The sequence below is a fragment of the Dipodomys spectabilis genome, unplaced genomic scaffold (genome assembly GCF_019054845.1).
Source record: "Dipodomys spectabilis isolate Male_0828 unplaced genomic scaffold, ASM1905484v1 ptg000669l, whole genome shotgun sequence".
NCBI classification, from domain to species: Eukaryota; Metazoa; Chordata; class Mammalia; order Rodentia; family Heteromyidae; genus Dipodomys; species Dipodomys spectabilis.
In genome coordinates this window covers 112010-256188 of record NW_024871346.1, presented here as the reverse complement: position 1 = coordinate 256188, position 144179 = coordinate 112010, and the positions used below count along the sequence as shown (strand labels likewise).

At 49.8% G+C, this 144179-nt stretch overlaps 1 protein-coding gene across 1 annotated transcript; it reads left to right on the top strand.

Annotated features, from left to right (window-relative positions):
* The first annotated feature begins 51304 nt into the window (after positions 1-51304).
* Fam83b (family with sequence similarity 83 member B) lies at positions 51305-102214 on the top strand. Its single transcript, XM_042672093.1, is given in 5 exon segments — positions 51305-51753; positions 92789-92953; positions 93487-93611; positions 99996-101060; positions 101062-102214. Coding segments are annotated over 5 exon segments (2952 nt in total). The 5' UTR covers positions 51305-51309.
* Positions 102215-144179: the final 41965 nt, after the last annotated feature.

Here is a 144179-nt window from a genome sequence, read left to right as displayed (position 1 = left end):
GACTCCACTTGAAAAATAATCCCCCCGCCACCAATAAAAGCAGAAGACGCTGGAGGTGTGGCTCAAGTTAAAGAGTGCTTCCTAGGCCCTGAGTTCAAGCACCAAATGGGTAACAATTGGATAAAAGGGAAATGAAACCACATTGATTCATCTCCTCAAACCACATGCGTGTTTTCTGCTTGGGATACGTGTATCCCAAGCATTTTAATATGCAATCTTTGAGAAAAGTGGAATGGGTGTTTGTAGAAGGTTTTGTGCTTCATACATTTCATACATGTTTGTGTTCCATATATTCAGATACACTAAAAACAAGTAGCCTTTTCCTTAGATCATTGATTGGAAAATCTCTGACTTTTGCACTTGCATTTAAACTGCTGGGTCAAAGAAGTTCGCTACGTAAGTTCCGGTGTGCCCTGGGGTCCCATGCCGTGTGAGGGCCAGTGCGGTCAGGAGAGCGCCACGTCACAGCAGCTTGCCCCAGTCCGTGGGGCACTCGCTCAGACCGCGCCGGTGGGGAGCGGAGGGTGATGGGCTGTCTCCAGCAAGCATTGCGGTTTGTGGAGCACGCAGGACGGGGTCTCACTGGTAAGATATGGTGGGGTAGATAAAGAGAGGAGTGACTTAAGTGTATTATAAAGAAATCTTGAGCCAGGCGCCGGTGGCTCACGCCTGTCATCCGAGCTACGCAGGAGGCTGAGATCTGAGGATCACGGTTCAAAGCCAGCCTGTGCAGGAAAGTCCATGAGACTCTTATCTCCAATAAACCACCAGAAAACTGGAAGTGGCGCTGTGGCTCAAGTGGTAGAGTGCTCTCCTTGAGCTGAAGAGCTGAGGGACAGCGCCCAGGCCCAGAGTTCAAGCCCCATGACTGACAAAAAAAAAAAAAAAAAAGAAAGGAAGAAATCTTGGTGACATAGTGAAGAGCATGTTGTGGATGCTGTTGCACAGTGTGAGGCCTCATCAGCAGACATGGGCCGGAACTCAGAGGTGAGCAGCTCTGGGAAGCTCCTGGCGTGGAAGGCAAGAATTGATAGGTGATGGAAATATTTTAGGAGTGAATGTAAAAGATGACAGAAGCAAGAACTCCAAGGAGGAAAGTAGTTGCGGAGCAGCAGAGATGTGTGCTGTGCAGGCTATTCATATGACACATAGCATTATAGGCTACATGAAGAGACTACCACATAAATGTAGATGTTATAAAATCTCTCTATAAATATATGTAATAAAGCACGCCACATTCATATGCTTCTTCAATTAGTAGGTTTATGTTTTTGAAAAGTCATCTGTGAGTTAAACCTTTAAAAAGATTTTAACCTATTCTATTTGCCCTAAATGGAATCAGGAGAGGTATCTATGCTAGTGGCTCAGGTTAGAATGATGGTAAGGCATCATTTTGTTTCCATGGCAACAGGAGCAGGAAATAGCACAACTCGGAGATCATTGATGACTCCATCAGGAGACTCTCCTCTGACACAAAAACTTCAGAAGCCGCATATTCTGCTTAGAAAAGTGGGCCTATTTCTTGGTTGGACACCGAATTCAGAAGAAGGTTGAATCAGAGCAAATAGCAAGATTTTGATCCCGGAGGACAAAAGGAACGAATGCTCTCTTGACAAGCAGAAGGGCCCGGGTCACAGTAGGTGGAAGTGGAGAGTTCTGATTGAGAGGGGATGAGTTTGAACCCTGATGGGCGAATGTACTGAGCGCGGAGCTGATGCCAGCTGTGTGTGTGCACGCACGCCTGTCCACGCACATTAACACAACCCACTTTCCACAGAAAATTCTGGATGAAGTTACAATGATTAAAATGTTTGATGCTGTGTGTGATGGTTGATGGTGGTACCGAGAAGGAAACGGATGCCGGCGAGAGTCTGACACGTGCCAGTCAGAACGGGATGGGTGAGTTCTATCTGAAATAATCAGAACAGAGTCGCTGGCCAGACCACCGATGTAGAGATGAGGGCACACACCGCGAAGCCAGGGCACCATCTCCCACGCGCCTGGCGGGGGAGAGAAGGGGAGCACTGTGGGAAGGAGGCTCCGGGTTCAGAAGGGGCGTGGGGGCCAGCGCGTGCAGCTTGGGGTTTTATTGTGAGGGCAGGGTGGAACGGAGCCATTGCGAGCTTTTGAGAAGAGGAGTGATTGATCCAATTTGTATTTTGGAAAGATCGAACCTGCCAAGACGGCGTGACGCGTGGCTGACACACGCTGGAGGCCAGCTCCGGAGAGAACACTTACAGGTGCTTCTGAAATCTTTCAGGAGGAAAATGCCGGGAGCCTCAGATGTGAGCAGGAGGAGCAGGGTGGTGCTGTGCCGTCCAGTCCGCAAGCTGCCCGTGTGACGACCGGACGTGCGTAGCCCCTGCGCCGTGCCGGGGGGGATTTCGGATGGGGACAGCAGGGTACGGCCCGGACGCCATAGTAAGTGTGTAGATAGCACTGGCGTGCAGACCTGGCCGGCCTGTGGCTCCACGATGGGCCTGAGCAGAGGAGCACGCACCTCGGGGTCAGACACACGCTCACGGCCACCACCCCCCCTTCGTCTGCAGCCGCAGTCAGGAGCGCGGCCCGCAGCTTCAGAATTGGCTCAGAGCTGCTTTCGTGATAACGGGCAGAAGTACTAAGAGACCTAAAAGGGAGGACCCTGTTTGAACGATCACTGAATTTTCTCCTCCATCTGCGCTTCCAAAAATACATGCAGCAGCACTAAGGAAGGCATCTCAGAGTGCAGAAAGGCGGGCCCCTCCCTCCTCACGCCATGTCTGCCAGGAGATAAGCCTGCTACCTACCTACTGCTTGGTTTTGTTTTCTTCCCTTGTCCTGTAGTTTCTTTGCACAAATCCAAATTGAAAGTCATAATTCCATTCCAGCTTTTAAGAAAGCAGAATTTATTAGATTGCTAAAAACTACAATAAAAGAGCAACACAACATCCACACCTGGAGGGAACTGTCCCTCACCTTCCATTTGATGAACCACTGGGTCTGTTTCCACTGGGTCTGTTTTCTTTAGAACCTCGGATGAGGAATCAAAGAATACGAAATTAATCATTAACTTCAGGTCATAGCTTTGTTTGGCAAAAAAAGGTACCTGTATCTTTGTTAATTCTAATGCAATGACCCAGAAAAAATAATTCTACAAGCTTTGATTTATATGACCAATGGTAGAGGTTTGAAAACTCCCAATGACCAGCTATGCTTTAACTCATGCAGATATATGGAGAGCATGGGTGGGCAGGGGAGAAAAGTGGCAGAAAGGAAGCTGACGAGAGATTAGGAAAGGAATAGAGAAGTTGAAAAGTGGAAATGACCACAGGACACCGGAAAAGCCAAAGAGGGGAGAGTGATCACGCTTCTGGCTGATAAAAAGAAGAGTGAAGCTCACAAATCCACTTTCACAGTTTTCTCCCCTTCCATTCTCCAGTTTTTGTACAAAATCAACTGTGTTTGTTTTCTGTTTCATCAAGGACAATGTGGTAAGGGGTACCAATGCTGGAGAAGATGGAGATTCGATTCTTTCATGAGTCAAACTGTTGCTGTGTGTTTTTCAGAAGAATAAAGGGTGAGGAGTAAGACTCAAGGTGGGAACCTGGGGTTTTAGGTTTCTTTGAAATGTTGGAGAACAGATAGGAAGTTTTGAGGTTTCATCCTGGAGATACAGGTTTAAAGATAAATCACACTGCTATGAAAATGAAGGAAGGGGGTAATTCCAATAACACTGAAGGCTAGGGGGCCCGGCCTAAATAGAAGAACATTTGTCCAGCAAGCACAAGGTCTGAAGTTCAAACCTCAGTACTGACAACAAAAATGAACTATCAGGAAAGAATACTTGAATACTGGATTGTTTACATAGCAGGATGATCCTTTAGCTCAACCAGGGCTTCCCTAGGGACCTTTTCTATCGCCTCCCAAGCCAGCTCTCCTCAGCTTATATTGTGTGGAGTGAATCTTATGTTTATTCTTGATGACCCTTTAGGACGGACGGCCCTAAGGTTCTGCTTATTTCTCCCTCCATTCTAAGATCCTGGCTCTCAGGCTCACAAACGCTGTATTTTCTCCAGCAGATGGTACGACCGTAACCACAGCTCTGCTCCACTTCATACTTTGTGAAACTGGTTTTATATTCAGACTATAATTCCTGCAATTCTCCCTTTTTGGTGGTAGAGAGCTTGCCATCTGGCAGGCCAGTCCTCAGGCACCAAGACAGACCTTTTGGTCATGGTGACCGTGGCTAACATGCCGCCGAGACTCTGTGGCTGTGTTCTCTGAGCTGAGTGTTTTGTGAAGCGATGTCTTTCGGTAAGGTAAATGAGAGCATTATCCACAGTGAGACTCCAGAAAGCCAGGGGTGTAGGGTGAACAGCCACGCGAGAACTCACCGGAGGAAGCGTGATGCATTTTAGAATATGCGACTCTCATGACTCAGGAGAGTCTGGAAGGAACGTGTATCAGGGATTGGGGGACGGGTGAGAACTCAAGCTCCCCCGAGGCCCCCCCCCTGCCCCCCGCCATGCCCGGGAGCCCTGTCCACGGGGGCACGGCTGCCAGAGAACACAGGCAAAGTTCAGCATCCGAGGAACGTTCCGGTTTGACTGGTAGGCTCCTCCATGGAGTTACTGACTAACATCAGGATGGGATCAGAAGGGCTGCGTCTTCCTCAGCGAGCCACGTAGTGGATCACACTAATGCCATGCAGCAATTTTCTCTCCTTTCAGCGTGAGGAGGCAGGGAGGAAGCAAGGACCATGCGCTAATGGAGATGACCCTTTCCCCCGTACACGCAAACCCTGCATGAGAAACAATTATGTCAGACTAACGTGATTTATGTCTGTGATGTCATCTGTCTGGGCTTCAGGAAAAATTGGTCCTGTTCCAGATGGAAATCAGAGAAACAAAGTAGACTGATACAATCTAGAACACTCCACAGCTGAGGGAAACAACATGAGATAGAAAAATGAAAGAAAGGAAAAGGCCGTCTTGTCTCTCGTGGTTGGGGCTGAGGATCGAGATGCTGCTCACGTGGCCTTTGTATGAGCTGGAACGCTTCTCTGTTAATTTGCATATTAAAAATCTTGTTGGATTTGCTTGTTTGGGAGAGGAAAACCCGTTACACTTGAATGCATGTTAAAGATGAAATTTTAGTGTGAACAGTATAAAGCAATACATAAAGAGAGAAAACAAACTCTATAATTTTTTCAAAAGCATATCCTGAGCCATGAAGATCCTTATAAACAATCACATTAATGCACTAACATGCCATTGCTTTAAAACATACATGTATTTCCCTCCTTAATGTAACTAAAATACATAAACAACTTAAGTAATTCCCCTCATGCTAGTAGACTCAAAACCCAATCTGAAGAACAAGTTCATCTTAACCCCATATTTTAGTAAGAATAACAAAACCTTATACTTCCTAACTTATTGATAGAGCCAAGTAACTTCACAAAGTTGCGTTACAACTTTACTAAACTAAGTACCTGTTTACCATATTGAGTGAAGTGTGGAATAATTTCAAGATCTGGAGGAAAACTTTTATCGAGTGGATATTCAAAGCAAATTAAAAGGCTGGAGATCACATTGTGGACATCATTAATGACCACATTTAATTGTTTACTGGGAAAAGAGTCATTACATTATGGGCCTGTCAGGAATTATATGAAGTGTGACCAAGGTTTGGTTTAATATAATGCAGAGTAACATGTCAGACAGATGCGAAGTCTTGTTTAGCAGTGACCCAGTCAGAATGACTTTTGACACAAGTCACTATTTGAAAAGAAAATTGGGAGAGATGGTTTCCAGCAGAGCGTTCTGTATTCTCCAGAGACGGCCTTATAGCTGAGGTCCTCCTTCAAAGATCCTCCCTGTAAATCACATGATTTACGGATCATGTTCAATGACCCCCTTGAAAACCAGGAAACCAATCTGAGGACTAGCATGGTCTTATTTATTATCTTCTGCCAGAGGGATGCGGCCCGAGCTCTGCTTATTCCTTATAATGAAATGCATCTTCAGGGCTCACATCGTCCTGCATCAAGCTCTTGTTGCCTTACCTTGAGCAGTTAAAGGTACTGGTGTCTGAAGAAGCCAACCTCTTTGGGATGCACTATGTTCTCTTCAGGAGAGTTGGGGAAATTGTGTCTAGGCACAAGATCACTTCTTCACTCACACAGTTGCTGTGGGGGGAAAAAAAATCCAACAACCTGTTTCTTCTTTCAAACTTCTCATTAATTATCCATAGGAAACAACTTTCTAAGAAGAAAAAAGGTTGAAGCCTACTATAAAGATGTCAGGGTGGTGGGGACAAGTGGCAGGGCCTTCGGTCTTTAGGGCCTGAGGCCTTGCCTCCGAACAGGGAAATGAGGCCTCTGCCTGCTTCCACAAGGTGAGTCCTTCCACGTCCACCCTGCATCAACTCAGCCTGAGAGGAGAAAGCATGGCCTAAACTCTCCCAAAGCATGACCCAAAACAAACGCTTACTTCCTCCCTCAATGTTGATCTGTCTCTGGGTTTTGTTACAGTAACAGAAAGTGCTCTCTCTCTCTCTCTTTCTGTCTCTGTCTCTGTCTCAATCTCTCTCTCTCTCTCTGTCACACACACACACACACACGTGTTTATTCATGTATGCACACACACCAATCCAGACTCTTATTCCTATGGAATTATTTCTTATAAAAAGTACAAAAATCTGTTCCCATCTTTGAACCTCTGTACAGTTTATGTCCTTTCTTTTGCTCCAGGCATCATTGAGTGAGTGCAACCCAACATGCTTTGCGTAAGCTCATCTGAATACTAAACCCTGAGTCTAACAGACTCTGAGGCAGTGATTGGATCTTTCCATGCTTGTTCCCAGGACAGCCCTGCTTCTGGTTAAAGAACAGATGTGTTAATCACACACAAGGGCATCCCTGTCCTGGGGGGAGACAGGTCAGTTGCCATCCTGTAACAACTGGAAGCAAGAGCACAGAAACATTTTTTTGGGGGGTCCAGTTGTGGGGTCTGAACTCTGGGCCTGGGCGCTGTCCCTCAGCTCTTCAGCTCAAGGCTAGTGCTCTACCGCTTGAGCCACAGCACCACTTCCGGCTTTTTTCTTTTTGCTTATGTATTGCTGAGGGATCAAACCCAGGGCCTCAAGCATGCAAGGCAAGCACTCTACCACTGAGCCACCTTCCCAGCCCAGAGCACAGAAACTTTTATAATTCTTGTTCCTAAGAGAAAGCAAAATAAATTGTTGTGAGTTCAGGCCCCCAACATCTTACCACACATAAAGAGAAAGTAATGGTGTCAGGTATGGCAGAAGTAGATCCTGCTGGAGGGAGGAGATGACTGGGATGGGAAGAACAGGAGTTAACTTATGCACAGTACAAAAGAACAGCAAGGACATGGTCAAAATATGGAGAGTGATCATGAGTATCAGCGTGGATCCACCAGTGTGGGGTGAAGAAAGAAGAACAGAGGAGCCTAGCCCAACCACCAGCCACCAACCAACTATCAATCTCCAACCACCAATCACCAACCAACTGCCAACTACCAACCACCAATCACCAACCACCAACCACCAATCACCAACCAACACCAACCACCAATCACCAACCAATCGCCAACCACCAACCACCAATCAACCACCAACCACCAACCAACTACCAATCACCAACTACCAACCACCAACCACCAATCACCAACCAACCACTAACCACCAATCACCAACCACCAACCACCAATCACCAACCAACTGCCACCTACCAGCCACCAATCACCAACCGCCAACCACCAACAACCAATCACCAACCAACCACCAACCACCAATCACCAACTACCAACCACTAATCACCAACCAACCACCAACCACCAATCACCAACTACCAACCACCAACCACCAACCAACTACCAACCACCAATCACCAACTACCAACCACCAATCACCAACCAACCGCCAACCACCAACCACCAATCAACCAACCGCCAACCACAATCACCAATCACCAACCACCAACCACAATCACCAATCACCAACCACCACCCAACCAACCACTAATTACCAATCCAATCACCAATCTACCATGGAGAGGCAGTGGTGAGAGATCAATAGCCAGCAACAAGAAGAAGCAAAGCTGAGGATTAGCCCATCCTGCTAGGATAAAGAAAGACATTACAGCTTCTGAAGAAGATGAGCGCCATAACGGAAGAGTATTCAAGAAGAATTCATGAAAATTAAAGAATGCTTAGAGAGCAGAAATCATCAGATTTCTATGTGGCATAATCTGCTCACCAGCATTACTACTTTTTATATGACAGGAAGTACTTGAAAGAGGAAATGACTTCTTGATTCACTTTTCCAGTTATAACTTTAAATCACCTAGTCATGTTTATGCAAAATGTATTATTTTAAACTTTAAACCAAACAAAACCAGGTCATTCTTATTCTCTTTGTGGATGGGACCAGCTCTTGTTTCAGAATGCTTGGGAAAGGGTGAAGGCACACCGGGACCCTGAGCCGGACTGCACTCCTGTCTGGAGGAGTTGCGAGAGCACACAGGAGATAAAGAACGAGCTAGAAGACAGTCCGGTCTTTTCTGTTGGTTTGTAATTATCTATTCTCTTTGCTGATAGAATTAATATGTGGTGGGGAAATAATGTTATTTTCCTTGAGCAAATATATTACAGTGTAAGAAAAAAAATATCCACAACAAAAACAGAAGTCTGTTTCCTCTTGTATCTTTATGTTTGTGCAAAGAAAACCCAGGAGGCTGGCCTGACTACGGGACTAAAATAACAAAGTATCAAAGCCAGATAAGGGGAGCGCTGTGCTGGGAAAACTTTAGTGTGTACTTAATGGATGACTTTTCACCTTGAACACCACCAAGACTCAGAGCCTTAACTCATGTTGCCATGCACGATGCTTCCTACCAGTTTAGAGCAGGAAAAGGAATGAATAGAAATCTAAAGACCTTCTCACATTAAAATTTTAAATTACAGTTTGTACTTGCTCCATACATACCTATGATTCATGTATGTATATGTAACACATATGCATGTACTAAACATATGCATGTACCTTTGCCTAACATACCGTATTAATGTTTTATACTATACCTTCATACCATATTATAAGTCAATTCTTATTTCCAAACAAAGGTTACTAATATATGAACTAGTATGAGCACTAAGAATATTATTTTTAGCATGGAGGCAGTCACATCTATTTTAAAAAGAAAGAAAGAAATTTGGCTAAATTTTTATTATCACTGAAAACACAGCCATTTTCTTCTGTTCCGGAGTCTTGAAAAGCCAGTTTTTCAACTGAAGGTTTATGTAAGGTAACTCTCCTCCTTCTCCAAAGGAAAGTCAGGAACAGATGTGCTTATTTCTAGGGTTCCCAGTGGTTTCGGTGGCATTTCTCCACGTGTGTCCTTCCCAAGTTCTGGAATGGTAGAAACACAGTTGAGCAAAGGCTGTGACTTTCCTCTCTAGGTAATCAAAGCCCCAGGGCGTCACAGCTACTGATGCCATGGTCAGCACAGGACTGCTGGCCTGACTGGGGGACTTCTCCTCTTTCCCCTCCTCCTCCTCTCCCCTCCTCCCCTCCCCCTCCTCCTCCCCTGCCCTTCCCCTCCTCCTCCCCTGCCCTTCCCCCTCCTCCTCCCCTCCCCCTCCTCCTCCCCTGCCCCTCCCCCTCCTCCTCCCCTGCCCTTCCCCCTCCCTCCTCCCCCTGCCCTTCCCCTCCTCCTCCCCTGCCCTTCCCCCTCCTCCTCCCCCTGCCCCTCCCCCTCCTGCTCCCCTGCCCTTCCCCTCCTCCTCCCCCTGCCCCTCCCCCTCCCTCCTCCCCCTGCCCCTCCCCCTCCTCCTCCCCTGCCCTTCCCCCTCCTCCTCCCCCTGCCCCTCCCCCTCCTGCTCCCCTGCCCTTCCCCCCTCCTCCTCCCCCTGCCCTTCCCCCTCCTCCTCCCCCTGCCCCTCCCCCTCCTCCTCCCCTGCCCTTCCCCCTCCTCCTCCCCCTGCCCCTCCCCCTCCTGCTCCCCTGCCCTTCCCCCTCCTCCTCCCCTGCCCCTCCCCCTCCTCCTCCCCTGCCGTTCCCCCTCCTCCTCCCCCTGCCCTTCCCCCTCCTCCTCCCCTGCCCTTCCCCCTCCTCCTCCCCTGCCCTTCCCCCTCCTCCTCCCCTGCCCTTCCCCCTCCTCCTCCCCTGCCCCTCCCCCTCCTGCTCCCCTGCCCTTCCCCCTCCTCCTCCCCTGCCCCTCCCCCCTCCTCCTCCCCTGCCCCTCCCCCTCCTCCTCCCCTGCCCCTCCCCCTCCTCCTCCCCTGCCCTTCCCCCCTCCTCCTCCCCTGCCCTTCCCCCTCCTCCTCCCCCTGCCCTTCCCCCTCCTCCTCCCCCTGCCCCTCCCCCTCCTCCTCCCCTGCCGTTCCCCCTCCTCCTCCCCCTGCCCCTCCCCCTCCTCCTCCCCTGCCCTTCCCCCTCCTCCTCCCCCTGCCCCTCCACCTCCTCCTCCCCTGCCCTTCCCCCTCCTCCTCCCCTGCCCTTCCCCCTCCTCCTCCCCTGCCCTTCCCCCTCCTCCTCCCCCTGCCCCTCCCCCTCCTGCTCCCCTGCCCTTCCCCCCTCCTCCTCCCCTGCCCCTCCCCCTCCTCCTCCCCTGCCGTTCCCCCTCCTCCTCCCCCTGCCCTTCCCCCTCCTCCTCCCCCTGCCCTTCCCCCCTCCTCCCCCTGCCCTTCCCCCTCCTCCTCACCTGCCCCTCCCCCTCCTCCTCACCCTGCCCCTCCCCCTCCTCCTCCCCTGCCCCTCCCCCTCCTCCTCCCCCTGCCCCTCCCCCTCCTCCTCTCCCCTCCTCCCCTCCCCCTCCTCCTCCCCTGCCCTTCCCCCTCCTCCTCCCCCTGCCCTTCCCCCTCCTCCTCCCCCTGCCCCTCCCCCTCCTCCTCCCCTGCCCTTCCCCCTCCTCCTCCCCTGCCCTTCCCCCTCCTCCTCCCCCTGCCCCTCCCCCTCCTCCTCCCCCTGCCCCTCCCCCTCCTCCTCCCCTGCCCCTCCCCCTCCTCCTCCCCCTGCCCCTCCCCCTCCTCCTCCCCTGCCCCTCCCCCTCCTCCTCCCCCTGCCCCTCCCCCTCCTCCTCCCCCTGCCCTTCCCCCTCCTCCTCCCCCTGCCCTTCCCCCTCCTCCTCCCCCTGCCCTTCCCCCTCCTCCTCCCCTGCCCTTCCCCCTCCTCCTCCCCTGCCCTTCCCCCTCCTCCTCCCCTGCCCTTCCCCCCTCCTCCTCTACCCTCCTCCCCCTCCCCCTCCTCCTCCCCTGCCCTTCCCCCTCCTCCTCCCCCTGCCCCTCCCCCTCCTCCTCCCCCTGCCCTTCCCCCTCCTCCTCCCCCTGCCCTTCCCCCTCCTCCTCCCCTGCCCTTCCCCCTCCTCCTCCTCCACTACCACCACCACCATCTCTGTGGTTCTTTCTCATATGGCCTCTTCGCATTCCCAGGATGTCATTTATTGTAACATTTCCACCTTACAGAGCTGGGTTGGCAACAGAGATGTGGTCGGTCCTGAATTGCACTATTCCTCTCTTTCTCCATCTGAATATATTCAAAAAACCCCTGAGAAGACGGTAAGTACTGAGACTGGTTGTTCAATGGGCGTATTCAGGGGAAACATGTCTTCCAAGGATGGGATAATTACAACAAGGATTTTGTTGGTGGCCCCTGGCACTCAGCCACTGGTGAGCTTTGGGGCATGTCTTCACCGGCTGCAAGACCGCAGCCCCAGGAGCTTGACAAAGATTGGATCTGGGCTGCTTTAAATTTTATCCAATTTTTGTCCTTTGAATCTCAAACACTTACACGATTTAATAAATCATATTGCTTTCATCTACCAAAAAACTCTTCTGAATTTGAACTTTTCCAAGGACATTACAAAAAAAAACCCACAAAGAAAAAAACAAAAAAAAAAACTTCACATAAATTAAGTGTGTGATGTAGCAATAGGCACTCTTGTGATGAGGGAAAAATGTTTCCAGAAAAGTATTACTATCATAAATCAAGTTGTTTTCTGTTGATTTAATTAACACAGTGATTAAATGTAGCCTTATTTGTATCACACATCTAACCTTGAACATTATTCCAAGCCCAACAATAAAAATGTTTATTAATGAACAAGTTTTTAAACTCAACTTTCAAATCTAATGATGCTGAAAAACATCGATTAGTTGTGTCTCAAATTATTTAATATATGTATAGGTTCACAAAATAATTCTTAGGACTAAATAGCATGTCATACTAAAAATACCTTTTTATTTGTATAAATCAGAATGATGTAAATGCTAGTTAAATATGCTTAATTTTCAGAAGTTACCAGTCAATTCTTTCCAGATACAATTAATCAAGGAAGCTTAGTCTGTTCACTATACTTTTTACATATCTTTCCAATACTCCATAGAGTTTATGAGGAAATTAATAATGGAATTACTGTAACTGGGAATATAAATTTTTATAAACATGTTAATTGAAGTGTTGCTTTTCCATCTTTGCCCTCTCCATTCTGGGTAGGCTGAGATTCCTTGTCCTTGCTTTGTCCTTTCTCATACAAATAATCAAGAAAGATTTTTATGCCATTAACAACATTCCAGAAACTTCTTTTCAGAGTAGTGCATCATTAAGCCGTGTAATTCGTTTCTGGCAATGACATTTAACAATTAAATAAAACTACCCGCATACAATATAAAAGCTAGCAACTGACAAATATTTTTTTCAGCCTTGGGAATTGCGTCCTGTTTCCCTTCGGTATGGAAGACATTAAAAAGGAGAGAAAACACAGAATTACTTATGTATAAAATTGTGTTGCTTATAAAATCGTATTGTTGTTGCGATGTGTTGTTTTTTGGTGGTACTGAGGTTGGAACTCACAGTCTCATTCTTGTGAGGCTAGATCTCTACCACTTGAGCCATTCGTCCAGTTTCCTCTAAAATTGTGTCAAGAATCAGAGATGTAGACGTTCTTCCTCTATCTCCCAGACTGTATTTGGAACCTCGGGAGACCAGCACTGACCAGGAGTGTGACGTCGCCCGGATATTCTTCCTTATGCCATGTAACACACGTATCACTTACGCAGGATGTTTTGGCTTGAATTGCAATAACAATACCATCAAGTGTGTTTGTGGGCAGTATGCTCTTCTTGTTTTTGCATATGAAGACCATAGGTAATGCCATTTTAGTGTAAAATATTTGAGGGTTTTAAATATTCTTGAATATTTAAACAACAAATATCAGAATGCTTGGAAGTAGGTATTTGTTTCATGGGCTCTAGAAATCGAGTCTCAAACAACCAGCAAATCATGTTTTACCACTCATGTGTTGACTTGTTGCAGGCATTTAGAAGAGCTTAGATATCAAGTTGAGCCACAGGACCATTACTATATTAATTAGGAAAGTCGGTCAAGAATCTTAATGTACAATGGTGTTATCCAACTCTAAAATGATGCTAAGCTCAAGTAACTGTGTCAAACCTGAAATTCACCTGCAGCTATCAAGTGTCCCAGGAGACAAAGAACAAAGCCAGAGGCATCCTGTGATCCGATTTCAAAATATCTCACAAAGCCGTAACAACCAAGCATCATGGCTGTGACGAAAAACCAGACACACAGCAATGGAACAGCTAGACTTAGGAAAGGTTTTCAAATATTTATAGCCATAGGATTTTAAAGCACCAGCCTCAGATGCAGAAATACTCAGAGGATTACCTCAAATCGGAAAAACCTACACCATGATGGAAAAAAATCAGCAGACTGAATGATGGCCTACAGATTTGGAATCATAGTTGCCATCTGTATAATTGATGAGGGCTTAATATCTAAGATACATCAGGAAATCTTCCACTCAACAGCAAGGAAACAACCTGGCTTTAAAACGTGTATGAGGATTTGAAGAGACATTTCTTAAACAAAGGCAAACTAATGGCCAATATGCATCGGGAAATGCAAATTAAAATTTTGATACCTTTTAAGATACTTCTTATCAAAAAAATGAAAATGACAGTGTCGGGAGCGACTGTAGAGAAGGGGAAACGCCTTGGCACCGTGACACAGTGTCATCATCGTAATTCCTCCTTCACACCCAATCTTTTCTCCCTCTGCTCTTTTCCATGCTACATGTTGTCTTTGTATACTGTACACGGCATGATTAACAAGCCAATACTGGGTGACAAATGTCACCCAAACATATAGTTTACATTGAATTTGCTGTGTTGTACACTGATTGGTCTAGGAAAATACATGACATGGAGCCCATTGCCCCATGAATCGTCTGTACTTGGCCTAATAAGGCAGAAAAATGATTGAAATCTTGCCATTTGCGGGCATGTAGATGACTGGCTAACATTCTGTGGGCTGAAACAAGCTGTAGATAGAAGGACAGTGCCATGTTCTCCCTCGTTTATGCAAGCTAATGATTGCATCATGGAACAGTAAAATCTAGAGACTGGGAGGTGTAAGGAAGAGAAAGACAAGAAGCAAGTAACTGTTTAGGGGCTGGGAGGGGGCTGTAGGGCGTGGGAGGAAAGGGGAATCTTGGGAAGGAGAAGGATGAGTGGGTATTTGCCTATATTTGCATGTATGCAAATAACACACTAGTACAACCAGCATGAAGTCAGAATAGAACTTTGCAGGGTAACAGCAAAGGGAGAAGGCAAAGCAATGCAATCGTCTCTTCAGCAAGGAAACCTTACCTATGCGCATCACCACAGAAACAGTTGGTATGTGTCCAAAGCCCTGAAACCACCAGAGGCCCCATCCATCTTGTCTCGAAGAAGACAATGCTGACACCAGAGTCTCAGAAGCCTGCCCACAGAGTCACGTGACATCATGATGTCACATGCCAGGTCCTTGTGACTCAGAATCCATAATAAACCAGGCGGGGCGGGGTGGGGAGGCTCTCTGGGAGACAGTCAGTCAAAAGACACGTCCATCAGAAATGCACTGTGTGCGCTTTCCCCTGATACATTCAGTGTTTCAGGATGCACAGCCCCAATAGGAATCTTTATATTAATCAATAGTTGACTGGACTTGAGTGATTTATTTTGCTTTTAACATGTGCAACACATAAGAGCATAATATCAGTTTCCTCATAATTAGTACCTTTCCCTTGAATTTATGGGTAATAATAAAAGCAAACTAAGAGCATAAGATGTGAAGGTTCGAGCTTGTCAGTTGTATTTGGGAAATATATTGCTCTGGAAGACCAGGTTAATAGACCATGGGAGGAGTCTAATGTCATGGCCAATTTAATTCTTTAAAATATACTTGTATTGTCTTCAGGTGGTTGTACAGCAGGGCTGCCATTCGGTAACTGAGTTGTGAGGACCACGCATCTTGGTCACAGGCACCCCTTTTTGTCAGCCTCCCCGCCCCCCGCCCCACACCTCCCAAACCCACCCCTCCCCTCAATTGTCCTGGCTTCACCCACGGGCATTGCATTTGTGACCACATTCTCACATTCTCCCCCACTCCCAATGTAGTTCCTAGACAAAGACTCCTTTTTCCCCCATGTGTATGGAGCAAACCCTAAGGGCAGGTTTAGATTGGTTATTGATTCAAAGGAAATTTTACGACGACAAATATTCCATCGACCTTCTAACCCAGCCATTCTCCTCGCTCCTGCTCTACCAATCAAGAATATGTCAATAAAGTCCGTCTTCATCTGTGGTCCTGTCACGAGATCCCCTCTTTCCTTCTGAACAAGCAACAGAGAACTGTGGAAGAGCGATGGCATTTTCTTTGGTGAGCTATAAACTCATTGATGACCTTCCTGAAGCTAATTAGGTATGTTCACGTGTGAGGAGACCACTGGACACTCCTTGGAGGGCATCCTGGCAGTGTTTGACAATCCTTTTCTGAAGCTGTGGAGAGAGAGCAGACGCAGATAGAGAGACCCAGATAAAGACACACATGTACAAGCAGTCAGTCAGCGACTGCGCCAGGGATGGGGCTGAAATGGAACGGAAAACTGAGTGGCCGTTGTTGCTGTTGCTCCCATTCTTGGGAAGGCTGAAGGGATGAATTCTCTGAGGCGGGAGAGAACGTCTCAACAGTGTCTAGCCATTATTTGAGACCTGGGAATGCTCAGTTTTAAAAATCTGGAGGTAGAAAAAGCAATTTGTTAACAAGATAAAATCACAGGAAATAAAAAATAATGGTGGAAACTAATAAAAAAATTTTTTAAAAAACCTCACAGTTTGGAAGTGGGTCTTTTAGTCTAGGTGCTGTTAGAAATAGATTCGCCAAAGTAGTCATCTTCCTATGCAATTAGAAAATGATAGATTTCCTCTCAATTCCTTTGTTCAGAGCTCTCCGTGCCTCGGAAATAAAGACAAAATGTTTCTTACTTCTGGCAACCTGCTGATGGCCTGCGCCATCTTGATTTGCGTGTTGCAAGGCCTCTGTTCAGTGACCAGCCGAGACGGAGAATCTTTGAAGCCCGGGCAATCATGAAGACATTGCTTTCCTCACCCAGCCGCTTCCAGAGCCCTGGCTTGAGAACTACGCCGTGAACCCTCACCTCAAGAGAGCAGCCAGCCGCACTCCGTGTGCTGCAGGCCGAGGTGACATCACCAGACTTCACGAGAGCAACCGCAAAGTATCCAACAGATCTCAGGGCTGCACAGATCCTATCTCAGTGGACAGACAGATGCTCAGCAGACCCTCAGCCGGAAGCAACGATTCACACGAAGGATGCCCGGTCATTCCGTTTGCCCCTCCGACATTCCTGCCTTGATCTGGATGGAACTTGGCCAGCGGAGAAATGAGGGCCAGTTAGGGCTGCTGGGTAAAATAAAAGCCGAGCCACTTAAACTTGAACTCCAGACAGCACCTTAATGGTAAGTCCCTGAGGTCCTCTTTGCAACATGCTCTACATTAAAACTGGCTTACCAGAAAAGCCCTTGGACACTGGGTGCAGAGTGACATTTCAAAGCACACCTGGGCGTCCGCTCTTCTCAGAGCCTTGCCTGGGGTGTCATAGGAACTGTTTGCATAGGAACTATTTGTGTTCCTAGGATTCTTCCGGAAGGGTGGCCTGTAGCATGGTGGAGATGGCCAAGCGTAGGTGACGCGGGGAGTGGAAGGAAGGTGGGTAACGGAGAGAGTCAGGGCTTGCAATGCCGGGTGGGATCCGTGAGGCCACGTGGCCTTAGAGGTGGGCTGATGTACCTCATTCTCACTGGAAGAATGCTGGGCTTGGTGATGCTAGGGGAGCAGGAAGCGGTCGGACCGGCCGGGCAGCTTTGTGGGTGAGGTCTGGGGTGGGGGGTGGCTGCCAGCCTGGGGCCCGGGCTTCACAAGTGGGAGGAGTTGCTGCTGTTTCCTGCAGGGGGATTGCTGGTGGACTGGCTGTAAGACGCTAGAGGAAGAGTCGCTGAGGAGACCAAGATGGAGTTTGGGGGAAGTCCTTGCGACAGAGGAGAGCCAAGACCTCAGTGCCCTGTGGGCCGGCCTGGCTGAGCCCTGCAAGGCCGCCGGTCACTCAGCACCTGGGAGAATGGCGGGTGGGAGCCCCGCTGGACAAATTGCCTGGCTGCTGCAGACCGAGAGGAAGCAAGCAGGATGGAGCCACCAGGGCTGGGGCCTGCGGATGGTGGGCGGACCTCACTCTCCTCCCCGGGCCATGGCAGCCCTGGTCTCTGTTCTGTCACAGTGGAGGCCGGGGCCTCTGTTCTCTGTCATAATGGAGGCTGGAGTCTCTGTTCTCTGTCATAATGGAGGCTGGAGTCTCTGTTCTGTCATAATGGAGGCCGGAGTCTCTGTTCTGTCATAGTGGAGGCCAGAGTCTCTGTTCTGTCATAATGGAGGCTGGAGTCTCTGTTCTCTGTCATAATGGAGGCTGGAGTCTCTGTTCTGTCATAATAGAGGCTGGAGTCTCTGTTCTCTATCATAGTGGAGGCCAGAGTCTCTGTTCTCTGTCATAATGGAGGCTGGAGTCTCTGTTCTCTGTCATAATGGAGGCCAGAGTCTCTGTTCTGTCATAATGGAGGCCGGAGTCTCTGTTTTGTCATAATGGAGGCTGGAGTCTCTGTTCTCTGCCACAATGGAGGCTGGGCAATGCAGCACGCCCCAGTGGAACTGAATACTCCTGCAGCACTTGTGTCATTACTAAACCCTCGCAGGTCTCCGTGTCGGTGCCGGGGGAGCCAGTTTAGTGTCAGCGCACAGGGTGGGAACGAGGGCTCCCTGGGCATTGAATCATGAACGCGGAGACCACAGCATAAGGCATCGTAAGTTGTTCCGTAAACATGTGTTCATTTGCTCATTCATTCACAGAGACAAAGGATCCATAAAGACCGATCCTTAACATATATTTTTATAGTAATTCTGGTGGGCCAATTTGGCTTAGCAGTAAGCAGCAATGAGAATATTGGTTTAAAGAATAATAGACTTTCTCTGGAGGGAACCAACCGAAGTGGGAATCTGGGAGCATCTGGGAGAGCAGCATGACTATGAGGAAGAGGAAGGCTGCTGGGCGGGGCGTGTCCCCGGGACGGCTGGTGGAGGTGGCCTGGGATACAATCCAGGGACTCAGGCGGCAGAGATCATTTGGATCGAAATTCCAGACAAGTCTGGACCCAAACTTTATGAGGCACCATCTTAACTGGTGACAGGAGGTGGGTACCATAGCAACAACACAAGAAACCAAAGCCAGGGTACACAAAGAGGACTGTGGAAAATGTAAAGCTTCTTTATAACCACAGCAACAACAAAACAGTGAGCAGAATGAAAAGAAAACCTATGAAATGAGAAAAAAGAAACCTTCACAGTCTGATAACGGATCAATACCTGGAAGACATAAACAACCTGAATCACATACCACACACACATGGACAAGATCTAATTTTTAAATCTACCAATATGTGAATACTTCTCCAAAGATATAAAAATGGCCAGAAGTCATATTTTAAAACGATCAGGTAAGTACTTGCTATGGAAATAGACATTCACCATGAGCCGTGACCGTGAGCTGCGGGGCGGCTGCCATCAGACAGACCAAAGACAACCTTGTCGAATTGTGCAGGAATTGGACGTTAAACTGATGTTGCAGCGACGGCCAACAGCGTAGAGCCTTCTCAAAAGTGTGCCTCAGAGATGACATGTAATCCATACAGTCGACTTCGGGTTATTTCTGCAGAAAAATCAAATGTGCATCTCCTCTGCAGGCTCCTGATTATGGTAGTGTTTCTGGCAATGGCTAAAATGTGGAAGCAATGTAAAGGTCTCACAATGGATGATTGAAGAAATGGCAGCACAGAGAGAGACAGACAGACAGATACATACACACACACACACCCTAAAAAGAGAAATTCTGCCCTGTGAGAAGCAGGAAAGACATGGTGGTAAGGATGGCAGCAATCTAGTTAGAGGGTGTGTATAAAGTAGTCTGGGACGTGGAAGCAGAGAGCAGAACTTGGCCAGGTACAGGTGAGAAGGGAAAATTGAACACATTTAAGTTTCAGTGGTGCGGGATGAGTAGACTCCGGAGGTCCCCTGCCACATTGGATCTGTGCTTAGCTACAGCGTTCTGTACATTTAGAGTTGGTTAAGAGAGCGTCTCTCCTGGCAAGTGTCTGCTGTCCACCTGCTCCTGTGAGTTCTTCTCCACTTCTGAATTTGTACAGTCATGTTAGAGTCACGTGTGTACTGAGTGCCAGAGAAGGTCCATGGTTTCCATAGCAACCCGTTTCCTAGTGGATGCAGAAGATCTTGACAGAGCACCAGTTGTCTCTCTTCGATGCTCGAGCCCCAGTAAACGCCACTCCTTACCAATTTCCTGTCAATACAAGGAAATGGGTTTGTGGGTTCAGCCTCACTCCGGCCTTCCCTGAGGTCCACATTCTACCCCTGCACCCCGGTGCCCGGCCCTGTGCTGCTGACCTGGACCCCCACTGTGCCTCCAGCCTTCCAGGTGGCAGCGCTGATGTTTCTGACACGTCTTTTCCTAAGAAAGACACTGAATATAAGCTTTGTCTCTGAATGTCCCCAGGGACTTTTCCTGCTGCACATTTACACCCCAACTGCACACACAAGGCAAGGACACGCAAGGGCTGGTCCTCCTTCTCCTTCTTGACACTTCTTCCGCCCAAAGGTCACAGAGCCTGGCTTCTCGAGTTCCAAAGCATAGTTGGCAACTCCTCTCCAAGCCCAAATAAAGCGCCTTGGCATCCTGACACAAGCAAGACCCCAGACTCCAAGGAAGAGCGGCCTGTCTGAGTAGCTGAATAGAAAAGCTCTTCTCTCTTCCTCCCCCTCCCCCTCCTCCCCCTCCCCCTCCCCCTCCCCCTCCCCCTCCCCCTCCCCCTCCCCCCCCCTCCTCCTCTAATTTACTGTTATTTCAGAGGTGATACAGCCGTGTTACATTCGTCAGGTAACAGGCACCTCTCCTTTCCCACAGTGCCAGCTCTTCCCTCCCTCTCTCCCATTCCCCCACTCCTATCTCCACCCACGAGTTGTGTTCCTTCTTAAGGGGCTCAGAGTAATGAAAAACAAAATCCCGGGATACTTTCCACGAGCTATCAGAAGAACGTAAGATGTCGGTTCCCAGTGAATCACTATGACTTGTCTATAAAATGCCTCTCCATTCTGATGTCACATAACGGCACTGTTTTCACGTGTGTCTTCTGTATGGAAGTGCACCAACCAGCCACGGACGTGAACCGCTCTTCACCACGTCACGGAGCACAACCCAGGGGCAGTCTTCTCGACGCTGGGCTATGCCGCACACCCACCATGCCAGATCCCCTCACCCGCTTCCCCGAGGGGGAGACTCCTGCAGAATGCTGCTACTCAAGCACTTGGGAAACGTGCATCCAAAATCCGTGTGCGTGTGAGAAAGCCGTTCCACACCTGGCACTGAAATCATCATCAATCAGCAGTGCCAGGCGTATGTCCTGTTTGTAAACTTTGATCTTCATCAGTTCACTTTCATGAACAGTTCTTGAGTAACTTCTACATGCATGCAATAAAAGGGCTAAATAGATCTGTTTCTAAAAGGAACATTTGAAAAAGAGAATATCCTTCCTTCTAAAGAAAAATTAGTACTGCCAATAATAATTCAAAGAATGAGATGGGAAACTTTTATACACCACTTGTAAACATAAGTAAGGGTTTCACATCTCAGGGAAGAAAATTACTGACATTTGTCAGGATATCCAGGAAATATGAACCTTCATGCAAGTGTATTTGTATGGAAGCATTTCCTGGTATCCCACAAGGTGCACGATGGTTATGTTTTTATGTATCATTTACACGTATTGAAAAAGGGCCTTGAAATGTGAGTAGCACCGTTTATGAACTTATTATATAAGTAAGCTTTAAGTAAGAGGAGGACAGCCCCGTGATCTTGCCAGTCAACACTAATTTTACGATTGTGGAAGACTGAGATGAATCCTCTTGGGGTTTTCCATCTCCTGCACATCTTCTCAATGTCTGAAATGTGGCCTGCAGTTCTTCCCATGGACAGCTACACAGCCTTCCCAGAGGCAGGATTCCAGAATTACCCCTGTGCCTTGCGTGGCCTGGGAAGCAGTTCTGCCAGGGAAAAATAAAGGAGCCAGGGGCTCAAGGGAAGCCTCACAACCAAGTCCTGAGCGGGATCCACGGGGGGAGGGGGGGGGGAGGGATCACTGGCCCCAATTTGCCCAATCTCCTGCTGGGAGATGGAGAACAACCACCATTCTTTCACGCCCAGGAATTTTGAAGGGCTTCACAGGCAGAACCATTTTGTCAATAACGAATAGAACGTTTTCTGTGTTTTTCAGAAAATGTGTTTGCCAGAAAGCTCACACTGAGCAGCGATCATCAGCTAACTTTAGCACCCAATAACTGGGAGGATCCTTCCATTTGGTTGCATCATTTTAAATGATTAGTGTTTTTAACTGACTCCCTTGCCTAGAAAGCTACATTTTTAATTAAGCTTTAGGTGAAGCTTCCAATGAGAGAAAACAAGAACTAAGAGTAGTTTGAACATGGTAGGAGTTTCTTTTTTTTCTTTTTGGTCAGTCGTGGGGCCTGAACTCTGGGCCTGGGCGCTGTCCCTCAGCTCTTCAGCTCAAGGCCAGCGCTCTACCACTTGAGCCACAGCACCACTTCTGGCTCTTTCTGCTTATGTGGTGCTGAGGAATCGAACCCAGGGCCTCATGCATGCAAGGCAAGCGCTCTACCACTGAGCCACCTTTCCAGTTTCCATGGAAGTTTCTTATGTGAAGGAAATCCTGGGCTTTCAGATGTCACTGATGTAATCCTAGAGGATCTTCTTTTTCTTAATCCTCAGAAGGCTGAGATGGAAGGGTGCCTCTGCCAGATGAACTTTCACTTCGTCCTGAGCGTCACACTTAGTATGGACATGACTTGCTCTACGATAACTTGAGAACAGTGGCTTTTATGTCCATCAACAAAATGGGCCCCATTCTCAAGTAAGAAGTGGACTGTGGCCCATAACCTGTGTGAGTGACGCCCTGCTGCTTCAGTCTTTTAATATAAATGTTTTGAAATGTGACTGGCCAGGGGCCGGTGGCTCACACCTGTAATCCTAGCTACTCTGGAGGCTGAGGTCTGAGGAGTGAGGTTTGAAGCCAACCTGAGCAAGAAGGTCCATGAGACTCTTATTTCCAATTAACCCCCAGAGTAAAGGTGTGGCTCGAATGGTAGAGAGACAAACTTGAGCAAAAATGTTCCGGACCGTGCCCAGGCCCTGAGTTCAAACCTCAAGCCTGGCATAAAAACAACCACCAAGTTAAACAACAAAAACCACACTGTGGTGAAATGTGTAGATCCCACTAGAAGGAAAGGGCAGCCCTGACACTGCTGTGTGGTAATGTGACTTTAAATCAGGAAGCTAGACAGTATCCCCCTAGTCTGAAGTAATGTGTCCACACTAGCTTCCTAATATCATTTGCTAGAATTATATTACTGGAAAAATCCAACCCCTAGGTAGTTAGAGGAGTCTCAAAGGCGGGCCGTGGCAGGGCGGGTTTAGAGCCTTCTCGAGATTCTGGGAGGGCGGCATGCGAGGAATGGGAGAGGCTGTTCCCATCAGCTTGTCCACCCCTGGGTCTGTTCATGCTCCATCTGTCTCCCACACCCTGTGAGCAGGTGTTTTGTGGTTAAACCTTTCTTTTTGGACATAAATGTTTGTTCTGAAATGCAGCCCTCTGGATCCAGTGCATCAACTGCTCAGCTCCTTCAGATTTTACCCCATTTGATGCTGGATAGCAATAGAGATTCCTTTCCCTGACTTTATCCTAAAGCAACCTCTCTGACAATATTCTCCATTTTGTCTGGGTTGTAAGAGCCGTGTCCATTCCTACCAATTACTGATGTGGACGTTGCCCTGATTGGAGTGGGAAAGGCATGAAAACAAACACATTTTCAAGCGATCACGGAGGAAGCCGAACGTTACACCAAACCTGGTGCTGCATTTTACCATCACCAATATCTTTTGTAAAGGTGCTATAAATACAGTGGTGTAGACCTGTTCAGGGAGATGTGTCACCCACATTCTGAAATCACGATGCCTTCACGGGAAACATCGTGACTTCCGTGTGAAGATGCTTTCAGGCATAGTTTGTGTTTATAGAGCAGTGTTTCTCAAAGGTGACGTAGAAGACGTAAAAGATGGTGGTCAGCTGTGTGTCTATTGAAATACAGGGTTTGAGGCATCACACCTCGGTCAGATGAATCACAATGTCTAAAAATATAATATTTTAACATTTCCAACTCATCCATATTGACACTAGAAAAACTATTTCTGTCTCTAGAAGGTTTGAATATGGTAAAGAGTAAAGAGTGTGTTCCTTCCCATAATTAATGGCGTATCACTAGATTTCTCAATATAATAAAGCTTAGAGAGATTCACATCCATCTTCCAAAACTTGATGCATTCAATCAGGAGATTTATTCTGACACTTGAAGTGTTGTGATCACTTTCTTTTCTGAAGGCAAGATACTTTAGCAATGAAATTAACAAAAAAGTGTATCCATTACAGTGACAGGAATTTGCCTGGACAGATGAAGGATGAATTTTTGTTGTAAGTGGGCCAGCATGTGAGGCATTAATATCTGGTGGGTACAGAATGAAGAATTGGAAAGCACCCCTGAAAACATGAATGATCAGCCCCTGTCTCACTGAGGCAAGGCCATCCATCAGCGGGCCTGGGCAGCGATTCCGATTTTACATAACAGATGAGCTGGTGCTTCGGGGTTGGGGCAACTCTATGTGACCCCATCGGAAGGGGTGTGTGTGGAGTGACTCTGTGTTGAACGGAGAGAATGTTAGGATGGAGAAATCCAGGTCTGCTGGGTCGGCGGCTTCGGTGCCAGAGCCCCGGGCAGAATCACACCGTCCATGGCAGGAATCGGATCGTGGAAGTGGCCACCTGAGCAGTATTAGGGCTGAGATTACTGCATAAAACTGGGCTTTGTGGTGTGCACAGAGAGTCCCAGCACTGATGAGGTACAGGCAGGAGGCTGGGAGGGAAGTATAACCTAGACTCAAAGAAGAGAGGAAGGGGGGAGGAAGGGAGGGAGAGAGGGAGGGAGGGAGGAAGGCAGGCAGGCAGGCAGAGAGGGAGGGAGGAAGGAAGGAAGGAAGGCAGGCAGGCAGAGAGGGAGGGAGGGTGGGAGGGTGGGAGGGAGGGAGGGAAAAAGGAAGGAAGGAAAGGAGGAAGGGAGGGAGGGAGGGAAGAAGAAAGGAAGGAAGGGAGGAAGGGAGGGAGGGAGGGAAGAAGGAATGGAGGGAGGGAGAAGATACTGGGTAGGGGTTGAAAGGTGCCCAGGTGTAGTTTTGTGCTGTCCTGGCATTGTTGGAAAGCAGGCTAGGTATTAGACTCAAGGAATGGAGGGAGGAGAAGAAGGAGACCAGAGGAGAAGAAGTAGACTGAGGGCCAGGCTCCTCACAGGCACCTTAACTCCCGCTGCCTTAGGTGCACAGATGCCTGGGCCCCTCGGATGCCTGGGCCCCTCGGATGCCTGGGCCCTCCAGGAAACCTGCTCCTCATGGCGCTGATCCTCTTCCCGTGTGCGTGGATCACTCAGGGATGCCAGCAACAAAGACAGAAAGGTGCCTGGAGGCAGCGTGTGTCCAGATACATGGGAAGTCAGTCTAACAGAACAGACAGATGTGAGAAGACATCTCTACACCGTGTGAACCGTTCACCCTGGACCCTCCCTGCGGTGACGGTGGAAGGGTGAGGCCACTGCCCCCACCCCAGCTCCTCCAGATGCTGCTCTGCAAGGTGCCACCAGGCCCTGGTTTTCTGACAGGGGTCCACGGGGTGTGTGGGCACACCGCTGGACACAGTGCATGGGGAGATAAAATGATCCGCTCTGCAATCCTGCCTGTCTCTGAATTACATGAGGGTGGGCCATGATGTCGTTAAGATTCCTGGTGGTTAATATTTTTCCAGATGTTTTACTTAGGTGGCGGTGAGTTCTGTTCAGCCCAGGAACAAAGTGGTTCTTTCATGTCTCACCAAATTGTCTGAGTCACGCAAAGCAAAGCCCACTGCTAAAGAAAGAGAGAGTGTACTAGTTTTATCTTTCTGCACACACTCACAGGTTTTTCTCCGAGAACTGAAAACACAGTACCAGGGTTTGGGTTGTTTTCCATGGGTTTGGGGCTTGGGGGGGGGTTGGTAGAATTTTCTGACCCACGGAGATTTGTCCCAGTGACTCATTATGCCAGCCCAGACCATGCTAGTCCCTAGCTTATGTCAAAAACAGGATTCACTAACTCCTGGGCGTTGTGCCTCACCTGTTTGATTAGGAATCTTTTAAAACATCACTGTTCACACTTAGTTTAGTATCTATTGGTTCTTTAGTTGCAGTGATAACTTGCTTGCGAAGGGTTTTTAGCTAAGCTAGTGACAATGTGTGATAATAATCACTTCTGTCCTATTTGAATAATGACAAGATTACCATTATCTCAAAGCTAAGGCAAACACTGAAAAATCCATGTAAAGTCATAATACCTGTTAGCCAACACTCGTGTTATCATGAGTGCTTTGATAATCATGGTAACTACACAGCTGTCTTATTTTGAAACATGTTGTTATGAGTAAACACAACTCGACTAGTCAGAATGCAAGTACAAACGGAATCGGAAGTGGATTTAGAGAGACAGAGGGCCGACATAATACCTCAACAGACAACGGTGAGAACCAGAAGAGCCACTGAAATTCTCTTTCCTCTCCTTGCAGTTCTGTGCCCTGGCTGCAGTTCTCCATCTCCACACTGCCGCCTCTTCTGCCCTGTATCCATCAGAATGGCGTGGCCACAGCTGCCTCTTCTGCCCTGTATCTATCAGAATGGTGTGCATGCCCCTGCATGCACAGGTGTTGGCTGTAGCCACATACTGTCACCAGCTGCTCACTCTCAGTTCTCCTTGTCTGCCTGGGGAGGGGGGGGGGGGGAGGGGGAGAGGTCTTGCACTTGGTCTGGTCTTCTTCTAGCCTGGCTGTCACAACTGGACAGCAGAGTTTGGGGGAGGTTTTCATGGCACTAGGGAATGAGTGAGGTGGAGTTGGGCCCAGAATTCAGCCCTCTAACAATGGGTGATTTTAGGGTAGGTCCTACTTCCTGTCTGCATCCCTGTCTATAACTTCCTGTCTGTATCCCTGTCCATAACTTCCTGTCTGCACCACTGTCTATAACTTCCTGTCTGCACCACTGTCTATAACTTCCGGTCTGCACCCCTGTCTATAACTTCCTGTCTGTACCCCTGTCTATAACTTCCTGTCTGCATCCCTGTCTATAACTTCCTGTCTGCATCCCTGTCTATAACTTCCTCTCTGCATCCCTGTCTATAACTTCCTGTCTGCTCCCCTGTCTATAACTTCCTGTCTGTATCCCTGTCTAACTTCCTGTCTGTATCCCTGTCTATAACTTCCTGTCTGTACCCCTGTCTATAACTTCCTGTCTGCATCCCTGTCTATAACTTCCTGTCTGTACCCCTGTCTATAACTTCCTGTCTGGATCCCTATCCATAACTTCCTGTCTGCATCCCTGTCCATAACTTCCTGTCTGCATCCCTGTCTATAACTTCCTGTCTGTATCCCTGTCTATAACTTCCTGTCTGTATCCCTGTCTATAACTTCCTGTCTGTATCCCTGTCTATAACTTCCTGTCTGCATCCCTGTCTATCTTCCTGTCTGCATCCCTGTCAATAACTTCCTGTCTGTATCCCTGTCTGTAACTTCCTGTCTGCATCCCTGTCTATAACTTCCTGTCTGCATCCCTGTCTATAACTTCCTGTCTGGATCCCTGTCTATAACTTCCTGTCTGTATCCCTGTCTATAACTTCCTGTCTGTATCCCTGTCTATAACTTCCTGTCTGTATCCCTGTCTATAACTTCCTGTCTGTATCCCTGTCTATAACTTCCTGTCTGTATCCCTGTCTATAACTTCCTGTCTGTATCCCTGTCTATAACTTCCTGTCTATCCCTGTCTATAACTTCCTGTCTGCATCCCTGTCTCTCTTCCTGTCTGTATCCCTGTCTATAACTTCCTGTCTGCATCCCTGTCTATCTTCCTGTCTGTATCCCTGTCTAACTTCCTGTCTGTATCCCTGTCTATAACTTCCTGTCTGTATCACTATCTTCCTGACTGCATTGCATCCCTGTCTATAACTTCCTGTCTGTATCCCTGTCCATAACTTCCTGTCTGTATCCCTGTCTATAACTTCCTGTCTATCCCTGTCTATAACTTCCTGTCTGTATCCCTGTCTGTCTTCCTGTCTGTATCCCTGTCTATAACTTCCTGTCTGCATCCCTGTCTATCTTCCTGTCTGTATCCCTGTCTAACTTCCTGTCTGTATCCCTGTCTATAACTTCCTGTCTGTATCACTATCTTCCTGACTGCATTGCATCCCTGTCTATAACTTCCTGTCTGCATCCCTGTCCATAACTTCCTGTCTGTATCCCTGTCTAACTTCCTGTCTGTATCCCTATCTTCCTGTCTGCATCCCTGTCTATAACTTCCTGTCTGCATCCCTATCTATAACTTCCTGTCTGTATCCCTGTCTATAACTTCCTGTCTGTATCCGTGTCTATAACTTCCTGTCTGCATCCCTGTCTATAACTTCCTGTCTGTATCCCTGTCTAACTTCCTGTCTGTATCCCTGTCTATAACTTCCTGTCTGCATCCCTATCTATAACTTCCTGTCTGTATCCCTGTCTATAACTTCCTGTCTGTATCCGTGTCTATAACTTCCTGTCTGCATCCCTATCTATAACTTCCTGTCTGTATCCCTGTCTATAACTTCCTGTCTGCATCCGTGTCCATAACTTCCTGTCTGCATCCCTGTCCATAACTTCCTGTCTGTATCCCTGTCTAACTTCCTGTCTGCATCCCTGTCTATAACTTCCTGTCTGTATCCCTGTCTATAACTTCCTGTCTGTATCCCTATCTTCCTGTCTGCATCCCTGTCTATAACTTCCTGTCTGCATCCCTATCTATAACTTTCTGTCTGTATCCCTGTCTATAACTTCCTGTCTGCATCCGTGTCTATAACTTCCTGTCTGCATCCCTATCTATAACTTCCTGTCTGTATCCCTGTCTATAACTTCCTGTCTGTATCCGTGTCTATAACTTCCTGTCTATCCCTGTCTATCTTCCTGTCTGCATCCCTGTCTATAACTTCCTGTCTGCATCCCTGTCTATAACTTCCTGTCTGCATCCCTGTCTATAACTTCCTGTCTGTATCCCTGTCTATAACTTCCTGTCTGTATCCCTGTCTATAACTTCCTGTCTGTATCCCTGTCTATAACTTCCTGTCTGTATCCCTGTCCATAACTTCCTGTCTGTATCCCTGTCTAACTTCCTGCTGCATCCCTGTCTATAACTTCCTATCTGTATCCCTGTCTGTAAGTTCCTGTCTGTATCCCTGTCTGTAACTTCCTGTCTGTATCCAGTCTAACTTCCTGTCTGCACCCCTGTCTATCTTCCTGTCTATCTTCTTGTCTTCACACCTGGCTGGACTCTAGTTGGCCTACCGTTAGGCTTCCTGTCCTGGCTGGTCTCACAGCAGTGTGCTGCAGTGCCCCCCTTTCTTTCCATGGGATCTTTCTGCCTGGGCTGGCCTGGCCCCGTGTCTCGCAGATGCCAGCTTCCCACGTGGGCACATGCCACTGTCCGAGTGATGAGTTGAGAGTGGTCTTGGAAGCTCTTCTGTCCAGACTGTCCTCAAACGGAGATCCCCACTTCTCAGTCTCCCAGGAGACTCAGGGTGGACTCGCAGCTGTGCGCAAGGAGTTCATGCAACTTAGAAATGGCAGCCAGCTCTGCTCACGATTCTTGAGACTGTTTCCAGAAAGAAATGCTCTTATCAGCCCTGCAGAGAAGACCTGTGTGCCAGCATACTGTGTCCCCAGCCGTCCTCCTTTCCGTCTGTCTGCTCGCGTCCAGCCTGCTGTCCCGACGGCCCAGCTCTGTGTCGACAGCCACCTCTGCCTCCTCCTCTCATGGTTCCGTGCCCTGGAAGGAATGGAGCCCTATGTGTGGTCAGCCCTGCGTCCTGCGGACCCCAGAGGCTGAGGACCAGAGGTAAGGAGAAGGATGAGGTAATGCGTAGGATGGATGCATCACTGGAACCACAGCAAGGGGGAAAACACAGCTCCATAAGAAGGGGTGTTGATAGGTTATAGAATACTTCTCATGGCATAGCTATATTTCCACGCCGATCACATTCACACTGTAAGCAAGGGTTACATTGTAATTAAACGCCACCGAAGACACGCCCAGTGATCACCACAGGGCAATGGATCAAGGTCCCCGGTGACATCTGCTGGCATGCCGTCCCTGGATCACATCTCCGTGTGGTTCTTTGGGAAGTGGTTAACTTCCGGCACTCAGAACAAGGGCACCCCCTCCTGCCCTACCCCTTCCGGACTTGGGCTTTGAGGACCTCAGGACTGGATCAGAGAGGACCATGGGTTGACTTTGGACAGACGGTCATTGTGAGTCACCAGTGTTTCTGTCCACAGCAGTCTCGCAGCCCCTGTTGAATCTACCCTGTGCAACCCCTTTGCTTCATGGCTACATCTTTCTGCCTTGACCCCAAATATTTTAAATCAGTGACTCGGCTTCCTTCATTATAGCTGTGCGCAGAGCAGGAACATAACTCATGGAAAATGGAAGCTCTGGGTACAGAGGTGTCTGCCCGGGCCAGGAGGCCTTTGGTCCTGTCTTCAGCCCTGAGGCTGCGTGGTCGGTGGTCGGCTGGTCGGCTGCTCAAGGGCAGTGGAAACAGCTTTAGGGATTCAGTCCCCCCGTGTGGGCGGGCACACTCTCCCTGGGCCGAATCCTTCCCTGATTTACCCAGCTCCTCATCTCCATCCCTGACACTACAACAGGTGATTAGTTAGAGTCCACTGCACCACAGGTAGTAGACGCCGGCCGTGCAGGACCTGCGACCATCAGAACAGGAGATACTCGGGAGGGTCGTGTGCGGTGCCTGCTGCCGGTGTGTGCGAGGCCGGTGCTGCTCCCGGCCCCACAGAGCCTGGACCCGGGACGCAAAGGACAAGGACGACTCGAGCGAGTCCCTCCTGCGCGCCGATGGCTACTTGACCCTTCGTCTTGCCCTTCTGTTCCTCTCGGTAGAGCCTTTTACTTGTCTGTCTGCGTGACGCAGGGCGAAGACTCCACGGGTGGATTCGCAGCTCCAGGTGTGTGCAGAATTTGCCTCCAAATTCCAAAAGAGAGTGTGCATGGTCAGTGTCGCCCTTTCCACCCCCCCCCCCCCACTCTTCCTGATTTTGCAGGAGGTGCATTGGATGATATTCACAAATGGTTCTCCTTTGTACAGCTACTTAAAGATAATAAAAGGAAGATGAGGAGGGGGAGGAAGCAGCTGATGAGTGATGTTAAAACAAATGTCACCCCTGCTTGCGGTTGTGCTCAGTGAACACAACTGGAGAAGGGGATTTCCGCAGCATCTCCGGAGCGAGATTCTAGTGAACCCTTCAGAATGGGAGTTTGTCACGTTCAGGGCAATGGCGGCTCAGTGTCTGGGATCAGCATGGAAGGTCTGCCCCATGAGAGCCGCGGCGGGGCTGTATGGGTGGCTAATTGCAGGTTTTCTAGGCTGCGCAGCACCTCTTTGAGGTTGACAGGTATTATTATGATTATGTCAGATTTAGGGATAGGAGCACCCCACAGCTACTCAAAGGGGTCACAGCCAATCCTGAACAAAAGAGGATTTGAATTTGCATCCATAAGCTCTACATTTGGATCTGGGTTTAGTAATGGTGTTAGACTTCAAGTTGTATTCCATCTGCGTCTTTGTCTTCTCTGTTTCTCGTTACTTCTCATTCTGTGCACTGTCACAGCCCCGCTGCTTTTCAGAGTTGAGTTTTAGATTGTAACGCAATTCTTTCAGCGGTGCGCTGGTGGCTTGGGCCTGTCGTCGGGGCTATGAAGGAGGCTGCGATTGGGACACGGCAGTTCAGAGCTGGCCAGAGATAGCACCTGTTACAGGTTTTGCTTTCCTACCTTTGTAGCTAGAGTCGGAGCTCTGGCAAACATCTGCTTAAGTGACATTCAGTGTTTTGGAGGGGACTCGATCCCCACTAGGGAAGGGTAATTTTGTTTGGAATGTGGGTGTTCACTGTCCAGTCCTTCTTCTTGTTCCGTACTGGCATTGGAACTCAGGACTGGGCACCCGCCCAGACACAGCAAATAAGCAGCTCTTCATGTTAACCATCTCTGTTATCTTGGTCTCTGTGCTCTGCCTCTTACTAATCATATTCTTTTTTTTAAAAGTATTAATATGTCTTATCTAAAATAGAGTAAGAAAGAAGGAAATATATTCCTGAGCTCGAATAAGTATAGATGTGTAAAAATGAAGACTAAAAATAAACCATAATTTTCCACCGAAAGTTAAGTCATTTTTTTTAACACAGTTCTATCCCCTAAAATAAGGTGTCACAACCACCAAACCCTTTATAGCTGCAAGCAGGCTGAAAATAGCAGCTCCCCGGGACTCCGCCATCATTGTGAAGCGCGAGGAAGCCAAGGCTTCGAGTGTGCTCCCCTCCTGCCTCCGCGGCGGGGAAAGGAGCTCCCGCCCTCCCATCTGTGCGTCCTGTTTCATCGCATTGGTTTCCAGAAGTCTCTTCACCAATGCTCGTGTCATGAGTGGTATCCAGACGGCCCTGTCCGTACACACACCGAGACATCAACACAAAGTCGGGGACGGCGCGGGTTCCAGGGGCTTGCTGGCCACTGCGCTGTGTCCCGTCCTTCCTCTGCCTCCAGCGTCCGGCCTGCCTCCTTTCCCACGGCAACGTGGTCTCCGTAAGCCTGCCGCGTAAGCACGGCGCGTATGGAGTCATTTCAAGGTGACAGACGTGGAAAGTGGCGGTGGTGTTCCTTTTGGTAATCCCAGCGAGGTCCTAGCAGTCAGATGGCTAAACCAGCACAATGATTCACCCAGCCGCAGGTTTTGCCAACACTTACAGGAAACTCGCTGGCTAATTTGTGAACGGTGCTGCCGACACGCTTGTCTGTTCTCTTATTGTTCCTGAGACATTCTTTCTGTAGTTATTTTTTTTTATGTCTTCATGGAAGCTGTTGTTCAGACCGTATTCAAACATGAGAGTCTCTAGCTTCAAGCTCTCAGAGGATTTGTTGTTGTTGTTTTGTCCTGGGGTTTGATTCTTATTATTACTGATTCTTATTATATTATTAATAGACATTTCCTTGGCAGGCCTGGCATCATGAGCTCCATCTTCTCACGGTACTGACAAGCTGCCTTTGGCATATCAGTTGTAAAGTTGCTGGTGTTATTTCTTGTCTCTGTGTGGCCGGTTTCTCTGAAAAAGCCAGCACGTGTGAGAATGTCAGGTCCCGTTCCCACATAGAAAGCTGAAGCTGTGTGCCCTTCCCATCCACACCTGGTTCCATTCCCTGTCATTCTCTTCTGATAGTCACTTCCCACCCCTCCACCTTCCTGACACCTTGAAAATCCCTCTGGCTGCCCCTGCATTTGTTGTATTTGTGAGTTCTGCAGAGGGCCCTGTTGCTTGGCCACTCTCTGGACGGCTGAAAGGCCGTGAGGCTCTCCACTCCTCTCCCCCAGCTTGACTGACCCCAGCCCTGTTTGCTGTCCCCTCCCTGCCTCTCAAATGGATCTTCCTCCACTACTCTGAACCTTGCTGTATTTTTCACAGCACAACTGGATATAAATTCTCTCTGCAACTCCTTCCCATAATGCCAAAGGACAAGCCCTCCGCCCCTAGCACCCCGGGAGCTGGGACTTGCCAGTCCTGGCACTTGGTTTATGTCCCCTGCTGGCCTTTGCTGAGACTGCCCGGGTTCACCGTCAGCTGTGGGTCGGGACTCAGGTCTGAGCAGCTGACCCCCCCAAGTGCTCTATGAAGGGGGACTCCCTTCCAGGCCTCTCAGGGCTCAGTCCTGCTCCACCGCCATTGAAACATCAGGTCAAACGTCAGAGGCCTTTGTGACTCATGTCACTGCCAGTGGGAAGGGGGGGATTTAGGCACTATGATGCTGCTTTGGTGACCCCGAGTTCTCCTGGCACCAGTGGCGATCAAGAGGGTGTGGGACCCCGAGTTTTCCTGGGGTCAGGGGCCTCTCTGGTGGGAACGGCGTGCTGAGAGGCTATGCGCTGCTCAGACCTAACTTGGAAACTCTTCTTTCCCAGGACGGACAGGGGCGCAGGGGAGACTGGGGGGGCTGGAGGAGAGGAGGAGAGCATGGGGGCACGGCCCCCCCACCCGGGTCATGGGGCCCCCACCGGGGTCACCGGGGTCACAGGGGGCCACTGGGGGCGCTGGCAGGGTCTGGGGGCGCGGGCCCTGCCGCGCTCCCCGCGGGTCTTGCCCGTGGGGTCCTCACTGTCTGCAGGGCTCCCGCAGCTCCTGGGGAGCGTGCACCCCATTCCACCCGGCCCCCACCCCGGGGAGGGGCTGGAGCAGCTCAACTCCTCCCCACCAGTCCCGTGAGCCTCCCCTCCCCTCCCCTCCCCCAGCCAGGTGAGCCTCCCCTCCTCTCCCTTCCCCTCCCCCAGCCAGGTGAGCCTCCCCTCCTCTCCCCTCCCCCAGCCAGGTGAGCCTCCCCTCCCCTCCCCTCCCCCAGCCAGGTGAGCCTCCCCTCCTCTCCCCTCCCCTCCCCCAGCCAGGTGAGCCTCCCCTCCTCTCCCCTCCCCCAGCCAGGTGAGCCTCCCCTCCTCTCCCCTCCCCCAGCCAGGTGAGCCTCCCCTCCTCTCCCCTACCCCAGCCAGGTGAGCCTCCCCTCCTCTCCCCTACCCCAGCCAGGTGAGCCTCCCCTCCTCTCCCCTACCCCAGCCAGGTGAGCCTCCCCTCCTCTCCCTTCCCCTCCCCCAGCCAGGTGAGCCTCCTCTCCCCTCCCCTCCCCCAGCCAGGTGAGCCTCCCCTCCTCTCCCCTACCCCAGCCAGGTGAGCCTCCCCTCCTCTCCCTTCCCCTCCCCCAGCCAGGTGAGCCTCCTCTCCCCTCCCCTCCCCAAGCCAGGTGAGCCTTCCCTCCCCTGCCCTCCCCTCCCCTCCCCCAGCCAGGTGAGGCTCTCCTCCTCTCCCTTCCCCTCCCCCAGCCAGGTGAGCCTCCCCTCCCCTCCCCTCCCCCAGCCAGGTGAGCCTCCCCTCCCCTCCCCTCCCCTTCCCCAGCCAGGTGAGCCTCCTCTCCCCTCCCCTTCCCAAGCCAGGTGAGCCTCCTCTCCCTTCCCCTCCCCCAGCCAGGTGAGCCTCCCCTCCCTCCCCTCCCCTCGGCCCGCCCAGGTGAGCACCTCCGCCCTCCGCCCTCCGCCCTCCGCCCTCCGCCCTCCGCCCTCCTCCCGTGCCGGCCCCGCCCGCGGGGGGGGGGGGGCAGCGGGCGCGGAGTTCAGGCGCGGGCGGCCGCGCGTGGACCTGTGCGGACTCGCGGGCTGCCTGGCGCCGCGGGGCGCGGTCCTGACGCGCAGGTGCCGCCCCTGCCCTCCCCGCCCCCCGCCCTCCCCCCTCCGCCCGCCTCGGCTTCCTGGGAGCGATCCCGGCCGCGGGCGGGCGCGGCTGCGCGGACCGGACGGCTCTGCGGTGAGTGGGGCGCGGGGCGGCGGGACCGGCGGGGCGCGGGGCGCGGGGAGGGCGGCGGGGCCCGCGGGGCGCGGGGAGGGCGGCGGGGAGGGCGGCGGGCGCCTCGTCCTCCCGTCTCCGTCCTCCCCGCGCAGGGAGTTTGAAAGTTTGAAAAGTTCGGTCGGCGGCGGCGCCGCGGACTCGGCGGGGCTCCGTGCGGCGGAAGGAGGGAGGGAAGGAGGGGCGCGGGCCGGGGTCCGGGCGCGGGCCGGGGTCGGGGGTCGGGGCGCGGGCCGGGGTCGGGGGTCGGGGCGCGGGCCGGGGTCGGGGGTCGGGGCTCGGGCCGGGGCCGGGGTCGGGGGTTAGGGCGCGGGCCGGGGTCCGGGCGCGGGCCGGGGTCGGGGGTTGGGGCGCGGGCCGGGGTCGGGGGTTGGGGCGCGGGCCGGGGTCGGGGGTTGGGGCGCGGGCCGGGGTCGGGGTCCGGGGTTAGGGCGCGGGCCGGGGTCGGGGTCGGGGGTTAGGGCGCGGGCCGGGGGCGCGGGTTGGGGCGCGGGCCGGGGTCAGGGGTCGGGGCGCGGGCCGGGGTCGGGGTCGGGGGTTAGGGCGCGGGCCGGGGGCGCGGGTTGGGGCGCGGGCCGGGGTCAGGGGTCGGGGCGAGGGCCGGGGTCGGGGGTCGGGGCGCGGGTCGGGGCGCGGGCCGGGGTCGGGGGTTGGGGCGTGGGCTGGGGCCGGGGTCGGGGCGCGGGCCGTCTTAGGGTGCAGAGTCCGTGAGCTGCGGGTGGAGAGCCAGACGCAAGGGACCCAGCACTGGTGGGAAAACCGTGGGGCCTCCGCCGTGCCCCGCCCCGGCCTCCCTGCCCTGCCCCCAGCCTCCCTGCCTGGCCTCCCTGCCTGGCCTCCCTGCCCGGCCTCCCTGCCCCCGGGCCTGCCCAGATGAGCGCCCAGGAGGTGGATGGGCTTGGATGGTGGCTCGGGGCTGGAAGGGGCAGTGAGGGCCAAACAGCAGAGGGAGCTTCCCTCCCCCCGACTCCCCCTCCCCCTCCCCCTTCCTCTCCTTCCTCCCTTTCCTCCTCCCCCTCCAGGTCTGTGGGCTTCATGCATTTTCCATAATGGGAGCCCCTGCGCTCTGGGGCCGGCCTGCCCAGACGGGCATCTGGGAAGGGCGCTGGCTGCACCCCTGGGAGCCGGCCCAAGGGGCCGGCAGGAGATGGGGAGGGCAGGGGAGGGAGGGCAGGGTATGGGGAGGGCAGGGTATGGGGAGGGCAGGGGAGGGCCATCTGGTCTGGCAGGCCATCGGGGCTGCTCAGGACGCACCGGGGTTTGGGGTTCGGGGTTCATGCTTTGCAGCTGTGTTGGGCTCCATGCCTTCTGCTCAGCCACCGCACCTTGGGTGGAGGTTCGTTTGTAGTTTGCGCTGTGATTGGCACAGTGGTGTTTGAACTCAGGACCTCAGCCTGCCCGCCAGGGATCTCTGCCGTCTGAGCCACACCCCCAGCCCAGTTTGGGTTTTAGTGATTTTTGGGGGGGGGTCTTATTGGTTGGGTTCTTATTTTTACCCAGAGCAAGTGTAGGCCACAATCCTCTATACCAAATGCCTCCTGGGTATCTGGGATGACAGATCCGCATCGGCGTTCTCTACCTGCTGCTCAAGTCAGAGTCCTGCTGACGTTTTGCTCAGGACAGCCTTGCGCAGCAGCCGCAGGGTGACAGCAAGAGCCGCCTCTCCTGGCACACCCAGTACGGCCGCAGCCCGCTGGTGTTCCTCACACCCAGAACAGCCCTGGGTTTACAAGACAACGTTGTTACATTTATCGGTAGACTCTCCATGCCAGTAAGTCACAGTTGTTCTAAAGCAGGCATGTGGTTGGAGGAGAGTATCTTTAAAGGCCCCACTTAGCACCATTTAATTAAGTATCTGGTGAATTACTGGCTGTCCCGCCAAGCTTGCTCGGTAGGTTTGCACGTCTGCCCCTTCACACTCTGCAGACTTTGAGTGACACAGAGATATTTCACAATTCAGACGTGTTACGTCCAATGCCATGATGTGAACTTTGCATCTGCAGGTGGGATGCATGTTACCACACATATGCGCACACATGCCCACACACACACGGTACACACCTGTGATAAGACTGCACATGGGATGTGTGTTAGGATACGCACACATACACACCAAGTGCACACCTGTCATCAGGCTGCACATGGGATGCGTGTTACCACACATGAACACACACACACACCAGGTGCACACCTGTCATCAGGCTGCACATGGGATGTGTGTTACCACACATGAACACACACACACACCAGGTGCACACCTGTCATCAGACTGCACATGGGATGTGTGTTACACACACAGTGGTACATACCTGTCATCAGACTGCACATGGGATGTGTTAGCACACATGAACACACACACACCGGTGCACACCTGTCATCAGACTGCACATGGGATGTGTGTTAGCACACATGAACACACACACACCAGGTGCATACCTGTCATCAGACTGCACATGGGATGTGTGTTAGCACACATGAACACACACACACCAGGTGCACACCTGTCATCAGACTGCACATGGGATGTGTGTTACCACACATGAACACACACACACCAGGTGCACACCTGTCATCAGACTGCACATGGGATGAGTGTTAGCACACATGAACACACACACACACCAGGTGCACACCTGTCATCAGGCTGCACATGGGATGAGTGTTAGCACCCCCCCACACACATACACACACGGTAGTGCACACCTGTCATCAGGCTGCACATGGGATGTGTGTTACACACACAGTGGTGCACACCTGTCAGGCTGCACATGGGATGTGTGTTACACAGACAATGTACACCTGTGATAAGGCTGCACATGGGATGTGTGTTAGCACACATGAACACACACACACACACCAGGTACATGCCTGTCATCAGGCTGCACGTGGGATGTGTGTTACACACACAGTGGTGCACACCTGTCATCAGGCTGCACATGGGATGAGTGTTAGCACACCCACACACACACATACACACACGGTAGTGCACACCTGTCATCAGGCTGCAGGAGACCAGGCTGGGGCTCAGGTGGTTCGGCACTGGTCTAGAGGGCTACCTTAAACCCCCATTCAATCCCTGGTTCAGTCCCTTGTCCACCAAGAAAACCCGTTTTGTCATTTAGGTCCCCGTCCATCCCTACGCACTATCAACACAGGCGGTGAAGCTGAGCCCTGCTCTGAGGGCGCCTGGGTGACACTGTACAAATAGCACCCACCCAGGCTCCACCAGAATCAAAGCCAGCACATTATCTGAGCACATTGGTTGGACTTCTGAGGAAGATTTCTTCCTGGGGAGGTGGGCTGGAGGCCATGAGCACTGTGCTGCAGTACCCCGGCCAATTAAGTACTATGCTGCAGTACCCTGGCTGACTAAGCACTGTACTGTAGTACCCTGGCCTAATGAGCCCTGCACTGTAGTACCCTGGCCTACTGAGCGCTGTGCTGCAGTGCCCTGGCCTACTGAGCGCTGCGCTGCAGTACCATGGCCTACTGAGCATTGCTGTAGTACCCTGGCCTATGGGGTAGAATGGGCCCCCAAACAGGTGAGCACTGCCAGTTCCTGTGGGGCAGAGTACATGGCCTGCTGAGCCAGGAGCCAGGAAGTGGGGTTCAGTGGCCCAGACTGGGGAACAGGGTAGGATGGGGGGTGAGGTGCCTAGAATACACAGGCTGAGGGGGCCCGGCAGAGACAGTCTTCCGTCTTGCATGGCTCTGGGGCTTTGAGGCAGGGAGAGGGTGAGGAGGTGAGCTGAGTACACAGGGTTCATGGCAGGCTGCAGCTGGACAGCCCTTAACGTTTATCATCGTCTTGGCTGACATAAGAAAGGGTTTCCTCTGGGGGCTTCGGGTGCTAGGCGGTTCTCATTTTGCTTTATTTTTACACTGTCCTTAGGAGCGGGATCACACATCCCCTAAAGGCCCAGGACATTTACCACTTAAGTCTTAGGCACAGCAGTGTTCATCCCTCACCCTGAGGGAGGTTTGGAGGCAGAGGCCCGGCCTCCACAGCCGCTGCTGGCAGGGTTGCTGTCAAGACTTCATATGAACTAGATGACCATCTTGCCGTGGTGATCGTCAGATGGCTATAGTGTGTGCCCTCTCATGCGGTCTGTTTAGGAACAATATTCACCATTGTATGTGAGACAGTCGGTTCCCTTCTGAGCATAGTAAAGAACCCAGACACTCAAGAGGCTAGCACTTTATGGACCTAAAGATAACTGTCTGCACACACATGAACGAATGCCTCTGGTTCCTTGCTGGATTTCTTTGTCAGTTCCTGGGCCTTCGTGAAACTGAACTTTAGCAGAGCTGGCCAAGGTTTTGGATAAAATACCCAAGTGATACCAGCCTCTGGGGCTTTCCCCTGGGGGCGGATGGTTTGAATGGTTTGATCGCGCCTGTACTGGGGTTGTTCTGAGCCTCACGGCGTCCACTTCTCACCCTGGGGAGAATAAAATAATCCTGATTAGGATTCCACCCCACCCCCATCACTGGCAAAAGCCCGTTATTTCAACTACCGTTTCAAAGAGCTTGAGTTGGCTAGTTAACGCGGGGTTGCTTCTCTGATTGGAGAAGGATGGTTTCCAAAGCACCAAGCCTGGGTGGATGCCCTCCGCCCTCACGGCTGGGTGTTGTGGGAGGTTTTCCTGGCACCATTTGTGAGCCTGGTTCTTACAGCAGGGCCGCAAAGATTGTTCTTCAGCAGCCACTGTTCACGGACTTTGAAAGAGTTGTGCTTTCCCCAAAGGAGTGTAACACCTGAGCCACTTGCTAGAAAAGTGTGCAGCGCAACTCAGCTGGTTCCAGAGGTGGGTCTCAGCGGCTTGTCCTCTCTCCCTGCTTCCCCTCCCTCTCCCCCCCACCCGCCCTCCCGGCCTGCCCTCCCCCTGCTTCCCCTCCCTCCCCCCCTTCCCAGCCTGCTCTCTCCCTGCTTCCCCTCCCTCTCCCCCCACCCACCCTCCTGGCCTGCCCTCCCCCTGCTTCCCCTCCCCCCCTCCCGGCCTGCCCTCCCCCTGCTTCCCCTCCCTCTCCCCTCCCCTCCCCCCTCTGGGCCTGCTCTCTCCCTGCTTCCCCTCCCTCTCCCCCCCACCTGCCCTCCCGGCCTGTCCTCCCCCTGCTTCCCCTCCCTCCCCCCCTCTCCCCCCTCTCCCCTCCCCTCCCCCCCCTCCGGGCCTGCCCTCCCCCTGCTTCCCCTCCCTCCCCCCCTCTCCCGTCTTCCAGCGTGCTCTCTCCCTGCTTCCCCTCCCTCTCCCCTCCCCTCCCCCCCCTCCGGGCCTGCTCTCTCCCTGCTTCCCCTCCCTCTCCCCTCCCTCTCCCCTCCCCTCCCCCCCCTCCGGGCCTGCCCTCCCCCTGCTTCCCCCCCCCCCCCCCCCCGCCGGCTCTCTTCTTTGTCCCCCACTCCTCTACTTCCTCGTCCTTGCTCATGCTCTGCTCTTCTCCTTTCCATCCTTTCTCTTGCCTTCTCTGGTTGGCCTGTGGTCCATGGCTCTTTCCTCTTCCCCCACTCTGTACCTGCGTTTGTGCACTGCCCCATTTATTCACCTGCTACTTATGCATGGTTTTATGTCTGCCTGCTGGGAACATTTTGCTTTAGTACATTCTATATCTCTAACAGTTTATAAAATTGTAGAAAATCAAGTAACAAACCTACTACAAGGAAAACTTCCTATCTAAAATATAAATAAGATGGACAATCATGTTTTGAATAAATAGTACAATTTTGAGCAATTCATATCTAGAATTTTATATATTTAAATTTTTTCTGTCCAAAATAGAATATGTGTGAATGATTATCTGATTGCAATGAACAGTGTGCATATTTTGACTTGTCTAATGATTTCTGTCTTTGCTTAAATTATGTTCAGCTTGTGAACATAAGAAAATCAAGATTTTTTTTCCATTTCCCTAAAACTTAGACACTTGAGTTATATTACAACATTCAAACATGTGTCTGCCTAAAGCAACAAAATGGAAATGTTATCACAGCACACCACGCTGACCACCTGTGTGACGTAAATGGAAATACAGTGAAGGGATGAAAGGCTGGGATGGCAAAGGAATCTACATTTTGAGTGTCAGTGTCTGTGTGGATTTGTAGACAAGCAGGAGATCGCTGTGTACATGTATCTGAGCCTTCTTAACCCAGTACCTCAGTGGGGGAACAGGGACTGGGGGAAGTCAGAGTTTCAGTACGTGTCTAAAATCTGTGTCTGCCCATGTCAAGGAAAACACTTGACATACACAATGCAGTAGTACTCACTGCACAAGCGCTTACTTGAGTGTCCTGGGCCATTCCCGAGCACACAGCGCTAGGAAACCTGTTCTCTAGTTGGAATCACCGCTGGGGGCCCTGTTAAATCTGTATAGAGAAGACTTACGCTCGGATGTTTCTTAAGTGAAACATTTCCGAGGCCAGTGGGTCCTAGCTGGGGCCAGCAGCCCCTGCACCTTCCCCAGAGGCACCGGGCACTCCCCCTGAGTGACTTAATAAAAATCATTCGGTATTTGAGTTAGAGAAACTATTGTCATTTTTTTCTATTTGAAATATATTTTATGTTATTTTTTTTTAACTAATCGTCATGTTTAATTTCAGTGTAACAACCTGGCACCAGCATGCTCTGCTGTATAATTCACTTAATTTTTTATTTTTATTTTCTGGCCATAGGGTTTGAACTCTGGGCCTGGGTGCTGTCCCTGATCTCTTTTGCTCAAGGCTAGCGCTCTACCACTTTGAGCCACAGTGCCACTTTGGTTTCTGAGGGGTTAATTGGAGGTAAAAGTCTCACGGGGACTTTTCTAAAACCCGGTCTGGCTTTGAACCATGATCGCCAGATCTCAGTGCCCTAAGTACCTTGGATTACAGGTATGAGCCACCGGGTCCCCAGCTCTACTGAGCACTTTTCTTGATTGTGTAGCAGCTGGTTTAAACAAAGAGTGGATAGTGGAGGTATCAGCGCACTGTGGGAAGCTGGCCCAGGCATTGAGGGCATTTAGCCCTAGAGTAGACCTCCATCTAGCAGTTGCTACAAAGTAGCCTCCTTTCTTCAAGGAAAGGCAAATGCAGGGGTAAGAGAGGAGACTTACTTGTCTTAGAAATCCTTCAGAACTTGACACTGAAAAGGAGTTAAAACAAATAAGCAGGACCGACACACTGGCACGTCTCTGTGCGGGCTTTGCCTCCGCAGTGCAGGGCCGACTCCAGCTGAGCCCGGTCAGGACCCCAGATGACTGGTGCTTTCTTAACTTCCACGTGGGTCCAGGCCTTGGCACGGGTGAGGGGCACCAAGGAAGATGGTTGTTCCGAAAAAATGCCTGAGCTGGAGTGAGCTACTTCCTTTCAGGACTAAAAAGCATGCGTTTCCGTTATGGTATAGCCAGCTCAGCACCTTGATTAAAAAGTGAGTCCTAAAGTAAATAACGAGGCAGTGGGAGATGCTGAGGCTGCGTTAGATCCCTCCTGGTTTAATCTCCTCCTTTACCGAGGTTACAGAACACCTTTCCACGCCAGCTAGCCTATGAATATTTTCCAGGGTACAGAACACCTTTCCACGCCAGCTAGCCTATAACTATTACCCAGGGAACAGAACACCTTTCCACACCAGCTAGCCTGTAACTATTACCCAGGGAACAGAACACCTTTCCACACCAGCTAGCCTATAACTACTACCCAGGTTACAGAACACCTTTCCACACCAGCTAGCCTGTAACTATTACCCAGGTTACAGAACACCTTTCCACGCCAGCTAGCCTATGACTGTTACCCAGGTTACAGAACACCTTTCCACACCAGCTAGCCTATGACTGTTACCCAGGTTACAGAACACCTTTCCACACCAGCTAGCCTATGACTGTTACCCAGGTTACAGAACACCTTTCTACGCCAGCTAGCCCATGATTATTACCCAGGTTACAGAACACCTTTCCACACCAGCTAGCCCATGACTATTACCCAGGGTACAGAACACCTTTCCACACCAGCTAGCCCATGACTGTTACCCAGGGTACAGAACACCTTTCCACGCCAGCTAGCCTATGAATATTACCCAGGGTACAGAACACCTTTCCACGCCAGCTAGCCCATGACTGTTACCCAGGGTACAGAACACCTTTCCACACCACCTAGCCTGTAACTATTACCCAGGGTACAGAACACCTTTCCACACCAGCTAGCCTATGACTGTTACCCAGGGTACAAAACACCTTTCCACGCCAGCTAGCCTATGAATATTTGCTTTTTGCATTCCAACGTCATACGTTTTGCTGCCTTACACACTTTTCATGAAGCGATCCTGTGTTCAGACTTCTTTTCTCTCCGCCTTGCCCGAAGGCAGCCCTTGGCCCTCTGGTGGCGCATAGTCTGGCGCTGTTTGTGGCCGTTTGCTCCTTTCCTGGGTGAGGTGCTCCACTCGTGGAGAGTGTCTGGAACCGCCATGTAAGCGTTCATATCTGGCATCTATTTGTTCTGCTTTCCTACAGCTTTAGCTCCATAAAGGTCAATGTGTACCAAGACGGGCTTTCTGTTTTCTTCAATAGATGCCTCAGGTGAGACGGGAGAGCTTGGGAGCTTGCTCGGCACTCAGCACGGGGTGGGGGGGGGGGGGGGAGGCTGGTACTCCCGCTTTTGTCCAAAAGTACTTCTGTTCCGAATTGCATTGAGTCTCGCAGTGAGCTTGAACGTGGCTTAGCCAGGCCTCCTGTGGTAACTGCCATAGAAGCCTGTGGGTGGGTTTTTGAGAGGGAGGTGGAGGAGAGGAAAGGCCGTCCCCATCTCAGAGCAGCCAGGGTGCTAGGAGCAGGCCCCCTTTCCAGCCAGCTTTTCACAGAGCAAAGACTCAAAGTGAAGTCAGGTGATGAGGGCCACAGGCGGTGCAGAGGCGGCCGGGCTCCTCTGGGTGAGACGGATGTCCAGCAGCGTAGGGAAGCAAGGAAGAGCAGGGACTGGCCCAGGCACACAGCGAGGGAGAGCAGGGACTGGCCCAGGCACACAGCGAGGGAGAGCAGGGACTGGCCCAGGCACACAGCGAGGGAGAGCAGGGACTGGCCCAGGCACACAGCGAGGGAGAGCAGGGACTGGCCCCAGGCACACAGCGAGGGAGAGCAGGGACTGGCCCCAGGCACACAGCGAGGGAGAGCAGGGACTGGCCCCAGGCACACAGCCCGGGGTGGGAAGGCCCATGCGGGCATGAACTGCGATGCTGAGCATAACGAGGGGCTGGGAAGGTGCTCTGCGTAGAGTGCTCGCCTAGCATGCATGAAGCCCTGGGCTCGATTCCTCAGCACCACACACACAGAAAAAGCCAGAAGTGGTGCTGTGGCTCACGTGGTAGAGTACCAGCCTTGAGCAAAAGAAGCTCAGGGACAGCGCCCAGGCTGAGTTCAAGCCCCAGGACTGGAAAAATAAATGGAAAGAGAGAAATCCTGGGATGGTCCACTCACTCCAGGTGTGGGGAAACATGGCGCTGTTGTCTAAATACACTTCTGTTCTGAATTGCACTGAGTCTCTCGCAGCGAGCTTGGACATGGCTTAGCAGCCATCCTGTGACAGTTGGGCAACCAACCGGGGATGAGTGTTTAAAGGTAAGCAGTGAGAACTCCAGCATTCTGGAGTTCTGGAATCACCTGTGGTGTGAACCAGACAGGGTCATTCTGGGGAGAGAGGCAAGTGAAGATTGAAGATAGGCATGCCTCAGACTCCCGTGCACACTTTACACACCGTACACACCAACACACCCTACACACCCTGACAAGGCTGCAGGCAGTCCCCAGCCCTCACACCATTCCCAACTCTCCAAGAGGAAGACACTTTTTCCTTTTCCTCTCTCTTTTTTCCCTCCCCTCCCTCCTTCCCTCCTACCCTCCCTCCCTCCCTCCTTTTTACCCAAGGCTAGGACTCTACCACTTGAACAGATTTTTGCTGGTTAATTGGAAAGAAGAGACTCCTGTACTTTCCTGTTCCAACTGGTTTCTGACCCTTGATTCTCAGATAACAGCCTGCTGAGTAGCTAGCATTACAGGCATGAGCCACCGTACCTGCTGAGGAAGATCTTGTCAAGGCCCAGGTCTAGCGTAGCATCTGGATGGGTTAGGGGATGAACTTAAGGTTCAACATGCCATAAAACAATCTTGACTTTCCAGGAAATACTCTAGAACTTTTTCCACTTTCACCTTAATGATATACCGCATCCATATTCATAATTAATTTAAAAACCCAATTCATCATCTTCCTTTTGAAATAAGTTTACATAAAAACAAAACCAGCACCAGAAATAAGAAAAATGAGTCATGCTTTTGAGCTAATTTGTATCTCTACTTGTGTTGCAAAACATGACTTAAAACCTTATTTCATCATGATTAATTTCATTCTATAAAAACTGTGAGATGACTTTAGCATAATTAAGAAATGAAAAATGCAAAATTCATGAGAATCCCCAAAAGATACTTGATAGCTCTATTCTTCTCACAAGTTCTGACTGGAAGCTAATATTTATTTTAGGTACAGCTCTATTGATCCATCCAAGTACTTTCACATTACTCAATGTGTTTCTAATTATTCATTCGAAAGCTCTTTATGAATGAGTAATGTTTTATGTTTCCAAAAGACCAACTTCCACAACGAATACGGACTGAGCGCAGATATGTGCTTAGATCCTAAACGAGTTCTGCACTGGTATTCAGACATGTTTACATGTCTTCTTCAGTACTCTCTTGCCTATCCTGAGTTGCTAAGCAGGTGCATGATTGGGTTATTGTTTAATAACTGTGCGGGGCAATTTGAATTGTGCTAGAGAGACACCAGCAGAGTCCTCAAGGAGCCCGAGGTCTGGCTGAGGGACGGGGGCCTGCATGGCCGTCATTATCGAGGGCTTGCCGTGTCAACTCCATAAGCCCGGCAGAGCAAGAGCTTGAAGTTTTAGGGCTGATTGTGTGTATTGCCGAGCTTCACACTAGGTTCTGATTAAGAATGTCCAGTTACTTTAACCATTTTCCTTGGTGGTTCCGATAGCCAGTGTCTGGCTGGGCTGCATGTGTGTTTTCCTCTGTGGTAGGACTGAGCATCTTACGTGGCACTCTGAGTCACCCACGACGTGGGTCTGGTGCCTGAGGGCGAGGCGAGCCAGCAAAAGTTAAAAGATAACTACGGCGTTCTTCTCTCTAAAAGTCATTTCCTTGTTGCAGTTTCATATTCATGTATTTATTCAGACACATTTTTTTAATATAGAAAAGTGTGAAGAATGGGAAAATAAGACCCCACCAGTGGAATGGCTCCTGGGGAAAGGCATCCTCGTTTTCTGTTGGTTTTCGGTAGAATTTCCTCTGGTTAGGACTTGGCCCTTTGGTCTTACTGGTCTGCGCGTTGCAAGCATTTCTTCCTGGTGTGAAAGCGGATGGTGGCGGCAGCCGTGGGCCCTCTCATTTTCGTTTTGCATTTGGCTGTGGGTGTGCTTAATATCGCTTAGTTAACCTTCACACACCAGCAGAGTAGTGAGGCTGGTCCTGCCTGGCCAGAAACACAACAGTGGACCTGGAAGATGACAGAATGGCCCCTCCCCTCCCTCCCCACCCCAAACTGTGCCTCCCCCTCCCCCTCCCCCCCCGTCCTGTGCCTCCCCCTCCCCCCACCACACCCCAAACTGTGCCTCCCCCTCCCCCTCCCCACCACACCCCGTCCTGTCCTGTGCCTCGCTTCCATCCGGCTGTGTCCAAGTTGTAGTCTTCACAAGACATCAGTGTGCAAATCGCTAAGCTGGTTTGAGGGTATTTATGAAGACCGGTTGGCATACATTTGCACCGTGCAGGGGTTCATTGTGATATTTACACAATGCATATGGTGTACTTCGAACAAATCTATGTCCTCCCCCTCCTCTCCCCTCCTTTTTCAGACAGCACTTGGTGGGTCACGGGGCTTGAACTCTGGGCCTAGACGCTCTCCCTCAGCTCTTCAGCTCAAGGAAAGCGCTCTACCACTTGAGCCACAGCACCGCTTCCGGTTTTCTGGTGGTTTATTGGAGATAAGAGCCTCACGGACTTTCCTGCCTGGGCTGGCTTTGAGCCGTGATCCTCAGATCTCAGCCTCCTGAGCAGCCAGGATGACAGGCGTGAGCTGTCAGTGTTCCGTTACTGATTTTTTTGTTTGTAGTAGTGGTATCACACTCCTGTCTCACACTCACTTAGTTTCATTGTTCAGCTGACACTCTAGGCCTTGAGCCCTGCCTCCAGCACTGCTTTTTGCTGAATACTTTAGAAATAGACTCTAGTGGAATGTTTTGTTTTGTTTTTTGTTTGTTTTGCCTAAGCTGACCTTGAATTACCATCCTCCAGACCTCAGCCTCCAGAGATAGCCAGGAACAAAGCGTTAGTCACTGGTGCTTGAGTGAGCCACGGAGTTTCATAGCAAGTTTCCTTTTTCCTGGAATGAGTCACATCTGGAAAGTGATCTGCTCAGCTTTCTTATTAGAGTGAGATTTTTATTTCTCTCTTCTCATTAACTCCACATTAAAAGAATATATACTTCCTAGGAGTAACTAATAGTTATTAATAAGATGACTCCTTGGTTTTATAAGTTTAATACCACACCTAATTAATTTTGTCCTCTAATAAAACTTTCCTAATATTCAGTGGCTCTCTTGACGCTGAAATCCCTTCTGGAGCTAAGTACAGGTTCTATTTTATTGAACTCTTTATTTATGACAGTGATATTGCTTGTCATTCTCTGTTAAAAATTCTTGGTAGATGTTCCTTTCATAAGTGATTCTTGTAAACAGCTCCTGTGATAAATCAGAGTCTCTAAACGGCTGCCCAGGCTGCCCACTGCGCAGGACATTGCCAAGGACATTTATTGTCTCCAGCCTTATTCATGAGATCCTCCATCTGTGTTCTCAGCTTTTACATTTTTCCTATCACACACGTTTTCTGCAGGGCTTCTGGGATTGACTCTTTCACTAAACCCATAGAATTTCATTTTTTAAAAATTCTTTGTTTTTCTTCACAATTAACTTTTCATAAGATTGCATGGTTTTATTTTGCTTTCTTTTTGGTCAGTCATGGGGCCTGAACTCTGGGCCTGGGCGCTGTTCCTCAGCTCTTCAGCTCAAGGCTAGCGCTCTACCACTTCAGCCACAGGGCCACTTCTGGCTTTTTCTGCTTATGTGGGGCTGAGGAATCGAACCCAGGGCTTCATGCATGCAAGGCAAGCGCTCTACCACTGAGCCACCTTCCCAGCCCCATATTTTGCTTTCATCATCCTTTTCTCATCTCTGATTTCTCAATTTGTACATGTAGTTCAGGGCTGAAATTTTTATACTTGCCAAGTATTTGCATAGATAACCTTCCAGAATGAATAACATAATTAAAGCACTTTATATGTTTAAAATTCCAAAACAACTTCAGATATCACATATTATGGGAAATTAAAAATTAAGTTTTAAAGGGCAAGTGAAAAAATAAGTGCCCAGAAAATTGGACTTTTTTAAAAAAATAATGAACACCCAGTAATTACCACCTGAACAATGGAAAGGGACTGTGGGGTTTTTCATGTGAACACTGGGGTGATTCCCGCACCCCAGCAAACCCTAAAGCTCTGCATGTTTAGCAAATGGAGCATTTTGAGTTCAGGAGTTACAAATGGCACGGCTTCCCTCCTAAGTCACGCGGGAATGTTCACAGCTGAAGTCTGCAGAATGAGTTTCCCCGAGGGCTAGAAAGGGGGCCGACCTAGCCATACAACGGACAAGGGTCTCATATCTAAAATATACTTGGAACTCAAAAAATTAAACCCCCCAACAACAAATCCTCAAAGAAACAACTGCCCAATAAATAAGTGGGCGAAAGACTTAAAGAGAAACTTCTCTGAAGAAGAAAGAAGGATGGCCAATAGACACATGAAAAAATGTTCAACATCCCTAGCCATAAAAGAAATGCAAATCAAAACAACATTGAGATATCACCTCACTCCAGTTAGAAGGGCAAAAATCAAGAACTCTAACAACAACAGATGCTGGAGGGGATGTGGACAGAAAGGAACCTTACTTCATTGTTGGTGGGAATGTAAACTTGTTCAACCACTTTGGAAAACAGTATGGAGGTTCCTCAAAAGACTACACATAGAACTCCCCTATGACCCAGCAATCCCACTTTTGGGCATTTACCCAAATGTTTACAAACAAGACCACACTAAAGCTACCAGCACAACTATGTTTATTGCAGCATTATTTACCATAGCTAAGATATGGAACCAACCCAGATGCCCCTCAGTAGATGAATGGATCAAGAAGATGTGGTATATATACACAATGGAATTCTATGCCTCCATCAGAAAGAATGACATTGCCCCATTTGTTAGGAAATGGAAAGGCTTGGAAAAAATTATATTAAGTGAAGTAAGCCAGGCCCAAAGAAACATAGGTCCCACGGTTTCCCTCATATGCAATATCTAGTATATGTATGAGTCAAGCAGAAAAGGTCAGATAATGTGATGTTAGGAATACGATCCCTTAAATATGTATTTTAATGTTTTTTTTTCTTTCATGCATGTGTTTCTAATGCATTTATAAGATTATTTCTTTGTTGCTTTGTATGTCCCTCCCCCACAGTGTAACCCCCGCTTTCACTATATTTGATGTCAGTATAACTTGTGGAGGAGATGGGGACAAACAAGTCGTTTAAGGATTCAGGTGGACCTGTTGCAACAATGAGAAGTACAAAATGTCATGTCAAAACCAGCTTTACAATGTCGGTGTGGGGGGGGGGGATTGGGTGGGGGGGAGGGGTGAGGCTGGGAAGGGAGGTGAAGGGTAAACAAAGGAGGCTGCAATGCTTGGTAAGAAATGTATGCATTATCCTGCCCATGTAATTGTAACCCCTCTGTACAGTATGCTCTCAAATAAAATAAAATTTAACAAAAAAAAAGAAAAAGAAAGGGGGCCGACCTTTGCTCAGATGTCACTTCAGTGCCGGTGGCAGGGCGTGGGGCTGTGTTTCCCGGGAGCCCAGCCGCAGGGCTTCGGGCTGGAGCCCCTCCTGTGCCCAGCATCGATGCACGCAGGGCAACTGCCAGGAGTGGTTGAACAAAACTGACAATGTGGGCACAGTGACTATGAACCATGAGTTCAGAAGGGCATGTTGTGATCCCAGAGCGCTATGTCCGAGCTACCTCCGGTGCCTCTGGCTTCTCTGTGGTCTTTACACTGCCCATCTCCAAGCCTTAGAGCCTTCCGTGCCCATCTGTGGGCTTCCCGCTGTGTGCTTCAACCCTGGACCCTCTTTCTAGCTGTGGGAGAGTTTTCAGCACCCATGGTTGTTGATGGCAGATTCCTGCCCCTGGGGACTGGTTGCCATTTTGTCTGCTCAACTTTATCTCCTCTACCAAGTAAAGGGAACCTGTTTTCCAGCATACCAGGCTTGCCCCGCTCCTTTCTGTTCTCGCAGGGAGTGACAGCATTTCTTCCTTCCATCCGATCGGACGGTTTCCCAGAGGCCCAGTGCCTGCCGCCCTCCCCCACAAGGCCACCCACAGTCCCTCTATTCCTTAGAGACGTCCACTTGCTTTTATTTGAAAAGCTGTGGCTCCAGGCACTCATCAATTAATGAGGGTGGATGCCTATTCATTTGGCCATTAATTATACATGGCTTTGGTCAAGGTGATAACTATCAGTTTTGTGTGTACATTTTGATGCCTAGTTCAACTAATTGGTGAGTTCCCGGAAGACAGGTGTTTTGTATTTTTTGTTTTTCACATTTGTCTACTGGATTATGATAGAATTGTTCAGTCAATAACAGCTGCTCAGCAGAGACATACTGAAGGCTGATCAGGTATTCTCTCTCTCTCTCTCTCTCTCTCAAGTCTGAACCAAAAGTGCATGTTAAACTCGCGCTGCTGTGTGGTGCAGGCTTTGGGTTGAGGAAGACGATTTCTTGGCCTTCAGAGAAGGCAGGCATGTGGTCTTAGAGGAGCAAAACAAAACAAAAAACCCACCTCATCAGCAGTGTGCGAGGTCAAGTGATTCTTGGTGATGAGTTCTGTGTGTCTGGACGCCAGGGATGGGAAGGATCAGACGTGTGGACACGGGGGTTGGCCAGCCCCATGGAGCACCTGGGTGCAGAATTCTAGCTGATGCTGTTTTCTTCCCTCCAGCTCCTCAGGCACCTGCCCCGTGGCTGCTCCCGCATGGGCGTGTGAGCGCGTGTGTGAGCGCGTGTGTGAGCGCGTGTGTGAGCGCACACGCCCAGGGCCCGCAGCATGGAGACCTCGTCGCTGCTGTCCTCCTTGAACGATGAGTGCAAGTCGGACCACTACATCGAGCCTCACTACAAGGAGTGGTACCGCGTGGCGGTGGACACGCTGATCGAGCATGGCCTCGAAGCCTACCAAGAATTCCTGACCAAGGAGCGCGTGTCTGACTTCCTGGCCGAGGAAGAGGTCAGCTACATCCTAGGACACGTCCAGAAGCTGGTCCAGAGCCCAGCCCAGGGCACCGACGGCTCCTGCGATGACACGTCGTCATCAGGGACGTACTGGCCGCTGGAGTCGGACGTGGAGGCGCCCGACCTGGACCTGGGCTGGCCCTACGTGATGCCCGGGCTGCTGGGTGGGACGCAGGTGGAGCTGCTCTTCCACCCGCCCAGGGCACAACTGCTCACCATCAAGGAGACCGTCCGCAAGATGATCAGGGACGCCAGGAAGGTAATGCTGCGTCCATTCTGGGGTGAACATGTCAGCCGGGTCAAGGTGCCCGGGATCGTAGCTGGGTTAATAAGAGAATCTGGGCACGTGGGCCACGCCGGTGCTCACAGGAAGTAGAGCTCTAGGCGCTCACAGGAAGTAGAGCTCTAGGCGCGCACAGGAAGTAGATCTCTAGGCGCTCAAGGAAGGGTGAGCTGCTCCCATCTTGAACCTGTCCCAGTGTGGCACATGCTCTCCCCATAATGGCGGTAATGTGTGTGGACAGGGACCAAGATGACTGGACACGTTTATGTGTGCGGCACTTAAAATCCTCTTCATCTCCGAAAGGAACTGCATCTGATGAAGTTTACTTCCTTCTAACAGAACTAAGGGTTGGTTCTTGGTCTAGATAACAGTTCATACTCGGGTATGAAGTGGTACAATTTCACTTAGCTGTTTTCTGAGTTATACGGAAAATCAACAGCATCATACGTGCTGAAGAAAGTTCCTGAAGTACTTAGCATTCTGAGGCCTTGGTATTCTTGATTAAATATTTATGTTAGCTTACACATCACACCGATTCTATTTTAGAGCTCAGTTAAAACTAAAAAATACTCTTTCAGTCGGTTAATGGACGATTTTTGGAATGGGCTTTTGTTGCTGGCTTTGCTTTCAGGTTTTGCCTTTTGGTTTTGGTTTTGGTACTGAGCACCGTAGAAAGAACCCAGGAGATTCTGCAAAGTTTTCTCCAGTGCAAGCTCAAGTTTTAAACTGTTTGGACAAAACTAGGGATTTTTAGAAAGCTGTAAATTATCTATTGGTTACAGAGACTACGCTGTAGATGCCTGGACATTAGCTAATTTCTGTTAGGGAAATGCACGTTGCTTCTGAGCCTTGGTGATAAGGGCAGATGGGAGACTGCATCAGTGGAGGGGATGATGTTTACAGAGGAGCCTTTGGAGTTAGGGCCTTGTCCCCGAGCCGGGCTCCGAGGTGGGCTCCTGGTGTACCGCGGCTCCAATATCAACGGTGAATGTGAATCACCTGGCATCCTACTTTGGGGCCAGGCTCAGGTGGCACCTGAGCCTCGGTGGCCGCCTCTTGGCTAGCTTTTCTTCCCAGTGTAGCACTATGCGTTTAACGAGTGTGAAAGAACAATATCCTCTCCTTGGTCATTGTTTCCTGGGAAACTCTCGTTTGGATTAGCGAGCAGAGGATGTTGAAGGCCACGCTATAAAACCATGAGACATTCTGCTTTTCTCTTGTAGAATCAAAGCAGTATGTACAGATTTAAGGCTGAAAAGAGAACGATTTGATCTTATAAACCGAGTTAACAGTAATTGAGTGCACATCCTAACAGGTAACGCTGCTGGTTCTAGTTTCAAAAGCGTCAGGGAATAGGCCAGCAAATATTAAGGTTAAGTGGGTCATGTATGTATATGAAATATGTATATATTTCTCAGATATTTAGAAGTTTCTTTATGAGTTATTATATCTACTTAAAGAATTTTGAAGAATCTATTACTCTGGCGAAATTTTTATTAAATCAGGTTTTAAAAATTAAGATTACTTAGCCCATTGCTGGATGAAATGCTAAGAAAATTTTAAAGTAAGAGCCATTTGAAGTCCGGCATTATAGTGTATACCTGCTATCCCCAGTGATCAGGAAGTAGAAGGACTGTGAGTTCAAGGCTAGCTTGGATTACATTGCAAGTCTCAGTTTCAAGCAAAAAAGCAAAACAACACACAAATACCCCCAAAGTTAGTAAGAAGAAGCAAATATTATTATGAAATAAAAACTTGTCAGAACACATTGTTCTGTAAAGATTAACTGGTTTGCATGAGTATTAGTACTCAAAAGGCTGTATTGTTACCCTTCCCTTACAAGGGAAGTGTATCTGTCATTAGGAACACAGAGTTTTTCAACCATGTTCAGAGGGTAAATTCTCCTTATTGGTACCTCAGTGCATTGTCACAGCATTATCAAGAGACAATCTTCCTTTTCTTTCATAAAGTGTGTGAATAGTTGGATATGGATGAATAGAATAAAGGTTTCTTGTCACCAGATTCCTCAGGGAAATTCTTTTGGTAATCAACACTGTAAAACTTTATGTGGAGATATGCAGCCAAGCAAGTAGGGCCAGAAACTAGCAAACAGACCTGAAGAAGTGAGCTCAGCAAAGGCTTCCATCCGCTGCCACTGCTTGTTTTGCAGTTGAGATAAAGGACTGGGAAAGTAAGTGCCGTATTATGAAAAAAAATTAAACCAGGGAAAAGAAGTTGAATGCAATCTACGAAGCAGTATGATCAGAGTACCAAATTAACCTCCCATAACTTGGAAAGACGTTTAAAACGGTGTTATATCTTGCTCGCTTTTGCTAGAAATATTATGAGTGAGTCACTCCCCAAATATTTGTGCTCTTATTTCTTATTTAAATGATGCGACCTCTCTGTCACTTTGCTTTCTAAGTAGAGTATGACTTCACATATTTTATTTATTTGCAGTTATCATTTGGAAGTCATTTTGAATCACTTCTTCCGTGGGGTGTGTGTGTGTGTGTGTGTGTGTGTGTGTGTGTGTGTGTGTGTGTCTGTGTCTGTCTGTCTGTCTGTCTGTCTGTGTGTAACTTCATAGTTTGAGAATTTACCACTGAGGAAATTCAGTTATAAACATTATCTTACATGTACCCTAAAGGGATATATTTTAATTTAGTGCCTATTTTTTTAAACCCCTTTCTATTTTGCTCTGTGTGGTTGACATAATTTCATTTGGCTCCGCTTTGTAAACTCTGATAATGTCTGGCACGACTTTTCCCAGGTAATTATTTGTCTCTCAAGTTTTCCAAGATGATGTATGCATCTATTGTTAATTACTGTGTACTCCTCTTATGAGAACATTCCCCCCTAATTACTTTAAAAAGTCATCTGTCATTAAAATTGGTTTTGGGGGGAGCTGAGGATATAGCTTAGTAGTAGAACACTTGCCTAGCATACTCAAGGCCATGTGTTTTATACCCAGCACTGGGGGCTGGGGGGGGGAAGAGGGAGAGGAAGAGGGAGAGAGAGGGGGGGAGGGAGGGAGAGAGAAATAGGATCACAGTCCAGGTGAATGTCCAGGCAACAAGTGAGACCCTGGCTAATAACAACAGAGGTACAGCTTAGCAGTAGAGCCCAGGATTGCGGCAGCAAAACGTTTGCTTCATAGCATTCAGTGGTACATATTAACGGAGTTCTTCCTTCCCATTGTATTGAATATGCAAATCTCATTAACCAGAATGCTATTGCATCTCTCTTTCCTAATTCTAGCCTAGCTTCTTGGGTGAGATAAAAATCTTGTCTTGTGAAATAGGGAATCAAGAAGAGACAGAAGCAAAATCCCCAGTGAGAACTGGGGCAGAGTGGCTGCTGAGGGGGCGGGTCCAGGGCGGGGCCTGCGGGAGTGGCTGGGGTCCTGAGTCACTGTCCTGGGCGGGCTGGGCTCTGTTTGGCCTGGGGAGTTGTTAGTAATGCAGAACACACAGCCTCTCAGCTCCACAGATGCCAGGGTGGTGGGGGAAGGCGCACAGGTGCTGGGCGTCCTGGTGATGATACCAACGCAGCCTGGAGCTGAAGGCCTGGTCTCCCGGACTCGGCACACTGTAGTTGTGACATTGAACAAATCGCCCTTCCCATCCCTCCTGGTGTCTTCATTTAGAAATGAAGCAAAAGCCTTTGGGCACCCTTATCTTGGCTTCTGATGGTGTGTGCCAGCCAGTTTTCATGTATGGTTTGCTTTGCCAAAGTAGTGCATCGTCACCGGAAGGATCTCAGCGTGGCGGTGTTTCTCTCCCCGCTCTGTCGCCTTGCAGACGGACCTGCCTGTCCAGCGCATGGCTGTGTGACATTTGCTCGATTGTCACGAAGGCCATCTCCTCATCCTCTCAGCTGTTTTTTTCATTAAGGATTTCCTCTTGTTGCATCTTCCTTCCAACACCACCTGTGAATCTTTGTGTTTTATTTTTTTAAGTTTGACTCAAAATTAGTTCCTTCTAGGAAATATAGGTTGCTGAGTCAGATTTAATGACATTATTCCGTGGTATTAAGTTGAACATATTTCCTCCGACTAAAGTGCATTATGTGTTAATACATGTTATGCTCAAGTATGGTTGCTAGAGAAGAAGAGAAGAGGGAGGAAGGGGAAGAGGGGAGGAGGAGGAAGGGACAGAAATGGAGGGAGGGAGGATAAGAGAGGGAAAGGGGAGGGAAGGGGAGAGGGAGGAGGAGGAGGAGAAAACACTGATAGAATGGGATGTAGCTCAGTATAAAGTTTGCCTAACATGCACAGAAGCTTGGGTTCAATTCCAGGTGGTGCATGCACACATATACATGCACGCACACACACACACACACACACACACCTGCACACACATCTCCATTCTTCTCCACTGGGTACCCACTTGATTCCTCTACTAGGACCACTAACTATGAGATGTTAAGAACGTTATTGTCGATAGTTACTTGAGAGGATGAGGAAAGTAAGTACCTTTTAGAGAGAACTTTTGACCTCATGGAAAAGAGATTTTTACTTCCTTGATCACTTGATAATGTTAATGGGCCGAAAGGTATCAGCCCGCTGGTGATTGCTCACATTCAGATAAGGCCTGCTGGGTGGTGGCTCCTAGCCTGGAATCACCTGCTCAGCCAGCTGTTCGCATTACACATTGCAGATGTGAAGTCTCCATTCTTGTTTCTCTGTGTGGCACGGACACAGATACGTGAGAACTGGAGGAATTAGCTGATGTTTCTCACATGGTACTTCCATGCATTTAGAGTCCTGTGTGGTGTTCAGGCCCTGGTGTGTAGGCCCTGCTGCCACTGCCGCCGCCCGCTCCTCCTCCTCTTCCTCTTCCCCCTCCCCCTCCTCCTCCTCCTCCTCCCCCTCCTCCTCCTCCCCCTCCTCCTCCTCCCCCTCCTCCTCCTCCTCCTCCTCCTCCTCCTCCCCCTCCTCCCCCTCCTCCTCCTCCTCCCCCTCCTCCTCCTCCCCCTCCCCCTCCCCCTCCCCCTTCTCCTCCTCCTCCTTCTCCTCCTCTTCCTCCTCCTCCTTATTTCCCCTCCTGTTCCATTACTCCAAAATCTGGTTCCTGAGGAATCTCCCAGCTTACATTCCTGTATCTCTAATTTGGCACGCTTGTGCCAGTCCTGGGGTCTGCACTCAGGACCTGGGTGCAGTTCTTGAACTTCTTTTGCTCAAGGCTAGCACTCTACCACTTGAGTCTCAGTGCCACTTCCAGTTTTTCTGAGTAGGTTATTGGAGATCAGTATTACGGACTTTTCTACCCTGATTCTCAAATCTCAGTCTTCCAATAGCTAGGATTACAGGCGTGAGCCACTGGTGCCCAGCTTGGCATTTGTTCTTTGAAGATGAGGACAACCTCTGGTTACACTTGGTAAGGAATGAGATGGCGTCCTGCTAGGAACATCAGCTCACAGGTGGCTTGTGGAAGAAGCCTTCACGACAAGGCGCAAATGCTTTTCTGAAGCATTTGTTGAAGAAGAAAATTGCCAAACACTAATTTCTCCCATAAACTTGTGAATATTAAGAAGACAGACAACCTTGAGGGAAAGCTTGAATGAAAGGGACATAATGTTCTACTGAGCAGAAGGAAAAAGTATTTTCACATGCAAGTTTTAAATAGTTAAGAAAATATACTAGCTCTTTAAATATGCAAGATATATATGTACATATAAACAGGGCTTATGAATTTCTGATGTTTGTACTCATTATAGACCTGCCATCTTGGTGTCAAAAGTGCTTTAATTAACTCGATTTATGAAGCTCTACCACGAAGCTACATTCCCTGCCCCAGTGACTCCGTTTGGGAAGTATTGCTACTGAACGCTTCAGAAGGAAATACAGATTCTATGTAATGCTTACCCAAATTCAGCCTTTCAGCTTAAGGAAATTCTGCTTTCCTGCGGCACAGCGGTAGAGCACTTGCCAACACGGTGCAGCCATCCTGTTCCCTCCCCCGTGAGTTTCCCATCCCTTCTTCCGCTGCCTCAGCTTACCCAGTGTACCTTCACGGCCTCCTCCCCCCTCTCCACCCCGCCTTGCCCCAGGCTAAATGTGAGGGAAGACACACGGACTTGTCTTTTATTTTCGCCTCACATCATGGCCTCCCTGTTTTACCCATTTCCTGCAAACAGTATGATGATTTCCTCCTTCTTCACAGCTGAATAATGATGCGTTATATACTTGTACCACATGTTCTGTGTCCATTCTTGTGGTCAGGGGCATCTCTGCTGATTCCAGAACCTGACTATTGTGACTGGTTCCACCACAAGCATGGTCTTCGGGTAATTCTTTGGTATGCTGAATGATTCATTGGGGTATGTACCCAGAAAGGATTAAGCTGGGTCATGTGGAAGGTTTTTTTCCGTTTAATTTTCAGAGCATCCACACCTATTTCCCTGGTGACTGGGTTCATTTACATTCCCACCCACGGGGCGGGCGAAGCTCTTCTCCCCCATTCTCTGAGCATCTGCTGTTCACATTTTCTTGATGACAGCCGTTCTGAAACTTTATCTCAATTCAGCTTTGATTTGCCTTTTCCTGATAGCTAAATCCTGAATGCTGTTCCCGTATTTATTGGCTGTTTATACTTGTTCATTTGAAAAGTGTGTGTGTGTGTTCAGTTCAGTTCCCTATTTATTGATTGGATTTATCTCTTGAGGCTCCATGTTTTGGAGTTTTTGTATATCGTAGCTATGAATCCTCTGTTAGACACACACCAGGTAATGATGTTCTCTAATTTGTAGGCTTTCTTCACTCCGGTGATGGTTATTTTGCTGTGCCAATGCTTTTTAATTTAATGCGATACCATTTGTCAGTTCTCCTTCATATTACTTCAGCTATTGGAGTTCAGAATGACTACTTTTATGATTATTTATGCTTGCTCATTTTCTTTCCCATCACAGGCGTAAAACCCAACCAAACCTCCAGTCACTTACTGAAACGTGTCATGGTTTGCTAGTGCCACACCCGCAGCAGCTGGTGGGAATGGCAGACGAATTTGTCTGGATAAAACTCCATCTGACGTCCTGAGCTTTCCTAAGGAAAGTTCTATTCTTTGGGAACACAACTCAGTTGGTTCCAAGCAAAGCTAGAAGTCAGAGCTGGCTGCCGAGGTGGAGGGTGGTAGTGTCCTGATTGGGGGGGAGGGGTGGAGGGGCGGAGGAGCAGGTGGAGAGGAGGTGAGCCCACCGCGTCGCCGGCTCCGTCTAGAATGCTGCGGAGATGGTCAGCTCCGGGCAGCGCTCTGGGCAGCTCATCGGTGAGTTGTTCCCGCCTGGCCTCTCGAGGGAGGAAGAGAGAAGGACACTGGCCATCCTGAGCGACCCGGCCTCGGCCCCCGTGTGACTGGGTGATGCCGGGCAGCGGAAGGCACCATCGGCGTCCAGGACACCACGTTTTACCAGGACGCCTCCTGCGTAGTGTTGACAGTGGGGCAGTCAGTGTGTAGGTCAGGTTTGGCTAGAGGAGGACACGCACTGCTGGTCATTAAAGGCGGGGTGCGCCGTAAGAGGAATACGAGCCGAGAGGCCGCTGCGAGGGCGCAGACCAGTCGGCCGGTGGCATGTCCCCAGCGCGGGAGGCGGGCAGGACCGAGGGGACGGCTGGTGCAGCCTGTGGTGGCCGAGTCACATGTCTAGGTTTCAGGGCGAGAGTCCACCTCAGGGCCCACGCTCTGGGCTGGACGGCAGCCAGCGCGGTCCCCGGCTTTCGGGCCTTGGGCAGAAGTAAGCTGTGGTACCCTAGATGCCAAGGCCTGGGTGAGGTTTGAGATTGGCACGGGTCCGAGCCGTCGCTCTGTGGACAGGGGCGAGGAGCACCGCAGGGAGGTAGGAGGTGTCTGTGGGGAGGTAGGAGGTGTCTGTGGGGAGGTAGGAGGTGTCTGTGGGGAGGTAGGAGGTGTCTGTGGGGAGGTAGGGGGTGTCTGTGGGGAGGTAGGGGGTGTCTGTGGGGAGGTAGGGGGTGTCTGTGGGGAGGTAGGAGGTGTCTGTGGGGAGGTAGGAGGTGTCTGTGGGGAGGTAGGTGTCTGTGGGGAGGTAGGAGGTGTCTGTGGAGAGGTAGGTGTCTGTGGGGAGGTAGGAGGTGTCTGTGGGGAGGTAGGGGGTGTCTGTGGGGAGGTAGGGGGTGTCTGTGGGGAGGTAGGAGGTGTCTGTGGGGAGGTAGGTGTCTGTGGGGAGGTAGGAGGTGTCTGTGGGGAGGTAGGGGGTGTCTGTGGGGAGGTAGGAGGTGTCTGTGGGGAGGTAGGGGGTGTCTGTGGGGAGGTAGGGGGTGTCTGTGGGGAGGTAGGGGGTGTCTGTGGGGAGGTAGGGGGTGTCTGGTGTCTGTGGGGAGGTACGGGGTGTCTGTGGGGAGGTAGGAGGTGTCTGTGGGGAGGGTAGGTGTCTGTGGGGAGGTAGGAGGGTGTCTGTGGAGAGGTAGGGGGTGTCTGTGGGGAGGTAGGGGGTGTCTGTGGGGAGGTAGGGGGGTGTCTGTGGGGAGGTAGGAGGTGTCTGTGGGGGAGGTAGGTGTCTGTGGGGAGGTAGGAGGTGTCTGTGGGGAGGTAGGGGGGTGTCTGTGGGGAGGCAGGAGGTGTCTGTGGGGAGGTAGGGGGTGTCTGTGGGGAGGTAGGGGGTATCTGTGGGGAGGCAGGAGGTGTCTGTGGGGAGGTAGGAGGTGTCTGTGGGGAGGCAGGAGGTGTCTGTGGGGAGGTAGGAGGTGTCTGTGGGGAGGTAGGAGGTGTCTGTGGGGAGGTAGGAGGTGTCTGTGGGGAGGTAGGGGGTGTCTGTGGGGAGGCAGGGGGTGTCTGTGGGGAGGTAGGGGGTGTCTGTGGGGAGGTAGGAGGTGTCTGTGGGGAGGTAGGTGTCTGTGGGGAGGTAGGAGGTGTCTGTGGGGAGGTAGGGGGTGTCTGTGGGGAGGTAGGAGGTGTCTGTGGGGAGGTAGGAGGTGTCTGTGGGGAGGGTAGGAGGTGTCTGTGGGGAGGTAGGAGGTGTCTGTGGGGAGGCAGGGGGGTGTCTGTGGGGAGGTAGGGGGTGTCTGTGGGGAGGTAGGGGGTGTCTGTGGGGAGGTAGGTGTCTGTGGGGAGGTAGGAGGTGTCTGTGGGGAGGTAGGGGGTGTCTGTGGGGAGGTAGGAGGTGTCTGTGGGGAGGTAGGTGTCTGTGGGGAGGTAGGAGGTGTCTGTGGGGAGGTAGGGGGTGTCTGTGGGGAGGTAGGAGGTGTCTGTGGGGAGGCAGGAGGTGTCTGTGGGGAGGTAGGGGGTGTCTGTGGGGAGGTAGGAGGTGTCTGTGGGGAGGCAGGAGGTGTCTGTGGGGAGGCAGGAGGTGTCTGTGGGGAGGTAGGAGGTGTCTGTGGGGAGGTAGGGGGTGTCTGTGGGGAGGGTAGGGGGTGTCTGTGGGGAGGTAGGGGGTGTCTGTGGGGAGGTAGGGGGTGTCTGTGGGGAGGTAGGGGGTATCTGTGGGGAGGGTGTCTGTGGGGGAGGTAGGGGGTGTCTGTGGGGAGGCAGGAGGTGTCTGTGGGGAGGTAGGGGGTGTCTGTGGGGAGGCAGGAGGTGTCTGTGGGGAGGTAGGGGGTGTCCGTGGGGAGGTAGGGGGGTGTCTGTGGGGAGGTAGGGGGTGTCTGTGGGGAGGCAGGAGGTGTCTGTGGGGAGGCAGGGGGGTGTCTGTGGGGAGGCAGGAGGTGTCTGTGGGGAGGCAGGAGGTGTCTGTGGGGAGGCAGGAGTTGTCCTGTGGGGAGGTAGGAGGTGTCTGTGGGGAAGTAGGAGGTGTCTGTGGGGAGGGTAGGAGGTGTCTGTGGGGAGGTAGGAGGTGTCTGTGGGGAGGTAGGAGGTGTCTGTGGGGAGGTAGGGGGTGTCTGTGGGGAGGTAGGGGCTGTCTGTGGGGAGGTAGGGGGTGTCTGTGGAGAGGTAGGAGGTGTCTGTGGGGAGGTGTCTGTGGGGAGGTAGGAGGTGTCTGTGGGGAGGTAGGGGGTGTCTGTGGGGAGGTAGGAGGTGTCTGTGGGGAGGTAGGGGGTGTCTGTGGGGAGGCAGGAGGTGTCTGTGGGGAGGTAGGAGTGTCTGTGGGGAGGTAGGGGGTGTCTGTGGCGAGGTAGGGGGTATCTGTGGGGAGGTGTCTGTGGGGAGGTAGGAGGGTGTCTGTGGGGAGGCAGGAGGTGTCTGTGGGGAGGTAGGGGGTATCTGTGGGGAGGTAGGGGGGTATCTGTGGGGAGGTGTCTGTGGGGAGGTAGGAGGTGTCTGTGGGGAGGCAGGAGGTGTCTGTGGGGAGGTAGGAGGTGTCTGTGGGGAGGTAGGGGGTGTCTGTGGGGAGGTACGGGGTGTCTGTGGGGAGGTAGGGGCGGTGTCTGTGGGGAGGTAGGGGGTGTCTGTGGGGAGGCAGGGGGGTGTCTGTGGGGAGGTAGAGGGTGTCTGTGGGGAGGCAGGAGGTGTCTGTGGGGAGGTAGGGGGTATCTGTGGGGAGGTAGGGGGTGTCTGTGGAGAGGTAGGAGGTGTCTGTGGGGAGGTGTCTGTGGGGAGGTAGGAGGTGTCTGTGGGGAGGTAGGAGGTGTCTGTGGGGGAGGTGTCTGTGGGGAGGTAGGAGGTGTCTGTGGGGAGGTAGAGGGTGTCTGTGGGGAGGCAGGAGGTGTCTGTGGAGAGGTAGGAGGTGTCTGTGGGGAGGTGTCTGTGGGGAGGTAGGAGGTGTCTGTGGGGAGGTAGGGGGTGTCTGTGGGGAGGTAGGAGGTGTCTGTGGGGAGGTAGGAGGTGTCTGTGGGGAGGTGTCTGTGGGGAGGTAGGGGGGTGTCTGTGGGGAGGCAGGGGGGTGTCTGTGGGAGGTAGAGGGTGTCTGTGGGGAGGCAGGAGGTGTCCTGTGGGGAGGTAGGGGGTATCTGTGGGGAGGTAGGGGGTGTCTGTGGGGAGGTGTCTGTGGGGAGGCAGGAGGTGTCTGTGGGGAGGTAGGAGGTGTCTGTGGGGAGGGTAGGGGGTGTCTGTGGGGAGGCAGGGGGTGTCTGTGGGGAGGTAGAGGGTGTCTGTGGGGAGGCAGGAGGTGTCTGTGGGGAGGGTAGGGGGTATCTGTGGGGAGGTAGGGGGGTGTCTGTGGAGAGGTAGGAGGTGTCTGTGGGGAGGGTGTCTGTGGGGAGGTAGGAGGTGTCTGTGGGGAGGTAGGAGGTGTCTGTGGGGAGGTGTCTGTGGGGAGGTAGGAGGTGTCTGTGGGGAGGTAGAGGGTGTCTGTGGGGAGGCAGGAGGTGTCTGTGGAGAGGTAGGAGGTGTCTGTGGGGAGGTGTCTGTGGGGAGGTAGGAGGTGGTCTGTGGGGAGGTAGGGGGTGTCTGTGGGGAGGTAGGAGGTGTCTGTGGGGGAGGTAGGAGGTGTCTGTGGGGAGGTGTCTGTGGGGAGGTAGGGGGTGTCTGTGGGGAGGCAGGGGGTGTCTGTGGGGAGGTAGAGGGTGTCTGTGGGGAGGCAGGAGGTGTCTGTGGGGAGGTAGGGGGTATCTGTGGGGAGGTAGGGGGTGTCTGTGGGGAGGTGTCTGTGGTTAGGCAGGAGGTGTCTGTGGGGAGGTAGGAGGTGTCTGTGGGGAGGTAGGGGGTGTCTGTGGGGAGGTGCGGGGTGTCTGTGGGGAGGTAGGAGGTGTCTGTGGGGAGGCAGGAGGTGTCTGTGGGGAGGTAGGGGGTGTCTGTGGGGAGGGTAGGGGGGTATCTGTGGGGAGGTGTCTGTGGGGAGGTAGGAGGTGTCTGTGGGGAGGCAGGAGGTGTCTGTGGGGAGGTAGGAGGTGTCTGTGGGGAGGTAGGGGGTGTCTGTGGGGAGGTACGGGGTGTCTGTGGGGGAGGTAGGAGGTGTCTGTGGGGAGGCCAGGGGGGTGTCTGTGGGGAGGTAGGGGGTGTCTGTGGGGAGGTAGGGGGTGTCTGTGGGGAGGTGTCTGTGGGGAGGTAGGGGGGTGTCTGTGGGGAGGTAGGAGGTGTCCTGTGGGGAGGTAGGAGGTGTCTGTGGGGAGGTAGGAGGTGTCTGTGGGGAGGGTAGGAGGTGTCTGTGGGGAGGGTAGGAGGTGTCTGTGGGGGAGGTAGGGGGTGTCCTGTGGGGAGGTAGGGGGTGTCCGTGGGGAGGTATCCGGTGTCCGCGGCACAGGCTCTGTGACCATTTTGGGTGAAAGCACTGGTTTATTTTATTTTATATTTTTCAATACTGGAAGATACTATTATCTGAATAAGAAGGTCCAGTCATATCTGTGTTAGGCGTAGGTGCTGCTGAGGGGCCTGAGGGAGGTCCTCCACAGAGTGGGAAATAAACCTTCGGACGGCTTGGAGGAGCAGGTGTGGGGCCCGGGGGGGGGGGGGGGGGAGGAGGGATTCAGGGCAGGCGTGTGGAGGAATGCTGGGGTGAGCACTGTGCCGTGTGCCCCCAGTGTCCGATGGCTTCTCCCAGTCTTTTCACTTACAAAGTGGCTCACAGAGACACTAGTGAAGAATTCAAAGCAGAAAAATGACAGCCTGAATCAAACACCTCCAAAATAGTCCTCGGCAAACAACTGTGGGCTGATGTTGAAGATTCATTTATAGAAATGTGTGCACACATACTCCATTTTATGCGCATATATGTGTATATATGTGTATATATATGTGTGTGTGAATGCCTTGTGTAGGTCTCTGAAAAGAATGTTACTTTGCAGTATGGCTGATAGATACATACACACACACACACACACACACACACACACACACACACACACACACATATAAAAGCATTGTAGATAATATTTTGAGTCATCTCCCCTTTTCATTTACAATTTTTTTTCTGAAACGAAGCAATGGCTCCTTGCACAGAAAGGAGCCTCACACAAAGGGGGGTGAGCAAGCCAGGGCTGCCCAGGCTCCTGCTCCTCAGGTGGAGCAAAGGCTGCCGGCCTTTTATGACAGCATCTGCCATCTGTTGTAAATGCTGTCAGTGACAACAGACTTTCTCATTCTGCTCCCACCCAGCCATAATCACCACTGTCCCCGCGATGGGACAGTGGGACGGTGCTCGTGTAGAGACTCCTGTTGTAAAGTTGTTTTGTTTTTGTAAACATCATAGTTGTTTGCCTGGCTGGGAAATAATCACTTCCATCTTGCAGCTCTGAAAGCTGGGCATCCACTTTCACTTTCACAAGTGAAAATTTCCCTTTAGGTTATATTAACTTCTTATTAATAACCGTATTTCTATTTCGCCTCCCCCCCCCCCCATGGATTCAAGCACAGGAAATATTTCAAGCAAGTAGATAAATGTGTAAGGCAGAAACATTGCCATTTGGATAAATATCAATCCAATAAGTGCCACTGGAAAAAATCCATAATTGTGGAAGAGAATTAGTGTCTGAGTCACAGCAGTCATAGGTAAGCCCGCTGAAATTCTAGAGCAATGAGTACTTTTAGAAAATATCCGGTGTTTATAGTTTTACAAGTAGGCAGGGAGGAACTGCTTGATGATCATTACATCAACCATATCCAGACATCTCTGCCTCTACCCCAAGATTCTGCTGGATCATCTTCCTTCTCCTTTCAGAGGGGGAAGAATGACAGGGGTAAATAATTCATCCTGGGCTATAGAAGTGGGAAGCGGCAAGTTTGGCACCTGATCCCCAGCACTGGGCTGAGCTGGGCCTCCGCTTTCCAGTCTGGCTCTGACCTCTGCACGCTGCTAAGCCGGCCTCCTCCAGGTCCCCTGCTGATTCCTGGCTCTTTGCAGGGGCTGGAACTGACACCCGGGAATGTCAGAAGCTCTTCCTGCTTCAGTTCTCTTCCACCCCTTTGCTGCTTTTCTTTCCTGGTGATGCGGCCTGGAGGTTCTGGTGAAGCTGGAGGGTATCTTGTGTGGGAGAGTGTGGAGGAATGGTCTGGTCTGCTCTGAGTTGAGGTGGCAGACCTCACCTCTTCCAGACAGGGCCCGAGTCACCCGCCACCCACCCACCCGCCATTCTCAGCAGAACCTAAGCTCCTGCGTGGGCTTTTCCCACGTGGTTGTCCAAAGACTTTCTCGACAGACCTTCTGCTTTTCCCTCCTTTGCTCCTTCAGCACTTTCGGATTTGGTAAATACCTTCCAAGCAATACCACTTAGGTTCTTGTGTTTATTTTGATTGCCCCTTGCTCTGGTCCGCTTCGCTCCTTCTGAACTTGAGCTGTGGCCGCTGTGCTTTGGAGAGGGGTGGGTGGTCAGGACCACAGTTGGCCGCCGGGCTCAGCATCCTGCTCTGTGAACTAGCAGATGGGCAAAGACGGTGGCTGTGTGGAGCCGTGCTCTGGGTTCCAGTCCTGACCGCTGCCGCATTCGTTTTCCAGAGTTGATTCCCATTCCTGTCATTGTTTTCCCCCCCCCCCCCCCCCCCCCAGCAGGGCACTTGGTCGAATACCATCTTATTAATATGTTAAAAAAAGCTTGCAGGTGAATTGAAGAAAAAATCACCCCATCTTAGCTGGCTGTTGAAGGGCTGCAAACCTTGCCAACAAGAGCAGCCCACACCTCATCTTCTCCTCAGAAAACACAGCAGATTTGTGTATAGTACATTGCCCATTCTTGTGAATCCGTTGAGGATTCTACTTATTTTACTCTGATGTTGAGCGCTTCCCCGCATCTTTCTCTTAGAAGGACTCAGGGCCTCGCAGGTGCTCTACTGCTGAGCCACAACTCCAGCCCTGTCTTGTGCTGCTTGGTTTGGGGATCGGGTCTTGCTTCTTGCCCAAGTGATCCACGTTATTTCAGGCTCCCTGTTCTCACTAGGGTGACAGACGTAAGCCACCTGCCCAGTTTCCTCTGTTGAGACTGAGTCGTGTTCTGTCCTAGAACCCCAGACCTTGCAACCCCAGTCTACCACTGAGGGGCCCCGAGCCACTGCGTTCAGCTAGGGTTTGAGATGGGTCTGGTAAACATTTCTGTCTCAGTGCCCTTGAACTGCAGTCTTCCTGGTAGCTTACCGTGTAGCTAGGATTATAGGCCTGAGCCACTGGGCCCCAGCCTCATTTCCAACATTTTTTAAATGGATGGGAACTGTCCCATACTTTATTTTTCCTTAGCTGGACCTCAGTTTTCCATTTCTCCATGCTTCGCTGTCAAGAAACTTCTCTGAGACATTATCATAGTGAAGTTTTGTCTATCTAAGCTACATTTGATAAATCCCCTAATCTAAATCTATTCGAAAAGGACAGGCACAAGTGAATTTATAGGTGGCTTGTACAGGATGGAAATACGTGTGTACACGAGTATGTAAGCTCAGAGTTCACTGCTAATTCCTAGAGTTTTAGGAGAAGATGCATTTACCAATGTTTACAGTAAACTTCACATTTACCCAGCACTAAGCCCTCATTTGTCTGCATGTATATCAAATGGAAGTATATACCACACAAACATGTACAGTTTGATTTATAAGTAAATTTTTATGTGTAGCTTTTATTTATTTTTTTAGCCTTTTTTTTTGGGGGGGGGGTCAGTCTTGGGTCTTGAACTCTGGGCCTGGGCCGCTGTCCCTCAGCTCATCAGCTCAAGGCGAGTGCTCTACCACTTGAGCCACAGCACCACTTCTGGTTTTCTAGTAGTTTATTAGAGATAAGAGTCTCACAGACTTTCCTGCCTTCTTTCATCTGTAACTACACTGACTTGAAATACCACTAGGTAGCTCATTTCTAAAATCAAAGATTACCTTGTTTGCTGTCTCTCTATATTTGTGTAAAAGCAGCACAATTTTGGTTCAATCAGCAGAGGTTTTATGGCTGACTGATGTAGAATCTCAGTAAAAACACACCTGGAGCGCTGAGCGTTCCCAAGGCTCCCTGCTCTCTCCGGACTGCAGTGTTTTGTGGTTTTTTTTTTCTTGGTGAGATCAAAGAAACCAAAACCCTAAAACACTGTTCTGAAATTACTCCCCAGAAAATGTGTCCCACGGATGGGACGATGGGATGCAGGTATCAGTGACACACAGGAGATCCTCCGCCCAGCCCCGGGGGAGAGCAAGATGGTTATCTTCCCCTGATTCCTGTTGATGACACTGCTGTGTCTGTAGTGCCTGGATGAAGTAGTGCACTTTGGGCCACCCGGGGAGGAGACAGGGCAGGGGCTGTCCGAAAGTCAAGTTTCCATCCAATGGCCTGCTCTCCTCTCCTGGATGGATGTGGATGTTTCCAGGCTGGAGGCGGTCAGTCTGTCCTGTGGGGTGTCCCTTCCCCCCCCCCCCCAGCAGACCTCCCCTCCCCATCCCCCTGCAGGCCTCCTGACAGCTACCCTCTCCTCCAGTCCCCTTTCCCCAGAGAGGAGAAGAGAGCCTGTTAGGCTGAGCCTCTGAGTTTCCTTACGGTCGTTTTCATAACGTTCAGTAGTATTTGCGCTTGCGGCTCTGCTCACCGGCTGACGCCTCTGGCACTGAGTAGCTCGCCCGGTCCACTTCTCTCCTCAGGCCGCCAGAGTTTATTTCCTAAGAAGCACACCCCCACCAAGGGTCTCTGCCCGATTCTGCTTCCTGCTCACCGGCAGCCTCCGTGCCCGCCCAGCCCGCCAGCTCTTAAACCACTTCCGTCCGCCTCTGAACACAGCCGGTCCCTTCCCGGAAGTGGGGCTGGTTATGGATGGGATCTGTAGCTTCCTGGGAATAAACAGAATGCCAGGTGTGGGGGCACAATCAGATTACAACATGCTGTCTCTGGACGTCTCCTTCCCAAGGAAGTGGGTGTGTCATGAACTCATTCAGAGATGTGTACAGAGGGCATGGAAGAAGAGAGCTGAGAACCCAGCACCCCAACACCTTTGGCGGTGGGGGTGTACTTCACCGCAGTGAGGCAGCACAATAGCATAGCCGCTGGGAGAGCTCATCTTTACGGCGGAGACGACGTAGCCTCTCCTGAGAAGTCTTCACGTGCGCCTCTGCTGCGGTTAATTTTTTAAGTCACGTTCCACTCACGCTGGGGTTATTTGCGAATACATTTTGTAGTTTGCCTTACTGTGCAGGCTTTTGCAAGTCTAACTTATTGAACAGATCATGCAAACATAAACTTTTTGTATCCTAAGCCCCAGTTCTGCCATCAGTTCGGTATCTTGGCCCTCCATCGGGGTAGTTTTTAGTATGAATGCCTAACGTCATCTTCCTATTCTCAAAAGCTATTGTCAAAACCTTTTAATGAATGCGCATATGTGTGTATGTATATACGTAGACACGCATGTATACACGCAGGTATATACTAGAGGGGTCGCCAAAACCATACTTGTATAAGTAGCTCTAGTCACAAGAACGAAGCTACAGACTGAGCATCTTCAATTTTACATTTTCAATTTTGATATATGTCCAAAACTACGAAAGCACTACGCAAAGCCGGTTTCTCAAATCCAAGGGCAAATATCCATGGGCACCGTATTTTGCGTGAACACCAGGGTCTCCTGTGAGATTGTGTTCTACACAGAAATACCGAAGGAGCTCCGAAGCGCACTTGTGCGTGTACCCCCATTCCTGCGCCAGAGCCTCAACGTTTGTGACCAGAGCTGGGGTCTCCCTGAGGGACAGAGGGCTGGCCTCGTGTGGAGGCGGACCCTGGGTTTAATACAGTCTTGGAAGTTACTTGGCACTCAAATTACTTTACCTACTATACACACCCAAAGATGGCTGCCTTGATCGCTGCATCTTGGGGTGGCCAAAGAAAGCCCCGCCCTGGTGAACCCACGTCCTCTTCCTCTTGCCCCTTCCGCTTGCCGATGTGGGGGCTGGGGGGGAAGGCGAGCTGGGCTTGCCATTCAGAGTGTGCTTGCGGGGTTCTCACCGCAGGAGTGGTATACACAGAGCGTGGCCTTCCGAGGCCGCACCGTCCACGCGTGGCCTTCTGAGGCTGCACCGTCCACGGGTTCGTGTGGCTTTTCCTCCTCGTGCCACAGCCCACACGAGCAAGCCGGGCATCTGCCCGAGGTGTGCAGATGAGAGCCCTAGAAACCCTTCCTTGTCCGGGGAGATCGCGGCAGACAGTGTGTGCGTGGTCTGCTGGGGTTCCGACAAGTCCCTGGGTTTTATTTAGGGCAACAGCCGGCTTAGCCAGATTGAGAAAATACGATCCGCCCTCTGTCGTGTAAGGCAAGTGTCTGTCGTCTGCCAGGGAACCGTCGCGGGCTGGGTTAGTCGGTTTTCTGGCAGGCTGGGGGAATTGGGCCGGCTAGCACCGGGGCTGTATTGGTGTGGCCGTCGCGCTTGTTGCAATCTGATGGGAAAAATAAATGCCATCTGGCCAGTGGGGGACCACAGGTGGAGAAGGGACACGAGCACAGGGTTAATTTAATCTCAAGCGATCGCTCCTCCCTAATAAAGTCTTTATGGCACTGTGATCTGTTCTGAGCACCTCACACCTCACCAGCTGGGAAACCCCTCCGTGAGGTCCAAATTTCAAACTCTCTTTCCATGTGACTGGATTCTCTAGAGATGGACCACAGGGCAGAAGGCTCAGGACATTTTCCTGGTCTTATTGGCACAAATCCTAACAGGCTCCATCTGAAAATGTCCGGGGATGTCTTGGCGGGGGGAGGTGGAATAGAGACAAAGCAGTTGGGCTGCGGACTTTGCTGTCAAAGCGAGGAGGCCGGTTCTGCCCGTGGCTCGGTGCATTTGCGATTTGCGTCGTGAGGTTTCCTGGTGCATGGGTTCAGAGGCGGTGCCCAGGCCTGGAGCAGAGTGGCGGCACGTGCCAGCCTGGGGCCACCGCCCGGGACGGGGCCAGGGGAAGACAGAGACAGTGCCTGAAGTGTGTGCTGACCTTCACAGTTAAAATCATCCCAAACGATGAGGTGGGCAAAAGGGATGATCTGAATGGACGAGGAAGTAGCTGAACTCCTGCACAGCTTGAACGAGGAAGTAGCTGAACTCCTGCACAGCTTGAACTAGGAAGTAGCTGAACTCCTGCACAGCTTGAACGAGGAAGTAGCTGAACTCCTGCACAGCTTGAACTAGGACTCCCCAAACCTGCGAGAGCGTGCCACTGCTTGCCCTCAGGGGGGTGTGCACCTGCAGACTCCAGTTGTTTTCCTTCTCTCCTCGGGTTGGTCTCTCTTGAGGTGGTTCAGACGGATCGTTCCTCCCCGCTTTGGGATGTGTAGCTACAGTTTCATCATAGACGGGGTGTGTGCAGGTCCGGCGTCTGCTCCCCTCCCTTTCTCCGTGTGATGAGCGTCTGGAGGAGGAGCGGACTGGTGGCGTCCTTCTGTTTTTCTTCTCTAGCTGACAGGCGACTCCTGTGCCAGCCCCGTGGGGCGCAGGGCGACCAGCCGGGCGGGAGGCACTCAGGCCCAGCACGCTGTGCTCCGACAGGGCAGACTAGAAAGGACGAAGCACTGGTCATTGTGTCTGCCGTTCACAACCACCGTTTCCAGGACATTCCCCACCCCGGAGCGCCCCACACACCCCACGCCCGCCTTCCCCAGTGAGCTCCTCCCTGCTGCCCGCCTCCAAACGGCACTGACACGGCCCACCACGACCAGGAGTCAACTCATCCGAATCCCCACCGGCGGCGTGGGTCAGGCCCGCGCCCGGTAGGCCCCGAGCCTCTTTTTTTGTTGGGAGGTGCGAGCCTCCCCTCCCCACCTGCACCATTTCAGGGACACCCCCCCCCTTCCCCAGAAGCACACCTGTGGTGGTCTTCAAGTTTTAGGGAACGTTTCTTGGGACGGAGGGCTTGGGTGCAGGGGTGGAGCACCTGCTTCGCGAGCTCAAGGTCCTGCATTCAAACTCCGGTTCTGCCCCTCCCCTCTGCCGTCTCCGGCTGGAGTCCCTGCAATGCCAGGCCGGCTCAGCGCCCCGTGGGCACCTTTTCTGTCGCATTTGCCATGCAGGGAGACAGACATTCCAGCAGGCAACGTGGCCGGCGTGTTTCTGAATAAAAAATGAGAAATAGAAGAAGTGGATTCTGACTCGTTGTGAAAGACGACATTCGTGGGGTTAAGGGATAAAGTGGACATCGGGAAGGCTTTCCCGTTCTATTTTACAAGGGCGATCTGTATCAATCTCGTGCGACTGATTTCCCCAGGTGTTTCCTCTGTGAGAATTCTAAGGGACTAAGATGCTAGTTCTTGCCTCACAAATGTAATACGTAAGTTGTGCTATGTAATGCCCTGCCTTCCATCCACAAGGGCCTCTCCAAACTAACAAAACAGAACCAAATGACAAAAAAGGAAGTATTTCAAAAACTGCAAGCGGGGCTGGGAAGGTAGCTCAGTGGTAGAGCGCTTGCCTTGCATGCCTGAGGCCCTGGGTTCGATTCCTCAGCACTACATAAGCAAACAGAAAAAAAGCCAGAAGTGGCGCTGTGGCTCAGGTGGTAGAGCGCTAGCCTTGAGCTGAAGACTGAGGGACAGCGCCCAGGCCCAGAGTTCAGGTCCAGACCAGACCCAAAAACAAACAAACAAACAAAAAAAAAAACAAAAAAAACTGCAAGCAAGGGTCATATCAAAAGAAAAAAAAAAAAAAAAGAAGGATTCTTTAGTTGTAGCTCTGCATCTGACTTAAAATACGCTTTTTGTCTTTTGTCCCGTCTAATGATTTCATATTCTGTTGAAGCTGATTTGGTCTGTCCACGCTGGTATAAAACAGTACCATATGCAAGAAATGCAGAACAAACCTGTTCTGTGTGTCTCCCCGCCCCCGTCTGCCCAGGGCTGCCATGTCCCCCCCCCATCTGCCCAGGGCTTCCATGTCCCCCCCCACATCTGCCCAGGGCTGCCATGTCCCCCCCCCCCATCTGCCCAGGGCTGCCATGTCCCCCCCCAGTCTGCCCAGGGCTGCCATGTCCCCCCCACATCTGCCCAGGGCTGCCATGTCCCCCCCCATCTGCCCAGGGCTGCCATGTCCCCCCCCCAGTCTGCCCAGGGCTGCCATGTCCCCCCCACATCTGCCCAGGGCTGCCATGTCCCCCCCCCCATCTGCCCAGGGCTGCCATGTCCCCCCCCCAGTCTGCCCAGGGCTGCCATATCCCCCCCACATCTGCCCAGGGCTGCCATGTCCCCCCCCGTCTGCCCAGGGCTGCCATGTCCCCCCCCCCCCAGTCTGCCCAGGGCTGCCATGTTCCCCCTCCATCTGCCCAGGGCTGCCATTTCCCCCCCCCCCCCAGTCTGCCCAGGGCTGCCATTTCCCCCCCCCCCCGTCTGCCCAGGGCTGCCATTTCCCCCCCCCCCCCCGTCTGCCCAGGGCTGCCATGTCCCCCCCCCAGTCTGCCCAGGGCTGCCATGTTCCCCCCCCATCTGCCCAGGGCTGCCATGTCCCCCCCCTGTCTGCCCAGGGCTGCCATGTCCCCGCCCCCAGTCTGCCCAGGGCTGCCATGTTCCCCCCCCATCTGCCCAGGGCTGCCATGTCCCCCCCCTGTCTGCCCAGGGCTGCCATCCTGACACCAGTCCATTCTGACCAGTAGAGCTGTCACAGGGAGAATTGAGAACCTATTTTCACGTTTGTTGTTTATTCTTCCTGTTGGCATGCAGGATCTCTGGCTCTCCCTGGTTCCTTTTATAATGCACATACTTGTCACCTTTCTATCCCTGTCTCAATACTGAGAACTGTTATAGCCTGGCTTCCTTCCAGAGCTCCTAGGGATGCAATCCCCTCCCCAGAGAAGTTAGACCCCCTGGAGAGCGGGGTTCCTTTCCTGGGGGGGGGGAGATGTCTTTTGTGAATGTACTATGACAACAGTCCGTAGTGAGGAAGGCCCTCTGTCCCAAAGCCATCAAGTAAATACAATCATCTCAGCTCTGTAACACCCCACATGCCACAGTGAAAGGAAGAGCCACGCTCTTGGTTGTGAGATCAGTCGCTTTCCCTGCCCTCCTCTGGCATGCACAAAAGAATAGCAGAGAATCTCTTTCCTTTAGTTTTTCTCTTCTTCTTTCTCTCTTTCCCTATTCCTGTGTGATAGACAGATCCTTTATTTTTTTTCATGGCTTAAAAATGTTACCATTGGTCTATTTTGTTTTATTAATCCAGATTTTAGAATTACAGGAAGTGCCCTTACTGCCAAAGCTCCCTTCAGGATTGGGGTTAGAGACTTTCGTGAACTGTAGTTTAGTTCAGGTGTAAATATTGTTGACAGTGGTGCCGTCCGCGGGGCGGTAAATGTAGCTGTGCATTCTGCATGGCTCTGTCTTCCTTTCCTCTCAGGACTGAGCCCTCTACCCATGGCCAGGCCCCCTGCACGTGAGCAACTCAATAATCAAGCCAAGGGTTAGCTTTCTTATTGCACTGTCTTATATTCAAATAATTTGGATTGGTTTTTCTTGTACTGTGACGTCCATAAGTGTTTCAGTGCCCGTTTGTGCAATCTTCTTATGCCATTTGATTTGTTTCCAAAAAGTAACTTGGACCATAGGCATAGTAAAGTTCTCTCAGAAATACTTTGCTTTCTTTGGAAGTGGCGCTGTAGCTCAAGTGGTAGAGCGCTAGCCTTGAGCTGAAGAGCTAAGGGACAGCACCCAGGCCCAGAGTTCAAGCCCCATGACCAGCCAAAAAAAAAAAAAGAAAAGAAAAGAAAAGAAATACTTTGCTTGCCCAAACTGAGATTCTGATTTGGAGTTTGCTCTTCAGAATGGAGGGCCTTCTCGGTGTTATATTCATGTCCTCATGTATGAAAGATGGAGTTATCGGCCTTTGGGAATGCTTGAAATTTAAGAGGGTGCTAAAATGCCATTTTACAGTTTTGGTACAGTAGCCAAATTTAATAAGTTGCTCTAAGAGAAGGCTTAGACTTCCCCCTCCATTTTATTCTAATGATCCCATTCTCTTCCATGTCTGCTGGCTGGGAAGCTTGACTCTCTGCTGCAGAATAGGTTTATTTGGAACCTATTCCAGCTTCAAGTAACGTATCCAGTGAAAAATAGCTGGGAAAGGGAACACCCAAAGACATGTGATCCCTTTCATTTCACAGTGCAGCCTAACAAATCGCTGACATGAATAGCTTTTGCTAGGGGCAGTCTCAAGTTTGTATACATCAATTTTTACCTCTAAAATATGGAATAAACCCAAACAACATCTTCCCCCAGGGCACTAAGGTTCTTTTTGCCCAACTGTAGGAAAGTAAACAATATTTTATAATTTTCCTAGTGGAAGAAACTTATGATTTAACAGGGAGATTTTAATCCAAGTTTTGAAGACTTGAACATACAAACTGTCCATTAAAGTACACAATCTGCCATTTCAAGCCCTGATGAAAATCATTTGCTGTTTCTTGTGTCTTTGTACTATGTGTCTGAACATAGCAACTCTGTTAGCACTCAGAATGATTAAGAGTCCCGGACTATGTATGAGGGAATATCATGCAGTTAATGTTCTTATGCCATTACTATAGTTGTTCAATGTAGCTCAATGGTGTCCCGAAAATTATTTCCCATATTTCTTAGCTTTGAAGACACCTGCAAAATGAAAAATAATACATAAACCTACCAGTGGTATGGAAATAATCTAGGAGAGGAGAGAGGCAGAGCAGTGGAGTGTGCAGGTAACTTGAAGTGAGTACAGCTACAGGAATGTGTCACACTAATTCAAACTTGCTACCTCAACATTTCAGGACCTTAATGAACCCCTTTTAAATTAAGTTTCCATTTAAGTAAAAAGTGACATAAAATAAATAGGACTTGGAGTTTTCACGCACGTGTTAGACTTTTGTTGTTGTTGTGATGGGGTTTGAACTCAGGGCCTGGGCACTGTTGCTGAACTTTTTATGCTCAAGTCTAGCATGCTACCACTCTAAGCCACAGCTTCACTTCTCATTTCCCCGTGGCTAACTGCAGATAAGAGTCTCCTGGACTCTTTGCCTTAGTGGCGTGGGCCACCGGTACCCAACTAGACTTGAACGACAAATTAAACGTATTGTTTTTAGTTGAGATCAAATGTTTATAGTTGAGGTCAAATGAAATTATTTCCCAAGTAAAGGAAGCATTGTCTAAAAGCAAGGATAGAAAGTTTTGCATTGTTAATTTTGTCATTTTGAGAATATATTTGGCTAGTATATTGGGGAACATATGTATCTAGTCAACATAAATTTAGAAGTGGTATAGCTGGACCATAGTGAAACTCCTGCGACTGGAGATTTATATGCAGAATACAGAAAGAACTCAAAACACAAGAGATCATAGACTCTCAACCAATACATGGAAAGATAAATGGAACCATTTTTCAAATGAAGAACTGCAAATAGCCAATAAATACAAGAAAGACCGGCCACCATCTTCAGCCACTACTGAAATGAGAATTCAACCCTACCCTTAGATTCCATTCCACCCAGTCCCAATAGCAGTCCTCCAGAAAACAGACCGTGGCATGCACAGCAGGTAGGCAGCGATCTGTGTTTGCTGGCTCCATCAGCCCAGCCGCTGTGGAGATGGAGGGGATGTCCTCTTCCAGGAGTCCAGCTGCTCCCTGCTTCCTCTCCTGAAGTCCTTCAGTGTCACCTAAACTTCCTGTTGAATCGTTTCCACGGTCAGCCCTGCCAGTCCCCAGGCCTAAACAGCCCAGGTTCTGTATTAGGGACGTCGAGTGCCAGTCCTTTCATTGGTCTGTCACTCTGTCTCTCATGGGTCCTACATTCTACCAAGCCATCTCCATAATGGCCTGCTTTCCCTGTCTTCCATTTGCACAGCCCGTTTCTAGAACTATCCCTTCTGTGCTCACCGCATCTCATGTTCTTGCCATGTTGATCTTCTACGGTCAAGGGTGGCTCCTCTTTCCCACATCTTTTGTTGCCTGATTGCCGTTTCCTCTGTGCCTGAAAATCCTCGTTTCGGTAGCTAACCAAAAAGAACGGCCAAATATACAGCTGCGGTACCATGTTCACCTGGTCTGATGGCTTCACTGTGCGTGAGCACACAGCGGTATTCGTGAATGTCTGATGGCTTCGCTGTGCGTGAGCGCACAGCGGTATTCGTGAATGTCTGATGGCTTCGCTGTGCGTGAGCGCACAGCGGTATTCGTGAATGTCTGATGGCTTCGCTGTGCGTGAGCGCACAGCGGTATTCGTGAATGTCTGATGGCTTCGCTGTGCGTGAGCACACAGCGGTATTCATGAATGTCGGCTGTGCATACAGCCAGGCCCTGGCTTCCTCTGTCATCCTGATGGCAGTCGGCTGGTGAGCCTTGTCAGGTCTTTCTCGGGAGCTCGACCTCTGACCTTTCGTCCAGCCTCTGCCATCCACATCTAGATTTCATGTCACACTACCACAGAGGACTCTGGATCCATCCCCTTGCTCACAGCTTCCAGTGTGCAAACGCATCGACCTTCTGAAGTATTATTTTCATCGCATAATTCTTTGGCTTTGCAGTTTTAAACTAAAAACCTCTTGTCTGCTGAGTGCCTCATAGTTAGCCTGGGATGGAAGGGCATCCCTCTACCATCTGGGCTACATGTGCAGTATAAGCTTTCTGGCCTTACAGCAAGTTCTGCTCCTCAGTGAAACTGGGCCAGGGGTTCTGGGCTCTGAGTGCCCGGAGCCTTCCCAGGGCTTCCGCAGCTCTTACCCAACCCCCTTCCTCACGCAGAATCCTTGCAGGCTTTCTCCTGTCCTGCGCTTCCCCCCCCCCCCCACACCATCTGCAGGGTTCCCCAAGCCTTTGCTGGTAGCAGACGGGGCCTTTACCTCATGCAGGCCTGTGGATGGTGCTGTCCGAGGGGGAAAAGCCTAGGTCCCTCCAAAGATGTCGCAGGAAAAGTTGATCTTCTTTCTCTTGTCACGCTGGAGATTCTGGACCTGGGAATTACGACTGGAAAGCTGGGTGCGTGAATTCACAGAGCCTAAGCCCGGAGCCTTGGGGTCTGACAGCGGAGCCTGGCTGTCCAGTGTCCTGGGAGGGCTCAGCGCTCTGCTCTCCAGCTGGCTCGTTTTCTGTTTTAGCTATAAATGTGCACCCCCAGCATACCTGGGGCCTTAAAATCAAAACATCGGGCTCAGATGCCGCTTTTAAACCAAGTGTACTTGGCCTGACCAGAAGACCAAGTTCATGGTGTTGGGCGTCTGCTCTCCGTTGGGGATGGTGGTGCCCGTGGCTCTGGTTTATTTACGCCGGGGCTTCTGCTTGATTTCAGCGTCCGCCCTCTCCGGGGGTGGTGAGGACTGCGGCCCTGGTCCAGGCCGGATGGGTGCTCCCGCTTGATTCCAGGCTTCGCCACCAGTAACTCCCACTTGCTGACACGTCCACGCGCAAACACCGATCTCATCTGCTTTGCAGTGGTCCTGTGTTTCCTACCAGGCCCTTCGCTAAGGGACACTGTGTTCCAGGGTTTAGAAGATGCTCCTCCCTGGACAGAAAGGGACTCGCTGCCCTGAGGACACGGGTTTCAGTCAGAGACAGCTGTTCCTTTGGTGTCCTTTGCCATTGCTTCATTGTAAGCAGCAGCAAGCCCCTCACTTCGGTGCATTGTTCTATGAACATGCGCGTGATGCTACAGACAGACAGCAGGCAAACACTGCTTCCCAACAACGTCTTAAACTCCAGGCCTGGGCACTGTCCCTGCACTCTTTGGCTCAAAAGAGCACTCTACCACTTGAACCACAGCTCCACTTCTGGTTTTCTTGTGGTTCATTGGAGATAAAAGTCTCACAGACTTTCCTGCTTGGGCTGACTTTGAACCGCGATCTTCAGATCTCAGCCTCCTGAGTAGCTAGGATGACAGGTGTGAGCTGCCGGCACCTGGCAACAATTTCTTATTATTGACCATCTGTTGTCAAGTCTCCTCTGAAACTGGGTGTAACTGAGTCAATGCACTTGAGTTTTGAGAAGTTAGATACAGGAAAATCTACATAACACAGCCCAGGCGTCATAATGATCAGATATGCTTCAATCTAACTCAAGAGGTTTTTGTGTTTTTTGTTTTAGACCGAATGTCTTCATGTAACTCTGAAATGTTTTGTTTTTACAATAATTCCACTTCAAGTCTCTCTCTCCCTTGGCTTCTTCTCTTATTTGAAATAATTCTTTGTTTCTTATTTTATTTCCTTGCTTTGCTAATGATTAATGAAAATTCATTCAAAGCAATGATTTAAAATAATGAGTATTATAATACATTCATTTTCTCTGTGATAAGTTTTCTTTTAAATATCACCAGTGAAAAATAACCAATTACCCATACAATTAGATGCAAAATTGAAAGGTTCATAGCAAGCTATTAAGAAATTAAGCAGCGAGATGTTTATTCTTTTAATGAGCGTCTCTGGTGCTGAAAAGCACCTCCTTTCCACCATGTGTCCTCCAATACCCTTTCTGTGTCCTCTCCCAGCTCTGGCGGAAACCACAGCGCTGCCACATCCATCTCAGCCTGAATTTTTATCTCAAGGCACACAGGATAGACCTCCAAAATGAAATCAAATATTACAAGACTCGAGCATCTTAAAGCATTGACAACTGGCTATTTATTTTCACCTTTTCTATAGGTTTGGAAACTTTAATAACAAAAGTAAAAATGAAATGTGAGAAGTCACACATAGACATGACCCCCAGCCTCCTACATTCATTCCCAGTGAGGCCATACTCCTCCCACCCTGCCCAAACGCAGAAGTCTTTTCATCCTAAAGCCGTAGAGCACACACGTCATCTCTGAAGAATGATGGGTATGTCATGGCTTTACCCCTTAATGAATATACAGATTTAATTTTCTCCTGTTGGTTTAAAAAACAATGTAAAGGGATATTGCTGGAGTTTGATTACAACGTGGTGCTGATTTGGGGGTAGCAACACTTCTGAAAAGAGCATCATTTCTAGTTCTGTAATGACATAGAAGCAATTTTTCATTTTCATTTTAACCTAAAAGTTAAGTGTATTTTAACGGAAACACACAGCCTGTGAGTGGGGAAGGTGTCAGACACTCTGTACCTGCGTGCCTTGCGTATCCAGATTAAACGTTCCTGCTGAACGCTGTGACCTCGCCGTGGTGGGAACCTTCAAGACTTCCTTACTCCGCATTCTGAAGTGCAGAGTGCCCATCTCCTCCACACCACGGCACGGCACAGGCTCCCACACTGTCTACTGAGACTTGCGACACCCGTGGCGGCCTTTTGCTGGCCTCCCCCAGTGCCCAGGGCCACGCGCACCGCCCGCAGCTACTGGGCGGCCAGCTGCCTCGGGTGAGTGAGGTCATGCCTGGCCGGGCTTCCCGAGCCGCAGGCCGGGTCCTGCGCAAGACCGGCACTGGTCATCTCCCGTCTTCTCCATAGAGGTGGCTCCGGCTGTGATAGCTCTGTGCCGCCAGCCTGCTCGAGCGCGAGAACAGCCCTCCCTCCCACACTCCTGGGTAGAGACCTGTTAATGGAGGGCTGGACAGAGTCTGCTCGGTGATCCTCTGCTGCCTTCCACCCCGTTCTCTCATTGTCTGCAAGGTGGGCTGTGTCCGCTGGCTACTTTATCCTGCTGGAAGGAGAGCAGGCCAGTCTTGAGTTTGGTTACTGTTCACCAATCTCTGTTTTATCTACACCCCCTGACGCCCAATCTCTCTACACCCCCTGACGCCCACTCTGTCTACATCCCTGACACCCACTCTGTCTACACCTGACGCTCACTCTGTCTACACCTGACGCCCACTCTGTCTACACCTGACGCCCACTCTGTCTACACCCCTGACGCTCACTCTGTCTACACCCCTGACGCTCACTCTGTCTATACCTGACGCTCACTCTGTCTATACCTGACGCTCACTCTGTCTACACCTGACGCCCACTCTGTCTACACCTGACGCCCACTCTGTCTACACCTGACGCTCACTCTGTCTACACCCCTGACGCTCACTCTGTCTACACCTGACGCTCACTCTGTCTACACCTGACGCTCACTCTGTCTACACCCCTGACGCTCACTCTGTCTACACCTGACGCTCACTCTGTCTACACCTGACGCTCACTCTGTCTACACTTGACGCTCACTCTGTCTACACCTGACGCTCACTCTGTCTACACCCCTGACGCTCACTCTGTCTACACCCCTGACGCTCACTCTGTCTACACCTGACGCTCACTCTGTCTACACCTGACGCCCACTCTGTCTACACCTGACGCCCACTCTCTCTACACCTGACGCCCACTCTCTCTACACCTGACGCCCACTCTGTCTACACCTGACGCCCACTCTGTCTACACCTGACGCCCACTCTGTCTACACCTGACGCCCACTCTGTCTACACCCCTGACGCTCACTCTGTCTACACCCCTGACGCTCACTCTGTCTACACCTGACGCCCACTCTCTCTACACCTGACGCCCACTCTGTCTACACCTGACGCTCACTCTGTCTACACCTGACGCCCACTCTGTCTACACCTGACGCTCACTGTGTCTACACCTGACGCCCACTCTGTCTACACCTGACGCCCACTCTGTCTACACCTGACGCTCACTCTGTCTACACCCCTGACGCTCACTCTGTCTATACCTGACGCTCACTCTGTCTATACCTGACGCTCACTCTGTCTACACCCCTGACGCTCACTCTGTCTACACCTGACGCTCACTCTGTCTACACCTGACGCCCACTCTCTCTACACCTGACGCCCACTCTGTCTACACCTGATGCTCACTCTGTCTACACCTGACGCCCACTCTGTCTACACCTGACGCTCACTCTGTCTACACCTGACGCCCACTCTGTCTACACCTGACGCCCACTCTGTCTACACCTGACGCTCACTCTGTCTACACCTGACGCTCACTCTGTCTACACCTGACGCTCACTCTGTCTACACCCCTGACGCTCACTCTGTCTACACCTGACGCTCACTCTGTCTACACCTGACGCTCACTCTGTCTACACCTGACGCCCACTCTGTCTACACCTGACGCTCACTCTGTCTACACCCCTGACGCTCACTCTGTCTACACCTGACGCCCACTCTGTCTACACCTGACGCCCACTCTGTCTACACCCCTGACGCTCACTCTGTCTACACCTGACGCTCACTCTGTCTACACACCTGACGCTCACTCTGTCTACACCTGACGCTCACTCTGTCTACACACCTGACGCTCACTCTGTCTACACCCCTGACGCTCACTCTGTCTACACCTGACGCTCACTCTGTCTACACCTGACGCGCACTCTGTCTACACCTGACGCCCACTCTGTCTACACCCCTGACGCTCACTCTGTCTACACCTGACGCTCACTCTGTCTACACACCTGACGCTCACTCTGTCTACACCTGACGCTCACTCTGTCTACACCTGACGCTCACTCTGTCTACACCTGACGCCCACTCTGTCTACACCCCTGACGCTCACTCTGTCTACACCCCTGACGCTCACTCTGTCTACACCTGACGCTCACTCTGTCTACACCTGACGCTCACTCTGTCTACACCTGACGCTCACTCTGTCTACACCCCTGACGCTCACTCTGTCTACACCTGACGCTCACTCTGTCTACACCTGACGCCCACTCTGTCTACACCTGACGCTCACTCTGTCTACACCCCTGACGCTCACTCTGTCTACACCTGACGCTCACTCTGTCTACACCTCACGCCCACTCTGTCTACACCTGACGCCCACTCTGTCTACACCTGACGCCCACTCTGTCTACACCTGACGCTCACTCTGTCTACACCTGACGCTCACTCTGTCTACACCTGACGCCCACTCTGTCTACACCTCACGCCCACTCTGTCTACACCTGACGCCCACTCTGTCTACACCTGACGCTCCCTCTGTCTACACCTGGCGCTCACTCTGTCTACACCAGACGCTCACTCTGTCTACACCTGACGCTCACTCTGTCTACACCTGACGCCCACTCTGTCTACACCTGACGCCCACTCTGTCTACACCTGACGCTCACTCTGTCTACACCCCTGACGCCCACTCTGTCTACACCTGACGCCCACTCTGTCTACACCTGACGCCCACTCTGTCTACACCTGACGCCCACTCTGTCTACACCTGACGCTCACTCTGTCTACACCTGACGCTCACTCTGTCTACACCCCTGACGCCCACTCTGTCTACACCTGACGCCCACTCTGTCTACACCTGACGCCCACTCTGTCTACACCTCACGCCCACTCTGTCTACACCTGACGCTCACTCTGTCTACACCTGACGCTCACTCTGTCTACACCCCTGACGCTCACTCTGTCTACACACCTGACGCTCACTCTGTCTACACCTGACGCCCACTCTGTCTACATCCCTGACGCTCACTCTGTCTACACCTGACGCTCACTCTGTCTACACCCCTGACGCCCACTCTGTCTACACCTGACGCCCACTCTGTCTACACCTGACGCCCACTCTGTCTACGCCTGACGCTCACTCTGTCTACACCTGACGCTCACTCTGTCTACACCTGACGCCCACTCTGTCTACACCTGACGCCCACTCTGTCTACACCCCTGACGCTCACTCTGTCTACACCTGACGCCCACTCTGTCTACACCTGACGCTCACTCTGTCTACACCCCAGACGCCCACTCTGTCTACACCTGACGCCCACTCTGTCTACACCTGACGCCCACTCTGTCTACACCTGACGCCCACTCTGTCTACACCTGACACTCACTCTGTCTACACCTGACGCCCACTCTGTCTACACCTGACGCCCACTCTGTCTACACCTCACGCCCACTCTGTCTACACCTGACGCTCACTCTGTCTACATCTGACGCTCACTCTGTCTACACCCCTGACGCTCACTCTGTCTACACACCTGACGCTCACTCTGTCTACACCTGACGCCCACTCTGTCTACATCCCTGACGCTCACTCTGTCTACACCTGACGCTCACTCTGTCTACACCCCTGACGCTCACTCTGTCTACACCTGACGCCCACTCTGTCTACACCTGACGCCCACTCTGTCTACACCTGACGCTCACTCTGTCTACACCTGACGCTCACTCTGTCTACACCTGACGCCCACTCTGTCTACACCCCTGACGCCCACTCTGTCTACACCTGACGCCCACTCTGTCTACACCTGACGCTCACTCTGTCTACACCCCTGACGCTCACTCTGTCTACACCTGACGCCCACTCTGTCTACACCTGACGCCCACTCTGTCTACACCTGACGCCCACTCTGTCTACACCTGACGCCCACTCTGTCTACACCTGACGCTCACTCTGTCTACACCTGACGCCCACTCTGTCTACACCTGACGCTCACTCTGTCTACACCTGACGCTCACTCTGTCTACACCCCTGACGCTCACTCTGTCTACACACCTGACGCTCACTCTGTCTACACCTGACGCCCACTCTGTCTACATCCCTGACGCTCACTCTGTCTACACCTGACGCTCACTCTGTCTACACCCCTGACGCCCACTCTGTCTACACCTGACGCCCACTCTGTCTACACCTGACGCCCACTCTGTCTACACCTGACGCCCACTCTGTCTACACCTGACGCTCACTCTGTCTACACCTGACGCTCACTCTGTCTACACCCCTGACGCTCACTCTGTCTACACCTGACGCTCACTCTGTCTACACCTGACGCTCACTCTGTCTACACCCCTGACGCTCACTCTGTCTATACCTGACGCTCACTCTGTCTATACCTGACGCTCACTCTGTCTACACCTGACGCTCACTCTGTCTACACCTGACGCCCACTCTGTCTACACCTGACGCCCACTCTGTCTACACCCCTGACGCTCACTCTGTCTACACCTGACGCTCACTCTGTCTACACCTGACGCTCACTCTGTCTACACCTGACGCCCACTCTGTCTACACCCCTGACGCTCACTCTGTCTACACCTGACGCTCACTCTGTCTACACCTGACGCCCACTCTGTCTACACCTGACGCTCACTCTGTCTACACCTGACGCTCACTCTGTCTACACCCCTGACGCTCACTCTGTCTACACCTGACGCCCACTCTGTCTACACCTGACGCTCACTCTGTCTACACCTGACGCCCACTCTGTCTACACCCCTGACGCCCACTCTGTCTACACCTGACGCTCACTCTGTCTACACCCCTGACGCTCACTCTGTCTACACCTGACGCCCACTCTATCTACACCCCTGACGCTCACTCTGTCTACACCTGACGCCCACTCTGTCTACACCCCTGACGCTCACTCTGTCTACACCTGACGCTCACTCTGTCTACACCTGACGCCCACTCTGTCTACACCCCTGACGCTCACTCTGTCTACACCTGACGCCCACTCTGTCTACACCCCTGACGCTCACTCTGTCTACACCTGACGCTCACTCTGTCTACACCTCACGCCCACTCTGTCTACACCTGACGCTCACTCTGTCTACACCTGACGCTCACTCTGTCTACACCCCTGACGCCCACTCTGTCTACACCTGACGCTCACTCTGTCTACACCTGACGCCCACTCTGTCTACACCTGACGCTCACTCTGTCTACACCTGACGCCCACTCTGTCTACACCCCTGACGCCCACTCTGTCTATACCCCTGACGCTCACTCTGTCTACACCTGACGCTCACTCTGTCTACACCTGACGCCCACTCTGTCTACACCTGACGCTCACTCTGTCTACACCTGACGCTCACTCTGTCTACACCCCTGACGCTCACTCTGTCTATACCTGACGCTCACTCTGTCTATACCTGACGCTCACTCTGTCTACACCTGACGCTCACTCTGTCTACACCTGACGCCCACTCTGTCTACACCTGACGCCCACTCTGTCTACACCCCTGACGCTCACTCTGTCTACACCTGACGCTCACTCTGTCTACACCTGACGCTCACTCTGTCTACACCTGACGCCCACTCTGTCTACACCCCTGACGCTCACTCTGTCTACACCTGACGCTCACTCTGTCTACACCTGACGCCCACTCTGTCTACACCTGACGCTCACTCTGTCTACACCTGACGCTCACTCTGTCTACACCCCTGACGCTCACTCTGTCTAGACCTGACGCCCACTCTGTCTACACCTGACGCTCACTCTGTCTACACCTGACGCCCACTCTGTCTACACCCCTGACGCCCACTCTGTCTACACCTGACGCTCACTCTGTCTACACCCCTGACGCTCACTCTGTCTACACCTGACGCCCACTCTATCTACACCCCTGACGCTCACTCTGTCTACACCTGACGCCCACTCTGTCTACACCCCTGACGCTCACTCTGTCTACACCTGACGCTCACTCTGTCTACACCTGACGCCCACTCTGTCTACACCCCTGACGCTCACTCTGTCTACACCTGACGCCCACTCTGTCTACACCCCTGACGCTCACTCTGTCTACACCTGACGCTCACTCTGTCTACACCTCACGCCCACTCTGTCTACACCTGACGCTCACTCTGTCTACACCTGACGCTCACTCTGTCTACACCCCTGACGCCCACTCTGTCTACACCTGACGCTCACTCTGTCTACACCTGACGCCCACTCTGTCTACACCTGACGCTCACTCTGTCTACACCTGACGCCCACTCTGTCTACACCCCTGACGCCCACTCTGTCTATACCCCTGACGCTCACTCTGTCTACACCTGACGCTCACTCTGTCTACACCTGACGCCCACTCTGTCTACACCTGACGCCCACTCTGTCTACACCCCTGACGCTCACTCTGTCTACACCCCTGACGCTCACTCTGTCTACACCTGACGCTCACTCTGTCTACACCTGACGCCCACTCTGTCTACACCTGACGCCCACTCTGTCTATACCTGACGCTCACTCTGTCTACACCTGACGCTCACTCTGTCTACACCTGACGCTCACTCTGTCTACACCTGACGCTCACTCTGTCTACACCCCTGACGCTCACTCTGTCTACACCTGACGCTCACTCTGTCTACACCTGACGCCCACTCTGTCTACACCTGACGCCCACTCTGTCTACACCCCTGACGCTCACTCTGTCTACACCCCTGACGCACACTCTGTCTACACCTGACGCTCACTCTGTCTACACCTGACGCTCACTCTGTCTACACCTGACGCTCACTCTGTCTACACCTGACGCCCACTCTGTCTACACCCCTGACGCTCACTCTGTCTACACCCCTGACGCTCACTCTGTCTACACCTGACGCTCACTCTGTCTACACCTGACGCCCACTCTGTCTACACCTGACGCTCACTCTGTCTATACCTGACGCTCACTCTGTCTACACCTGACGCTCACTCTGTCTACACCTGACGCTCACTCTGTCTACACCTGACGCTCACTCTGTCTACACCCCTGACGCTCACTCTGTCTACACCTGACGCTCACTCTGTCTACACCTGACGCTCACTCTGTCTACACCTGACGCCCACTCTGTCTACACCTGACGCTCACTCTGTCTACACCCCTGACGCTCACTCTGTCTATACCCCTGACGCACACTCTGTCTACACCTGACGCTCACTCTGTCTACACCTGACGCTCACTCTGTCTATACCTGACGCTCACTCTGTCTACACCTGACGCTCACTCTGTCTACACCTGACGCCCACTCTGTCTACACCTGACGCTCACTCTGTCTATACCTGACGCTCACTCTGTCTACACCTGACGCTCACTCTGTCTACACCTGACGCTCACTCTGTCTACACCTGACGCTCACTCTGTCTACACCCCTGACGCTCACTCTGTCTACACCTGACGCCCACTCTGTCTACACCTGACGCCCACTCTGTCTACACCTGACGCCCACTCTGTCTACACCCCTGACGCTCACTCTGTCTACACCTGACGCTCACTCTGTCTACACCTGACGCTCACTCTGTCTACACCTGACGCCCACTCTGTCTACACCCCTGACGCTCACTCTGTCTACACCTGACGCTCACTCTGTCTACACCTGACGCTCACTCTGTCTACACCTGACGCCCACTCTGTCTACACCTGACGCCCACTCTGTCTACACCTGACGCCCACTCTGTCTACACCTGACGCCCACTCTGTCTACACCTGACGCCCACTCTGTCTACACCCCTGACGCTCACTCTGTCTACACCCCTGACGCTCACTCTGTCTACACCTGACGCTCACTCTGTCTACACCTGACGCTCACTCTGTCTACACCTGACGCCCACTCTGTCTACACCTGACGCTCACTCTGTCTACACCTGACGCTCACTCTGTCTACACCTGACGCTCACTCTGTCTACACCTGACGCCCACTCTGTCTACACCTGACGCCCACTCTGTCTACACCTGACGCCCACTCTGTCTACACCCCTGACGCTCACTCTCTACACCTGACGCTCACTCTGTCTACACCCCTGACGCTCACTCTGTCTACACCTGACGCTCACTCTGTCTACACCTGACGCCCACTCTGTCTACACCTGACGCTCACTCTGTCTACACCTGACGCTCACTCTGTCTACACCTGACGCCCACTCTGTCTACACCTGACGCCCACTCTGTCTACACCTGACGCCCACTTTGTCTACACCCCTGACGCTCACTCTGTCTACACCCCTGACGCTCACTCTGTCTACACCTGACGCTCACTCTGTCTACACCTGACGCTCACTCTGTCTACACCCCTGACGCTCACTCTGTCTACACCTGACGCCCACTCTGTCTACACCTGACGCCCACTCTGTCTACACCTGACGCTCACTCTGTCTACACCTGATTCTCACTCTGTCTACACCCCTGACACTCACTCTGTCTTGACCCTCTGACATGGTTTTTGGAACCCATGCTAGGGACACTTACCAAGCCAAAGTTCAAGGGAAGTCAGTTTGGGTGAAAGAAATGGAGAAATGAGAACTCCCAAGAATGAAGTGTTGAAGCAGGGAGGAGGCCCGGGCTGGTCTTTGCAGTTCCATTGTGGCCGCTTCCTCTGCTTTCCATCTTCCCTAATTCCATGTCCATGCCTCCCTTTGTATGAAGGCTGTTTTCCAAAAGCAAAGATGCCTAACTGCAGAATGAGTGTAAAAGTTTGCTTTACTTGGTCAAAGGCGAACGCGGCTGTACTGTGTGCTGATTCAGCAGTTTGGGACGGGCTCCCTGTGAAGGTGGGAATCGTTCCTTCAAGTCTCTCCGCATGCCACAAACACACAGCAGACCCACAAATTCATGGTACGGCCAGCACACAGGGCTGACGGTCCAGTTCACATCTTCTATTGAGTTTTCCTTAAATTGTGCATTTACTTTTTTATTTAAAATTTTCTGTTTAGCTGGGCCTGGGGCTTGAATTCAGGGCCTGGGCACGGTGCTTGAGCTTCTTTTGCTCAGGGTGAGTTCTCTACCACTTGAGCTACAGTGCTACTTCTGGTTTTGTTTTAGTAGTTTGTTGGAGATAAGAGTCTCATGGACGTTCCTGCCTGGACAGACTGGCTTTAAACTGAGATCCTCAGATCTCAGCCTCCTGAGTAGCAAGGATCACAGGTGTGAGCTGCTGGCAACCGGCTTATTTAATTTTTTCTAAGCCATGTGTGATATACTTGGTAGCCCAGTTATTAGAGAACAATGTAATCTAGTTCTTTTCATAGCCTAGAGAATTTAGATTAGAGGAAGTAGGTCTTAGTTTTAATATATAAATCAGTTTTGAATAATTAGATACTAAGATGCGTAAGGGGACACAGTTCTCATATTTTACTATTTGAAAGTGGAGCTTCCTGGTATGCTGATATGATCAAGCTTGAGATTCCCTCACTCAGGTCAATTCAGCCATCATCATCAAGAGTGAGGTGGAGTTTTAGAACCTGGTACCTATGAGGTCTCTTCTTGCTTAATTGATTTATTTCCTCTGACTTTCCCTGATCACTTCACCGAGGGCAGGCCAAGCTGGCTGACAGATCATTATAGCTGTTGTTTCTTACTTAGTCTGAACGAAGGCCAAAGGCAGTTATTCTTCAGATCAGCCCCTGAGTCCATTTGGCACATTATTTTTGACAGGGTTTTACAGACTTGGAAATACAGCGATCATTTCCCTTGATTTATTTCTGTTACTCAATTCTTAAATGTTTTCTGGTTGCATTCAGTATTATTATAAATACAGTTATTATAGTGCTTTTTTTTTTAATTTGAGCTCCCTACTTGTTTTTTTGTTTGTTTGTTTTTTTGTTGTTGTTGGAAAAAAACTGAATCCTCATGTCTCTATTCAGACACTGGCCAAGGCCGTCTGGGTCCCTTCAAATGAAGCATGAAAGGTGTAGCGCTCCATTCTGTAGAATGTCGACTCCGGGCTCACTGCCACTTCATTGAGCATCCCAGGCAGACCAAAGCGAGTAGATTTGTACCTAATAGATGACAAAGGGGAAATAACACAAGACTCGGGCATAGAGCACCCAAGACACTGAAGTGCAGTTCTGAGCAAATGCCAGTGATCTGCATTCGCACCGTGCTGAGTGCTGCCCTCAAGTTTCTATTCTGCGCCTTTGTCGCTCATGTCTGCTACACTTGTGTGGGGATTGCCGTGCACTTCACACATAAACGTCACCTTAAAACTTGTCCAGAAGGCTGCTCCTCTTCTTGTTAAATGATGCCTCAGAAGGCAGGTGATTTCTGCATATCTGTCATCGTATCCATTCCCCCGTACGCTACAGATACTGTCTTTTCAAAATGTCCGGCGGGCTCCATTCTGTGCTGGGACGTGGTCTCCCTGCTTTGCGTCTGACTCTCACTGAGGAAGCATCTGTGAAACTATTGCTGTCATCTTCATTCTACCTGCATACCTTTGTGATGCATATTTTCCAGATTCAATAGCTAAAACAAAATTTAAAAAACCAAAACCATCTTTACTTACTATTAACGGCTTATCCTGCCATCCACGTCACCTTTCTCTACCCACCCCTAACATCCACGCACGCACGTACAGACTGACTTTTGGTTCTCTGAGTTGCTGTGACACTGAGTTGCTTGACAGTTCATCAGGCCCTTTCTTGAATGGCCTTAACTCATGCTATGCCCATGAACCTATCTGTATTGACTGGCTGGCCACACTGGTAGTTTTCAGTACCATGTGAGCACCCGTGTCTGGCTGCCTCAGGAAGAATTTTCTGTGGCATGAAAAAGTTAAGTGAAAACCAGCAACCTTCAAAACCAGACACCATAAGATTTCTTTTGAATTTTATAAATGATTCTGATGTCTTCCTGTTTTCTTCATGTAATGTTTATGACAGATGCATTTGTTTGTTGATTTATACAATTGTGATGGTAAAATAATAATAAACACAGAAACAAGAGGAGAATTTAAGTCAACTATGGGAGCTGTGGCAGTTTAGTGACTATCACTTCATGATCTTTCAGCGTGCCCTTAAAAAAGCCTTATTCAAACCAGCTAAAGACAGTTTCTCATCTGTAGTGATAGGGTCCCCTCTACACCACAGGGTGATTTTACTAACTGGACCTGTGGTAGCTTCAGGTCAGGCTTGGTGTTCCTTGTTTCTATCCACAAGATAAATGCACCATTAAAAGAAAAAGAGCTGCCTCACTTGCTCCTGTCTGTTGTAGCACAGCTGAAACCTGCTATGGATGTTCTAGAACTTTCCACATACTAGGTCAACTTCCAGAGAGCATTGGCCTCCAGAGCAGCCTGACTTGGTTGACATGACATCAGGGTGTTAGAAATGTATTGTCTGGTCTCCCGGGTCTTGATCCAGGGTGTCGCCCCTGCCATCGGTTCCACGTTTGCGGTGGCAGCCCCAGCCACTGGCTGAGCAACTTCAGTGACTCTTTGCAAACAAAACCTGGACTTATCTGTATAATGTGCTTTGTTCATTTCCAGAGGCTAAAATAGTTTGTTCCCCGATATTACTTGGTAATCTAGAAGTGGAGTCTTAGATTGGTTAAAGAATATCATTTTGCACAATAATGTTTCTTTACTTAAAAATTCTTTCTAGTAAAAAAAATTAGCACCAGACTATGCCCAATATGTATTTTAAAGTCACACTTATAAATAAAATTATCAATACATTTTATTTTATGAATTTCATAAACTAATGAATTTATCTCAATTGTCATCTTCATTATACCATTCATGAGTGCAGAATAAATGTCTAATTAATTGGAGACATGATTCAAATAATTCACATATTTGATCTTTGAAGATGATTATCAAGGCACTGGGCTCTCTTCTTCTAGAACCTCCTGCCAAATCCTGTGGAATATAGGAATAAGAGATACCACTAGAATGACAAATTGTTCTTTTCTGTAGTTTGGTTGAAATATGGCTCACGGCTAGTTAGAAGAATGTCATCAGCGGAAGTGATTTGGATCTGCTCTGGTGCTTTTTTAAACATTGGGTTAGGGTAGATACACAGTTATGATGTTTGATCCATGACTGGATCTTTTTCTCATTCAACCCTCACATGTCCTGAGGTTTTGCCATGGGCCTGTTCCCTTCTCCCATTTGTTGACATTTTGGGCTTTGTTTCTATGTCTTTGTTTCTGTTTCCAGTCTCAGTTCCATGAAATTTAAGTTAATGGAAGAGATCTTCCAAAAGACTGGTTCTTTGTCTGTCCTCCTCATGAACTTTTAGTTTAGCTTGGCCATGGACTTCCAGTCATGTCCTATAAAGTGTGCCAGGACACGCAGATTCCCCCTGACTGAATGCACAGCCCCATCTGCTTGCTGCCTCTGCTTTGATTTGCTGTGTACTGCATCTGACAGTTGCTAGTGCCAAATATTTTGTCCCTTAGGTTTTTTTTTTTTTTTAGTTTTATATGATGGAAAGTTTCACAAGTACAGAATGTATAGAGTACATAGAAGCCCTGTGAACAGTCAGCCAGCTTCAGCAATGATCAATTCACGTCCAATCTGTCTTCATCTCCTAATGTGGGTAAACATAAGGTGAAACATTTTTATCAGTAAATGCGTGTGGTGTGATGTCAATGCATTAAGGTGCATGTTAAACCTTGGGTATTTACAATTCGCTTGTCTCTCACTTTTCAGTGACCCTAGAATGACCACCAGTAATTCACTGATTTTCACCCCATTTATTGTCTGGCATGTTTTTAGCCTCCTTTCTCTGTGGCCAGTCATTTCACCCCCCTCTGCCTTATACGCAGCTCCTGCTCGCCTGCCTGCCCGTCTCCTCTGCCGCATCTCGGCCAGGGTGAGGACCGCGTCCGGCACGTTCCTCCACCACCACACATTGTACTCCATCGTCTCCAATCCGAAGCCACTGAGCTAAAACTGTTCCACATTTTCATCTTCTAACAGGTCATTGCTTTAGTGATGGACATCTTCACAGACGTGGACATTTTCAAAGAAATAGTGGAGGCGTCCACGCGAGGCATATCCGTGTACATTTTGCTCGACGAGTCCAACTTCTGTCATTTTCTAAAGATGACCGAGCGGCAGGGCTGCCAGATTCAACGTCTCCGGGTAAGAATTCCCTATGGTCTCAAGTGCTTCTCGGTGCCATTTTCGTCTGAGCCAAGTGTAAGTCATGTTCAGATAGCCCCAGGCCGTGGCAGGCCTCCAGCCAGGGCTTTTGAGAACGCCATGGTTGGGCTGCATCCTCCCGGACTGGCTGTGCCTTTCTGAGGAGACTTGCCTGCCAGGCCAATGAAGCGCCCCAGCTTTGCACAGATGACCCGGAACCGTGTGACAAGGCACTGTGATTCTGTGCCCTGCTTTGTCAGAATCATCTGGCCAAGTGTCCCAGTGACGTTTGGCTGGTGGAGGGAAGACAGGTTTATCAACTCAGTCACCAGGCCAATGTGTTCCTCAAGAACCTCGCGTGGCGGGATCCTAAGTGGATTAGGAGCCCACGTGGCTCAATGTAAAGATCCCCTCTTTAAGCTGCATTAAAGTGTGTTTTGCAAGTGGTTATTTTTCTCGACTATTTGAATTAGGAGAAATTATCTCCCTTCCAGACATAATTTTATTAATTTTATATTTACATAAAATTTTAGAATATTCGAGTGCGGACAGTAAAAGGCCAAGATTACCTTTCAAAAACTGGGGCAAAATTCCATGGAAAACTGGAGCAGAAATTTCTGTTGGTTGACTGCCAGAAAGTGATGTATGGTTCTTACAGGTAAGAGCACTGGGTTTGTTTCTAGGATTGTCAATCATTTAGCTGACTTTTTTGTTCATGTAAAAATTTTAATAAAATTGGTTGAGTCGTGTCTTAAAAATGAGAAAGGAAAGTGGGGTGCTGGTGCCTCACGCCTGTAGTCCTGGTTTAGTCAGGAGGCTGAGATCTGAGAATTGAGGTTCAAAGCCAGCCTGAGCAGGAAATTCATGAGATTCTTACCTCTAATTTCTTTTGGGGGGGTCCAGTCATGGGGCCTGAACTCTGGGCCTGGGTGCTATCCCTCAGCTCTTCAGCTCAAGGCTAGCGCTCTACCACTTGAGCCACAGCGCCACTTCTGACTTTTTTGTTTTTTGCTTATGTGGTGCTGAGGAATCGAACCCAGGGCCTCATGCATGCAAGGCAAGCACTCTACCACTGAGCCACCTTCCCAGCCCCTCTTACCTCTAATTAACCACTAAAAAATGGAAGTGGTACTGTGGCTCAAAGTGGTAGAGCCTTGAGCAAAACAGCTCAGAGACAGTCCCCAGGACAAGGAAAAGGAGAAGGAGAGAGACAAAGATAGGGAGACACAGACAGACAGAGAGGCACTAGATTCCTGGGTGTTAGTTATGAGTCTACTTCTGAAGAAAGTCTTTATGGTCCTTAGACAAATCTCTGGACCAGAAGTAAAGCACATCAGTTATGTAGCCTCTGCTTCCTCATCCTAAAGGTGAGGGCGTGGCTAATGGTGAAGGCTCTCCACGACCCGCTAATCCTAAGTGTGGTTTGTCTCCTACAAAAACCCTACACAGGGTGGACTTTAAAACAATTACCCATAAAAACAGAAACTGTGCATTTAATGCTTTGAAGAGCCTGTCTGCTGAAGCCTCCTTCTTAAAAGATTAGTCACAACCTGATCAAACCAGCACTTGCTTCCCGGTGGTGGAGGCAGTGCAGGATGCAGCCTGCCCGGTGGTCTTTCATAAATCCCTGACCTCAGCTGTGAATGAATCTGCAGTCAGATTGTGCAGATGAGCCGAGGACTCCACCCCGCCCCACCCCACCCCTGCTGAGTACCCGCTTCCTGCTGTTCATTTTGTTGGAACTTTGTGTCTTTCTTTAGTTGTTATTTTCTGCTAACATTCCCTTTACATTCCGGAAGTTTTTATTCTTTTTGCTAAGTACTGTTTGGCATGTCGAATGAAACTCATTAAGAGCAGAAATTACAACTACTGCTTGGAATTAATGAGTCTTTTTAAAAGTCTCATTTGTGTGTATATGTTTGTTCAGACACGCTTAGTGTAAAGGGCTTTTAAAGGAAAGTTTAATTAAATGGAGCATTTATTTGACTTATAAAAAAGATGTTCCTTATTTAAGCTGAGCTTAATTGAAGGAAGCTTTCTGTTTTATTGTTTAGCTAGACTTGTACCATTCCTTTCCATAGTGAATGGACTTCCACTTTGTTTTGGCACCCCTTGGTATTTTACAGGGGCCAAGTGTGGTGAAGGCAGCTCAATGACTTTGGGTTACAAGCAGCGGCAGTAACACGCCAAGGACAACACTAACAAACATGTCTATGTCCTCGGAAACACATGGGATGTCCCTGCACTCCGAGTCTATCAGCTCACCACTCCCATTACCTGCTGGGCCCTGGGGCATCACACATCCTGGCCACCCGAGAGGCTGGGATTGGGAGGATCGGGTTTCTGTGCCAGCCCAGGCATGAGCGCTAGATCTTCATCAGGAAGGAGCTGGCCACGGTGACAGGGCCATGGTGTCACGGTGACAGGGCCCTGCCATCCTAGCTAAATAGGTGGATTGTGGCCCAGGACTGCCAGGGTTGTGTGTGAGATCCTTCTGATAACTATGATGGAGGCTGAATTTCCTTTTGGTCACAAACAGCCATCGTCCTTCATACTTTAGGATTTCCACTGTTTACCACACGGGAAAGCTGACTTTATTAAAAAATGCTATCTGTCACTGGGGTTTGACCCAGGGCCCGGCACAGGCAGGCATAGCTCTGCCCCGAGCGATGCCCACTGCCGCTGGGCTGGTTGGTTTGAGTCTTGCTGTGTGACTCCAGCTGGCCTTGAACTAGCCGCAGAGTTCAAGCTGGGCTCATGGCTTTCCTTCTACCCCTGTGCGCCCTCGGGCCGCAGGTAAATACCCTTTTCCACTCACATCTTCTGACAGGGACATGATTAGATTCTAAATTCTCATCATTTTATTTCGTCTGCGCCATGTGAAAGGGCACATGGTGATGGCTTTCAACCCCCGCAGATGAAGCTCAGGCTTCTCAGTCAGCGTATATGAATAATGCCCATTTGATAACCCCATCTCACATTATCATATGAAAATCTAGAAGACTGCAAATAAAGCATTTTGTACAAATTGAACTGAGGAGGAAATTTTTATAGACATCTGATTTTTTTTTAAAATCTTATGTTTTAAAGAGCTGCACTTAAGTTACTGCCTCTCAGGAGCCATATCTGATCAGACAAGGAGGTAATCATATTTGAGATTCATGCTACAACCCCTAGACGGTAATTACATACAGCCTTTGTGCTTGAATTTTAACCTCCTGAAAGGAATCCGGAAGTTTCTGAACCACTCTTTTGGAGATTTCATGAGCCCTGGCTTTCCAGCTTTCCAACTTCATGACTAATACATAAGTTTGCATTTGGGAATGAATGTTTTTTAATACAAGTAAATATACACACATGGCTCGAAATTTAAACAGTAACACAGTCTGAAATAGCAGTCACCCTTGGTCCTGACTTCTGGATGCAATGATTCAATTCTTTTGGCTGGTTCTTCTGAAATACCTCGCATTCTGTTAAATAACGTGATCATACTGTTCTTTCTCAACGCATCGATTTTGGCTGCTGTCCCTGGCTTTTCAGTGTGGTAACTGAAGAAGTCGGTAACGCTCTTATCAATATCTACTGTCCTTTTTTGTCCTGATATAAATTTATAACAGATTTTTGTACAATGAAAAATCCAGGGTTGTGTTTTTGGAAGTGTGAACACTGGAGTTATTTCTGATGTGCTGTAGGATGTGGTGTGTGTCGTTGGCGTGTGTGTCTAATACCGGGCACAGACCCAGGCCTCGTGTTCTTCTCCAGCTTTCTCCACGCACAGTTGCTGCTCTACCACTTGAGCTGCTCCTCCGGTTCTGCTTTTTGCTGGTCAATTGGAGATGAGTCTCTCAGATGAGTCTGCCGTGTCTGCTGAAAATCACAATCCTCACATCTCAGACCCCTGAGTAGCTACGATTATACATGTGAACCATCAGCGCACAATGATATTTTTTATAAAATCTAATAGCCATTTTATTTTTGCTTTTGTCATTACCAATTTTTTTCTTTTTATCTATTTCTATTTTAAGCTCATTTGCTGACAAATCATCTGAGGTGTACAGTCTGCACCAGCAGGACTTGCACCAGGAGCAAAGCTTGTATCCCATTTTCCTGAGTGGTTTAATCAGTGATCACTTAAATCTTTGTCCGTGTGTGCACATGTGTACATCAGTACTGGGGCTTGAATGCACACAAGGTCTAGGCTCTCACCCTTAGTGTTTGCTCAAAGGTGGTGCTCTACCGCGTGAGCCAAGGATCTGCTTCTGGATTTTTGCTGATTAATTGGAGATGACTGTCTCATGGATTCTCCTGGCCCAGCTGGCTTTCAACCATGATCCTCAGATCTCAGCCTCATGGGGAGCTAGGATTAAAGTCTCAAACTATAGCACCTAATTTTAGATCCAATTGATCTACAATCTTTCCTTGTTTTCTTTTCTTTTTTGGGGGGGAGGGGGACCTGAACTCTGGGCCTGGGTGCTGTCCTTCAGCTCAAGGCTAGTGCTCTACCACTTGAGCCACAGCGCCTCTTCTGACTTTTTTCGTTTTTTGCTTATGTGGTGCTGAGGAATCGAACCCAGGGCCTCAGGCATGCAAGGCAAGCACTTTACCACTGAGCCACCTTCCCAGCCCCCTTGTTTTATTTTCTGTGTCTCTCCTTGTTTCCAAAATTAGCTCGAGTACATTTTCAAGTTAATTTATTTTGTTATTATCTTTCAAGTCAACATGTCAGTTTGTGAGCACAATGCATTCTGATCAGCGTCCTCCCTTTCACCATTCCCCCCATCTCTCAAGTATGCTCTACTTTAAAAAGAAAATGATAATGGGGATGGCTGCTTGGCTGGCCTCTGGTGGCACTCCATGAACTGTAGCTGGACACATTTCTGTTTTTCCTGTCTCCCTGGGTTTTCTATGATCCACTGGGCTTTCACATTTTATTACTTAATTTTTTAAAAAAACCATGTAAATCTCCCACTTCCTCCTGTGCTATTGATTTCTAGCTTTATTCCATTGTAAGCAGAATTCCAGCCTTCCCTTCCATTCAGACTCCATGTTGACTTAACTATGATCTGTCCTGGACAGTTCTTTGTCCAGGTGAGAAAGGTGTATATTCTGCTTTCATGGAACATTCTATATGTGTCGGCTCTATATAAATTTTGTGTAAATTGTTACTTTGCACAGTAAAAAATTGTATTTGTTTTCCCTGTATGCCTTGTACAATCCTTTGATTGTCTCCTTCCTCTTGTCTCTTTGTCCTTTTGCATTAAACCCATTTGCTAAGCTTACTTAGCAATGTATTATTTTCCAGCTCAGGGATTTTCTTTTTTAAAAAATATATCATATATACACCCAAAAGTCAGATTTAAAGTTTTGCTATGATGATTCAGGACAGCAGCCACTCCTCCCCTGCAGGAAAGGCACGGACAGACCCCAGCAGGCTGCGGTGTCACCACCAGTTTTTTGTTTTCTAGAAGTTGAGTTATGCATGGTGAAGGCTCCTCGGTGGCACCGGTAACGTCTAGGCCAGGGGAGCCATAGTGCAATCCCGGGCACACGACTCCTGTGCACACGAGTCCCGTGAGGCCCACATGAGCCCCAGGACTGCTGGCCTGCCATCCGCACTGCACCGGCTGGGCGAGCCCCGGGGTCCGTGTCGGAAGGCTGGGGACCTTCGGAGCCGCGCGACCCCCGTCCGGGGCTGCCTTAGCCACGTGAGCCCCAGAGGGGCGCGTGGGTCGCTGTAACTCCCGCGTCCTCCGGACGCCGGGCTGCGGGGACCGGACCCGCAGGGCTCCTCCCAGCGCCCCCATCATGCTGTGTTCCACCCTGTACAGTCTTGTTAGGAGCAGGAACAAAAGGCAGAAGACTTTCTTTGGGTTTCTGGAAACTAGTGGGGGAAATCGTGAACAGATTTAAGTCCAGAACTCGAGTTTTCGCTTTTGTGTTTGCTTTTACATATGTGTATGTATGTTCTATATACATAAGTAATAGTATGTGTACATACACCTCTCTCCCCGCCCTGCAGCTCTCCGGCAGCTCTCCCGCAGCCCTCCCCGCAGCTCTCCCGCAGCCCTCCCCGCCGCTCTCCCCGCAGCTCTCCCGCAGCCTTCCCCGCAGCCCTCCCCGCAGCTCTCCCGCAGCCCTCCCCGCAGCCCTTCCCGCCGCTCTCCCCGCAGCTCTCCCGCAGCCTTCCCCGCAGCCCTCCCCGCAGCTCTCCCCGCCCTGCAGCTCTCCCCGCAGCTCTCCCGCAGCCCTCCCCGCAGCTCTCCCACAGCCCTCCCCGCAGCTCTCCCAGCAGCTCTCCCGCAGCCTTCCCCGCAGCCCTCCCCGCAGCTCTCTCCGCCCTGCAGCTCTCCCCGCAGCTCTCCCGCAGCCCTCCCCGCAGCCCTCCCCGCCGCTCTCCCCGCAGCTCTCCCGCAGCCTTCCCCGCAGCCCTCCCCGCAGCTCTCCCTGCCCTGCAGCTCTCCCCGCAGCTCTCCCCGCCCTGCAGCTCTCCCGCAGCCCTCCCCGCGGCTCTCCCTGCGGCTCTCCCGCAGCCCTCCCCGCGGCTCTCCCGCAGCCCTCCCCGCGGCTCTCCCCGCGGCTCTCCCGCAGCCCTCCCCGCGGCTCTCCCGCAGCCCTCCCCGCGGCTCTCCCCGCGGCTCTCCCGCAGCCCTCCCCGCGGCTCTCCCCGCGGCTCTCCCGCAGCCCTCCCCGCGGCTCTCCCCAGCCCTCCCCGCCCTGCAGCTCTCCCGCAGCCCTCCACGCCGCTCTCCCCAGCCCTCCCCGCCGCTCTCCCCAGCCCTCCCCGCCGCTCTCCCCAGCCCTCCCCGCCGCTCTCCCCAGCCCTCCCGCCGCTCTCCCCAGCCCTCCCCGCCGCTCTCCCCAGCCCTCCCGCCGCTCTCCCCTCCGCTCTCCCCAGCCCTCCCGCCGCTCTCCCTGCAGCTCTCCCCCGCCCTCCCCGCCGCCCTCCCCGCCGCTCTCCCCCGCCCTCCCCGCCGCCCTCTCCGCCGCTCTCCCCCCGCCCTCCCGGCCAGCCTGCGAGCTCTCACCATCTGTCTCCCTGCAGCTACATGTGGTCGTTCGAGAAGGCGCACCTGAGCATGGCGCAGCTCATCGCGGGCCAGCTGGTGGAGTCCTTCGACGAGGAGTTCCGCACGCTGTACGCGCGCTCCTGCGTGCCGGGCGCGCTGGCGGCCTTGGAGCCGGCCGGGCCGCGGCCGGGCCGGGCACGCTGGGAGAACGGGCTGGGCCACCGCTCGCTCTCCTCCCTGGCCTCGGTCTGCAGCCAGAGGAGCGCGCTCGGCGGGCGGGACCCGGCTCGCCGCCTGGACGCGGGGTGCTTCCCGCACCGGGGCCTCGGCGCCCCTTTCGAGCCGGACAAGTTCGGCCCGCGGAACCACGAGTACCGACCGCACTTCCCGCCGCCCCTGAACGGCGCCGGCCTGGCGGCGGCGCGCGCGCTGCGGCCCGGCGCGGTCCCCGAGGGCTGGAAGCGGCACAGCTACGCGGGGGAGCCGTCGGAGCAGGCCCCGTACCTGCTGCCCGGCCGGTTCCCGCCCCGGCCGGGGCCCGCGCCGCCCGCCTGGAGCCGGCCCTCGGACGCGCTCAGCGTGGCGTCCGCGTCGTCCCGGGCCGGCGGCCAGCACCACGCGCCCAGCCTGACCCTACTGGACGGCGCGGCCCGGAGGCCCGGTGGCCCGCTGGCGGAGCGGCGCGCGCCCGTGCGCAGGTCGTTCCACGGCACGGACAGCCACGTGCGCGCGCTGCAGCTGCGCATGCCCACGCTGGAGCGCACCGCCAAGTCCTTCCTGCGCACCTGGCGGCTGGAGTCCTACCTCAACGACCGCGCCGACGCCGCGCCCGACCCCGGCGACGCCCCCGCCCCGGACGGGGCCGCCGACGGCCCGGGCCGCAAGGCCGGCGCGCTCCAGGCGCACTCGCGGCTGCGCGCCTCGTTCGTCTTCAAGCCCACGCTGCCCGAGCAGAAGGAGGTGAGCAGCTGCACCACCGGCTCCTCCAACTCCACCATCATCGGCTCCCAGGGCAGCGACACCCCGGGGCGGGCCCCCGACAGCCCCGCCGCCGCCGCCACCGCCCCCCAGGTGCCGCCCGAGGACGAGCCCGCCGCGCCCCCCGGCGCCCCCGACGCCCGCCACGCCTGATCACCGCGGCGTGAACGGCCACGCGGAGCCGAACCCCCGCATCCTCACCGCCATCCCCGCGGCCACCCTCGCGCCCCCCACCGCCCCGCTGGACCCGCAGCTGCTGAAGCGGCGGAGCTTCCCGTCCTTCGAGCACGCGCGGGCGGGCGCGGAGCCCCGGCACGGCGGCGCCTACAGCACGCTGACCCGCAGCCGCGCCCGGCCCGCCGCGCCCGCGCCCGCCGCCGCCGCCCCGCCGCTCACCGGCGCCCGCAGCCTGCTCGACGTCACCCTGAGCCCGGCCGCCGCCGACGGCGAGCCCGGGGCCGCACCCAGGCCCGCGCCCGGCCGCCACGCCCCGGCCACCAAGTCCGTCTCCATCGCCGCCCTCCTGGACGCCAAGGAGGAGGCGCGCGGGGCGCCGAGCCCCCGCAAGGACGGCCGGGGCTCGCCCAGCTTCCTGAAGAAGGGCTCGCAGAAGCTGCGCTCGCTGCTCAGCCTGGCGCCCGAGCGGAAGGACGGCCTGGCCAGGGGCAAGGCGCCCGCCTTCTACCGGCTCTGCAGCAGCTCCGACACGCTGGCCTCCGAGGGCGGCGAGGACCCGGCGCCCCGGAGGTCCGAGCCCAGGCCGGACGCGCCCTCCCCGCCGGCCGCGCGGCCGCCCCGCGCCTCGCCCTCCCCGGGCAGCGTCCACCGGAGCCGCGAGGACGTGCGCGCGGCCCCCGGCGAGCGGCCGCCGCTGGAGAGGCCCGGGGACGCCTCGGCGCCGCGCTTCAACACCGAGCAGATCCAGTACCGGGACGCCAGGGACGCCCGGCCGGCCGTGGCGCCCTCCGCCTCGCCCGCGCCCCGGCCCCGGCCGAGCGAGCTCCTGCGCTCCCACTCGGCCCAGCGCCGCGTCTACAGCCGCTTCGAGCCCTTCTGCCAGCTGGAGGGTGCCATGCCCGCTCCCGGGGGCGCCGTGCGGGCCCAGGCGCTGCGCCCGGAGCGCGCGGCCACCCCGGCGGGGAGCGGCTTCGGCAGGCCCAGCCCCGGGCTGGGTTATGGCGCTGGCACCGGCACCTTCCCCACCTACCCGCCGCCCGAGAACAAGCTGCGGGGCTTCATGCACAGGTTCGGGAACCTCATCACCAAGAACAAGTGAGATCCCGCCTGGTCCCGCAGCCCTGGGGACGGGAAGCCGGGTGTGGAGGGCCTGGGGCCTGCGCCCGCAGAGGGCACAGTGCGCACAGCCCCGGCCCGCACAGCCCGGGGACCCGCAGAGCCCCAGGGCTCCCCATGCCCTCGGTCCCCTTGCTCCAAGTGGAACATGGAGACCTTGCTCTGGACACTCTCCTTTCTATGAAAAGGAGAACAAAGCCTGCCCACTTCGTGGTGTTTCCAGGAAAGTGGAGGGTTCGGAGCGCCCCTTGCCAGTGACTTCGGCCTCTTGAGTCTGTGTTTTTCCTGGGAAACCCCGAACAACTCAAGCAAGAAGAGCCTCACGGAAACCACGCGGCTCTGTGCGCCCTGGGGCCGGGCCTGCCACGCGTGCGCTCTCGGCCTCCTGTGCCGCCACTGCATGCCTACAGCTCGCCCTCTAAGAACCATCTGGAATCTGATGTGTTCCAGAATGGGGCCAGCGAGTCTGCCTTCTGCTCTCGGCCAGCCATTCCTTACTTGATCTGAAGTAAGGAGGGTCTTTTCTCCTGTCTATACAAAAAAATAAAATACAAACTTTAAAGAAAAGGCTGCTTGTGCCTCATGCTTGCATTTGAATAGCAGAGCCATGCTGAGGCGTCTTAGTAAATTTTGTTTCAAGTTGGAAATGGTCATTTTTTCCTAGGCTGAAATTGAGATCTAGGCTTGGCTTTTCCATTGCTCTAGGTCCTGGTTGGTTTTTAAGTCTTTCTCTAGATTAGTTTGATGATGGTGTTCAGATAATAAACAGCCCCCTGCCCTCCCGTGAGTAAGGAAAGAAAAGTTTTACATTCAGCGTAGAGAGTTGGCTGCTTTGCTTTGTGCACAAAGGCCAGAACCGAAGGAGCAGTGGATCACAAGAGAAAAGCAAAGTGCTCACAACACTGCAGATCTATTATTTAACATCTTCTAGCTGGCTGTCCAAGACAGGATATTGTTACTTTTAAAAATACGTAAGATTCAGTTGAGTATACCATTAAGTTAAAATATCCATAACCACAAGTTTTTCTTGTTATTTAAGTTCCATGACAAGTGGCATGGAGAAAGGAAGAGGAAGAAGAAAATCTAGCACGCGTGGAGAGGTGGTCTACATTGGCTGACCAGGTCGTGAGCTCGACAACCTTGCCTGCGTGTTGGGCTCTATTTGTGGACACCTGAGAGGCAGCAGTGTTTTGTGGTAGCATGGTCCCCGATGAAGGCACCGAATCAGAGAGTGCTCCAAATCACTGCATAGTGAGTAAGGGCGCTAAGTCGTCTGTACCACGCTGTCACATTCAGCGTTGACCGCTTGACTCAGTAACAAGCAGCCAGCCAAGGTGCAGACACTGGGGCTGAGGTGAGGGTAGATGGCATGGACCAGAACTTCTTCTAGTCCTGAAAGCGAAGCCGCCCTCCAGCTTTCCTGAAGCAGTGAGAAACAGGGGCAGGGAGCAGGGAGTGAGTTGGAAGTTGGGGGTGGGGAGGGGGGAAGGAAGGAGTGGAGCACCATGTTGAATCTTTTTTTTTTTTTTTGGTCGGCCGTGGGGCTTGAACTCTGGGCCTGGGCGCTGTCCCTCAGCTCTTCAGCTCAAGGTGAGCGCTCTACCACTTGAGCTACAGCGCCACTTCCGGTTTTCTGGTGGTTTATTGGAGATAGGAGTCTCACAGTCTCTCCTGCCCGGGCTGGCTTTGAACCGCGATCCTCAGATCTCAGCCTCCTGAGTAGCTAGGATTACAGGCGTGAGCCACCAGCGCCCGGCTCATGTTGAATCTTTTATCCCAGCAGGCGTGTCCAATGACCATGTGAAAAACAGCTCAGATCCAGCGTTTCCAGAGCTGTTACAGCGGGGATCTGAACACAAATATAGATAATATTTTTGGTATCATTCCCACACCATACCTTACTATTTTCTCTTCTACTCTGCTTGATGAATGCACATTGAAAGTAATTTGCCTCTCTTTACAAACTGCAGGAATATGCCATCAACTGTATAGAAATTGCACTTAATAAATACAAATTCAAAATATATACCCACTTAAAAATCACTCACAGAAGCATTTTTAAGGTTACCATTTTAACAGGAAATTCTCTAGTGCTGCAACGTAAGGCATTTCTTATTTGGGAGACATAAATGGAATCTCCTCAAATTTTGCACACTCCCTAATAAGTTGATTACCTTAAAAACAAACTAAGAGAAAACTGTCTGATCACAAGAAAGTCAATTATGCTCATAGATTTTTTTTTTTCTTAAAGAGTTTAGGGATACATAGTTTCTTGTAATCAGATGAAGCATTCTGCTTCTAAGAGAAATATTATTATTTGGTTAATTTTAGAGTTCTCTAGAGTCTTTATAAAAAAACTACAAGATTATTTCAAAAAATTATAACTGGGGCTCAGTGGTAGAAGATATGACTCATTTTGCCCTTAGCAAAATTCCCTTCAGTCATCCTGGACCAGAGTTCTTTACCTGCATTCCAATACCTAGAACTCATGGTTAAGCACCATGAAATGACTTCACAGTTACCCTGGATTTTGTTAGCTTCCGCCCAGGAATCTTTCAGAGCAGAGAGAACAATGAACACATTGTTGTTTGGCAGCTGAAAGCTAGAAAGTTCCCTGCAGTGTAATTTTTAAGTTGAGACAATGTAAAGACTGAGATCTTCAATCATGTGTCCTCATCAGAAAAAGCCCGTTGCCATTTTGTACCAAGACTTCCATAGCTTCTGGAAACAGTTGGCTTGTGGGAAATCCTTTTACATAGACCCTGTGGTCTTTTTCCTGGTGAAATTGGGGAAAACAAGATGCTTTATATCATCTACTTCAGGTTTCTCCTCTGCCCTTTTTCTTTGATTGTTTTCCCCCTAGCTTTTCCCAGAAACACATACATGTCAGAATCCATACAAAATATCTTTCCAAACTGGGCTGAGAAACTTCCCAAGGTGAAGGCTGGGATAACACCTAATACTTCAGAAAAACAAACAAAAAAAACACTTTTTAAATAGATAATACTCAAGTTTGGAGATGTAATCATTTCAGACATTGTATTTTCTTCCCCGTATTAATATTAATCACTTAGATGAACTTTGATGGTAAAGTTTGGTGATATGGTTTCTGTTTTCTAGAAAGTACATTGCTGTATAAGCAGAACTTCAGGACAATTTGGAATAGCTCCTGTCAATGGCTTTGGGGTAGTGCCTGCCATTCTGACAAGAGAGGTGTGTCTTCATTTGTAGAAGGGAACACTTCCAAAATGATGTCCAGGGTGACCTAGGTAAATGGAGAACAAGGCCGGGTCCTCATTCCAGGCCTAGCATTCAACTATTCTGCGGCATTTGTATTTTGTGAATATCCCCTAATTCTCAACACAGCTTTGGCTAAGGGATATAAAATAGCGTCATGTTACTGATGCCAGAAAATTATATGTGATCCCATTAAGAACAACAATGAGATTCAGTTTGGTTCTAAAATATTTAAAACCAAAAGAGGAAATAGTGGGCCGGGGAGTCATCTTGTTAACTTTTTATACATACATAATGAGGTAAAGAAATACTCTTCCAAATTATTTTTGGTTTTAGATTTTTTAATGAATATTAAATGACTTTGTACAAAAATTCATATGCTATAAGTTCTTTCTAAATTTTAATACTCCTTATTTTGCTCTCCAAGCACTTCTGCACTTAGAAATTTTAGCCAGTAATTTAGATTATTACATAGTTTAAAATGCTTCCTCAGGGGCTGGGAAGGTGGCCCAGTGGTAGAGAGCTTGCCTTGCATGCATGAGGCCCTGGGTTTGATTCCTCAGCACCACATAAGCAAAAAGAAAAAAGCTGGAAGTGGTGCTGTGGCTCAAGTGGTAGAGTGCTAGCCTTGAGCTGATGAGCTGAGGGACAGCGCCCAGGCCCAGAGTTCAGGCCCCATGACCGGAACCCCCCACCCCCCCAAAAAAAGCTTCCCCATAAACTTTGAAATATTAGCTAAAACACTTTTATTTTGATTAGCAATTCCACTCTATAATTCTATTTTATCCACATATCAATATGGCAAATGTGGGTGTAATAAAAATATACCTTTAGAATATTTGACTCAAAACCAAATCCTACCAAGTTACATTGAAGTTAGATACTACGTTTTCTTACAGAATTAGGTCAGTTTGGAGGAAAAAGTGTTTAATGATACTGTTTTGTTCAGTAGAAAGGGAAGCAGCACTTTCTTCTATACCATGACTATATTTTGGTCAACAGTGAGTCACATACATGGAACTAGACAGTTCCATTGTCTGGTCTTTCCGCTGTACCTTTCTATGCTCAGCTGTGTGTACACACACAGACTATTGGGCTACAGCTGCCTACGGAACTGCGAGTAACATGTGCGCAGACTGTAGCCCAGGACCAGTGGTTGCGCGCTGTACGGCGGGGTGTGCAGTTAGCTGGACCTTGCGGGGTCGGGTGGGCCCCTGCATGCTGCTCACTCAGCCAAGAAACCCCCAGCAACGCACTTCGTAGTGGGTAGGCCCTTTATGGGACAACTCGGGATTCGTGCTGCTTCCCGTTCTACTGGACAAAGCAGTTGCACTAAACACGTTTTCCTCCAAACTGACCTATTTCTGTAAGAAAACATAGAACCTAACTTTCATGGAACTTGACAGGATTTGGTTCTGAGTAAAGTATTTTAAGGGTGTATTTTTATTATATCCACCTTTGCCTGCGGCGTGAAGACGATTGGAAAGTGCACATTAAAGGGAAATACAACGGCATCATTGAAATATTGTCTCCTGTGAATGAAGAGCAATGCCCCGTGAAAGGCAAATGTGATTTTTGAACCACTTACACACAATGATAAAAATGAATTTATCGTACGTGGCAATGTTTCGGAAAGCCCTGACTCAACCAGTGTAATAAACACGCATGCGTTTGCCCTGGCGGCCGTGGGAAGGAGATGGTGACTGCGTGCAGCTGTTGGGTTCGAAGCCCGCACTCTGCATTGAGCCTGGGAAGATGGAGGACTCGGACGCGATGCCTGCGCGTCCTCCCGGGGAAATGGGTCAGATGCGGGCATTTCCCGAGCCGAAAGCGCTGAGGAGCAGAGGTGAGCCACAGCGAGGATCCCTGTGTTAGCCCAGGTAAGGACGAGGTGTCCGCTCAGACCTTTCTCCCCGGTATTTATGTCTCAACAGCTCGGCTCCTTGACTCAGTCAACACTTATGGAGACGTACTCCGTACCGAGAATATGTTTGTAGTGTATGTTAGGTGTGGGGAGAGGAGAAGGCCTGGTTACCCACAGGCTGCCAGCAGCTTTCCACAAATGTTTTTTAAAAGGACCTGCACTAGAGCAAACCCCCATCTCCCGTGGGAATCGGTGTGTCCTGCGTGTGTGCTGCTAGAGCCACGCGGGCCGCACAGAGACGCCGGCCTGGTGTGGAGAGCCCGGTGTTTCCCCGGCTGCGGTCAGGAAAAGTGTAGCTCCTTTAATATCCACACGTGAAGATGACTGCCCAGGACTCTGGCGACAGCCACAAACGCATCCGGGCTCCTGCTCCACATCTCAGCCATCTGGAGTCTGGACGTCTTCAAGGGTCCAGCAGGACAGGACCCCCAGAGTCTACTGTTGTGGTAGGAAGAAAACTTCAGATGACTTCATTCTAGAGCACCTGGGACACACATCCTGGCACTGGGTGGGTCGTGTGCAGAAATCACAGCAAGACTTGGGCGGGGGGAGTGTACCGGATCCTCGGCTCTTCCAAGGCCGAATGGCTGAGGAAATGCAGGCCATAGGTACCATGTGAGCGAGGCCCATGTGCTTTCATGAGAAAAGGTAGGTAACAAGAGAAAACCAACAGGAATTTATTTCAGAAAAATAGCATTCTGCGTGAGTCCTGCTATTGAGCCTATTTTGTCTCTAATTTTCTTTTCTAGCTATAACATTAGTAACTAACATTCATTCCATCTGTCTTAATCATCAGGAAGATTCAATTACACTCAGTACCTGCAATTTTTTTTAAAAAAGAGTCTTTGGAAAAAAAGAGTGTGAAGGATAGGGAAAGACTAATTACAACCCAATGAAATCCTTCCTGATAAGCTAGTGGTTTTTTTAAGTCTCTTTTGTTTTTATTAAGTTCTTTTGATTGTTGGGTTGATTTGCAACCCACCAAACTTTCATTTTAATAAAATTAAATACTTGTTTAATAAATTAAATACTGAGTGAAAACAAGCATCCCAATTCATAAGAAGCTAACCACACTCAAAATTAGTTGTTTCCCTAAGTGGGAGCATTCATATTCTTGTTTTGATTTCTCAGTTTTCTTCTCCAGGCAAAATATGATATTGCTCTTTTAAAGGCAGAAAAAAAATCCTATGCTATATTTTACTAATTGAAGTATGAAAATAAATATTTAATTTTTCCAAACATTAATAAAAATCAGTTTCGTGTGATACAAAAGCAGCAGGTTCGGATTGTGCCTTCACCTGCTTGACCCCTGGGAACGACAGCTTCTGCTCAGCTCAGCGGGTTCCAGAGGAAGAGCCTGAGAGCTGCGTTTCCCATTCTAATCAGGGAAGGCAAAAGACAGTGCTTTAAAATAAAATTAGATAAAAATAGAACAAAAAGCCAAGAGCAAGGGGAAGCTTTCATCTTTGACAAGCCGCTCTGACATGGCTTCACTTCGTGCTTGGCTTCCTCCCTATTAACTAAAACTGACGCTCTATTCCAGGGGGTATGCAAATATCACCTTGTAATCCGAGTCCCTGGAAACAAGGGCGCAAGCTACATATGAGTAGGAGGAGAGCCTCATGTCCCGTCGCATTATTTCATTGATTTCTACTTAGGTAATGGTAGCAATAATTTTTAAACTCTCAGTTGTCCTCTCCAGTGAATTCAAAGTTTGACAGAAAGATTTCTCAGAGGCTGGGAATTAAAAGTTCCAATATTGGAGAGCAAAATGTATTTTTAAATGTCATCTTGCTTAAAGTGCTTTTGTAGGAGATCCAAGGTGGATAAAACCCCAGGCCTGAGACTGGGTGGAACGGAGCGGCCCAGGCATGGGACAGAGGGAGAGGCGCTGTTCCCCAGCTCACCGGGCCCCTCTGCCCGGGGGTCCCAGCCACACCCACAGTACAGTGACCTGGGGTGGGGGCGGGGCGTCCATCATTCACCAGACAGAGACAGTTCCTTTTCCTGGAACCCTGAACACAGGGGCTCAAGAGAAGCCTGGCGAGCCGTTTTTATATTATCTTTCTCTCATGTCAGTGGGAATCCTAAGAATGCTTCTAATTCTGACAGCTCACCCGCAGGGTGGGCAGCGGCATGGGAGTTCCTACAGCGGCGCAGCCGGCTTGGCGATTACAATCACCAAGGTGTAGAGTACAGGTTCAACGAACACATCCATGCTGACTCATCCGATTTACACAAGGAATGTTTCCCATAATATTCTTTGATCTGTTACCACGGGCAATCATTTATGTGTCCAACGTGCTTACCCAAATGCTTCATTTTCTATACCTAGAAACGAGCTTATCTGTACTTGTCACTATGGAGGAGTAATGAAGTGGGAGTTTAATTGAATAGGCATAATCTAAATTACCTAGCACAGATCAAAGACTCCACCAGAACTCGGGGCTCTCACAAATACGTGTGAGAAAATCATGTAACCACACAAGAACACTTAAAAAGTAGACTCTAGCAATTTGTGTTTATATATTTGTTTTTCTTGTCTTCTGGTTCTTAAGTGTGGTGATGTGTATGAAGACCTCAGGATGTTCAAAAGCTATGATGTCAATATTTAGATGTCTGTGTGGCTTGTCTGTAAGAACTGACTGGTCCCCACTTTTTCGCTATTTAATGGATCAGTTAAACTAGGCTTGAGATTCCCCCATGGGAGGTGACCATGAAAACATTGATGGGTTGATGGATTGATTGATTCAGAGGTGCGTTGATTGGGTCAGGGTGGGTCTAGCTAACAATATTGCTAGCATGGGTAAATTTACTTTTGCAGAACAGGGACAGAGTTTAGATGACTACAGATTATAGGCTTGGAGAAGTTCATAGTGTCCTTACTGAGGTGCATCGAAAAAGAACCAAATTTGGTGTGTGTGTGTATGCGTGTGTGTGTATGCGTGTGTGTGTGTGTATGCGTGTGTGTGTGTGTGCACACATGTGCATGCGCACGTGCCAGGCCACTGATGAGTCTTTCTCAGTTGCATTGCAGGTCAGATGTCCATGAGAAACTTATTTCTAAGTTTCCTTTACCAGTATGTACCTGAAGCGCAAGGGAGAAGAATGCGGTAGGCCTAGGCGCGTTCTGCGCTGAAGAAGGTAAAGGACGTGAACCAGCACACAGGGCCCAGGGGCAGGTGGAGAGAGAAGAGAAAGAAAGACAAAAGATGAGAGAAGAGAGGAAAGCGGTGCTTTTCCAGCCCTTTTATTTTCCGCTCATGTCCACAAAATAAATGGGTCTTCCCTGCTGAAGATTTGTTGTGTATTTTAAGTAGTCCAAGCCAGTTCTGAAGCCTCTGCTTTGAAACTCCTGATTAAAATCCAGGAGTCTGTCTGCGCATCTTAAATACTGCTTCTACATTTATGCTGAAGTTAGAAAGGAGAAAAAATATGCAGCTACATTCCTCAAAATGGCGGTGACCACCAAACTGCCATTGCCTGAAGGGACCAGCCACAGGGGTTGCCGAACTCTTCCTGGGCCGTCTGTTGAGCCTGTTGACGCTCCTGTGCTGTCTGTCTGTCAGAATTTCTCTCTCCAGCCAGCTTTTCATGAGGAAAACAAACTCAGATTTGTAACATTTTGAAAAGAAAGCTGTTTAGCTAACAGTATTTGCTGAGTACAGGGATGGATAGATAGATAGATAGATAGATAGATAGATAGATAGATAGATAGATAGATAGATAGATAGGTAGGTAGGTAGGTAGGTAGGTAGGTAGATAGATAGATAGATAGATAGATAGATAGATAGATAGATAGATAGATAGATAGATCATCACAATAGGTCTAGCTGAGAGCAGCAAGAGCAGAGTTTTACAGCAAGATCTGTGATAGAGAACCAGGAGAGGGAAGTGGCTCCTTCAGCCCTGGTAATGAGAGAGAGTCTGCGTAGAGCATCGCAGCAGATGATCCAAAGCAGCACCGGATGCTCGCGGCACCGATGAAGGCTGCTGCCGGGTCATCTCAGCAGTGGCACCGTGGCACAGTTCTGCCCGGACTCTGTTTACCATACAACTCGCTCCACCTTCTGGAACTTTCTGACAAGGACGTGACTTGCTTGTCGGCCACTATGTCTCCACCGCCTTCAAGGCATAGCTGGTGTTCAGCTTAGACCCTGCACGCTATGGGATGATTCCTGTGACATCCCTGCCCTCTGGCTGGCCTCGTTGTACCTGCTTACCAACATCCAGAATTCTGGTCGAACCCAGTGTCCTTCGGTGTTTGACAAGTTGGTTTAGTAATAGTCTACCCTAGAGCACAGCAGGCAGTGGCGGTACTTTGCAGGAGAGGGCTTGTGCCGTGAAGGAAGGGCGTAAGTTTTGTTCTTTTCCAGAAATAAGGACTTGGGTCCTTAGCCAAACTCTAGCGCGTCGATGCCTCCGCGAGTGACTGTGGTGATGCTGTGTCTCAAGGGGTTGATGTGAAATTATCCCGAGCATCCCATCACATGATCAGTCTTGGTTTCCGACGGCAACAGTGGATGGAAGCAGAGGAGCAGCTCATCGGGCAGGGCCAGCCGGGCGGAGCAGGGAGCTCATCGGGCAGGGCCAGCCGGGCGGAGCAGGTGTCTCCCAACGCCTGGAAATGTGGACGTCGCTGATGATCTCCGCAGACTGCTCCTGACAGCCTGGGCACAGACGCCACATTTCTCTCTTCCAAGAGGAGCTGGTTTAGCCCAGAGGCCCTGACGTTGGAGCCTGCCTCTACTGTTGGAGAGCTCACTCAAGCAGAGATTTCTGGGGCTCAGCCACCCCCATGCTCCGCTGGAGGCGAGCAGGGCTCCTGAGGCTGGAGTTGGTCTGGAGACGAATCCAAGAACACGCACGGCCCGTGCGGCCCCGGAGGCTGGAGGCCGGAGGCCAGAGGGTGGAGGCACTCTCCCAGCCAGCCCAGCAGTGTGAGTGCTACATTCTCCGTGAAGCCAAGAAAATGATGCTTAATTCTAGAAAACACCGTACTGCAGGAATAGCCTGCTCAAGGCATAGCATTTTACCGTGGTAGTTCCACAGCAGTATTAAAATATGAAATGTTCTTCTCGTCAGGTTTTGTCTTCTTCCCAAGCTTGTATCATACCTTCGCTTACACACAGGAGCTGTGTTTGATGGTCAGATTTGCTGCCTCTCCTCATCTCTGTCTGCGGTGACTGAGCTGAGCACCTGACAGGAAGAGAGACCTCATCGCATGTGAATTTTCAAATTCTGAGAAAATTCTAGCCATAAAGATGCAACGACACTAAAATAACTACAATGGGAAAACACTACTAAACATTGAATGGGCTTGAGTAGAAGACAATAAAATGCTTTTTGCAACAGCCTCATTTGTCTTTGTTTTTTAAAAAACAGGCAGAGTTACCGTTCCAGCCACCTGCCAGCTGCCCCTCGGACCTGTGTTGGACTGGCATTGTACAAACCATAGGAAAGTCACTTTGCACCGTTGTATTGACACACCCTTGGTTCTGTGTGTTTTGTTCAGATTAATTTTAAGTAACTAAATAATTGTAGATGTAGTTGAATACCCCTCATTCTTCAGAGCTGGGTCAAAGACTAAAATTGGGAAGGTATTCAGAACTGGTGAGCATGTACTGGATCTGGGGCCTGGGTGGAGTTTTCTTTTCCTGAAGTTACCCAAGGGAACAAGTTCTTGTATACTGAAACCAATTCATGAATTTGCCCCTCAGTAGGATTAATCATCCATTCACAATGTCTGCCCCGCAGAGGAGACCCGGGAGAGGAATGTGTGCCTTCGGTGCTAATCACCAGTGATCCTGAGTGCCTACAATGTGCCAATGTGCGACACCTCCAATGCCTTATCCTAACGCGTTCTCCTAGACATTTTATTGGCTTTTTTTTTGGTTGTGGGCCTGAACTCTGGGTCTGGGTGCTGTCCCTCAGCTCTTCAGCTCAAGGCTGGCGCTCTACCACTTGAACCACAGCACTGCATCTTGTTTTCTGGTGGTTTATTGGAGATAAGAGTCTCATGGACTTTCCTGCCAGAGCTTTGTTTTTTTCTGACATCTTCATTCACCCAATGAGGAAACAGCAGCTTAGGGTCTAATGATCTCACCTGAGGGGAGCAGCTAGTAAATGAGAAGTTAGGACTGGAACTGAGGAAATTTAAGGCCCATACACAACAAGGTTTTGGAAACAGACTCATCTTTCATTGGAGAAACTTACTTTGTTTCAGAACTCGTTATGTGTCCTTCACTGTCCTAACCACAAAGTCTGTTCAGCCTGATATATCATCATAAATAAAGAATTGTTCTCATCTATACACCTTACCAAAAATAACTTGAGGGACTTATAATACAAAACATAGACCTGGCTCCAGCACCGTGCTCTGCATGTAATAAATGTTTGATAAATGTTAGAAGGCTGCTGAGTGCTGCAGTTTTGTGTGGCAGTAAAGCAGAGCTGGCATCGGAGCAGGGACAGCCTTCGCTCCCTCTCGGAATGTTTACTTCGCAAGCTCCCTCTGCCTGAGGAACTGCAACTCTTCTCTAGCATCCTGAAGTTCCTTTTCACCCCAGTGCTTTCCCTCAAATAAATAAATGAACCAATCAATTCATCGCATTGCTGCCACCTCTCTTCTATCTTGGCAAAGGTGCCATACAAGTTAAGCATCATGAATGGGCAAGTTCGCTTTAATGGGACATGAGAAAACTGATGTACCCTGTCCTGGATTTTCCCTGTCAAGCAAAGACACATCTGTGCCTACCGTTCACAATTTCATGATTCAGTGTTTTACCCAGTTCAAGTTCACTCATTGATCACTCAGAACTAAGCATTGTTGAGGAGTCAAGACTGGCCTTCAAAAAGTTTATATGTGAAGCTTCGTAGAGTTGGTGTCAGCCTTCGGGACCTCACACCGCAGACATGTGGAAGAAGACAGCGTAGAGCAGACATCGCCGGGTGAAACCCCCGTGCTGTCCTCAGAAGCTGAAAACAGTTTAATTCGGAACAGGCCACATGCAACCAGAAAACACCGACGACACCCCAAAGAAGAAAAGGGGGGCGGTGTGCCAGGTGAAGGTTTAGAAATATCTGACTATATAATCCTCCAGGAAGAAACGTCCCCCGTAAGGTTTTCTAGTACCATCTTTGCTCTTCTTCCGTGGCAGGAAGAGCAGTCTTCTCCCTGCAACAAGAGCAGGGCCGGGCCACCAAGACAGGCCTGCTACGACCAGCTCCGGAACAGTCGGGAGATGAAGCCTGGCAAGAAGAGCGTATGGCACGTTTCTGTCTAAAGATCTTAGCGCCGTCCGTGATGTGCGTTGCAGGACGGTGAGGGACGGATCGGCTACTACAGCAGATGATCCTCGCGGTGTCCAGAACTAGCTAGCAGCGCACTCCCCTGAGCCTGCTCCCAACCCGTGACCTGCAGACTCCCTCCTCCTCCTGCCTCTTGCCTTCTCCTGAAATGGCACGCTCGGAGGGCAGCCCACGATCCGACCGTTAAAGTAGAAAAAAGAAAAGAGAAAAAAACAGATGTACCAGTGTTTCAAGCCACGACATCTAAAATGTAAAGCATGGAAAGGAATATTAAAATAATATATAGCCATTAAAAATGGAAACAATATAGGCCCTTCAAAGTGGATCTTAAAGTGAATTTTTGATACTAACATGTTATTCTGGAAATGTGATTTGTTTAAATAATTCTTTTCAGGAGGTGCATTTTCTTTTGCCACTATTTCAGGCTTTTGAAACCAGGAAGGAATTCTTTTTTTTTTTTCCTCTTTACTGGCAATTAACCGAATGTATAATTTTGAATAATCATTCGTAATTATTTCTTGGACAGAGGCCTTCTACCTTTCATCCAATTCCAGAAGCCTAGCATATGGGCTGTGCTTTTCAAGTTGGGCTAGAAGTGGAGAGAAGGTTGGCAGGCATTCGACTTGAAATGGGACTGGAGGCTGGCTGCCCTGTGCAGATGTCAGCTAAGTCGAATGCTTTCCTCGGAATTCAGCAGCACGCCATTCCACAGAACAGGGAGCAGTGGGGAGCAGTCACCTCCGGCCAAAACTCTGTGCAGGGGTCGAGATAGAAAATAAAAGCAGAGTCACTGAAATGTGGCTTGCTTTCCATGTTGCGATCCATGGCTTTTGTAGGAGTGTGGCAGGGGTACCAGGAGAGGTAGAGGAGGGCCCATCGGATCAACCCTACTTGCAGCTGAATCTTCTAAACACTTATCTGTGTGTGTGTGTGGGGGGGGTGGCTTTGAGATCATGCTCCAGGCCTCGGCATCTTCATCTGTGCATGGAATCAGCAAAGTGTTCCATGCAGAAGGAGACAGAAAATACTATAAGTTTGCACACTGTGTGGTCTCTATTGCAACCACCCAACTTTCTTGTAGAGCAAAATCAGCCATAAAAGATAGGCAAACAAATGAACATGGCTGTGTCCTAACAAACTCACACTCTATACTTTAATTTTCATAGAACGTTCATGTGACAGAAGGTTATTATGCCTTTGATTTCATTTAAACACTTAAAATGCAAAGGCCATTCTACTTCATAGAGCATTAGTCCTTCACCTCTTAAAGAACAAGCAGAAACAGGCAGTGAGCCAAAGCCATGTGCCATGGGTTACCAAATCTGAACTGGAAAGCGGTCATAAAAATAGGATCCCTAAATGCGTTGTACTCATAAATTGAGATGTGGAACCCAAACCCCTACGTGCAACTCATTAAAGACAATTTGACATTTTATGACCATGAGCACTCTCAGGGCGTTGTTCTGAAGGGTAAGGGAGAGGCTGCGACTGGAGTTCCTAGCATGTTTTCCACCGCTACAATTTTAACCAGGGGAGCGTGCCCCCCCGCCCCACTCACGATGGAAGCCTGTGTCCGCCGCTACAATTTTAACCAGGAGAGCGTGCGCCCCCTCCCCCCCCCACTCACGATGGAAGCCTGTGTCCCCCGCATTGAGCCCCTCTCTCAAAACACCTGACATGGAGACCGAAAGGAAGACAGGATCCTTTCTGCTCATGGCCTCAGAGGTGCCCCTCCCCAGACGGCTGGTCCACTGCTGTGGTCCTGTGGCCAGCGAGCGCTCCCTAGCTGGCAAAGGGAGTTGTAGCACTGGGTAACAACTGGCCGCATGGCAGGCTGGAGGAGGGGGCGTGAGAAAGGAGCAGGATGGGAGCTGCACCTGCCGGGGACCGGCCACGTGCTGACCCTGCCGGGGACCGTCCCCCCATGCGGACCCTGCCAGGGACCGGCCCCGTGCTGACCCTGCTGGGGACCGGCCCCGTGCTGACCCTGCCGGGGACCGCCCCGTGCTGACCCTGCCAGGGACCATCCCCCATGCTGACCCTGCTGGGGACCGGCCCCGTGCTGACCCTGCCGGGGACCGCCCCATGCGGACCCTGCCAGGGACCGCCCCATGCTGACCCTGCCAGGGACCATCCCCCATGCTGACCCTGCTGGGGACCGCCCCGTGCTGACCCTGCCAGGGACCATCCCCCATGCTGACCCTGCCGGGGACCGCCCCGTGCTGACCCTCCTCCAGAGAAGCCCTTGAGCTATCACTCCATCTCAGAGCTCACAGAGCATCGAGGTACCGGCAAGCTGGCACCTCGCACAACCAGCAACGCACAGCCCCTTGGGGGGCACACTGGATCCAAATCATAACAAGCCCAAGGCATAATTTCACTCGCCTTGCATTGAGGACGGCTTTGTGCAACCTCTTGGCAGACGTCTAGAGACTGCATTTGCCCTTCCATCTTGGGGAGAACTTGGCAGGTGAGCCACTAGTCAAGAGGAGAAGGGGACTGAGGGGGACCTCAACTGGCCCGGCTTTGGAGACGGCCTCGTGGCGCCACGGGACGTAGGCTCCAGACAAGCCACCAGAAAGTGGCAGAGGAAAGTCCAGCTGAGAAGACCAGGGCAGGCAGCAGGCTCCCCCACATCGAGAGGCCCCGCGGCAGCAGCACAAAGCGTCCTGAACAGAAGCTGCGCACGGCTCTTCTTCACACCGTGCCGCTGAATGGCTGATTCTCGTTCCTTCTATCCCCTGAAGTTTCTTTTCTTGTTTCCAGTGTGCACCTTCATCTCTTACTGTTTTAGTTATACTTTGTCACTCTCTTAAAAAGGAGGTAGACTTCCAGATCAGCTTTGCTCTCAGATGCACACAGCCTTTACCAGCTGGAGTCAAAGGCTAGAGTCCCTGCTTTGGCATGTCAGGGCTTCGAGCCCTCCTGCCTCTTGGACAGGGTTGGGGAGGGGGTGCATCCTCTCTGTGGATAACTCTGCCTGTCATTTGTTCCATCAAAAGTCCATGAGGGTGTCTGCATTCCTTGCATCCCTGCCTTGTTCAGAAATGACTGGAAGGAAGGGATGTCAGTCCCCTCCAGGGAGCATTGTTCTAGCTATGGTGGTATCTTGAGGTCTCTGGAGATCTTATTTGCAAGTCGTCCATCTGGAAGATAACGGCCCCTATCCCACCGAGCTGGGGAGCGCACTGGGTGATGTGGTGCAGATCAAGGCTTTAGAACGGTTTACGGCTTACAAGAGCTTTTCAGCGGATTGTTCGCCAGTGTTAGGCGTGTGAATGTCATTTCTGTTGAACGGGTGGTGGGAACTGGAGTTGGGTTTTCCTTCTTTGAGTAGTCGAGTGCCAACACAAACCCTCATCTGTGATGATTCCATAGATGGACACAGGAGAAATGATCATAATAAGAGCTGTGTTGTATGGAGAAGAGAGAAGAGGGACATGGACCCTTTACCAAAGAAGGGACCGGATGAAAGTACAGCTTCCTACAGTGTTGGTTCTCTGAAGGTGACTGCTTCCAGGAGGTTCCACCAACACAGTCTCATAGCAGGATCAGATTTATTATGTTAATCACACTCAGAACACATGCAAGTCCACCCAGTTCTGCTTGTTCCCTTGGCTAGAGAGCAGGAGGGGTACAATTTATTCTGCCAGGCTCATCTTAGCCTGTAAAGGAATTCAGTCAAGAAGGCAGCTGATATGTATCTCGTACCCATAAATGAAAGGTAACTGATTTGTAAATTCAGGGCAGCCTTAAACCTCATTTCCTTCCTGATGCTTTGTTAAAACTGAGATCACAATAGAAAAGAACAATGAATCTCAAGCGTTGTACACAACGGATGTTGTATTTAATTAAATTGTATTTTGTTTAAAATTATATCTGAATTCATAGTTAAGGATGAAAAACGAACTACTTCCATGGGATTGGATAAGATAATGGTAACAGCATTCACGCAGCATAAACAAAGATCTTAGTAATATTGCGGATGTAGGCATTATTTGTTTATGTTTTCATAATATATATCTAGTGGTTAAATTATAGTTAAGCCTATCAAGTTAGCAAATCCATGTCTTGTAAAAGTTACATTTTACAGCAAATACAGCATTCACCACACACATTCTCCAATAAACCAAGAGACGTAGTTTTCCTATCTTAATTACATGAATGTGGACATGAAACAGAACCAACATTTCATTACAGAAGTGGCCACGTTCATGTTCCTTTTTAGAAAAAGCAAATCAATGTCAAAGACAGAGATACTCGTTTCTGTGAAATACAGAGTAACTTAAAGCTATGCCTTTAAAATAATATATCTGACCTTTCCATTTACATACCGTATATCTAATATTCAGCTTTAGGTATCTAGAAATCAAGTACAAAAACTACCCCAGCTAGAGCAGCTGTCAAAACTAGATGCAGCTATCATTTTTATGCTATGGCAGGACTCAAAGGTGAAGGCTTCACAGGTGCGTTCATCCCAGAGCAGCTCCAGTCCTGGGTAGCCGTCCACCCCCTGCCTTCTTTTCTCTTGTATTTTACGTAATAGTGAAGTATGTCTCTGCTTCCTGCACAGAGTAGTGTTTACTTTATAGCCCTTCTTTTATTAACAGTGCTTGAATAGTTGAAACAAAATTTCAAATCACAATCCTTGGAAATATAAATGAAGAGGATTCCAATAAGCAGAACAAAGGCCTTATTCACAGAACAATACCTTCCATGGCCCCTGGAGGCTTCTTGGGTTGGATTCCTGGTATACAAGCAGCTCTCCCTAAAGCCAGACCTATGCAAGAAAGAAAGAGAGAGGGGAGAGGGGGGGAGAGAGAGAGAGAGAGAGAGAGAAAGAAAGAAAGAAAGAAAGAAAGAAAGAAAGAAAGAAAGAAAGAAAGAAAGAAAGAAAGAAAGAAAGAAAGAAGGAAGGAAGGAAAGAGAGAAAGAAAGAAAGAGAGAGAAAGAAAGAAAGAAGAAAGAAAGGAAGAAAGGAAGGAAAGAGAGAAAGAAAGAAAAAGAGAATGAAAGAAAGAGAGAGAGAAAGAAAGAGAGAGAAAGAGAGAGAGAAAGAAAGAAAGAAAGAAAAAGAGAAAGAAAGAAGAAAGAAAGGAAGGAAGGAAAGAGAGAGAGAAAGAAAGAAAGGACAGAGAGAGAAAGAAAGAAAGGAAAGAAGAGCAAAAGAGAAAGAAACAGGAGAGAAAGAGGAAGGAAGGACAAAAGAAAGAAAAAGAAAAGAAAGAAAGAAAGAAGAGAGAAAGAAGGAAGAAAGAAAGAAAGGAGAGAAAGAGAGAAGCAGGAAAGAGAAAGAGAGAGAAACAGGAGAGAAAGGAAGGAAGGAAGGAAGGACAAAAGAAAGAAAAAGAAAGAAAAGAAAGAGAAAGAAGAGAGAAAGAGAGAAGGAAAAAAGAAAGAAAGAAAGAAGGAGAAAGAGAGAAAGAAAGAGAGGAGAGAAAGAAAGGAGAGAGAGAGAAACCAAAGCTGATTTAGTGGAGAAGACGGCCTTCTAGCATAAGAGAAGACGGCATGCTTTCTAGTGTGACTGATGTGTGAGTGACACAAATTGAGTAGCATTGCAGCCTGCCCTGTCCTTTGCCACTGTTAATGGGGATAGTCTGGTGACTGGGTTCAAAATGGTCGCTGCAGTTTGGGTCTGTGAGTATCACTTCCCCGGAGGCTCAGAGAAGCAGATCCACTTCCACTGCCACCCCAGCGCGGCCAGGGGGTGGGGTTCAAGTTCACCTGAACCCCAAGAATCCACCCCACCTGCAGGCTACCAGGCACCAGGCAGCATGGGGACAGCTGGGATAGAAGCAAGCCGTGTGGAACTGCTGGTGCACAGCCGTCCTCACCGCAGCAGACAGATTGAATGTCCCGGTCACCAAGCTTCTAGCTTCATCCCATGTCTGGTTTCCCTTCCACTTCAATTTCTACTCCAGACTCACAGTTCCTGCATCGCTAGGTTCCGCCCTTCCGGGCAGGAGCCACACAAAGAAGACAAATGAACGAGGCACCCGCATTTGCACCGCTGTGGGTAATTTCACTCTCTGGCTTGCAGCGTGGGGCTCACAGGTTCACAGATTCAGCCTTTGCTTCCCTCACCTTCCTGGCTCGGGTGTGGTTCCCAGAGGTTGCTTCTGCTGGGGTCCTGTCAGCTTCACGGTTGAGTTGGCCCTGCCTTTACTTTTATGTTTTTTACCGAGACCCCGCAGCCCCCAGTGCTATGGGCCTGCGTGAGACAGGAGCCCTGGGATCGCATACAGATTATCAGCATGAGCTTGGCCAATACTGGGCCTTTCTGTCTTCACTCTTTCTCTGAGGTCTCTGAGAGAGAGAGAGAAATTGATCTCAAAACTCTTCTAAAGCTCTTCTTAACTAACTGCTACAGCAGAGTACTACCAATACATCAGAAGAGGGGGAAAAAACCTTAAATCTTAAAAACCTATTTTCCACATGAAGAACCTTTTATCCAAAGGGCTCTTTAAGGAGCTTGTAGACTTCTTATATAGTCTTGAAAAATGCCACCAGGATTAGAGAAGATGGAAAGAGACAGGGACAGGGACTGACTTTTAATAAAAGTGATACAGTTTAAGGCAATTCAGTGATTAAAAGGATGTCAGCATGAATCAGAGCAGCAATCTTCCTTTAAGAAAATTAAGAGTGTTTCCCAGCTCTGAGCTTGGGCATAAAGAGGGATGGCTTATTCCTCAATTCTCCACTAAATGTAAGTCTACGTATTATGAAGTTACTACTAGCTCTGCCTGCAGCTCTGGCCTGGCTTGGGTTTAGTTTCTTGAGCCATCATTTCTGAGTGGAGGTGTGCCCAGTGTGCTTCCCATAGTTGGAGTGGGGCACATCCAACTGGCAGGACTTCACAGAGCTGTTAAGTGTGCACGCGGCCGGGCTGCACATCTGTGGAGTGTGCACATAGCATAGCTGTACTGCACGTAGCTGTCGAGTGTGCACGCGGCCGCGCTGCCCACAGCTGCCGGACAGCGGGATCTCTTTGTGAAGTAGACATGCGTCAGACTCCCTCTGTTGCCTTCTCCGGGCAGATGCCATGGAGCTTTCGGCACTTTCAAGCAGAGCTCCTGTAATGTGCACTGCTGAGGATCAAGTTCCTCTCTGCATATGATCCAAAATATAATAACCTGAGCCCACACGAACCGATTTCAAAAGCAAGAAGCGGGGGGGGGGGGGGGGGGGGCCATGAGGCGTTCACGGAGAGGGCTGTGGGCCGCAGGAGACCCTCCCTGGTTTTCTGGGCAAGGAGATGAAGAGAACAAATATTTCTTTGCTCACAACCAGACCTCAACATTGGTAATTCTGAGTTCAATAAAAAAGAGGTTTCTGTTTCACGGGCCTCAGAGCCCATTGCGATGGTCTCAAGGAATGTCCTAGAACAAATAACCTTGCTTCATCTCTAGTGTTTTGGGCTCCTCTCTGGCTCATGCTATTCCTTCCAAATAGCAACGGCTTTTTATTTTTTTAATTTTAGGAAAGTCCCCAAGCTGAGATCGAAGCTGACCGTGTTGCTCTGAGATGTGACAGAGCTGAGGACATGCAGGGCTCGGGACCAGGCCTGGAGCCGGAGTCAGTGATGGAGGTGAGCCCCAGTTTAACGTCAAGTGCTGAGCACCGGCGTCACCTGGAGAGAGGCTCAACGCTAGCAAAGGGAAGAGCCTGAGTCCCAAATCTCTCTTGAAGACCACGAGGGCACCCCCCCCCCCCCCCCCCGCAGCAGTGGCTGGGATTGACCAGGAGAATTTCACCTGGGACTTGAGTTCTGATTCTCTCAGTTACTAGATACTGACAAGTCCCCACTCCTCTGTAGTTTAGAAAAAAACAAAATGTTTGTCTTCAGCACATCCACGTCCCTGTTCAGTTGTCGAACTTGTTCTGCCTGCGCGAAAAGCACATCTTGAACCATAAAACATCTTAAAGACAAGAGATTCCAGATGCACCATTTTGTCAACAGTCACTTTTCAACTGTTCACGATGGACAAATTACTAAAATTAACGATGCTATCATAGACATAAAGATGTAAAAAATATGGTTCTTGTTCACCAGGAGATAATATCCAGCTCGAAGAAGTAAAAGACAAAATTGCTATAGAGAAATGATATAAAAATGCAAGAAAATGCCATTACCATAACAACAACTTTTGTGCTGCATGTTTATCCCTAGAGAGGAGAAGAGAATATTCATTTTCATCTGATCCTTTTCAAAGAGGAGACACTCCAAAGAGAAATGCTTGTTTCAGGGTTAGAGCGGTGCTTGGATTCGTACTCATAGCCTTTCATCTTCAGGCCCTTCAAGCTTGCTGTCTGTGGAAGGTGGTAGACAGCTACACCTCCTCGAGAGTGAGAATGGGCGATGGCCAGATTTCCCCTCTCAGAACAGAGTTTTCTTTAGGGAACCCCAGTCTCCTCAGTCCCTGGGGGCCACTCCGGTCTATCCCACGTGCTCTAAAGATGCAAATGTTAGCCCTGAGCCTGTCCGTTTCTCCTTTATCTCTAAGTTCCTGGATGTAAAGATATTTTAGCAAGCACAGCACTGTGTGAAACAATACATCATCGCCTAACAGAACCTAAGCCTAAAGCCTTTGCCCAGTCTCTGCCATCTCCCTTGTGCTTGTATTGTCATAGATTAGGGTGGAAACTAGGGATGTCATTCTGGTGAGATATAAATTAGGACAAACAAGAGAAATTGCCAACAACATTTGAAGAACTCTGAATTCTTCAGATTACAAATAGTACATGTGGCCGTTCTTATTTACAAAGAATAATCAAATGCAGAGAATTCAACCTACGAGGGTGGTTAAGGTAGGACGAAGATGATCGAAGCCTCCCGTAGGACACTTGCTCTGCAAACAAGCTGATGTTAGACAGGTGCTGAGGAGCATTGCCACTCGTGCCTTTCTTAGAAACCCCGCGCCATTCCTCTGAATTCAGTGTGGTGGATGAACGGAAGTAGAGGAAGAAGAGTCTCGAGAGGGCAACGTGGCAGGGATGATTTTCTGGCAGCTTGCAGGAATGCCTGCGCAGGAATTTCAGAAACCTATCTCTGACTTGGGTTTTGCTTGAATCGCACTTAGACCAAAGAATATTTCATGTTAAATCTTCATTTCACTCAGAATAAAACAGCAGGGAAGATGCTGGTCTAATGGCGTCCAGGCTTGAATGTAATCACAGTACTGAGATCCGGGAGAGCGCGAGGTTAGACCCTCCATTTGGAGGAAGAGTGGTGTTTCTGCACAGCAGATCCAAGGCCGTGATGTAGAATTGGCTCTAAATAATGCTGTGTCACAGCGACTCATTCTGCCGCCATCAGCCTTGACTGGACAGAGCCAAAGCTGTTCCTAAAAGAAAGAACGTTTTCCATTAGAACCGAGCCACCGGGTCCTGCTGGGGTAATGGATTAGACGGCCTCTGGAGTTAGTTCCTCCGGGTCTGCCTTTAGATGCAACTGCAGACAACATGCACATTTCCAGTGTGGATGGGCTGGAGTGCTTAGCAATTGAATGCATGCTTCCTAACAATAGACACTCGTACTGTAGCTTTAAAATAAAACATCTCCCTCAATGTAAATTCATCAGGCAAAGCAGAATGGTTCTTTCCATCAGGAACAGGTGTTTGGGAGAAAAATTACATAATAGCTTTCTACTCACAGATTTCCCACTTACTATCTTCAACATTAAATTTTTTAAAAAGATCTGCTTTGAAGATTAAACCTATAACTCATTCAGTGAGTGGATAACACAAGTATCAATCTTAAGTACCTAATTTCCCAGAACACCTAAATTATCATATTTATTGTATGTGCTTTTTTTCTTATATTTTGAATATAGACTTTGGGAAGAAAGCAGTGAAATTGACTCAGGTTTCATGCTGTTATTTTCTGCTTTGAAATTACTAACACTGCTTCCAAGAGAGGTTCTTTTCAACACAATACCACAATGTGAAACCAAGAAGAAAACTGAAGGGTCTCCAGGCATGTTACCAAGGTGATACTTCCGCTATTCCCTGTGAACCTGAACCTTTCCTGGCTCAGTTACCCCTAGTGAGCTAAAGTTGTGATTGATACCTGGATCTGCTTCCCAAAACAGAAATATTCTGTCACTTCTATAAGATGGACTTGGACAAATGCCAGAACAACTCCAGTCTGTCACTACTTTCTGAGCCCATAAGTTGTTACTGTGCCTCATTTGCTTGATCCATTCATCCACTGAAGGGCATCTGGGCTGATTCCATATCTTGGCTATGGTAACTAATGGTGCAATGATCATGGTTGTGCTGGTAGCTTTAGTGTGGCCTTGTTTGTGTTCTGTTGGATAAATGCCCAGGAGTGGGATTGCTAGGTCATAGGGAAGGTCTATGTTTAGTCTTTTGAGGAACCTCCATACTGCTTTCCAAAGTGATTTATATTCCCAGCAACACTGTAGTACCATTTCCTTTTGGCTGTATCCTTGCCAGTGTCTGTTTGTTTTCTTGATAATGGCCATTTTGACTGGGGTGAGGTGGAATCTCAGTGCTGTTTTAATTTGCATTGTTTTTATGACCAGAGATGTTAAACTTTTCTTCATGTGTCTATTGGCCATTTTTACTTCTTTTTCTGTGAAGTCTCTCTTTAAGTCATTAGCCTATTTATTGTTTGGGTTGTTGTTTCTTTGAGGGTTTAATTTTTGGATATATGTACACAATGGAATTTTACTCCTCTTTTAGAGAGAATGATATTGTACCATTCATAAAGAAATGGAAATACTTAGAAAAAATTATATTAAGTAAAGTAAGAACCAGAGAGACAAAGTTTGCATGGTTTCTCTCTTTTGTGGTAGTCAGAATGTGCCTATAAATCTATAAGTAAACATGTTGTTGATATGCAAATGGTTACAAATGAATTAACTGAAGTATAATAGACTCTTTGAAGAGCTCAGATGTATAATCCTTTAGAAAGACTAGGTCAAAACCCAACAAAATCAACATGCAAGAGGAGAGGGGAAGAGGTATGAAGGGGGGAGAGGGGAAGAATGCAGTCAAGAATTGATTGTATCTACCACAAAATTAAATAAGGGAAGGGATGGGGCCAAGGGGGTGAGACTGTTGAAGGGTGACACTAATGAAGAGGCATTGTGTTCAGAAACTGCATTGTTAGATGGCACCTCCTTTGTACAATGACTTAAAGATAATTTTAAAAATGTTAAAGAGATATTACCGTACCTTCATTAACTCTACCCTTTCCTATAAGAATCACCAATGTATTGAGAAGACACTTTTATATATGTAGATATAATGTATATGTATATATGATGTATAAATGCAATACGGTTTGAGGGGGAAGAAGATTAGAATCAACAGTCTTTTGAAGACGAAAATAGATATAGAATTTTTGGTTGATTCTGGTTTGAATCCTGTTCCCTGAGAGACATATCTTCAAGTCCTAATTCCCAGTACCTCTGAAGTAGACTTCACTTAAAAAAGGGGAGTACTGTCAAGGACAATCAAGTTAAAGTCATAATAATAAGGTGGGCCCTCATGCAATATGGCTTGTTTGTAAAACGCAGTAGCCTGTATGTGGAGAAAGACATGGGCAGAAGTGAGACTTAGTGAAGACACAGGTAAGCACCAGGTGAAATTCCAGGCAGACACGAGGGCTATGCTACCGTCCTAGGCCAGGGTGCACGGAGGAACCACGGGCCCCAGCAGCACCTGGAAAGCAGTGAGGAGCAGTTCTTCCGTCGGTGTCAGAAGGGGCTGCAGCCACCGTCTTGCTTTCAGTGGCCCCCAGACTCATGCCATCAAGTTCTGTACTTCAAGCCACCTTTTTACCAGTATTTTGTTGTAGCCATCTGAGAAACTAAAGCGAGAGGGAGAAAAGCACCAGAGATGGAAATAGAAGTCAAGAAATATTTTTTGAGTTCCAGGTGTATTTTAGATATGAGACCCTTGTCCGTTGTATGGCTAGTGAAGATCTTCTCCCATTCCGTGGGCTTTCTATTGATCTTGCTATGTCTTTTGCCATGCAGAAGCTCTGCAACTTTATGCAATCCCATTTGTCCAACCTTTCTCTATTAAGAAAATTTCGGCCTGTGCCAAGGAGATCTAGGGTTTCTCCTATTCCATCCTGTAATGTTTTCAGAGTGTCTGCTTTGACTCCGAGGTCTTTGATCCATTTGGAGTTGATTCTGGTGCAGCGTGATAGATAAGGATCTAGCTTTAGTTTTCTACAAGTGATTAACCAATTCTGCCAGCACCATTTACTGAAGAGGCTGTCTTTCTTCCAACAACAAATCTTCAAAGAAACAACTGCCCAATAAATAAGTGGGCTAAAGACTTAAAGAGAAACTTCTCTGAAGAGGAAAGGATGGCCAATAGACACATGAAGAAATGTTCAACCTCTCTAGCCATAAAAAAAATGCAAATCAAAACAACATTGAGACACCACCTTACCCCAGTTAGGATGGCTATAATCAAGAACTCTAATAACAGATGCTGGAGGGGAAGTGGACAGAAGGGAACCTTACTGCATTGTTGGTGGAAGTGTAAACTTGTTCAACCACTTTGGAAAGTAGTATGGAGGTTCCTCAAAAGACTCCACATAGAGCTCCCCTATGACCCAGCAATCCCACTTTTGGGCATTTACCCAAATGTTCACAAACAAGACCACACTAAAGCTACCAGCACAACTATGTTTATTGCAGTATTATTTACCATAGCTAAGATATGGAACCAACCCAGATGCCCCTCAGTAGATGAATGGATCAAGAAAATGTGGTATATATACACAATGGAATTCTATGCCTCCATCAGAAAGAATGACATTGCCCCATTTGTTAGGAAATGGAAAGACTTGGAAAAAAATTATATGAAGTGAAGTAACCAAGCCCAAAGAAACATAGGTCCCATGGTTTCCCTTATTTGCAATAACTAGTATATGTCTGAGTCAAGCAGAAAAGGTCAGATAAGTTGATGTTAGGGAAATGAACCCTAAGATATGTATTCAAATTTTTTTTTCTTTCATGCGATTGTTTCTAACACATTTGTAAGATTATTTCTTTGTTGCTTTGTATGTCCCTCCCCCCATGGTATAACTCCTGCTTTCACTGTATTTGATGTTGTTATAATTTGTGGAGGGGAAGGGAAAAAACAAATTGTTTAAATAGAGATACAGGTGGACCCGTTGCAACAATGAGAAGTACAAGTTGTCGTGTCCAAAACGAACTTTACAACTTTGGTGGGGGGGGGGGAGGGAAGGAGGGTTGGATGGGGAGGCATGGGGAGGATGGGAAGGGATGGGAAGGGGAAACAAAGGAGGAGGCAACAGTCCTTGATAAGAAATGTACTCATTATCTTGCCCATGTAATTGTAACCCCTCTGTACAGTATTTTCACAATTAAAAAAAAGAATATAAGAAACATGAAAAAAAAGAAGTCAAGAAATAAAGGAGAACAGCTTTCAGAGGATTCATTTTCAAACTCTTCTGTTCATTGGTGTGGCACCTACTCACTGAAGATGCTTTCAGAGTTTAAAGTAGTGTATCAAATGAAGACTTCTGTGATAGTTCCACAACGTCTTTTTAATTTGCTTTATTTGCATGCACAGTTTGGTGTAAAAAGCCAACTATACATGCACAATTAAACTTTATTTTAGCAACAACGCATTGTGAGCATCTGCAGAGCCATCAGTTTTAGAGAATGCCACATCGTGTGATTGGAGCGCAGCTTGCTTAGCTCTTCTCCTTTGGTTTCACACTGGGATTTTTTTCCCATTGTAAGTACTCACACTTCCATGGTAACGTGGCAGAAAGTACACGCCGGAAGCTCTTGTGCACATGCAGGGCTGAGAAGTCTGCTCATCAAGGGCTAGCACATGCCAAAGAGAGGAAGAGAAGAGCCCTGGGGGCACAAAAGACGCAACCAACAGGATAGAAGCCAGACACAGTTCAGAGCCCCAGCCCGGCTCCTGGGGGAAGGGAGGTCAGCCGGAGGCAGCACCCGGAGCAGGACAGGCAGAGGAGGACCGGAGCCTTGGAATTCAGCGTGAGTGACTGCTGCACAACAAGGAAGAAACCAACTTTGTGGCTCCCCGCATCGGAGAAAAGCCAGGCCCCATCTGGAAAAGGAGCTTATTGTCTGACATAGAGCTAATCTGGGGCTTGGAAACAAGGAGTCTGGGAACAGCAGATACAGGCGGACAAGATAGGGAAGGAGGAGATTGCTTGGAGGAGAAGGAGCAGAGCCAGGCAGGGTGGGGCAGAGTGGAGGGGAGCAGAGCGAGGCCCCGGCTGCGGTCACTGCAGCTGTGGGCAGCGAGGAGACAGAGTCATCAGAACAGAACCCACACATGCGCACAGCCACCTCACGTGCTGGCCGGCAGGATTTCACAGACACAAGTTTTAAAAGGACATTAAAAAAAAAAAACAAACCCTTCCATGCTCTCTCCTCCATGCAGGGACTCAGAGTGGAAGCCTTGCTGTCTTTGCAGCTCCAGGCTGCCATGGGCCTCCATATCTGGTGATGGAAAGAGTCAAGGAACACTAGGGACCCGGGGTGGGGGGGGGGGGGAGACAGCTCCATGGCCACACCCACAGCCACACCCAAGGCCACCATCAGCCTGAAGTCAGGTGGAGACATCTTACTGGTAAGGATGGGCTCTTGTTTACAAACCTGCCTCCTCTCTCCTTCCCTACTACTGGACTAGAGGACAGGGATGAGAGACAGACAGACACCGTCAGTCTTGGGTACACTGGAGACAGACCAGCCAGTTTATTAACCAACAGCATGTGTTTAGGAAGGAAGAATGTTTTCCTTATTTATTTGCTTATTTTGCATTTGGATTCCAAATTTGGGGGTAATTGAAAGCCTGCGTCTGAGCCGGAGGGATTGTCACTGAGCTGTTGGTTTGAATGGAGGAGTGTAGAAGGCCTACGAACTCTTCCAGGGTCCACTTTTCCCAACCAGGCCCTACTTCCCAAAGCACAGGCCGCCACCCAGCGAAGGCCCTGCAGGCACGTCTGCAGGAAGAGCCCCAGGCGACCCCACCCCGAGATCTCACTCCACACACCTGGTTTGAAAGTCTGTACATCATTTACAATCAATGTCGGACTTTTGTGTCGATTTGTGTTTATTTTTGTTATTTAAATGCCCAGGAAATACATATTTTTTCTATTATACCTTAATAAACTTCTAATAGTTTTATAGGAACTTTTGCTGCCTTTTACTTTTTTTGATTCTATTCTGTTATTGATTTTTAACTTAAAAAATTCCCAGCTAAAAATGATTTTATTTGTATTTTTTTCCAGATAGTTTCAAACTTGAAATGTTGCTTTGGGTATATTTTAAGATGGCTCACTCAACATACACGCTAGAAACTCTCTCACATTAAATGCTCGAGCACATCTATAACATACGTGCACATCTTTTCTTGACGCACAAAATCGTGCCTGTGTGTATGTATGCACGCGTGCGGGCTCACGTGTGCGTGCGCTGGGTAGCGCTTGCGTTGGTACAGGTGCGTCTGTCCTGCATGCCTGTCTGTCCACTCTGTCTGTGGTGAGAACAGCTGGAACCTTGGCTTCCAGATTTTATTGTTTTATTTTTGCAATACCTATCCTTATTTTCTGCAGCCACCCTCCTATGGAAGAGAACCCCGGAACTTACTTCTCCTCTTTAACACGTGCGTTTTTAAAAAGCTTAGAATGGAACTAGAAATAGAAAAGGCATCGGCTGGGCGGACCAGAAATGAATCACCGGAAGGTGGCAGACAGTGGAATGAAATTAAAGGAGGAAGTCACAACTCAAAAGCTGTGCACCACAAGATTTCTGACGGAAGAAGTAAGCAGATGTGGGGCAGGGGTGGGAGTGGCTCCAAACTTAGGTGCGATGTGTGTGCTCAAGAGGAAAATGCCATGAGCCAACTGTCAGGCCAGAGTCTCAGAGAGGGGCTCTGCCCCAGGAAGTCCCACCCCCTCCCTCCCTGCCTCCCTCCCTCCCTTCCTCCCTCCCTCTCACACCAGCAAAGCCTTCAGGACAGGGATGAACAATCAATCAGGCTAATCATGTGGGCTGATCCGTGGGTGACTAGAGACAACAAAGAGGAAATGGAAAAACCCTGTCATCAGAAAGTTATCTTCTGATGAAGACTCACTCTCACGCAGCCTTCTACTTGTCAGGGCTTGTCTAGGGTGGGAGTAAAACAAGCACATAAAGAAAAGGCCCCAGGCATTAAACTCAGTAAGAAGGAAGTCTGAAGGTCAAGGAATAGAATGAACCCTAATGGAACGTTTATATAGCGTAAGGAAACCAACTTTAGAACAGATAAAGCCATGGTCCTAAAGGGAAGAAGATGAGCCTTACCTTGCCAAAAAATAAAAATAAATGAGAAAAAACACAAGCAATAAAGTCTGTGAAAGCAAATGAAACTCAACAGACAGACTGGATATCAGAATGAACTCAGATGATGGATGAACTGGTGAAGAAAAAACATTATAGGTTAAAAAAAAGTCCTTCCAATTTTACTCAAAAGTCACAGCAAAGTGAAGTATTTGAGCACAAAATTTAGGAAGCAAAGAGAATGATTGACAAGTTTGCTCCCACAGAATACTCAGAGTAGAAAATGGAGAAATAATAACCTCTTCCAGAATTGAAAAGAAAGGCATGCATTAATCTGGTTGAGTACTTAACAAGTTGAAGAAGGAAAGAAAGAAGGGAAGGAAGGAGGGAAAGAAGGATTAAGGAAGGGAGGATGGGAAGGAGGGAAGGTAGAAGGAAGAAAAATGGAAGGAAAGAAGGGAGAGAGGGAGGGTAGGAAGGAAGGAGAGTAAGACATGCTGTGGTAATGTTTTAGAAGGCACAGAATACAGTGAAAAACATTATGAATTTCAAAGCTGGAGGAGATAAAGGTTTTAAAGGACAGAGGTTATATGGAAGTCAGAATTCTATATGAAAACAGTAAATGCAATGGCTTGGCGTCTTTATGATTTTATTAAAAAGATATGAAGTTTTCAACTTTTTAGACCCAGATGAATTGTCTATGTGAGGTTTATTTAAATATTTCCAGTCGCTTAGGGTTCAGCTAAACATTGCTATAGAATTGTGAAGAATAAGTCCCAAAAGATCAACAAAGTTGTTTCTATGAGCAAATAAAACCTGAGGGTGCCTTGTATAACCCACCCCACAGAGAGAATCTCACACAGCAGGGGTTAGAGAACGTGAGTGCTGCTTGACTGGAAATGTAAATCAAAACAAAATATGTGCACTTGTCTGTATAATTGAAAAGATGTGTCAAGTTTTATGATAGAAGGAAATTGGAAGATTCATACATTGATGAAAGCCGATAACCTTCTCTGGTTGGCAAACCATATGAGGAGAACTCCAACTTAATCTTTGACATTGTGTGTTGATGTATTCATAGGATTGTCAGCAACAGAAACAGACTGGTGTGTGTGTGAGAGAGATAATATATCATCTATGTATGTTTATATACACATATATATGTGTACATCGATACAGATTATGTATACAGATGCACATATATGAATATACACACATTTTTCTTACTGTTCATGTTCCTAGTTCTATGAAATCACTGTGAACAGTGATTTAGTCAATACTAACCCATTGCTCTAAGGAGAATTTCAAGGTTAATTTACCATGAGTCTATGATCATAATATTTTTGTGGCTCAAAATACCACTTTTGTTATGCAGTTCCTTTGCTAGCATCCTTGGAAAATGAGCCAGACTCCATGCCAGTGGAAACCTGCTTTTTTCTACAACTCTTCTTCTGCAGAACAGAAAAAAGTCACCACATTAATATCCTATATCATGCAAACTGATTCATACAGCAAATTTGGCCTTGGCTTGCTCACTCAATGAAGAATAGGTAGTATATTGATTATGATTTGAATTGTTCTAGTCATCACTAGGCTATTCAACCTCATTTATCAGGAACTTATCATTGCCTCACTCTGTTGAGAAAGATGTAACATATTGAAAAGTGGGAAGGCCTGAGAACTTGTAGCCAGGCCCTGGTGTTTTATGGAAAGCTTTTTAGCTTCTTATGCATACATTGACAGGACTGTGAAATGAAAGCAAATCCCCATGACAATTTGGTTGATTGTTAATTTTTTTAAAGCAGCTTCACTCGTTGCTTTAGAAGCCACCAGAAAAACCTTCCGTGTGTGGACAGATCCTCAGCGGTAGATCCATACAACAGAGATGATTCTGTGATCAAACAGCATGAGCCCTTGAGCGAGGAAAACGCCCTTTGTTACATCAGTGGGGCCAGTCTGAGAAGCCACGTACTACACGGTCCTCCAACTCTGTGGCACTGTGAAAGGCAGCACCGTGGACAAACCAAAGGCCTGTGGTTGGCGTGGCTCTGCAGAGGAAGTAGGAGGAAGGGAGGAGCTGGAGGCGTTTGGAGGGCAGTGAAGGCAGTCCAGGTGTGGAACAATAATCACTGAGTGCCACTGCACACAGTCTTCACTAGTTCTAGGGATGCAGTAGGAGCTGGAGCAGCAGATCACGCAGTCATCACAGACTGACTAATAACCTTTCAACATTGGCTCGTTATCTGCCACAAATATTCTACCCTAACAGAAGTCGTGTTTGGGGGGAGAAACTGAGGCCGTATGTGGGAACCTGTCATATTTTTTTGGCTCATTTTTTGGGTAAACCTAAATCTCCTCAAAATAAAAACATGTCAACAATGACTATGGCATTATCAGCCCTGGATTTCCTTTTAAATTACCAAGGAATAATTCAAGTAGGGTTATTGTTATACAAGTATTAACCATTTTGTTAAACATTTTTTAAGGCTGTGCATGATATTTACAGTTTCAGAATGTTCATTTAAATAGATGATCTATTTTCCAAGCAATCTAGATAAGGGTTTCAGCAACTCCTTTCTTCTCTTTAACATTAGAGATTCACAAATAAACAAACTCCTTTTATATCTGTAGCCTCTAAAATCTTTACACAAATGAGAAAGGCAATGTAGGAGCCGAGGAGGCGTTTAAGTTGTAGTAAAACGTAGAGCCAGAGAGAAACTCCATTGCTTCATTTAATCAGTGGCATGTTCTGTTCCCGGTGTGAGCCAGCCCATTAAAATGAGGGAGTTATATTTAGACACAGCACCGCAGTGAAAGAACTCATGTGTTCCTCCAGGAATATTGATTCCACCCTTGAATTTCAGCCTGAGGTTTATTTCTTCCTTTCTCTACTCACCATGCAAATCCTTCCTTCTTCATTCAAATCATTGGAAATCACTCCTTCTTCATTCAACTCATTTCGACAGACATCATTTGCTTCTTAATTAATTTCTTTCCAGTCACAGATATGGTTAGCCCACCAGCAAGCTCATTTAGGAGCTTCCAGCCTGGAGATCACAGCCTGTGCCCATGTGTCCCAGGCTCTGCCAGGGAGAAGGGAATGGTCAGAGCCTCAGAAACATTGTATCACAGGTCCAGGGTGACTCACTGCAGTCCTGGTGATGGGCTGAGGCTCAGACATGCTCACTGAGCATGGAGCAAAGCCGTGACCGTGCCCCACAGCCACACCAGACTCCCTGGGATCACCGACTCTGCTAATCATTTCTTTACGTGATTAGCGATTGACATCCACCACAGCAAAGCTCATCCCTCGGTTTCCTTACCTGTCAAGTGAGCATGTAACCACCGGATGGAAGTGCGGAGGTGTGGAATGGAAGTGTGGTAATGCTGAAGGATAAACTCCAGACAGGCTGGGATTTTACCCCCTTCCATTCATTGCTGTCACTCTAGCATCTAGTACCTATGATTCATGTGTATTTGCTGTCAATGTGTGTATACACATACACACACAAACAAAGTGTAATGAATTAGATATGCTAATGCTATACTGTCTCAAAGTCAGCGAGTTTTATTTTTAGAACCAGCTTGTAAGTATATTGTTTATTATTGTTGTTCTTGTTCTGTAATTAGGAATGAGGAAGGAAGAAAAGCAAGCTAAAAAACTTGCTAAAATGTGATGTGTAGAGAAAATTTGAACACAGGTTTGTTGGTCCAGCTCCAAAGATCTTAACTAGAGAACATTAGTACCATCTACGGAGCACCCGAAGCAGCCTGAGACCCAGACGGGGTCAACTCATTGCTAAACGGCAGCCAACGAAAGTAGTCGAGCCAATGACGCAGCGTGCCTGTTTGATGAAGAGCCAGAAACACAAAATGTGAACATTTCAGGTCCTCAGTTTTGCTCGAAGCTCTGTCTCTTTCTGCTCTGTGCTCTGCCTTGTGTCTTCTACAGTAATGAGAAGCTAAGGAAAATTGTGATGCATGGAAATACTACACAACACTCAGGAAAGAAACTAATTTTTAAAATATTGAGTACCCTGCATCAACTAACATCAGATATCTTTTCCAAATTACATTCCTAAAGTAGACTTCTGAGGACACTGTCAAGGTAAGGAAGCAACTTTGCATCGCGTGTGAGTTAAACTCCGATACTCCAAGCTGTCACACCATCTTCCTTGCAGCCTTCAGCACGAACGTTTCATTTGCTGGTAAGTTTTCCCTGCCCCAAGTTTTACTGTGAATTTACCATCATCTTCACCCCACCGCCACCCACTGTCTTTGAACACTGATGAGCTGAAGTTTACAAGCTGTGGCTGGGAAATAAAAGTGAAAGAGAAACAAATATCGAACGTCATTCCAATGTAAATGGGCTTCAGGATCAGTATTCCCTACCATGGCACCCCCAGAAGAAACCCTGCCACGTGCAAACTCGAAAAGACCGAGAGCCCTCGTCCGTAAGGAAGATCACGCGGTACACGCATGCTTTGCCGTTTATTCCACACGAAGGCCGGCTGCTGGGGTTGCCTGCCTTTCCTCCCTCCATCCCTGGACAGTCATGGGATAGCCACACCACACCTGCCACTGAACTTCCTGCAGTCCCGGGCTGCCCGGGGAGCAGAGGACAGGGTGATGTGTACCCCTCATGTTTGAAGCAGCAGGTGACCAGTCATGAGCCACAATCTGGGCTTACATCCGAGCCTGCTCTGGCGCCAACCTAGTGAAAGGGGCGATGGCTTGGCTGAGGCACCATTCAGGACACCCAGCCCTGGCTGAATGGCAGAGGAGAAGCTGCAATGCCTGAACATCTCAAGCAAGGGCGTCGGCTTCATCGCAGGGCCTGGAGACCAAGATGGCATCTCAGAACACAAGTTGATCTGGTTTACGAATTGTTTTCCAGGAAGAACTGAAACCAGGAAAAATATAAAGCTATTGAAATAATATAGAAGTGAGATGGATATACAAGTATTGTTGGCAGCTATAATAAAAAATGGAACACATTTGAAAAACATTTAGAATGCTTTTAAGAATGACTATGAAAGTGTTGAATATTGATGAGAAAACTGGATGTCTCAACTATTATCTCTAGCACACCACTTACCATTGTTTCCTGTGATAATCATTGGGCTATCTGCTGCTATTTTGGGGGTATCATAAATGGCTAGACAATCTCAGTATGTTCCACACTTTTTTTAGTGTGACATGTCATATCTAGGACAGCACCACTGAGTTATCCCTGACCAATGTTTTAAGAGGCTCAGAGAGCTGCAAAGAAAAGTTCAGAGTGAGGAGAGCTGAAAGGTCAGCAGAGGCTAGCGCTGGGAGTTGGAGTGTGTTGAGAAAGACCGGGCCTTTTCTTCTTTCCAACTTTATTTGTTTCTGTTTGCCTTCACTCACAATTTCAACAGCAAATGCCAGCTTAACAGAAGACTGAGGAAACGCCTTCAGCTGGACATGTAAGTTGTCTCCACCTTCTTAATAACTGAGTTCTTTAGTAATGGACTATGTCTAAAAACTTGTTTCATGATCATTAAGTAGCTGTACCAAGAGATTTCAGTTCACTGTGTCAACTTATGAGTACAATGTATCTTGAGACTCCTGGGTTGTTTTTTTCTTTTTGCACATGAGAATTATTACTACCTTTGTAGCTTCAATGTCAATATAAAATGGAAATCTTAGGTGAGATTTCTTCTGCCCTGTAGTCACCTTGCTTTTGTCCCAAGGAATTTTATCAGTATAACAAATAAATGCAATGTAATGTTGGACAGCACCATCCTTCACACAGGGATCTTCATACACGTGAAGCGTGCATGTTTTCTAGCCTGGGGTAGAAGAGATAAGAACTTCCCTTTGCTACCTAAAGCATGCCACGTAATTTTTATTTGGGGCTGCAGATGTAGATGTGCTTGTATATTTTTTATTCCAGCTGGCTGCGTTCCAGTTCTCAACCTTTATAGCGTCAGTAATATACACCAGGAAGCGTTACTTATGCATTACATTTTTTTTCTTAAAGGGGCCCTTCCCACTGGAAAAGCCAAGGGGGATTTAAAAAGAAACCCCTCCAACAACACCCAAGCACCCATGTCACACTTACAGATGACGACCCAAATTTCTAATGCAATGATGAGATAGGCAGGGAGATTTCAGGCTGCTCACTTGTAAAAACCATGACACCCTGGTGTTTGTTCTTCCACTCAAACTATTCTTCTAACGCCAAGGTTTGGTTAAGAAGCCAATGGTCTGACTGTAATGAAAGGTAACATGGCATACTTGTGTATGATGAGGGGTGAATAAAAATAAGGTCCACCAGTTTCCCTCTCCCTCCCTCTTTCTGTGCACAAACAACTCAGGACTGGCCCCACGCGTTAAATACAGCCAAGAAGAACCCGTGAAGAGAGAAGGAAGAAAGCGGACTTCACAGGACAAAGGGCAGGACTCTACCTTGAGTCAGCTTCTTGGTGTTTATGTCTGCTTAAAAAGAATGGCAAGGCTGATAAAAATGGATACTCCCTGGCCGTGAAGGCAGTATCCGCGATTAAACACAGGCTACCGGAGACAAGAGCAGACTGGGTGTGTGCTATTGCCTCTGTCTCAACCGGGACAACGGGTGCAAGAAACAGAAAGAACGGTCCGGGAGGACGAGCATCCAGAGCCGCTCACAGAGTGCCCCATCCAACCGAGACGGTGCGCAACGACCAGCAGCTGGTGAGGTGAGAATTCAGAGAAGCCACGTTTTGAAGGACTGAATCTCGGCGTGTTTGTTGGAGTGCGGGCGGCCTGCAGGCAGCCACTCGTTACAAAGGCCGGAAGCGCAAGTACACTTGACACGGCTAGGAAACAGGCCAGAGGGGACAGAAAGAACAGAATGCCAACAAACCAACTCAGCCCCAACGCGAGCTGAAGTGAGATGCCATGTCCACAGGAGACAGGAGATGAACACAGGGACACGTGGCATGGTGCCCCAGCGGCCCAGACCTACACAGGGTCAGGTGACAGGTTCAGTAACCTATCATCCAAGTCCCCGGCCTGCCTCCTGGGACTCAGGCTCATCCATCACCTGGGAGGAGGGAGCCTCACCAGCCACCGTGTGGCCAAGATGGCGCCGGCCAGACCCGATCTCCCCCGTTCAGAACAAAGATGTCTCTGAATGATGATATTCTTGCACCTCAACAAAGAGCAACGACGTTAAAGCTGCAAGGTCAGCTGAGGATCTGCAACATGAGATGTTTGTAGATAACAGGCCATGAGCAGCAGGCACACATGTGTGGTGAAAAGATCCCCACGAGGGAGGCTGAGACACAGGAAGCCCAGGAGCCCAGGGGTCAGGTGGGCGCAGAGCTTTAAGAAGCCAAAGGAACTTAGTCCTGGGGACATAGGGGAAAAAAACCAACAAAAAGCAAAACAAAGTCTAAGGCAGCAGAAAGGTGGAGATGGTGTCTAGACTCCCATGAGGGCAGAGCCTGCTGTCCTTTACGATGGAAGATTTCGAATCTGTGTCCACAGTGGTACTAACTGCATGTGTGAGATGAAAATTTCTGTTAAAGGGCATGTAGTTGGGTGTGGGCGTACACACCTGTGATCTCAGCTACTCGGGGTTGAAGTCGGGGGGTCACGAGTTTGAGGCCACCACTTTGTGTCTCAAAAGAAATATTCAAATACGATAATTAAATTAAAACTTTTTTAAGGTGTAGAACACTTCCTTAGGATCACTGAGGCCCTGAGCTCAATCTTTAATGCTAGAAATAAAATGATTATTTTTAATAATAATAACAATAGCTACAACGTAGAGGATGCTTCCTATTTTACATAATTCTTTCTGGTTTTTTTTTTTCTTTTTTGCCGGTTGTAAGTCTTGAACTTTGGGCCTGGGCACTGTCCCTCAGCTCTTCAGCACAAGGCGAGCACTCTACCACTTGAGCCGCAGCGCCACTTCCAATTTTCTAGTGGTTTATTGGAGATAAGAGTCTCATAGACTTTCCTGCCCAGGCTGGTTTTGAACCGCGATCCTCAGATCTCAGCCTCCTGAGTAACTAGGATGACAGGCGCGAGCCACCAGCGCCCGGCTTATTCTTTCTGGTTTCTAATATGCATGATTTGAAAATGGTTCTGCAGTTGCTCTGTGTGGCTTCTCAGTCACCTCACACCATGAACCCACACAGAAGGACTGCTTCCACTCCATCCTCAGGACAGACCTGGCCTGTGCGTTATCTGGATGGGGATTTTTTGCCATTCTAAAGATCTGGGCCATGCACTTGATATGACCTTCTTGTCTTCGTTCACTCATTGACTGGAGGCTTTATTATTATGTTTTCTTCAGAATGAAGAATTCTTAGGATCTTTTATGATAAATGTCAAGGCCTGGAGGAAAAGCCATGGAGGCTGAAAACCAGGATGGGAAGGGTCATTTATTATTTTCGGGTGATTATTTTTTCCCTGTGTGCTTCTTGTCCACTCAGGCTGCTATACGAAAATACCCAAGGCCGGGAAGCTAAAGCCCAGGCATTCTATTCCTCTCCCTCCTGAGACAGGTACCGGGGCCAAGGTGTGGGTGGAGTGCGCCTGGCACAGGACCCTGGCAGAGCCCCTCCTTGCAGTGTCCGGGTATGTCCTCCCGGTGTCACAGGAGGACAGAGCCGGCTCTGCTTTCCTTCTGTCTCATCACCAGGGGGAGACTGATCGATGGCAAGGAAGGGACCTCCCAAAGCTCTGCTTCCCAGCACCAGCGCAGCCGTGACGCCGCGGCCACACGGACGCGGGAAGCGTGGCTCCTCCTCACTGTTGCTTTCCTTCTGTTCTTCCTTGTTTTAAGAAGCTGTGCAGAGGAATTGCTCGGTGCGGAAGCAGGTTCTAAGACCGTGCCTCTCCAGGCATGGCTTCCACTCAAGGCTTTCGACGCCCACCTCACCCACACTGACTGAAGTCTGGGTTAGGCGTCGATTTTTCCCTCAGGTAATGAAGCAGTTTATGTATGCGATGCATCTGGGTCTGTTCCCCCCTCCAACATCCTCACCACCCTCCACCCACCCCTCCCCTGGCATGTCTCAGTTCTGTGGCACACACAGGCGTTCCTGCCTGACCTCCCCACTTCCCTCCTCACCCTCTCCTCCTCTCCCCTGCGCCACCCTCCTCTCTTTCAAGTACCCATTTCCTGGTACTTATTTTGTCCAGCTTTGATTTAGTCTTTTTAAAGAATTGCACTGTTTGCACTCCCCATGGAGTCTTTGACACTTCAGTTAAAATGATTATTTTTGTTGTTGTTTTGGTCGGTCATGGGGCTTGAACTCTGGGCCTGGGTGCTATCCCTCAGCTCTTCAGCTCAAGGCTGGCGCTCTACCACTTGAGCCACAGCGCCACTTTGGTTTTCTGATGGTTCATTGGCAATAAGAATCTCACAGACTTTCCCTCCTGGGCTGGCTTTGAACTGTGATCCTCAGATTTCAGCCTCCTACATAGTTAGGATGACAGGCGTGAGCCACTGGTGCCAGGCTAACTCATTTATAACCCCTTCCTTTACAACCCAGGGTGTTTATTTGTAGACTTACAGGTACTTTCTAGCTACCACAAATGGGATCAGCCTGTGTTTCTCTGGGTTGGGCTTGCTTCACGAATGTAACTTATTTATTTTCACTATCTTTTATGCGTGACTCTTCTAAGTGTTGAACTGAGAAAAACAGGGAGAAAAGTGCTTTAACTTCCTCTTTCTTTTGAATTCAGTTCTCTTAGGTCACAATTTTCCAACCACAAGTTTTCTGACTTCATTATCCTATTTCTCTCGTAACTTTTTTTTTTTAAAGGCTTTTCCTTCATAAACGCTTAGCACGTTGAAATCTTCAGATTTCTCTTCAGGAACTCCTCTGTCTCTGAGCTAAATACTTCATGCTCTTCCTCAGACTTTGCCCAGGAAAGTCGGTTCTAGGTGCCTCCCCAAAGTGCTCCCACGCAGATCCAAGTTCAGAATGCACTTCGGCCTCGCTCCTAGCATTTGGGGGCACAGCCCGGAAATGGGAGTTTCCTGCCAAGCTGAGCAGAGGCCGTGATGTCTTGATAATAAATCCTATTATTTCCAATTGGGTTTTAAGACAAAAACTTTTGAAACCTGTTTTTATTAAAGGACTCACAAAAATCCTTTGGTTCAGTCGTCCTCGTATTTTAGTTTAAGTCACTTAATTTCAGATGTTCATTCAATTCAGAGAGAATAGAAACACCAGAATCAATGGATACAGGTTGCTTTCCTAGAAGAGCATGGAGAGTAGCGGGAGGAGAGACACCCAGAAGGACTGGACGAATCGCCACTGTACATCATGCCTTTGAAACCATTACAATTATGTGCACATACACATTTTAATACAGGGAAAAATGAGAAATTCTGTTTGATGAGACACACACTCCTATATCATTTTATTTCTTCTAATATCTGGTCCCATGACATTAATTGCCATGCGATTGCGAGTATCTTCTAATTGTATGTGTCTCGACTGAACTGTTCTTCCAGCTGATGACGTCCACTTCCTACTTCCTGCTTCCAATTTCAGTCTAGCAGGCATGTCAAACCTATTCTAGCTCAACTGAAACCCTTCCTTCTCACCCCCAATCTTCTCCCCAAGGCCTTTGGGAATTGCAGTCCATTTATGACATCACTTGTGCAGGAATCCAAGTCGTATTAAATCTGGCAGGGAGTGGGATGTGGGGCCTCAGCCTGGCACCCTGTGTGGCCCAGCTCTGTGGTACCTGGTGCTCTCTGAGGGCCAGCTGCCTTCCATGCATGACATTTTCTAGGTGACAGCCAGAATGAGCTTTCTAAAAAAAGAAATTGGATGATGGTTCCTTCCTTTCGAAAACCCTGCCGTGACTTCCAGGCAATTAGTGCAGGCTCTGCTCATTAGGACTTCCATCTCCAATTAGGTCTCCCTCTGCGCTCTTCTTGCTCACCATGTCCCAGACATAAGAGCCTCTTGATGTGTCTTAATCACACCAAGGTCCACCTTTCATCATTGTTATCTGAGATGCTCTCTGCAGAGGGGCACCCGTTGGCTTATTCTTGCTCTTCATGCCTTGGTTCAAGTATGCTTGCTCTTGCTTGCTCTTGGTCTGAAGTGGCCACAGGGTCCCTCGGGCCCTGGGTACAGAACCACGTGACACAGCAAGTATCACATCATGCTGAGGGGTTCACAAGTAAAGGGATCGTGCTGTTGGGCACATTGGCGTGTTCTCTACCAACTACGATGGAAGTGCACAAGGAAAGAACAAAACATCATGAATTGCCAGTCTGTGAAGGATGTGTGGTGTGTGTGTGTGTGTGTGTGTGTGTGTGTGTGTGTGTGCAAATGCTGACAAGAGCAAACAAAAGCCAAAGTAAAGAGGGTGTGCAGAGTGTAGCCGGGCCTCCCACCGGGATGAGTCACACTGGCATCTGAGGAAGCTGGGGCTTGGTGGAGGAAATGAAGAGCAGTTTCCGCAGCGTCACACCACAGACTCCTCAGAAACACACACAGATGCCCCCACAATGCCAGCAGCCGGAGCACTGAGTTCAGCTTTTACTCAGGAAACAAAAATAAATCATGGCATCTGTGGATGAGTGGATGGGATTAAAGAATCTGAATACTTTAGAGCCCCATCCTGGGGGCACCACATGTTTTCTTTTCTTTTCTTTTTCCAAATCAGTGCCTGGACCAAAACGTTCAGGGAGAGTGTTTCAGGATCAGATGGCTGTGTGTCTGTGGAGGCTGTGTGTCCGTCTGTGGAGGCTGTGTTTCTGGGAGCTGACCTTGGGCAGTCATTTCATCTCTCCTCCTCCAACTCCAGACCACAGCGCTTCTGCAGGATCTATTTCAGGCCTATGCATCCATCGCTCAACCAGCGGATTGACACGGGAAGGAAGAATTAGCAGGTGTGTGATCATTATCGTTAGTCCTAAGCCACAGCCCAGGGTAGATGTGATGTGCAGGCTGCACATTTGGCTTCAGCAGCACCAGCAGGCTCTTTGTCTCGTTTCTCCACCCCCCATCCGGGGTTGGGCTGGCACCGGCTGGTGAGGTATCAGTGATGGAAATGGTAGAGTGTGACCTTTAGTATCGGAATCACCTAGCACAACATCACAACCACAGTAACAGCTATTTGAGACATGGGGTCATGCTTGAGGTGATCCGGGGCTGAACTTCCATCATGATTTGGGAGGGTTGCCATTCATTCTAGAGCAGCATTCTAGAGGCTGCTCCTGACTCCCTCCCTCCCCCTAGTAATTTGGTGTTCACCCTGTGAACCAGGGCCGTGGATGTCTGCTTGCTCAAGTCATCATGCGGGAGGCAACCTGTCCTCACGGTGGCAGCTGTCTCTTGCCCACCGAGCTGCCATGATGTTCTCTTGCCCTCCTCGGATCCGCTCTTCCTCCACATGATTATTCCTAGTTCCTAGTTTTCAATACCAGAGGCCTCCAGGGGCAGGGCATGGCTTTTCTCCTTGGAGCTCCAGCAAGCTGTCACCAGGCAGCCTTCCTGATGACCCTGTGTTATTTCTTTCCTGATCATTCTGGAAAGATCATTCCTCAGGCAAATAACCCAAAAGCACGCTCTGTCATCTCTGAAGCTGTTCTCTCCGTGACCGCTTCTGTGGGATTCTGCCTCCCAAATTCTATATACTTCAGCCCATCTGAAATTGAATCTCTTTGCCATCAGTTCAGCATGATTACTCTGCTCCGGTTCTCCTGCCCAGTGCTGGAGCTGGAAGACAAGTCTTCCCCCCGGACATTTGGTCAGCGGCCCTCAGGGAGAGCAGTTCTATGTTTTCTGTCGCCCAGTGATGGAAAACTATTCTCTCACTGATGCTGGTTCTGTTTTTAATTGTTTGAAAGATAGAGAGGATGCTGGATATCATTTTTGTTATTAGTATAAATTAATTGCAAAAAGGAGTCTCATCGTGGTACGTACTGTGTACCTATTTTATACTTCGATATCCTTCATGGTCAGAAACAAATCCAGCATTGTTTTAAAGGTTAAAATTGCAATGTTTACAGTCATATTGAGGAAAATAGGATGTTTCTTAATTTTCAAAAGCATACATGTCATTGAAATAACTACTTTTCATGAAATGCTTGTATACCAATCGATTTATAATAATATTAGAAAACATGGAAATACTAAAGCTTAAGATTTATTTACTTTCCTCTT